We start from the raw sequence: 144,179 nt of genomic DNA, 5'->3' as shown, positions 1-144,179 counted from the left end.
ATATTCCTTTCATAAAGAGCTAGTTAAATACATAACTAGACTAACTAGAGCAATAAGACCGCCATTTGTTTTAATTTATAATTAGACTAGCGGTCCGCCCCGGCTTCGCCCGTGGTACATATGAAATATAGATGTTGGCCGATTCTCAGACTTACCCGATATGCACAGAAAATTTCATGAGAATCGGTCCACCCGTTTCGGAGGAGTATGCAGACTAACATTGTGACACGAGAATTTTATATACCTACTAGCGGTCCGCCCCGGCTTCGCCCGTGGTACATATGAAAAATAGATGTTGGCCGATTCTCAGACTTACCCGATATGCACAGAAAATTTCATAAGAATCGGTCCACCCGTTTCGGAGGAGTATGCAGACTAACATTGTGACACGAGAATTTTATATATATACCTATATAAAGATTAAGTTCCCAGTTAAGTTATTTCAGATCAATAAAGTATGAATAAATACATACCTAAATAACTCTGATATTGGTACACAAGAAATTCCATTCCTGCATAGTCCGATTGCCAATATATACTTCTAACAATCAAATGTGCAGCTCCGTAGTACGAACAGCATTCTGGTTTCTTGCTCTTAACCCAGAAACCAGAGAGAAGCATGTTTGTTTGCGTCGAGGGAGACATCTCACGTCTTGTGCAAGTTCTATCGAATCTGTGATTTAGAACGGCCGTAAAAACATTCGTATAGTATAATCATATATGACTCTAAAAGTTATTTGAATAATAGACACAATGGATGAAAATCGATGCCTTAAAATTCAAATTCAAATTTCATTTATTTACAAGAATGTAGTTACAAAAAAGGTGTTATTACAATGTTAACGCGCTAATACATTCTACCCACTTTCTGGGTGTGCAAATATTTAAATGGAAATAAGTTAAATTACACTACACCAACAACTTAAATGAGGTTAATAATTGTGCAAATAGACTATTGCCGGTGAAAACAAGCGCGGATCCAGGGGGGGGTCACGGGGTCATGACCCCCCCCTGGGCTAGGTCCACGACTTAAGTGGACCACTGATTTAATATTAACTTTTTTAAATTAACAAATTAATACTGTTCAACATGATGTTTTTATTGAATTTTGAGACATAAAAGTAATATAGAACAATGAAATCAATTACAAACGGTAACGGAAGAGAATATAACAAAAATTATAGAAAAAGTTTATTAGGGTCGACCTGTGGTCGTAATTAAAGGACAAAAAACAGGTTTTTCGATTTTTTAAAAAATCTATAACTGCGGAATAAAGTGTAATGGTAAAGTTGTATGTAATTAATTTTTTTTCTACAACTTTTGCTGTTACACTTTTCACACAAAACCTCAAATATCGAAATATCCCAGTTCGTGGATAAGACATAAAATAGCAATTTTTTTTTTAAATCAACAATAGAAAATACAGCCAAATTACAACAAAAAATCGGCCAAATACGCGTCGGACTCGCGCACCGAGGACTCCGAGCAAACATATTTTTCATTATGTTGTATCTTACAATTTTGTTTAAAGGATTTTTTTCTTTACCTGTGCTTGTAAGAGCTTAAGTCGTTGCTTTTAACCAAATTTCAAGACTGTGTTCACGGGAAGTACCTTGTAGGTTTTGATTGATGATTCCCTTGCAAGTATAGTTGCGTATTACAGAATATGCGGCTCTAATTGCTTTTTCTTCAGATTGCGTTGACATAGAATTTGAATTAAATAACAGATTTAAGTTATTATAGACCTGAGTTCTGATGTGAATATCAATTAAATACATGTATATTTTTATTAAATTTAATTAAATAATTAGGGTTTTCGCAGTTATTACTTACTACATCTGTGCTATAACACGATACTTTTTACTCAATTTCAAGATTGTGTTTACGGGACAGGGTGCTCCCTGCAGGTATTGATTCCCTTGATAATGTCGAAATCCTACGGTCTACGGTCCCTTGATGCTGTGAAAAATTCAAACGTTTTAGCCAACGCAATCAAAAGATGCAGCTGTTAATGCTGAAATTTTTCGCAAAATTCGACACTCCCTAAGAAATCAAAACCAACAGGGTAGTTCCCGAGTACACAGAGTCATGAAAATTAGTACAATCAAACGTCTTATAACGCAGACTAGCTTACCACCCGCGGCTTCTCCCGCTTTCTCTAAATCCTTATAAATTATATACTATTCCCCTTGAATCACTCTATCTTTAAAAAAACTGCATCGAAATTCGTTGCGTAGTTTTAAAGATTTAATCATACATAGGGACATAGGCACAGAGACAACGACTTTGTTTACTAATTGCGAAAAGCATGAATTTTTCCTTAGATTATAATATAAAAAAGTATTTTTAAAATTTTTTAACTTAGGTACAACCCTGTTACTCAAGAACGCTGTATTAACTGACATGTATTAACTTGATATTCATACCAAAAACTCAAGTCTATAATACCTTTACGCTATAATAAAATCAAACTTCTATGTCAACGAATCAGAAGATACAGCCGTAAATGCCGAAAAATTTCGCAATTTTCGACATTCGCTAGGGAATCAAAACTCAAAACCTAAGGGTACTTTCCGTAGTCTCAGAATCTTGAAATTCGGTACAAAGCAACATCTTATAGTACAGATACAGGAATAATTGCAAAAAATATACATTTTTCAAGTTTGTCTGCCTGTCAAGACCCTTTTTCTCAGGAACGCGTGGAGGTATCAATCTAAAATTCATACCGAATACTCAAATCTTCGGTTCCTTAAAGCTGTGAAAAAATCAAACTTATAAGCCAACGCAATCAAAAGATACAGACGTTTATGCTGTAAATTATCGCAAATTTCGACATTATCGCAAGGGAATTAAAATCTATAGGTATTGTACTACTTCCCGTGAACACAGAGTTCTGAAATTTGGTTAAAAGCAATGTCAGCACAGATGGAGGAAAAATTGCTAAAACATACATTTCATGCTTATCAACATTCGCAAGTGTTGCCAGGAATCAAAACCTACGGGGTATAGGTAAACCAGAATCTGATGGCAATGAGGGAAATCAAAATTTTGAGTGTGCAACCCTAGGGAAAATGGACTGAACGATTTTGATACTGCGTATTTTTTATTTTGTCCTCAATATCATTAGTCACATTAAACAAGTGGATAATACTGTATTTAATAATGAAATATCCACGTAATATTATGTAAGTAGGTACTTATTACATGTATAATATACATATTACTTTTCTAAAGGTAACATAATATTATGTATTTACACATACCTATATTTGAATATATGTATATCATTATGGCATGTGAAAATATGGATGTAATGATAATGCAGATCAAAACTTATTTACTATATTAATTAACGATTGTTTATAATTTTTTATAAAATAAAACAATAATAAAATAAAATCATGTTTATTTTCGTAAGTATTAACACATTATAAAATTGACTTGTACACCTTGGACTTGACAAATAGCCGAATTGGAAACTCCGATAATAAGTTTTGATAAAATTATATTTTAATCAACAAACAATATTATAGTTACCTATTTATAACATTTTTAATTTAAAGTATCAAAACGGGTAAGTCCAACTAAGCAATAAAATCTTTCACGCGCTTTAAAATTGAAAATTGTGATGTGTTTGACCCTTCTTCATCGAATATTTTTCTATACACATTGTAAACAACACCTCTTGCTTGTGATCGCAGCGGTTTTATCGACATTTCGAAGATTTTGAAGACAAAATCCTAAAAATTAATCATCAACACAAATAATTTGACAACCAATTTGATAGTTTTCAAATAAAGTTGCCACATGAAAATCTTTTATTTTTAAAATATAAATATGCCATCAGATTCTGGTAGACCTATACTTCCCGTGAACACAGAATCTTGATATTTAATCTTTATTTAATAGAAAAATACGTCTTATAGCACAGATAAAGGAATAATTGCAAAGAGCATAAATTTAATATTAAAACATATAAAAATGTTTGTACGGAACTCTTGGTTCGCGAATCCGACTCGCCTTTGACCAATTTTTTAAAAATCTATGTATTAATTAAATTACCAAAATATAGCTTTTGAAAATTGCCCACGTCTATGTGACCCCCCTGGCACTAAGGCTGGATCCGCCCTTGGGTGAAAAAGGGCTTTGATTTGAGTGTTAGTGTCTCTGTTTCCTTTAAATCTGGCATATAAGTAGCAAAAGTCACATACACAATGAAACTTAAACCAATATTCAAAAGAAAAATATTCTATTACTGATAATGGGAGTCAAAAGATTTCTTATAAGAGATAATATTTTAATACCCAATAGAGGAATTTATAATAACGGCATCCAGTAATTAATCTACATCTATAGAAATTTAATTACGAGCATTACTGGAATATTGGACAAAATATCATTTCATCAAATTTTAGTCTAATAGAAATCTAGAAGTAATATAATTTTTATAAAAAGAAATCTATACTTTATAATATTATAAAGCTGAAGAGTTTGTTTGTTTGTTTGAACGCATTAATCTCAGGAAATTCTTGCGGTGTTAGATAGCCCATTTATCAAGGAAGGCTATATATCATCAAGCTAAGACCAACAGGAGCCGAGCTCCACGCGGATGAAACTGCGGGGCGCAGCTATTATATTACAATCGAACAATCTTGAACAAAACCTTCTTTGGTTCTATAAAAAGTTAATGAATAATATTCACTTAAAATAATACCTATCCGTACTTCATTACAGTAACTAGGCATTATATTTATTACGTTCATACAATGAGGTCCTGAAGCTTTTATGATTTTAATCAACTTACATTACCTTCGTCCTATCAAAACAGGTAAGTATATATGAGTTTATATTTTAGCATGAAGCTATGAAAAGAAAATTGTGTTTTTAAAGCACTTCTTATACAAACTTATTAAATAACATTTTTTCTACAAAAACTGGCGTAAATAGACTGGAAGAATAATATTACAGGCTACAGCATTTTGCTTATTTATAAATAGTTGGTACCTACCAAATATGTACAAGAGGATCCACACAAAAACAAAAAGTATATCCGGCTTTCTACTCAGCTAAGGAGAAAAGCTTCCAAATACGCTTCACGTGTTTATTACTTACAATATTACTTTACTTGTTAATAAATTATATTGTCATTTTCATGTATTATTTACCTATTTTTAGACAATTTTTATGCCTATGTTAAAACTGAGATATTTCGTCCGCACTAGTTCTAAGACGAGGAATGTCAGCCACGCTCCACATCTCTTGAGACGCATACCCACCTGTCAATATAATTAAAATGGTATTTCACGATGAAAGGGCTCGTTAACTGACGGACGCAGCTCATTATCTCTATATACTTATCATAACGAGTAGTTTTAAACTTACGAAGGATAGTATAGCACATTATTTTGGTATACCTTTTTTTGGATCCCACATTTTTGTCCGATATAATTTCATGCATGCAAATGCAATTAACTTAAATTGATTATGCGTTGAAAACGTTTATAATTTTACGCTTTACGCGTGTAAAACGAGCTTTTTTATACGTTTGACGCGCTTTTCTTTCCAACTATAATAAAATGAGTCTATAATAAACTTGTATTAATATTGCGATCTATTGACATAAATAATGATATGAATCTGGTTCCATAATCAGTAATACAGTAATATGTATGCAATACACCAATTTATTAATAATGAAAAATGTTAACGCAGCGAAAATAAATTGAATAAACATAAAGTGAGTAATTTTTGCAGTTCTAGTAATACTTTCACTGTGACCCTTTGGTTATAGAGCCATAAATTTGGGTTGTTTCAAGGTTTACGCTGATCATTAGTTAAAGATGTATTGATAACGGTGTCAAGCAGCACTTTTATACGAATCGAAGGTGATATGTTTTGTCACAACTCTGAATTATATTTCTGTGCGTTTAGCACGCTAATTATATTATTTGTTAGATTATGCCTGTTTATGACACGCTTTTTTATTAGCTTCATCTGTATGTTTGTATGTTCCAGCTCCTTTATATTGGATTTTGGACACAAATGATATTATCATCAAGATTTTATCATATTAAAGCGTGTTTTATTAAAGGATATTTATTATTTTTATCTTCTAACGGTGCATTTGCATCAAACGAGCGAATGCTCATTACAACCCGACTATGTCAAATTATTTTAGTGTAAACAGGCGATGAGCATTCTTTTGTTGTTCTTAGTGCGTTTGAAAAGAAAGCAATGTTCTAATACTGAACAACACTGAATACGAGTTTTCGATTACCTACACTAAAAGATTACGAAAGAATGCTCTATGCTCTTGCTCTAGCTCTAGCTCTATGTTCGTTTGATGTAAATGCACCGTAATAATATCATAAATATTGGTAATTTTATACTAACTAATTTTCTATTCCAAAAGCATTCTAGCATAGAAAGCTTTTATAGAAACGCCGTCTATTTCACGCTAAAATAAACCCGAATAATAAATTTCGAGAGCAAAGTCGTGGAAGCGTAGCTAGTTATACAGTAACCACGAATATAATTAATTGCTAAATACAAAACAAACATTACGTTTTACGTGAAATAATTAAGCATTGTGTATTTAAGAAGCTATAATGAGATATAACATATTTTCTGTGTAAACTTAATTTCAAACACACATACTTTAAATTACAATCTTTTCTAACGACCGGTTACACGGCTAGTTGCATACACACGGTCGTTATTTAAACATTTATTATGCATTAATTGTAATTTATTCTTCCTAATAGAGCTATCATACACATTCTATTAAAATTAAACAAACTCCGTGGCATGTTATTTGTATGCAGTTTATTTTGGAAAGCATCATGAACACGCATTCCAAAAGATTTGTTTACATTACGTTCGTCATGAATATTTATAACATAAGTCAAAACATGACAATGTAAAATAATACACACTTTAATTTAATAATTTGGATGGATTATAAATTCACTGTTCTTATTATTTATCGAAATAACTGTGTCATATAAATCGTAGAAATCATAGGAATTTTATAGTTTAAGTCAATAATAAGGTATTAATTTTTAATTTAACAAAAATACCAAGTTAACATGTTTTTAAATCTAATAACTACTAGTAATTCATATCACAGATTAGATATGTATATTACGTTTTTAAACTATGTAGTTGAATGAATAAATTCTTATTAATAAATAGTAGATACCTATCTACCAATAAATTTTATGATCCTTTTAATCCCAGTATTAAGACTATTAACAATGAGTAATAATGAAGGAAAAGATGAACTGTAATTAAATTGCTGGATTATTTCCGAAGTCCCAAAGAAATACGTATTTCAATTGACCTTTGAGATATGAAATTCCGATTGCAGAAATTTCGTCTTGTACGAATGTTCAGTGGATAAAACTTTCTGAAAGAAGTAAGGTTGTCAGAAGTTTATATCTGTCATTTCTGTGCCTCCAGTGAATAAGGGAGTAAGACGAGTTATTCCCTTTGGTTTTTATTGCACCATTGGATTCAGCTCGTCAAAATACACAACATATCAAAAGGTCATATCTCTAGCTGCGTCCTAACCCATTTTTTCGAATGACCCAAACGGTATAAGTAGGGTGTGATTAACGGTATAAGTTACCTTATCCATCATTTTAGGCAATCGCAAAGGAACTATTCGTCTCGAGTCAAAAGTACCCACGAACACAAAGACGTATGTGTAGTTATACTTTTTGAATAAAGACTTAATTCATTTTGTTCCATCAGTCCTAACACTATTTTAGTATAAACGCATTTGTGTCATTTTTCTAACATGAGCATAAAGGAACAACTCTTTTAGTGTCATTGGTTCAAGTGACGACATGAGACAGTTTGGCATTAATGCCGTGTTGCTATTGGTCTATTAATTGAATACTGCACGGAAACAACACACCATACCTATTCCTTATTATTTTTAAATCGTTTTTTTCAATAAATCTCCAACAACAAATCTTTAAGTATATTTTTTAAAAAAGGTATTTATCAGTTAACTTGGGATACTAATATATTTCTATGGAAATTAACTATTTTCTGCAATAGATATTAAAAATACAGTTAACACATTAAGTGCATTTAATGATATTATACTCTTTGTTTATATAAATACAGAACGATAATTGAATCATCTAAAAAAAAGCCAACAAAAATGTTAAACTTAAGTATATTTTCTTCTTAAATAATTGGGTAAGTTTTAAAAAAAAAACTCGTTTTTAATTTTTTTTTTTTTAATTATCTAACTACAATAATCAAGACAATAATATTATAGTCTATAATAGTCGCATAAAAAAAGTATTTATAACCAGGCTTGACAATAATTATGAATATTGTTTTCTCCGCATATAGCGTTTTAGCCACTGTGCTTTGGTAATTTGCCTTTTTTATAGGAAAAAAATCCGCAATATCGATACTTCTTTGGTCCTGCATTTTTGTAAACATTTTATGGATACTCTGGTACCACATATTTTGAAAAAATTGGGCTATTGTCACGTAGAGTCTCTTCAAAGTGCGTGCCACAAGTCGTATTTGCATCCAAGGCACCTTCAAATCTGTGCTTAATTTTGCATAAAATCTTTGCGGCTCATTGTATTTTCTTTATTTATCTACATTATATTGATATTATATGATATAGACATTGTTAAAATTCTATATCATGCCGTAAAAAATCGCCACTGACCACCTATAACTTTTCCTGTATTAACTGAACATGGTTTTCGTTAATACGCAAAACGCAATACGCAGTTGATACGTATTTAATACCAATACTCAATGATTGTCTCCTGCCAACCTGTACAGACTAGGCTCATTGTGGTGACTGGTGAAACATTGTATAGCATTAACAACATAGTACTGTATTATTGAAAGATCGATTAAACGTTTATTTTACAATCTACGACTTTCATTATACATGGGTAACAAAACCCCATAACATATTCGGTTTTACTCCGGACAACATCTTCAGCCACCCAATCCCCTTGCTTGAAGTCCAAATCCAGCGGAGGACAATAATCGTCATTTACTAAAATTGAAGGTTTTTCGTCCTAGTATAAAAGTTGTCTGGATCCCATTTTATACACAATCTATAGTATAATACTATAGATATCATGTGAAACGTGACTTGGAAAAAAATTATTCAAATAAATCACAAAATAAAAATTTGAAACAATCTTAAAAGTTACGAAAAGCCCAATTATACGTCTAAATGACGCACAACATCCTCTTTACAACCAAATGGCGGAATTTACCTGGATGAGCCAACTATGTACTGCTAGGTCTCGACGGCTAATAAGTTGGTTCTGGATTTTGCAGCGATTCGATGGTAAATATAGAAGAGTTCATACGTCAAATTTACGTAGATTGGACTTCTAGGGTTAAATGCATAAATACCTAAATGTTGCTTTGTTTTTATTATCTAATAACGAAAAAAAAAACCGTTGATTTCATTCGTTTTTCAAGCTACGTGCATAGTTTTTCCACTAAAATGCCTCAATTGAGTCATAAAGTACACAAATTTCAAGCATAATAAGTCACATCATTTCTATAAAACCAAAACTGGCAATAATATAAGTCGTGTTGTGCGATTATAAACATAGTGCATAAGGGCATAAGTCGTTATATTGCAAAGAGTAAAAAAAAAAATTATGTGAATACATTGAGTTATTCCATGAAGTACTCGTTCATAAGGCCACAACTACAAAAAAACACGAAAAAAGTATATTTATGGGGTTGTTACAATATGTGTTCCTATGTAAAAATATAGTCTAACATCATATCTTACACATACAAGCTTAAAATTTTGAATTACTAAAGATTTAGTATTGATATACAGTTTTTTGTCTCTCCTGAAAAGTGCTGTTTTTGAGTTATTCCCTTATTCACTGGAGGCACAGATTTACACCCAGGATTTGGGGAAGTTTTAGTCAACAAGCGGCTTAAAGGGTCCCTTATAAGTTATGCGTAGATATTATACGTAGAAGCTTATATAATTTACAAAGGAAAGGGTATGTAACATTTAATGTAACAGCTGCTCATAATGAACACGCTATTTTTAAGAAATGGTTTTTTTAACATAGATTCATATCATCATTCATGGTGGAATGTATGAAGGACGCAGATTTCCAAACTGAAGATTAACTTTAAAATGGTAACTACTTACCAAATGAAAATAAATTTTATTAATTTCAATAGATAGAGCTCTTGTAGTTCACTCAAGCACCGAATTTTATTGTAGGTAGCTGAACAATATCTGGACTATCTAGTCGGCTCGGCTCCGCCTGAAAATACATTTTGACGTGACAACGTCTTATAATTCGATAGCCAGCTGCACGCACGAAAAAACATGTCTCATGCGGCGTTACCTCGCGCTCTGAGGCGTTCCGTAAGGCTTGAAGTGCAAGCGAGAGCGCGGAACGAGCGACAAAGAAGCACAATCGGCCGTTGTCACGTTCAACTATCGTCAGTAAACCGACTTTACAGACAACCAATTTTTTAATAAGTGTTTAAATATTCTAGTAATCCAACAAAACAAATAATAAAAAATTCCGTTTACATGGGTCTTGAGCAATGTACCTATTTCAGGAATTAAAAATATAATTCTGTGACATTCCACGATTAACATGGAATTCACAGATGCTATCAACAAGGACAAAGTTACGCGAGCTAAAGTAATGAAACTATAAAACTTACATGAAACGGTCCTACAGCCACATATAGCCATGAGCCATGACAAATCGTAGTGTCAAAGGGAATACGGAATATCATCAGTTCATCAACATAATATACTTAGAGCTTTAGATTGAGGTTATTATGCGTCGCATGTACGGCTCCACCCTCGTAGAAAATTGGCGCGAAGCAATGGCATTTTAATTCTTTGTTTTAGTTCCGGGTACATTTTTGTAACAACTCTACTAACGATAAGGTTTTGACTAACGCTAAAATATTATAGTTTGATGATTATACACTTATAAGAGTAATATTGTTCTTGTTTGAAAATGAAATGTTAGTAATTGTTTAAAGTATTTGTTTTTGTTTAATTTATTAATTTGACAATATTGCTACAATTTACAATGTTTTGATTTTTAAAGCGATAGAGTTATTTAATTAATTTACGTCTTACGTTTACAACTTAATATGACGTAAATTACGACTTAATTTACGTCATATTTTCAAACAACATGCAAATTTTCCAAATCTTGCGAATCCAGAGCCACCCCAATGCAAATTGATAAAAGCAGTGTTTACGAATCCTCACAATTTCACAGAATTTATGATTTACATACTTATAAGAGCAAGAGTGATTTATCAACGCAGAATAAAATTATAAGCTCTTCAAACGTCAGTAGGTACCTAAACCAAAAAGCTGAGAGTTTAGTAGGACTATCTAGATTATTGTAATACGACTATAAGCATGTAAGTGAGAGCACTATCCGGCTCAATTATCTCAAATATTTTCAAACAATTGGTCGTAAAAAGTAAATAAAATTAATGATAGCAATAAATTCTTCACGCGTTTTAAGTATATCTATAAACGTAAAATTAGACGTAGAGATATGAAATAGATAATATAAAGCGAAGTGAATAATCCCTAAATGATACATTAATTCGTAAACAACAGTAATATTTTAGGGCCGCCCAAATGGACTGGAGTTTAGATCTGAAGATAAAGTGAAGGTATAATTTATTTGACTCATTGGTGCGAGTTCTGACCCTTGACGGCCATCTTCTTTGAGAGATTAACGGGATTCGATTAACGGGCACTTAATTTAAATAAAATTGTTGAATGCTATTAATCATTGCAAACACTTCTTTATATATTAAACAGATCTATACACAAATCTAGGGTTAATAAATCGATTTTTTATCGCACCAGAACGTCAGTCAACGCCAAGCAAATTTATTTTTGATAATTATCAATGGATTAACGTACCTACTAGAGTTAAATGAATTTCTGATTTCTATAACATTCTTAGATTTATTTTAGAACTCTCATTTATTAGAATATCACATAGGTAATCATTATATCATGAATGATAGCCTGATTATTACATTATGAAATGAATAGGAACCAAAAGAACGGGCTATTATTTTAGGTCTTTGTCCGATGACTGATTTTAATAAAGTTTTGGCCTTTGTTAAACGCCGCATTAATTTAACGAATTGTGTCTAAAATTATTACAAAATTAATCTGACGCGTAAGTAGCCTTCGCTAGGCGTCGTGACGCGCTGAAGGGAAAGACAGAAGCCCGAATCTCACAAAAATGGTTATGGAAGTGAAAACTTCTTTAGCGGCGTTGGGTATAAAATCTTAAACTCGCGTCAGGACACGTGACCTGCGGATGGATATCAAACATGCTCAACGTTAATAAAAGTTTTCACTTCTGCCGGCACTCCCGAAGTGCAACCCGTCTTTTTTTTTTAAATGTTTATTCTTTGGAAAAGCTTGATAAATTGTTCCCAAAACCTACTCAATTTTGCACGTATTATGTAAAACGCGTTTAAGGCGCCTACTATGAATCCACAACAAAAATCATCAATAACCGACGAGTAAAAAACACGAAGTACTCTTCGCTCCACTTAATGATTCATGAGCCTCCGATACAATTGATAACAACACACTCAACTTGTCACTGTTTCATTTTTCAATGCGATCGATTTTTGTTGTTTAATCACACGTTGTAAAAATGTTATTATACGATGTTACGTGATTGTGCGGTTCTATGAAAAGAATTAAATATGGCCCATTTTCCCTTGCATTGTACACATACAAATCATTGATTGACGCTAGATAATTTGTAATGTTTACTTAAAGTAGTTCATGGAATTGTGGAACTTATTTTCAATTGGTTTTTGACGTAATGCTCTCAACTAGGTTAGTCTAGGAATATAAAGGATAAAATCATATCTTGTAAAACTTCTGTAACATCAATGAAGCATGGGAAAGGAAAGGTAGGGTCCATGTTATGTTAAACCGTACAATTTAACTTCCGGGCTCCGGTATTAATTAGTTGAACTGTGACCTTTACTGTTACTCTACAAAAAACTTGCCTTTACTATGCTAGTAATCATTTGAAGGTTCAATCCAATAGATCGCAACTAAAATGAACGAAATGTTGAACGTCAACTAAACGCCAGTTTTTCAATGTTTATATTGTGAAAAAATACACAACCGTAAGCTAGTTTCAAGCTTCATTTATCGTAACTTTTCGGAGCAGTAAAGCACAAGTTTTTTATCGAACCGGATTGCTTTCTAAATGTCATTTCCCCATTGTATCGGATGTTGCATCACAAATCGTGACCGCGACATCGCACCGTGATTCAGCTTTTATTATTTTTTGCATGTGGATATTGCTTCCAAAAATTTCGGTCATAATTCACCGCGCTGAATGGTAGATACGCTATTATGCTGGCTCATAATAAATTTCCTATTTGAGGATACGATAATAAACCAATTTATGAATTAATTTTCCCTAAAAATAGACGAGGTTTTCTGAGAAAATTATTTTTCAACAATAGATGATAGACGAAAATAACTCAAGCGTACTAAGTCCCAGAGCTCCGCTAATACCTGAACTATAATTTGATTTACCTTTTTTAGGCATTTCGTTAGATAAAAAACCCTGAAGCTTCACATTCTTATGTTTTATTACTTTCCAATCATTCTAGTACATTCGTATTGATGTGCCACTTTAATAACATTATTTCAAATAAAGTGGACACTCATTTCTTTGACGTCAGATAGTGATAATAAGAATTATTATCTATAATTGTATTGTTACAGCAAATAGATGAGCAAATCGATTACGAGAATATTCGATATTATTAAACCTGTAAGAAAAATGGATTGGTGATGCTGATTGAAAATAATTATAATATTCTGGAGATATTATTATGTTATTTCTATTACTGTATCAAACCATTAATTTTATATGAAATCTCACAATACTCACTCAGTGGTAGATATTCGAATGCAAGGAAGCTTTGTGATAATCCAAACAAGAACTTTCATAAAAGCTCTGTACCTAATTTCTTTCCTCTAAGGTCAACCATTTGTGTTGTGCCTAGTTTCTTTAAAGTTCGATCAAACATTAATTATATGTGTTACAGAAGAACACACATCTATCCACAAATTCTCAAAAGCTTTCGCGGTTTAAATTTACACATTACTATTAATCTTATATATAAAAATGAATCGCAAAATGTGTTGGTAAGCGCATAACTCGAGAACGGCTGAACCGATTTCGATAATTCTTTTTTTATTATATTCCTTGAAGTACGAGGATGGTTCTTATGTAGAGAAAACGTAAATATTATGTACCACGGGCGAAGCCGGGGCGGACCGCTAGTCTTATATATAAAAATGAATCGCAAAATGTGTTGGTAAGCGCATAACTCGAGAACGGCTGAACCGATTTCGATAATTCTTTTTTTATTATATTCCTTGAAGTACGAGGATGGTTCTTATGTAGAGAAAACGTAAATATTATGTACCACGGGCGAAGCCGGGGCGGACCGCTAGTCTTATATATAAAAATGAATCGCAAAATGTGTTGGTAAGCGCATAACTCGAGAACGGCTGAACCGATTTCGATAATTCTGTTTTTATTATATACCTTGAAGTACGAGGATGGTTTTTATGTAGATAAAACGTAAATATGTACCACGGGCGAAGCCGGGGCGGACTGCTAGTATAATATATTTATACCTACTACATATTTACCTATTGTCTGTAAATACATTTAAATCACTAGCTTTAAAGTAACAAACATAATTACAATTAATTTTCAAATAGTTTAATTTCTCGAAGCGTTAAATTCCCCCGGGGATTCTTATATAATTTAATTATACTTTGAACATTAAATCTTTAGAATCACTATAATTGCCTGTCCGACAAGTTTCCACCGTATTAAGTTAACTAGATGCCTATCTCAAGTTTTATTATTTCCGTTCTGTGCTTTGTTGGTGGTAATGAGATAAACACGAACTTAATGAGGGTATTATTTATTATTTAACGTCGCGTACAGCTTCATTCGGCACCGTTTGTTGTTATTTATTTGTAAAAATACGGGTAAGTTATAGGCATTTTTATGAAGATCAAAGTTTAGCCCCGCGTAGTGTTTTGAAATATTTCTTATAATAACGTGTTATAGATATTTTTTTGTAAATTGTTTATTATAGATAAATATTAAACAAATAAGTTTGTAAGCGAATAAGAATTAAGCATATCTCTATCATAAAGCTCAGATGCTACAGGTTAACATTAGATAAATATAAAGGAGCCTACATATTATACAATAATTTCGTAATGGACAATGAAAATGACCACTGAGCCAACCAGGTCAAATATATCAGAATGTGAGAAAACAAACTGACCTTCGCATGGCATGTACTAAAAATCCTTTAAAACAGAGAATTGGTGCTCTACACGACACTAAGTTTATTTTATATATAACTACATAGTCACGGTAATATAGTTATGTCGAGACAGAACTATTGCATAATATATTGCATAATTTAGTTGTTAAATATTTTGTTTCGTAAATTTATACAAGATACTTCAATATAAACAGATATAACGATGAGTTCATTAGGGCATTGCAATGTCAGAAAGAGAGCCTACTTTTATTTAACTTAGTTTCTTTGTGCTCTAAACCTACTTAAAAGTTTAACAGCGCTTTTGTTGGTATAAGAATAAGCTTGAACATTTTTAATTTAAAATGGTAAGAATGCTACAATCTTGCGAGTTGCGAGCTCCGAAAAGCTTAACTGCTTTCTCTAGCTTATTTATGAGAAAATGTATGGAATTATTGAAATTTTCATTTTGACGTAGTTTTGAAAATGTATGACTGGTATTATTGAAATTTTCATTTTAACGTAGTTTTGTAATTTCAAACCAAAACAATAATAGGGTAATAATTCCATTTTAATTAAATTACAAGCATTATATGTTACTTATCTAGGGCATGCTATTAAAAATGGTCTTACTATCTATTAAGAGTAGTGAATAAATACGTTCAAGTCTGATAATGAACATGTTCTACTTACTCATATATATAATAAAACAGGGAAACAGATAATAAATTGAATACCGAAATGTAAGCTATAAATATTAAATATTTCATACATATTAATTTAACTAGGTTCTCATCAAGATCCTTTGCAAGCGGACACATGATTTATGGTTTTTGATCGATATCGTAACTTCAGTTATTCAAGACTAAGTATTATTATTTTATTTTAGGGTTTTTGTTTTTTAAGGTTTTTCCGTTAGCGTAGTTGTAATTTTCTTAATATTATAAAGCGAAGAGTTTGAAAATTGCTGAAGCGCGCTACTCTCAGGTAGGTAGTACTGCCCCCCTAGTCAAGTGGCTTTCTGTTAGCGTAGCGTTCAATAGAATAGACTACGAATGTATGAGATTGACGTAAGCTGTAGATACGTTTATCTACAGCCTACGTCAATCTCATACATTCGTAGTCTATTCTATTGAACGCTACGCTAACAGAAAGCCACTTGACTAGGGGGGCTGATTAGATTTGAAAAATTATTTTCGTACCTACCCATTGGGTAGTTAATTTAGAGATTATAAATAAAGTTTGATATTATAAAGTACCTATCTACATCACGCTACCACCAATAAAAGCGATCAGAAATATCCTTAAAAAACTATTTATTAAAGAGCAAACGTTGCATTTTTTAATATGTACATATTCATATGCCCGTGGTACCTAATAGGGAATATGCATAAAATTTGAAATGGCCTAAAATATTTTTTTCTCGAATACTTATTATCGTAATATTATAATGAAAAGGATTTTTTTATTAACTTATTATTTAAACCCCTAAAATAATATTCAAAAAGTGCAAAATAAGGGAGTGAAATTCAAACTTCCAAAACGCGCCGCCACTGGTCGAACAAAATGTGACGTCATCTGACAAGACATTGTATTCATCACTCCACAGTAAACACTAAGGTGAATACCCACTGGACGTGTCATGTGACGTCACGCAAAGCGCGCGTAAAATGGCAGCGTTTGAACTGCTTAAAATTTTTAAAAGTTTTAAATTTCATTCATAAAAATGTCTAGAGTATTTTGAAGCCCATTATCATTTTTTTCTACGTTATAGAATAGTAAACTATTAATTTAAGACAAAAAAGAAAAACATGAATATTCCCCATTGAAGCCAACCTATAACAAGACTTTTCTTCTCTGTAGGTATACAAATATCATATTACATATAGTAGGGGAGCCCAAGAGGGGATTTTGGGATTTACTCGAGCGTGTCAGATTACTATAAGGGACGGTACCTTAGCTATTCATTAGTACCTCTAGTCAATATGAGCAGTTATGGTTGGTGGGTGCGCTCAGGGGCCCCGCTGGAAAATTTGAATAATCCATAATTCCCTAAGGTTGAGCTCGAATCGTCAGATTAGCGAAATGGGGACTTCTTATATTGTAATTAACCCCCCCATATATTAATCTGACGCGCTCGAATAATATTACTTTAATTTTTTACCCTTTCTTCATAGCGATTAAATCGCCACTTAAATCGTCAGATTAACGTATACTTTTTTTCAGTGACGTCCTGGAGCATGCAAAATATCAATATCTAACGCGCTTGAGTATTTCCAAGCCATTTTTTTTCTTTTTTAAATTAAAAAAAATCAAAAAACCCTTCCCCACCGCTAAAAGTGAAAACATTATAGGACCTTTTTTTCTCGCTATGGTCTAATCTACCAATTCTACTAGGTTCCCGTGACGCTCGAGTAAATCCACATTTAGCATCCTGGGCTCCCCTACTAATATATATGAATCTTTATTTTTTCCCCACACGATACCTACTATATACTATCGGACAACAGCTATCGGATGACACGTAATTTCTACTTCCTTAATAAAATCCAAGGATAACAGAGCAAATCTTTTTTATGAATAGCATATATATAGACATGTTGATTGAAATCTCTGTTTAAAAAAACAACTAAATAACAAGGCATTTTTTTCCTACAAAACTGTTTACGAAAATGGTTTAAGCTAAATCTACTCAATTCATCACTAAGATACTGTTGCGAGTTCTTATATTCTCATAAAAGTGGTCATAAATTTTCTGGAAACGGACTTAAAATAAATAGCCTTTATTATTACAACAAAAATGAACCGTTATTGTTACTTATGTTACATATATGAGTCTGCCTCGAGGGTTTCTTCGCGCCAAATACTGGATATTATAATAAAATAAACATGGTAGGACAGGAAATGTGGAAATATAATTTGGCTCAAGTAAGATTTTAGATACGCCTTCAAGTAATTTGAACAAAATTACTGAACAAAGATTTTGTAATAGGACTTGGTATCTAAGTGGGAAGTAATTTTTTTTTCTTGTTATGTTACATACGAGTACCTATTATACATTTCGTGACATTAAAACTCTTTTGGCTAAACATATGTATACAGAGTGATTTGGAAAATAACATTTATTTATTTTATTTATGACACTTCATTGTACATGTAAGAGAAAAAAATAAATGGATATTCTAATAATTAACAGAACATTCTAATATTATGGTCTGAATTAACTTCTATCATGGGAATAGGCGAAGTTTAATGAAAGTCAACTCTAGTTGAGAACTTACAAGAGAAATAAAATACATATACCTAGGTACCTAAATCAGTTTTTTAGGTGCTTATCTAAGAAGCGTTTCTATGTAAATTTAATTTTATAGAATACATTCTTTACATAAATGATAATTTACATCAATTCACATAGCATGCAATTTATTTAAATTATTTCTAATTTTCAGGAGTGACCTGCTAAAATGCAAGAAGGAAATCTCTTCATTCCGGCTTCACTTGACCATTACCGTAAATTTTTGTTTGGAAATGTGCCAATAGCGTTTAGAAAGAGTGGAAACTGTTACTGTGCCTAGATTTATTTGTGAGAGATAAGCGAATCTTCTTGAAAGTACCTAGTATATATATTTTCCATTCCTAATGGCATCAGGGATGTGTTTGATGTTTTTGTGACGTGAAGAAGTGCAGACTGGTTATATGTTACTTTATTAATTATTGTGTATTTGTAAGTTTAAAAAATCGAAGTGTCTAGTCGTCCGCTAAACGGATGAATAAAATAAATTAGTTGTCCGATTACCGGATGAATAAAATAATTTTATCGTCCGATTATTCGGATTACTAGGGATTACTAGATAACCTGGGTTGGCTTTTTAAAACTATTAAACTTTTATTTTAAATATCCAAATAGGTAGCGAGGAAAGTAGCGACGGGCGTGTTAAGTTAACTCTTGAACTGCCGCACGAGCCGAGCGAGCGAAGCGAGCGTGCCGCGGCAGTGGCCGGCGAGTGCCAGAAGCGACTTTAGGGCGATTCCCACTCAAACTAAAAATACAATATATGGACATAAAACTCTATAACAATTAAGCTCAAAAGTGTTTTATTATTTGATTGATTTATGAAAATTATAGGTAGGTATAGGCAAAGATAACAATATAATACCATATAGGTATATTAAGAAGAGCTGGCACGTCAACACATTTACACATTGCACATGTTAGGCCGGGAGATACTGACACAAAATTTCGGGTCATTTGTAACAGGATGGCGGTCTAGAGGGGTCTTAGTACGCAATGACAAAAAGAAAAATGATGGTCAGAACGCTGGTACCGGCGGACTAGTCGCGTGGGCGTTAGTCACACTCGTCGGATAAATAGCGAAAGTCCAACGATTTGTAACACAAAAATTTTAGAATTTACCGATAGCCCTTAAAAAAGATGTAGGCGGTAGTGTCGTGCCATACTTTTACGATGTGACTTACAGTCCGCCATACCGACGTGAATGCGTTGATTTAAAAAAAACAATTCAACCATTTGTACCGGGCTCACTTTTGGACAGGTAACCATCGTCGTGCAGCCATTTACTAAAATCGCCATGCCATACTTTTCGGACGATTCCAAATGGTCGCCATACCGCGGAAAATCTGCAAATTTTTGAATTTTTTTTTCTCGCCAAACGATTTGTACCACCCTACATTTTTTTTTCAACAACTCCTGAATGATTATAAATAGAAGTGTGATAATGCCATACCTGTGGGAGGTGGCGAATGTGTATAAGATTTTTTTCTTATTGTAAGATTTTATTCGTAGTTTGAACGATTTGTAGCAGTATGGCACTAATTTTTCCCTCTATTAAAAGTATGGCAAATATAATAATGGTCACGTTGCATCATATACTTTCCAAAAATGCCGTACTGGTACAAATCGCCAATTCTTTTCATTTTTTTTTTTACGTTTTGGCTTAAGTCTTACAATCATCCACCCCATGTTTGCAATCTGCGATATTTTTTTCTAGGTAGAATTGTATACAAACAAAAAGAATATAATGATCCCATACTGTAAAAAATTATTTTACGTATTGTACAGTCGTATTTTTGAAACGTGACGAATAAATTATTTTTCAAGTATGGCAGCACTTTTTCCCCCTACTAGAAGTATGGCAAATATAATAATGGTCACATTTTATCAAATACTCTCCAAAAATCCAAATGCAATACTGGTACAAATTGTTTGGCGAAAAAAATTTTTTTTTTTGCAGATTTTCAGCGGTATGGTGGCCATTTGGAATCGTCCGAAAAGTATGGCATGGCGATTTTCGTAAATGTCTGCACGATGATGATTACCTGTGCAAAAGTTAGCCTGGTACAAATGTTTGAATTGTTTTTTTTTTTAATCAACGCATCGCGTCGGTATGGGGGGCTGTAAGTTACACCGGAAAAGTATGGCATGACACTACCGCCTACATCTTTTTTATGGGCTATCGGTGAATTCTAAAATTTTTGTGTTACAAATCGTTTGACTTTCGCTATTTATCCGACGAGTTCGACTAACGCCCACGCGACTAGTCCACCGGTACCAGCGTTCTGAGTTCTGACCATCATTTTTCTTTTAGTCATTGCGTAATAAGACCTCTGTAGAACCGCCATTCTGTTACAAATGACCCGAAATTTTGTGTCAGTATCTCCCGGCCTATGTATGTGTCATATTTTGCAATTGTTTATAAATACAGGGTGATGTAATTGGTGTAGTACGAATATCTAAAAATCTATGAAGAATTTTGTGATACAGTAAATGGAAGAATTATAGACTATTTTACAGTATTTAATAAAATCATTTAATTTTTTGTTCATTTTCATTAGAAATGTCAATTTTTCTCACTAAGGTGGAAATTTGGATGATAAGGATCTTGTTAGAAAAATATAAATTTTGACTAAAATCGGCATTTTTTTTTCAAAAATCAAATTACTAATTAATAATCAGAGTTATCACATTATTAAAAAAACGCCCGTTATTTAAATCATTATCAAAACAACCATCCGTGTGTTGGGAGTAAGCGCACGTGTTATTTGTATTGTTTTTATGACCTGAAAAATTATTATTTGATAATTGAATGATTACTAATACTTTTATCCAATTGATTATTATTAGAATAAATAATTAACTTCATCAATTGATTTACTTTTAAATTATAATTTTACAGGTAAATTATGAGAGCTTTCATAATTATATTTGCATATATTTATCTACAACGCACCATTTTACAATTCAAGTCTAAAATGAAACTAGAGTCGCATTTATTTTTGAACATACTGTAAGTGAAATTGCATAAGTGTGAGTACTGTGAACATGCCAGCTTTCCTTAATTGACCGATACTAGGTATAAGTGAATATTAATTACGAATGAATAATTGAATATCAATGTGAAAAAATTATTAAAATAAAAATAAAAAGGTCGGTAAACCTTATAAATCCTTAGGTTAAATCTGATCAATAAGGTAACAACCAAATGCGTTAAGGCTTTATTCCAATGTTAATTGATAATTCTATTGAAAAAGATATAACAAAAAGCGGAATAATACCTAAACATTCATGACTATGAGGTGGTAACTAAAACACCAGACATAAATGTTCCAAGTTTCTGCGAATGTCTCACTTCCCAGCAAATTGCTAAGGCCTACATTACACACGTCATTAAAGGACATAAGGGGACATTTCCCGAGAGTAGTTTCTATTAACTGAAGAAGACTGTTTATATCGCACGATAAATTGCTCCTTTATCGTGTCGTAATTAAACAATCGTATACGATTTTTGTTAATTTGTACATAACATTTAGCTTCACCATTATTCGTAACTCTTTATAAATGAAGTGGTATGTAATGGATAAGACGTTCTAAAACATGATAGAAAATACATATATATATAAGCGACGCTCTTTCAAGGATCTTTTAAAGGATCTAGGGTTAAAAGTATGGCCCAATATGGAAGCATACCTCTTAAAATTTTACCTCATATTTTTAACGTCGCATTTTTGAAAATGAAGTTGAGGCATTTTTAATAATAATTTCAACTTTGAATGCATACAAAGTATTGAAGCCGTTGAAAGCAGTTTCATTTACTTTTATTTGATGAGCCAATGCTGAAGATCGATGATTAACATTTTGAGCATAAAACAAGCACTGAATGATCTAAATACGTATTTTAATCAGCGAATTAAAACTGGGACACGTTGTAGAGAAGCCTGACAAACTAAAGTGTCATTAACGTATAAAAAAATAAAATAGACTGATCGCTCCGTGACTGAGAGCACTCGAACATGCATGAGCAATATTATAATATATTTCATATGAAAATAAATAAGTCTCACTGCAACCCATATAAAATAATTGCCTATCGTACGATATCAAAAACAAGTGGGCTTGTTACGTTTTTTTTTTTTTTTTTTTTTTATTTATTATCAGAAACAAAATAGGTTTACAGATATATTAGTGTACAGTTGTGAATTAAAAAACCCCTGAGGTTTATAGTAATGTTCGTATACAATAATTTATAACAAAACAATTTCGGTTTAACTGTAGAATACATAAATTGAGTCTAAAGATTGCACAAAAATAACAGTTTTTTTTATAGATACTTATAACTATAACATCAACTACAGTTTGTCTAGATAATATTGCTTAAGTTTACGTTTTATGTTTATTTTGGTAATACAATTTCTTAAATTAATATCCAACCCATTCAAGATATCTGGTAACAAGAACGCGGTACGTCGTTGGCCATACATGTTTTTTGAGAATGGTTTAATTAATTTATTAAGAGTAGTGTTCCGTGTATGGTAAGAGTGTGAATTTAATGTTTGATATTTTGTGTTGAAGAAGTTTTCTTTGAGCAACTGAAATTCAAATTTATAATTAATTGGCAGGACACTGAAATGTTTGAAAAGTTTAGGTATCTAAATTAACGTATAATATATAAACTCTGAAACTTCATTCGATTGTGCCATAAGTTTTCTAACTTCGAATGCCTGAAATTTTGAAGATCTGATTTCAGCTAAGACGTTGGCAGGGCTTATTAAGCTATTAAAACTCAGAATTTAGGCTTGCATTTTATGCCTATTGTATATATAGGTATCGTATCGCTGCCTTTTTGGTTTGGTGGTTATCATGTTTGACTGCCTATACCTTCCGCGTTCCGCTATGTAACTAATTATTAAACAAAAATTTATCAAACTTCAATAATGTAGGTAGGTAGGACAGTAGGTGTATTTTCTATCGTTTTGCATCAAACCTATAATAAATTATCATCCCTCGGAATAAACGATTCGTTAGTACTTAAATTGTGTGTAGGTAAGCTATTTAGTGAAGGTACAAAAGTACCTACACTAAGTATTTGTGAAAACTGCTGAAATTCACCGTGCCATATCCGCATTGTACAAAGATAATCGTAGATACGATGTAAAAAGTTGTTAGGTCGTACCATAATGGCAAATTCCGACGTCCGTACGGTGAAGTTATTTAAATGTTACTTGCATTTCCAGAAAGCGATTACTGTAAGCACTATCGTCATAAATTGAGGAATTAAACAAAGGCGCCGCCTAGCCGGAGTCTTCATTAGGTCGAACCTACGAATGAATTGGTTGCAATAAAATGCACCCGACAAACCATTCTCACACTTTCCAATAATTAATAGAGCTTCTATTTCCATGAATCCCGCTTTGATACCTTTATCCTTTATCGTGCATGGACAATGTAAAACGTATAAGTCTCAATAAAAGCAACCAGTAACTCTTAGTTATACCACAGATTAGAGAATAGTTACTTCGCAATATTCAGAAAATTTAAGAATCTGCGTGTTTACCTATATTATTACGTAGGAATAGAAAAGTTCGTAAGTCAGTCATCGGCCATCCCAGGGGATGGCTTTGGATGGATGTATGCAATGAAGAGTTCACAAGCATGTGCTGTTCCAAGATATTATAGGTAGTCTGACTACATACAAGTGCCAACGTTGCCTTGAAAGAATCAGAAAATAATATTTTCAGCTTTATACAATATATTATTATCTAATTAGCGTCTACAAAGATTTCGTACAATAATATAAAAGTCAAAATTCTTGCCGCTGTTACACTAAACATTAATAAATAATAAGGTAATCTGGAGTTATACCCGGCGCGGCGAATGATGATCCCTATGACAGTTCGTCTTAGTGATTGCTCGTATGATGGGTCGTGTCGATACTTCACTATTTTATAGGCAAAAGCGTGGTTTGCATTCAGCCACGTCGGTAAACATGTTTTTACAAATATTATAAAATGAATTTTTAACTAAAATTTTTAACGTCTTTTATGTTGTTGTTGTATTAATTTAAGTTTTTTAGCATATATTAAGTAGGTAAGTAAAACGGAAGTTTTCCAAAACATAAAAATGCGCCTTATCATTTTCACGTAATTTTTAACCCGTTTAACACAGTGTATATTATTTTATCGTGAAAATGGAAGCCCCCATTTAATTTGTCTAAAAAAACTTATATTATCATAGGTAAGTAAATTAACGCAAACGGTAATTAATTAATTATGCTGCGATCTTCTGTTCCATGCAATAGCGAATGAACTAAAGCTTAAGCATGGAAAAAATGTCAACTCGTTTCCATTATCGAAATTTGTTTATCGATACTTTCCGCACTAGTCGATAAATGCCAACGATGTAAATTTTGTAGGACGTAAACGTAAAGTCAGATTGATATAATTTCTCGTAAATGTTAAGAATTGTTATAATTCCAACAGAATATCATTGTTGTGGCATAAAGCTACGTAAAAATTAATAAATGCCATTTTTAGACGCCTCCAATACGTTTCTAATTTAATGGTGGCGCCATTACAAGTTTTTCTCTTAAGAATAACTGTCAGTGTCATAGGGATCATCATTCGCCGCGCCGGGTATAGGCAAGGGTATAGGAGTAAATTGCGGATGACAGAATAAATTCCGTACCTAAATCATACCTAAATTCAATATCAAATGTAAAATTAACACGTAAATATGACGTAAACGTAGATAACAAATATTATCATATTATTATGAGATAGTAATTTAAAAAATATAGGGTGTCCCACTGATGGTATGCTTAGCTCAAAGGAGGTTATAGTTTTGCATACGCTAAGTTTGTAAAAAATACTTATAAAATTCCAGACGCATTTTTTCAAATAGATGAATTCTTAAAACTCTATGTGTACACCCATAACAAGCAACCCGTCCAACTTTGCCACCAGCACGTGAGCTATCGTTTAAGATTATGTTTTCATAGACAAAATGCTCACATTAGCGAAGCGGTATATGCTGGCTGCGCAAAGCTAGAGAAGAAAACAAGGATTTTCAGGAAAAATTTAGCAAAAAAATTTTGACGTAATTTTGTTGTTTAAGTATTTTTTACGTGATTAGTGCATGCAAAACTACAAGTCCCTTCGCGCTTAGTATACCAATAGTGGGACACCCTGTATATAATTGAATTATAAACTATCTAGGAACTAGTATAGTGTCTTTGCTTTTTAATGGTTCGCATAACTTGTATTTATATAAATGTACCTAATTTCTTCCTTCTTGGTCTTCCATTTTTTCAATCTTGTATATTTTCATATACTTACCTACCTCTCTCTCTCTCTCTCTCTCTCTTATCAGCCGTGGGACGTCCACTGCTGGACAAAGGCCTCCCTCAAGGATTTCCAGTACGACCGGTCACCGGCGGCCTGCATCCAGCGGCTCCCTGCCACTCGGACCAGGTCGTCTGTCCATCTTGTGGGAGGTCGTCCCACGCTTCGTCTTCCCGTACGTGGCCTCCATTCCAGAACCTTTCTGCCCCAACGGCCATCGGTTCTACGGGCTACATGCCCCGCCCATTGCCACTTCAACGTGCTAATCCGGCGAGCTATGTCGGTGACTCCGGTTCTCCTACGGATCTCCTCATTTCTGTAGTCATTTCGATATACCTACCTACGCCAGGCTAATTATACTGAAGTTTATTTCTGAAGTTACTCCGCAGTGGCAATTATTCCAATGTAGGGACATACATCAATTATTTTATTTTTATATTATGAAATATATTCCACTACACTATCACATTGTTAATTATTGTTATTATTATAAAATGAAGGTACTTGCACGTCTAAAAATTTTTACTTGGTATATAATAATATTTAAGTGACATCTATGGGCGTATTTAAAAATCACCTCTTCTTATCATTGGTTGCTTGTTTTGAATCAATGCCATCTAGTGGCATAATATCTAAACATAATAAATATTGAAATATAATTGGTTAGAATAAAAGTTGACATTTATTTTAGCCAATGAGAACAATCTGTCCAACTTTGTTATACCCAGTGCTGCCATACTTAATTATTAAAATAAATGAACAGTCACAAACTAAAACAACAAATATTCTTCAAATATAAATTACTTTTTAAATCGTAAAAAATACATGAATCTTTGTCATTGAATTTTAACTATTAATAATCCTATAAATTTCTAAGTTTGTTAAAAAGTTGAAAGATAATAATTTTGAAGTGTACCTACAATGGCAATATCAATTGCTACTATTCGATCTCGATTCTCGAGTTTCTAATTTCTATCGCTATTTGCTACCACTGTGCAAGTTCACGACAACAAAGTGTAAATTGTTTGTGTAGTGCATCATAAAATGACCTAGATTGTGTTTTGTGAAACTTTTATTTATGTGATACGTAGACAAATTTACAAAAGAAATCGTGAAAAGCGATATGATACTCTCCTTGGCAGTGTTCTAAGATTGTGCATATCGTCAAGTTTCATAATAGTGTCAGAATGATAAAAGCAGAAATGGCTTCAAAACCAGCTGGTCAGAAGAGACGGTAAGGATGTTATTACTTATTTTTTATCAGAAGTTGTACAGAGACGAGGTTAAGTGAGTCTAACCCTATTCGTAATTTCCTCGCAAGCTTTAAATGCCAATGTCCCTGTAAAACTTTCTCTTTAAAAACTAGCATACATAATATGATTATGTTATCAGTGTTTGTTGAATTAAAAGTTCATTATGTACATCTATGCACTATCTATTTTCAATGTGTTTAATTCAGAACTTATCTTCTTGTACCAATAAACTTCCTTATACGGTTTTGTTGCGTTGTCATTATGTATGATAATGTTATATTGTGTGAAATAACTTCTGATACCTACAATTTTTTATTTAATGTTTGAATGGTTGTGTGATATATAAGTAACAAAATGATAACCAAGGTGTATTTCACACCAAAAAGATAACCTTTTAACTATCTGTACTGTCAAATGTGAAATTGTAATATAAATTATTTTTTAAAAGAATGGAATATCTCTATTTAAGCATCCACTTAAAAAAAAAGCTAGTAGAATAATCAGCTATACTAATATTATAAAGCTGAAGAGTTTGTTGTTTTGTTTAAACTTAATAATCCCAGGATCTACTGGTCAGATTAGAAACATTTTTTCAATGTTAGATATCCCATTTATCGAGGAAGGCTTTATATAATTGCGCTAAGACCAAACAGAGCAGAGCACTGCGTGTAAAACCGCTGTGCCCACAGCTAGTTAGAAAATATGTTCAAGATAAACTGTTGGTTTCAACTTAAAAGTTATTTCTTTGATATAATTTATAATTATTTTGCTTACATATGTAAGTGAATCTTATACTTACCTAAAATATAACAATGTAGTGGACATTGTTATATTTTAGGTATAATATTCACTTAGAAATAGTGACATGATATTTTTATCTGTTTTACATTACAATATATAAATCAACTTTGGTGTATATTCTCATAGGAAAGGATATTCTTAAATTTAAATTCATCATAATCTACACTTTTTGAGACCTCACTTAATTTATTTAGATTCAAGTTTAAAGTGAAACTTCGCCAAAAAAGAGTAAAAAAAAGTGAAATATGTATTGTGTTATAATTAGAGCGAATGGTTCCTTATCAATGGTACATTGAAATAGGAAAAATTGTTACCAAATGCAATTTTTATCAGTCTTAATTGGTTTTGTTATTAAAACTGCAAAAAGAAATGACACTTATTTTGTAAAAATTACATCACTCTTCAATTTCAAGTGTTTAAATAGATAAGGTTTTGTTAAATAACTATTTTACGTTACTTTGTTCTTATAATATTGCATGATAAAATAATATCTTACCGTCAGTCTGATCACTTCTTCGGTACAGTATTTTATGAATGAGGGTAACTATAGCCAAAAGGTTCCTTGGTTTCATTCCCCATAAGGGACAGGCAAAAAATAATAATAAACGGCCTCACAAAAGTAAATCTAAATAATCTTTGTCATGGGTGTTTCATCACCTTCATTGTTACCTTCTATAAAACAAAACCCTACTTGTCTATAAATAACAGATAATGTGAAAGTTTCACAGTGAAACAGATGCAATGCCTTTGCTCTGTGTCCCTTTGTAGGGGACATGGGTCTTCACTAATCATCACAGGGGCCGTATTATGAGAGGTCATAAAGTAATAAGAGTTTATTTCCAGACAATTTACACTGTGAATTGAAAAATTTGTTGGCAAATTCAGTTGCTATTGAAATGTAATCTTTTTTTCTGTAATAAAATATTTCATACACTAAAACAAAGACATTTCAAATGAGAGATAAATAGTTAACTTTTACAAGTTCTAAAGTAAACAATAAAATAAATGAGAAAATATCACATCAGTTTTATGTGTTCTTTTAAATAGATATTCCAAGAAATCTTCTCATAGCTGATAAATTTTTCCTTTACTGGATTCTGCATTGCTTCTTATCTTTTCGAGATTAGAGTCAAGGTTTTGATTCTTGCAAATTAATTTCTTATAAATTATAAGAAGCAATGTATAGACATACTATACATATAACAAATCAGGAAGCTCTGCCCTTATCAATTAAGAGATAATTTATGATAGATAATGTAGTTTTATGTCATACATACCTACTCTAATTACTAAAAATATAATGAACATTATCTACCTTACCTAGATTTGGAATCAATAGATTTTTCTGAATTTATTTTTAAAATGCACTTTTTTTGCTGATAAATTGACATCATTTTATCAGAAATATGTGCGTCACTAGGTATATGGTTATCAATGAATCCAATTAAAGATAAAATGCTGATGTGCACTCCAAAAATAGATGCAGAGCATTTTGCTTCAATTTATGTGGAGAATACAGTAGTGCATTGTAGTGATTGTGTATGGACTTTGGATGAGTTTCTTATTTCCGTATTTTCGTAAACATTAAATATGATAATTTTCAATACTGAGTTTTTAAGTTATATCTAGTTATCTTTCTTGTTTTTATCTTTTCGTTACTTTTTAAAATGTTTCGTAGTGGACCCTTCCCACCACAGTAATATTGAACCATTTTAACCAGTCATTCTTATTATGGGAGAAAAATGAACATTGTTGTGAAAGCCAATTGATACTTACTTCGAAATTTTTAAATGGGATATCTATTTAGGATAATTTCGACATTCAAAACTGGATTGTTTTACATTACATTTACATAACCACGTGTCATGATGTTTATTAAAATGTACTAAAGATGTTGGTTTGTTCTACGTTAATGATGCTAACAATGAACCCTATTACAATTGAATTAGGTTCAATTAATTCGTCGTTTGTATCTGCGTCACATAATGTTAAGCACATGATAAGAAATAATGGCTGTTTCGTGAAAGAGATATACCTAGCTAATATAATACATATTATGAGTATGATTTGATACATCAAAAATATTAATACATATTTTAAATTTTTCGTCAAAATTTTAGAAATGGTTGTGGTGCATTGCAACATGTAACAAAAACCATTTAAATAACTTTAAAATTGCGAAATTAAACAGGTTAAAAGATTTTTGCCTATTCCATTTTTTTTTTTTTTTTTTTTTTTTTTTGTGTGGTGTCTCTCAATGTTAGCCAGAAGGGCTTCTACATTTTAACGCGGACGCGGGGGTGAACTGAAGGTTCACCCTGGTAGCGACATGCACAAGGGCGTCCCCCCTTGACGGGGACCACGAACCTCGGCTTGAGCTGTCGCTTGAGTGGAGGAGGCCAGAAGGGCCCTAATCGGACGGGGCCTATTCCATTGTTTTGAACTTTTTGTTTCCTTCAAATACACAATACCTACACTCAAGTGTCCTCACTTCAAATAGTTTTAAAACTAATCATTTGTTTACTTGTACTTTGATAAGGTTTTACCGTCTTTGTTGTCTTATGTGATATTGCATTTAAGTCTGGATGCTTGTTCTACTCGTATTTGGAAGTCGATTGTTAGTTTTATTCGAAATAAATAAAATAATTAAATTTAAATACATTCGTTAAAGTTCAGTGTAACAGTGATGCAAGGAAACCGGTCTGGAAGTCAGAGTTAACGTTTCAATAAACGTGTTTAATTTCAATGATACCTTTTTCGGAAGCAAACTAAGAAATATTTTGAACATTCATGTTACTCAAGTTCTTGAAAATTTATTCAATTCCATTCCCATAGCAAAGAATACAAAAAGTCCATCGTCTTATATTTGCTCCTACGAATTTCAGACATAAGCTATTAAAATTAAAACTTAATTTTTCATCTTTGATGCAACAATAGGAACGTAAGATATATTACATAAAAAGTGCGATATCGTGACGTATCATATCGGAAATGTAAATTAAAACTTTCATCGACCTTTACGTAACAAGCGCGTCTCCTTGCCAACATAATGGGGTCAATCATAGGGACATTAATAACCACTGGATTATCGAGCATTGGAATTTTCCTCGTAACTATAAGAAAACTGGAACGTTTGTTTATAATAGTGTGTGATTATAGACGTGGACCAATTACGTTGTAACTTGTACATTGCACCAAATAGTCGGGGATTAAATTCTTATAGGCTTTATAAATGCTATATCAAATTATGTATTTCAAATAGCAACAGCTGTCTAAGAAAAATAGATAGACTTCTAAGTTCTCCTCATTTCTAAACAGTTTCCGAATGATTTTTAACAGACTTACCTTGACGACACGTTTGGTCAGTTTAATCTTTCGCTTTTAGCCATATCCCTAATCTGGTCCTTATCAGTTTGGTTGGTTTTTTATCACATATGTTCGAGAAGTTTCTACGAGTAGAGTTCAATGGACTGACATCAATAAACGTTCGCTCGTTTTCATTTGGGCCATCATAATAATAGGTATTTAACACAGACATGTATATTTAAGTAGACAACGCAAGTACCGCGATCTGTATGAAAACCAAGCGTGTCATATTTTTTGTACTGACCTTGACGCGTTATGACGTCACGAGCGCTTTTTAGTGATGTTAATTTCATTTTACGCTAAATCGATTAGGCCGCCACTCGCGCGGCGATTCTAGTATCGTCCTATCCCATCGAAGTAAATCGAAAGAAATCAGATCAAACTAGATCTATGTCTAAGAGGTAGTCAAATAAATGAATCGTAATCGATTACTAAATCGATTCAAGACAGAAAAATGATAATTACCATAGACAGAGGGATGATAAAATAAAGTTATAAACCTTTTAATATTCTAACAAGTAAACTAATGTGTTTTAGCTTTTTCTTACATATGCCCATTGAGTTACCATGTACTACGTACTAGAGAGGCCATCGAAAGAAAGTAATGAAACTGTCAATCAATCAATCTTTATGTCCCGTTGCATCGATCCATTTTCCTTTTATGTTCGGGTTACTTGGAAAACTGAAAAAACAAACATAGTCTAAGCAATAAGAGCGGGGGCACACGATGCGTTGCGGCGCCGCACCGCAAAGATTTCACCGTGTCAGTGGGCACACGAGCAGTGCGGCGCCGTAACGTTTTTATGTCGCAGCGGTGTCGTAGCAGCGTTGCACAGCGTGTTCTTCCTTGTGATGCAAAACAACTGAGCGGTGCCGCTCCGACGTCGCACCGCATTCACCCCTCCCCGCCTCGTCTTGGTGGTTACAAGTCCGGTGCGGCGCCGGAGCGCATCGTGTGACATGCCACAGATATTTCTACGTAAGACGACGCAGCGACACCGCTCCGGCGCCGCACCGCCGCCGCAACGCATCGTGTGCCTCCGCCCTAAGGAGTTTTCTTAAAAAACTCCCAAGATGACACTTTAACTAATGGTGTTCATGTCAAAATATTTATTTTTAGTACCTTTGTATTAAAATACTTAAAAGTTCTAGGTCAAGTCGTATTAAATGACAAAAAAAATCTATGCCTTTTTTTCTGAAAAATTGCTCCTTCAAATTATCATTTTTCTGTTCGATTATAAAATCGATTAGAATCCAGAACTGTTGCATCAAATGAACATCACTAACCACAAAATTGGACAGAAAAATGAGAACAGAAAAATGAGAAGACGCTATTCATTGCTTGTTATCATACGACGCGATCTTTACCGTGCCAAGTAAAAGCCGCAATGTATTCCGAATCATTTCGTATGATTTGGTATCCGTGTTTGTCACGATCGTTTTCCACAGATATTCTTTATTTGATTTTAAAATAAATAGTGCATATTCTGATTAGAAAATTACTTAACGGTGGAAGGAAACATCTATGCTAATTCGGCCACTCACAGCTGTGGAGTTTCTACAGTTTATAACGGCGCAATTCGGCATTTTACTTTATTCAGCTTCACGTCTTTCCTTGGCGAACTGCAAGCGCGGACTGATTGTAGGCCAGCGTCAAGTAAGTTTCATAACCTTAGTTTGGACACGGGAAGTACATACACTCGCTTAGTCTATCTTGATACATGTCTGTGGTATTTAAGCAAGTTATTCTTAGGTGTTAAATTTCAGCGCTTTGGGTTTTCTTTAGTAATTTATAATTTTGCTTGCACGTGGCGGTTGTAAATGTAGGCATTTCTATGTAATGAATATTTATTACGTATCAATATCACTTTAAATTTTGTTTTTACCGTAAGTAATAATTACGTATGTTAATTTCAGTTTTTAAACAGGTACCTAAGAAGCTTTATCAAGTAATGTTTCTCAAATGACTGAAATACAAAAACAGTGGCAAGTCGGAATTGGGAATAAATAATAAATAAACTGTTTTTCAGGAGCCTGTGTTCATATTTTGTCTGAATTCGACACTGCAGGATATCTACAGCTGTAGACTTTGTATTTTTATCGTATTAACTTGTCTTGATAGCTAACATTGTAATACAATCTTGATACAATCGATTTCGGAAAAGTACGAAAACGCATGGTAAATCCAAAAGTGCATGCAATTGTCTATTTTATCTGCCGTGATTAGGGCATGCACCCGGGTTTACCCGGTTCCGAAAAACCCGGGTAAACCCGGGTTTTTTGATGATCTTGAGAACCGGGTCTGAATAATATGAAACCCGGTTCTCCCGGTTCCGACCAAAATATTAAAATATAAAGTATTATTTATATTTTGCTGCATTATTTTAACAAATTTATTCTATCTGGCAACGTCAGACTCACGTGCATCGCGAATTTTCGTGCCACGCCTCAAGCGTGGCTCTGATTGGTTGTCTAACCTTAGATGCTATAAGTTTCCTACGGTTGTATTACCAAAAAAAAAAAATTAGGCTTCGAAAATGACAAAAATTAGGCTACAGAAATATTTATATTAAATTTGTCGTGAATTTGAAAAGCTGTTGATTTTACTGTTTCACATAATGATCCAGTCATGTTTTTGTTTTTGGTATCAAGCTGAAATTTATATCGAATACTTACTCAAGTCCACGGTCCCTTGATGCTGTGAAAAAGTCAAACTCACAAGCCAACGCATCAAAAGATACAGCTGTAAATGCTGAAAATTTTCGCAAATTTCGACGTTCGCATGGGACTCAAAACCTCCAGGGTACTTCTCATGAACACAGAGCCTTGAAATTTGGTAACAGTAACGTCAACACAGATAAAGGAAAAATTGCTAGAAACATAAATTTTAAAGTGACAACATTATAAAAAATAGGTTTGTTCGGAGCCCTCAGAGCGCGAGTCCGACTCGCACTTGGCCGGTTTTTTGCTTTACAGTTTGCAGTTAATGAATAAGGTTTTTAAGTTTATATGTGATATTATGATAACAAGGTACTTTTATAAGACTGATAAATAAAGAGAAGTATTGAAATTTTGTTTCTTTATAAATTTAATAAAATAAGGCACAAGCCGCGTAAAATAAAAGGCCCATCAGGTACTTTTACGGTTACTTTAGTTTTATTTCGAATTTTTTTCCGAGGTATTATAAAAGAACCGGGTAACCCGGTTCTACCCGGTTCTGAGCTCGATTTGGAACCGGGTTTCAGAAACTTGGAACCGGACTCGGTTCTGCATGCCCTAGCCGTGATCGTGTCATAAATTCATAATCTTGCATTCTTATATCATGATCAGCCATATTTTTGTGCGTTTTAAAATACACATACTTACTTTATTTTTTATAGGTTTTATAAAAAAGAAATAGACAAATAAATTTCAAAAAGAATAAGGATCGATCCTCAACACTTGTAAAAATCTATAGGTAGGTAATCTATAAATTCATGGGAAAAACTTGTCTTACTACTCAAAAGTAAACTTTTAAGTAATTTAAACTATTTTAACTAAGTAGCGAATTAAAGCCCCTATCAATTTTTAAACATGTCCTCCAAAATGCCGTCATGATGATAGAACATCGCACTAATTGCCAGGTTTTCCTTGGCTAATATAACTTATACAGTGTTTTAACTAATACCATTATCGTTATCATCCGACAGACTAACTGTTAAACATTTTCATATAATATCTTACATTTAAAGAACATAATCCTCCTTAATAAACTTCTCTCTTAGAAGATATCTTTAGCAACTTAAACAACTTCTGAATTTGCGTCATCAGTGTTACAGTGCATTTACATCAAACGAACATAGAGCTAGAGCAAGAGCATTTTTTTTTTCTTTGTTTATTTAGGGATCTTAGTCCAAAAGGACGATGACAATCCCATCGGAGCATTATTTCATGATCTTTTAGTGTGAACGAAAACTCGTATTCAGTGCTGTTCAGCATTAGATCTTTGCATAGAATATTTTCGAACGCACTTAGAACAACGAAAAAATGCTCTAGTTACGCCTGTTTACACTAAAATAATTTGATATAGTGGGTTTAGAATGAGCATTCGCTCGTTTGATGTAAATGCACCGTTATATGAAACATGAAATGATTTCGATTCTACTAAATCTGAATGCATTTGTTCCTAGGTTGCAAAATCCAATTTGGAAGCTAAAATGTAATAACGCTATATTGGTGCATAAATAAATCACTATTGAAATATTCGATACTGGTTTATTACAAACACCATAAATGTACAGCGGGCAAAACATGTTATATAATAAATATAAAAAATGAAACTAGAATGATTAATCTAAAAATTTACAAAAGAAAATTGAGGTTGGGTATTATTTAATAAGAAATTAAGAATGCATGTTTAGCCAATGGCCATCTGCTTTTCATATAGCGTGGGTTTGAGTCGGAAATTTGCTGGCATACGTATACAACAATGGTTCGTGGAAAAATATCTGAACGCAGTTTTATGCGTCCACGCGCTTCCAATGAGGACATTAAAATTATCACTACATAGTATAAAACAAAGTCGCTTTCTCTGTCCCTATGTCCCTATGTATGCTTAAATCTTTAAAACTACGCAACGGATTTTGATGCGGTTTTTTTAAATAGATAGAGTGATTCAAGAGGAAGGTTTTAGTATATAATTTATTATGTTTTAGACAAAGCGGGCGAAGCCGCGGGCGGAAAGCTAGTACTGTATAAATATTAAATAGGCCTTTACTCTTTACTAATAAATATTATTCAGTAACTAAGCTAAAGGGAATACCTTCACTTTACATTGTATAGGTATAATTTTGATTTATTACACCGTATTTTAGATAAGGCCACATTATAACAATATAAATGTGATTGTAACTGATTGATAGTCCAAATAATTGAGAAATGTATTAGAACTAAATAATCATAAGACCACAACGTTCTTACGAGATAAGACAGATAAGCACGTTCTTCTTTAAATAAAGTACGGCTAATTAAATACCGTAAATACAGTAGTTGATGTTACAACTACTTGTTTAAAGGCATAAACGCTATAAAAGGAATCTTGAAATTCAATTAAGATAAATTATTGGAAGTAATAAATGTCCCTAGTAATGCAGAAGTAGCTGTATTGAATCCTTAAGAAATATTGATCTATACGGAAATAAATCAAATAAAATTAATTGTTAAAATCTTCGAGGAATACTTGTTAGTTACCTATAGTTTTTTGATAACGCAATGTTCTGAGAAAAATTTAATTACATAGACATATAAAAATGAATCGTGTGCTAAAGTGATTGATCATAATATAGGTGGCCTATCTATATTTTTATTCTCTTTCATTTTTTTAACTCAAATTTTTCACCAGACGTGGTTTAGTATTCTAGCTAGTTAAAGCTGTCCATATCACATGTCTCGTTATCAAAAATACTTATCAACTTTTTTGCTACTATGCGAGTAATAGCGGGGAAAGATAAATACATCTTTGACGTTATCAGTCGTATGTCGATTATTAAGTCCGATGGACTGTTTTGTCGTTGCCTTTGTGTCTGAGACGAGGTCTTCACCAAAATGTTTGTGAATGGTGATCCTCTGCCCCAGTGTCCCGTCGTCGGCCCGTTTGAGGAAATCGGATGGCAAACGCAATGCCCAGTGTCTAGTCAATGGTCGAATCCACCAGTGAAAAACGTGTGCGGTTACAATGTTTACAGCGCCAACGTTAACGGTGCTTTTTCCACTCAGTGCTATAATAATAATGTATTCGTTTGTGACAACCCTGGATTCGATCAGTTCTATTCAGAACCACCTTTATCCAATGGGCAACATTACTACCCTAGGGTTGCCCCGCATCCGCAACTTATGCAGCCAAATTTGCCATGCCAACAGAGGCAAGAATGGGATTATAATAGCATGTGCTATAATGTAAATGGTACACCGTGCCAGTTTACAAATGTCGTAGATTTGGAAGATTTTATGTGAGTAAAGAGTTATAAATTTTTGTGTTATCTATGTACTAACCATATTCTGACTTAATGCTCTTCAAAAAATAATCGCCAATATTATTATGTCTGAAATAAGTTGTGATTCGACGCGACATCAGATGTGACACGGCGAATGTCATAGGTTACTTTACGATTCACAATAACAAATATGGCGTATGTTATTAGAAAAAAAATCTTATTTTCTTTTTATTAAGTAAATTGTTTTGTTTAAAGCGCTGCCAGAAAAAAATGTAATTTAAAGTATTTTTTTTTATACGGCGTTAATATTTTTATCTCAAGTCACCTTCATCGTCTATCCCTTGTTTTATTCTTCACATATCACATGATTATTTTTATCTGCTAATTCAGCATCGCATACAAGCAACGATTGATTATATGATTCTGTCGATCGTCAAAAAACCCTTATCAGCTTAACGCTTTATCTACAAAGTCATTACTTTGTAGGTCATAACCTGCTATTCATAATATGTACTTCAGTCTACTAATTAATAAAGTATAAAATATTCAAAAACGGTCCATTCGGATTTCTATATTTTTGTTCGCGGTAATTTTCGGCTCGCAATTTGATGAAAATTATACAAGGAAACATACAGAACATTTATAAATGATCCATAACATAATATAGGTAATACTTGGTTGTTTGCCTTACTTAAATATTTTAATTTTAAATATAATTATTATAATGGAGAGCGTTGTGGACAATGGCCTGAACCCTCATAGAAAGCCCGTATCCCTGCAGTGGGAACGTATATATGGGTTGATGATGATAATATAATGAATCGTTCCATCAAAATATACTTAAAGTTAAAACAGCCATAATATATTGTTAGGTATTTACTAGAAAAAGGCATAAACATATTATCTATATCACCATGGCGTGATATGACGAGGCATTACGTTAACTACGTGTAGATTAACGCATCGGATAAGAATCCCATCCAAACATAGCGACTAGGTCTACCTAGTGCCATTCCTTAAATATTTACGATCCTACTAATCGGTTTGGCAACATGCCATACTGTGTTTATCAGGTGATTCGACCACGTGAGGGTAATGAATCCACCTATCTTGTGATTTTACTCTCCAGACATTGAGTCGACTCATACATTCATCTTGTCTCCTTGTATTTATAGCTACAAGTGAGACCAGTACCTTTGTAGGTTGTAAATAGCTTTATAGGTCTCAAAGGCTTGTGTTGTTCATACAATATGGATGTTAAGTTCCAGATAACCCCCAGCCTGAGGTACGTTGCTATAATATGCCTATTGTAACATACGCATTGCATTTCGTTTCAACTGATAAGGATTTAAGTTGTGGTGTAAATTATGCTTATTCATTGTTTTTCTAAATTCAGTAGCTATTTTGGTGTTATCAAGGAAATTTCATCGTTCTGCCGATCTTACTTAATCGTAATAATTTGTAGAAGTTATGTTATCTAAATCTCATACTCTCGAGTCGAGAGTCTCGACTCTCGAGTCGATATTCGACAGTCACAATTTGGTAAGCGTTTATTAATGAATACTTTAAGACGGCATTTTTTATCTGGCCTTCTTACAAATTGTTCAAAGTAGTTAGTATTTGATATATGTATAATCTCGCTTACTAAATATTCTATTAGCTATAAATTGGCCAATATTTTTTCCCGTCATACCTACATCTTTGATATAAAAATAGCATTGTTTATGCCTATTTTTTTGCAATTTTCCCCTCATCATACTATTCAGGAAAAACGAGAAAATATCTGACTATCATCTAGTAGGTACAACCTGTAATTTAACTCCATTCAATCATCATGTTAGATACATAATACATATTATCTACTCGCGGCGCAGCCGCTCTATAATAACAGTGCCTACAATAAAGGAAATAATAAGTGTCTGGACAAAATATGTATTTTATAACTTTGGTACCTACCATATGAACAAACAAGGAAGAACTAATCTACTTAATTCATATGGAATATTTGAAATTAATTTTGAATTTATTTATACCTAGACCTTTTTCAAATTTTTACGTAATTTTTGTGTAGACTGTACCTACCTGAACGACTGTACCTTGATTTAAATGAAAATCATAAGCATTAATCTATGCAAACACTGTTGTGTATTAATATAATGGTGGTATTGCAAAGTATATAATATCATACAAATCGTGAATGCCTTCGTCATGTTTAAGTGAAGCAATTGAAGCAAGTAATATTTTACGTGACGCTATCATAAAAACATTTAAATATTGCCTAAACATTTAATTTTTGCAGAACCTAGGCAAGGTTATGCAAAAATTGTTTAGAATAAAATCATTTGCATCGATGTTAGATCTGACGAACTAAATTGTAGAGTTTCTATTTTCTATTCGACTAATATAATAACAAAAATTTAAGGCCATTTTAATTTTTCCTTAAATATTAGATTTAGAATGTATAATTTGTATGTGTTGCCCGTTTTGTTCAAATAAAGAATGCATAGAAACGAAAGCCTATACAATTACATTCAGTGTGAACTACGTCAGTAGCATCAGTAGTATAAATATAATGTCTTATGTAAAAGATTGTCGATAATTTCCATAAAGTAGTAATTCCCGCAATCTTATAGACTCAAGTCTTCCGTAACTTAGTTCAAATAACACTTGAAAATGTTTTATTTAAATCATATTATCTCAGAAATATAACCATAAATAACCGTCTATGCATTTTGATACAATAACATAAATGCTTTTATATCAGAAACTAGCGACCCGCCCCGGCTTCGCACGGGTGCAATGCTGATACTAAATACACTACAGAAAAACTGTGAACGTTCGCGTTGTATATGTTACGGCTAAAGGTAGGTGAGAACATAAACTTAAGATTAGCCGGCTAAACTTAGGTTTATTTTCGACGAGGTGTTAATGTTAGTTTGTTCTATCTTTAGCCGGCTAAACTTAAGTGTAACCGCAGGCCCGTGGCTAAAAATGTCGGGGTGGGTAGATTTGGTTACTATAATACATGTAAGGAACAGGGCGAGTGTTTTCTGGCACTTCGCCGGCTGCTGCCGCAGCACGCTCGCTGCGCTCGCTCGGCTCGTGCGGGTCTTAAGAGTTCTAACCTAACCTAACCTAGCCACCAGCTTTCTGCCCTGAGTCGGGGTGGGTAGATTTGGTTACTATAATACATGTAAGGAACAGGGCGAGTGTTTTCTGGCACTGTGCGGGCCCCTCAAGCCCTCCACCGGCCCGGCGCTAACCAAATCTACCCACCCCGACATTTTTAGCCACGGGCCTGCGGTTACACTTAAGTTTAGCCGGCTAAAGATAGAACAAACTAACATTAACACCTCGTCGAAAATAAACCTAAGTTTAGCCGGCTAATCTTAAGTTTATGTTCTCACCTACCTTTAGCCGTGACATATATAAAAACATAGCGGCCCGGCCGGCCGGTACTGCCGCAAACGCTACGTCCCGCAATTTTTAAATCTGTAATATCTTCGAAAATATTCACTTAAATCATACGGTGTAAAGTGCCATATAGATCTATATTAAATGAACAATGTATTCAAGGTATTTAATTGGTTAAGGATTAATGCTGTATTGGTGAAAATCGCTTCGAAAATTAGCTTTTATTTGTCGTTAAAAGTAAATGACAAAATTTTTTTATTGTGGGTTATCCATAAGAGATAGACATATACCATCGCGGACTTTTCTGTAGACCTTTTCAATATGTATAATACTTAGTACATTATTTTGATAAAACTCATAGGGTTCAGTCTGTGTTTGCAATATAAGCGGAAACAATGTAATTTTTTACGACATCACATTACAAACCTCAAAAATAACAGTACTTCTCCACTATTTAATGGATGTTATTATACATATAAACCTTCCCCTTGAATCACTCTATCTATTAAAAAAAACCGCATCAAAATCCGTTGCGTAGTTTCAAAGATTTAAGCGTACAAAGGGACATAGGGACATAGGGACAGGGAAAGCGACTTTGTTTTATACTATGTAGTGATGTGGATTACTTTAATCTGGATATCAGTATTACAAAAAAGTTAAAAATGCTCTCAATATTTCCGTTGAAAATTCCGCGAAATTTCTAGTATGAAGTCTGCACTAACATTATAAAGTTGAAGGGTTTGTTTGCTTGATCGCGCTAATATTAGGAATTACTGGCATACTACTGGTCGGATTTGAAAAATTATTTCGGTGTTAGTAGTCCCATTTATTGAGGAAGGCTGTTAATTGCTGGCTATATATCATCACGCTTAGACCAACAGGAGCGGAGCAATGCGGGTAAAACAGCAGTTTAATTCAACCGCAGGGCACAGCTAGTGTACTAATATCAAAGCATGACTTTTAGCCATTTGTTTTGTAAATACAATTGTTAATATTTTGTACAGTTCAATTCGCTACAAATTAAAGATTGTGTTTTCTACTGGCTGGGAATCCATTAAATCTATTGTTCGTAATGCGTGTAATGAATACTCGTATGTACGTACTGTTTGTGGGTAGAGAAACAATGCTAACAGTTGTTGTTTTATTTATTTTTAAGGCACTTTATTAGACGATAGACCTTCATACATTAGAAATAGATAGAAATAGAGATGTTGTTATCAGTTATTTAAGAATTGAATATTGGTGTAAATGGATTTGATTAGGCAAAGCACTTTTACGGAGAATGTGGATCACGCACTTAAAACACATGGAAAAAGATAATAATTATTTTAACGATTGTACTTTACCGTATGTGCTCTTAAAGTTAAAAGCAAAATTCAATTGGTTGTTCCCTAGCGACCAACCACTTCTTAGGCTTTCTGTAATTAGGACATATTCGAATTTCGTTACATTTTTATTAACTGTTAAATACATTACTTCTGTTGCTATGCTAAATTAAATAAAACTTACTTATTAGTATGTAATTGGTTTCTTAAATATTATGTATATTTTCATAAGTGCGTTAATATAGACAAGGCATAGAATTATTTATTTATCCTTTTAAGTTATATGTGCTATTATCTCATTGTTTTACCGAGAATTTCTTCAATCAGAAGCATGAAGCGTGAACTTGAATCAGAGTACATTATTATAATTTTCTTATAATTAATCAATATTTATGGCGTCACCTAGACGGCTGCATCTGTTCCAGTTAAAACTTATTTACTTGTCAAGTTGAACTACAATTGTGCCAAGCATTAATTAACAACTAATGTTTTTATAATGGTTTTCTGAACAAATGTTAATGATTGAGGAAAACTTTACATATTCATGTTCCTATCGATATCAAACATTTTTAAATATAAAATTGCGAAATTTAACATTTTCTTACTCTTCACATAAGATAAATATATCTACCTTTTATACACATGAGATTGTTGATACTTACATACAATTTAAAGTTGCATTTTAACTTATCAATTGTTTGAACGGTATATTTCTAGGTCACATGGGCACACACCATGTATTTGCTGACCTAGTTTTCCGTATGTGAAATGCAAATTTCGTAGATATCAATTTAAAGAAAGCTTTGACTCCGGCTTTTATCATTATCTACGAATTAGATATACTTTTAATTCAATTATCAATTCTACTTACTGATTATTTAAATTGAAGTCAATTATTGGCTTCTGCCAATTCTGATACTATAATATATGATGTTAGGATGTTACATATGTAATTTGTAAAATTAAATTGTAAAACTGTCATGATTAAAAAGAGCAACTATATGGAGTTTCTTGCCGGTTCTTCTCCGTAGATAGGTACTGCTTTCCGAATCGGTGGTAAATGTTAAAAATATGTACCTAATGACGTTTCAAAAGTGCTTCTAGAAGAAGTCTAATTGAATAAATAAATGTTTGAGTTTTTTTTTTTGAGTATTCTGTATGGTAATATAATGAGCATGATAGGCGTATTCCATTTTTGCGACTGCAAATGCAAGCGTAAAGCGTTGCATAATACCACAGTAATGTAAGAAGATCCGCTGAAATACTATACGAAATACTCTATGTATTTTCATATTAGGTATGCATTGTTCGTCACGTCTACAATGATCAAGGCATGCATATTTTTTTAATTATGTAAGCTGAATTCCGGTAAAGATAATAAACAATAAAATTCCAATTTCTAGTCATTGAGACCAAATTGTGTCCTTACTGACCACGTGCAATGCCCGTCTGCAAAAAGCAAACTTTCATTAAGGCAATTATTTTCATCTTAATCTTAATATATATAAATCTCGTGTCACAATGTTTGTCCTCAATGGACTCCTAAACCACTTAACCGATTATAATAAAATTCGCACACCATGTGCAGTTCGATCCAACTTGAGAGATAGGATAGGTTTTATCCCGGAAATCCCACGGGAAAGGGAACTATTATACGGGGTTTTCTCTGAAAACGCGGGCGGAGCCGCGGGTGGAAAGCTAGTTAGGATATAATAAGCAGTAGTCTTATAGCCATTTTCATGATCAACTCTTTGGCATAAAGATGTGCTTACTATATGTATAGGTACGATTGAAAGATGGTTGTAGGTGTTTGTATGAGGAAAAATAGCAATTTTTTGCACCGCGTTCATGATAAACGTGTGATGTAACATCGATCAAGATATCAGCGGATGTTCAACTCAGTGACGTAAAAGCCGATCCTCAATTGGAAGACGGGAACGCGATTATTTTAACAATCATCGCCAATTGCGGGACTCGCGCAGATGGGTATTGTCTATTGCGCACACGGTGAATTGCTTGGATACATCACGTAGCCATGTAGAACCTGCCTGAAAGATATTTGTTTCCCCAGCCACTAGATACATAAGTAGATATGTTCTGTGTGAAGCGTCACGTTGCGTAAGAATAAGGTTTCCTACAGCTGATGGCCCGTGAAACTCAAATAAGGAGAAGAGTAGAATTGTAGCTATGCTCTTTTCTATATTTCTAATCTTCTGCTATCTTTTTACAACAATAATAATTGTGATAGTCACTTTTCAATGATGTTAATATTAAAAGTTGTAGTCTAAATCATTTGCCTAGCTGTTTTATCAATTTGCTGATTATAATTCCTGCCAATTAAAACGTTGCTGTTTTATAGGGTGGGCTCTAAACTTGGTGACAAAAAATGCAGAATAATTCATGTAGCTATAATAATACCCAAGTCTTTGAAAAGTTTTAATTATTTACTACAAAATAATGACCAGTTTTTCTAGATTTTTGTAAACAAAACGGTACATTTCGGCCAATAAACTTAACGCATTACCTTTTGTGCAAAGTGCGTCATTTCTCGGAAAGTGCGGGCATGTTTTGATAATTTAATTCAGGCTTTAAAATGTACTAAAAACTGCGTATTATTGTAACTAAATAGTTTGTTTGGTTTGAAACTTTGAAGAAGTAAAACTTCTTTTCTATATGGATGGACATGGAGCTGTGGACAGTGACGAAAAATGAATACCCTTTCCCAGTGGAAACTGGAAACCGGTTTTAATGTCTTTAAATATTTCATAAGATTATATCGCAAGACAAAAAACTCACTAGATTGTTAACGATATATTTTGATTAGAATGTTTATTCAGGGTGTATTTTTTACTTACCTGGATTATACAAATGACGTTTTATGTCCCCTCCTATGATACTTCGAAATAAATAAATCATTTTGTGTTCGGTTGAATGGACTTTGGACCTTGTCACGGATATCTCGGTCAGAAGCTGTCAAAATTAAGTGTTTGTTAGATTATTTTGGGGAACGCTTAAATATTAACAGCGGATTGATTTTAAATTGATTGCCTATTTAAAGTTATAAGGTACCTATGTCTATTATTTAAAAGAATAACTCACAATATAAATGAAAACATACATTATACTTATACATATTATATTAAAATAGGTATGATGTTCGTGCAATTTAGTTTTAGTCTATTGTTAGTTTAAAGCTCAATAGCAAATATTCTAGAAAAATATAATTAGATCGGACGGTGACAAATATATTATGATGTAGATTCGGATTCTTAACACATTGTACATTTGTTAAAATTGTAGACAATTATTTGGTATAGAACGACATTCAAATTAAATAAAAAAAATATTTATTGTATACTCACTACAGTCTACAGGTCTACAGAAACAAGTGCAAATGAGAATAAACCATCTGCCAACAAAAGAGCACAACAGACGGACATTATTTTGTTTAAGCGTTTTGATACAAAGCTTTTTATTACATTTACATTACAAAGTGATACATTTGAATTATAAATTATACACACTATTATTCATAGCCCACATTGCATAAATTTAAACTTAAGGCTGCAGTCTAGCAAAATTGCGTTTTCAACAAGTTATTTGACAATTTTTTCCCGGCTAATGAAATGATAAACTGAATTTTTTTTTCTTGTTTATCAATAAGTGGTATATACGCAATGCGCGTGAATTTTTTCACATTTATAAAGTTACTTTATGTTACCTTAATCAGGCCTTCAAGATAAGTCTCTTTCCCCCAAAATCATTTCGAGCTAAGTTTGTGCACTCACTACGTTGCAACCGATTACAATTTACATAATCTGATCAGCGCATTATTATCCTTATATAGTCGTTATTAAAAACTGCTGAATACAATTGCCGAAAAACTTATGATTTTCTTAATTAGAGCGTTATAAATTCATTAAATTTCCCATTTTTTGCCTTACAAAATCGATTGATAAATACTGCTAAAAGTTATTTTTTCCATTAATTTATTCGAGTTGGTTGAAGACCAATGAGTATTAATCCTTTAAAAAAATTTTTTTTTGAATTTTGATAATTCTTTAAATATTAAAAAAATATTTAAAATAATAAGGAAAAATCCTAGCGAATTTCTTTAGTCGCGCTCCTTGGGCCGGAGCGTTCTGACGTGTGCTCTACGCTCGATTTTCCTTCATACCGAAGTGAAAGTTGCTCTACTTCATTAAATTTAATATTTTTGTTAATTGATTATTTTTATCTTAGTTTTGTGCAAATATTCGTATTTTTAAACATTTGATTTCGATATGGAAAATAAACGAAAAAAATACGCGTGTAACTACTAGAAAAAAAATTATCTTCGAACATAAAGTTAATGAAACCAAATAGATTGCAAAGGTGATTGGCAACAATTTCTTTATTTTACGGGGTGTCAGTAAAGGGATGTATATATATTTCTTTAAAACTAAAGTAAGCTCATAAATTTTCTTATAATATAATTTTTTTGAAGTTCCAAAAATGTTTATTTTTCGTTTGAGAAATACGAAATATAATATAAACTTGTATTGAGAACTTGAACTTCCCAAGTTCATCCGGGGAAATCCCCATACGGGGAAAATGATTTGTTTACTCCAAAATTGATCCGAGGTGTTTTAATTTTTTCTTCTAGTCATTTTCAACGTAGCGGCATGTTGTTTGATTATTAATTTTGTAACTTAAATACAGGATGTTGGTTTTATATTCTGATCTTACAGACGCGCTGACAAATTTAGTCCACCATTTCTAGTTTAGTCTAACTACAAAACTACCAAAAAACTCTAAGTACCAATATTAAAACGAATGGATTATCTTCACATCATCAAAATTCAGTGGGGTTGAGAACTAAACAAACAGAAGTAACAGAGACGCGAAGAATAAAAAAAGAGGACGAAAACGATAATTCGTTGATGCTTTCCCTTTTCGACGTATTGCTAGGGTACATCACCAATCTGCAAAAATCAAAACTGATGATTCCCAATTGCTGATTAAAAATGAAAAACAAATAATCGACAACAGTGGTGAAAATTTGCTGATCACAATGAAACATCCTTCAGTGGTAGCAGATTTACTCATTTAAAATGTATCGGTGAACAGCGTAAAGCAGAGGAGGACAGGAAAACATTATGAATGTGGATGGTGGATTGTATACAGGGTGTAAATGTAATCGATAAGTATGTGCAGGCGATTATGACGTTATTATCGCAGGTATCAAAAAACTTAAAACTGATATCGAAATTACTTTACCTAATGAGCAAAATGACAATAATAACTTTTTAAAAGTATAACGAGAAATATCTAAAAAATTTACTTTATACACTCCCATATCAAAAAGGGAAAATGGGACTAGTAGAAGTTAAATGTCTAATTCCGGCAAAAGACATGAATGCGGAAGATGCGGTTAAAAAAAATTTAATATTTGAAATACAATGCAAAAAATAACACTTTTGTCATAGATAAGAATCATGACTATTTTTTCCAAATTCAGGGACAACTAAACGTTGCAGAAGCAGAAGTCTGCTTATTTGCTGTTTGGACTGGAGTGAATCATTCGTTAAAAATAGAATATATAAAATAGAATATATAAAAAAGTATGTAACGTAAAAGTATGCAAAATAAAATGATGGACCATTATTGGATTTTACATAAATTGCCTACTGTCAGAATTGATTGATTCGAGACTTCAGCATTCGATGCCCATCAAGGACCCATCCTATATCATTCAAGCGATTGAAAAAAAAGAGATAAATCCAGTGCAACCGATAAAGCATCAGAATGCTAGCAAAAGATTTATTAGGTTTATCAATATAAATCTATATATATGTATTATACATAATACATAATATAATAAATCTGTAGAAGACGCGAAGACTGACATCCGCGCGGACGGAGTCGCGGGCGGAAGCTAGTCAGAAATAAATCTTTTGTTTTCATTTGCGTATTTTTCTATTTTATAATTTTTTAACACAAACATTACATTTTTTTTATTAAATACAAAATTTGTTTATCCGTTTTATTAGTTAAACTGAACAACTTTCACTAAGAAACTTAGGTCGAAAAAAATGTATAGAGTTATGCATTTTGTATGGAAAGCTTATTTTTTTTATATTTCGTCCAAATTTCTTTGTAAAAGTTGATCAGTTATATAAACATTAAGTTGAAGATATCAATAGAAAGTATTCGCAAATTTTGTGTACTGATAAAAAAAATCACCCGGTGTAATTTTCACGAAAATTGTTTCAAATTGTCATTTTTGGTACTTATTACGAATATTAAATTATACGAATGATTTAATTTTTAAAAATTAAGTGGAGCAACTTTCCCTTAGTACATTTGTATTATTTACATATAGGATGACAGGATGCATTTGTTTGCACTACTAGACCAAGCCCTTAAGCAATTTTGGACATACAAGGATAACTATTTTAAACGACGCAAAACTGTAATAGATATCATATTTGTACAAACAAGATTGTTTGTATAGCGATTAAAGTTGTTTTAGTAGCAGGAAACAAATTTAATGTTTGTTTTTTTTGTTTTTGCTAATTAAAATTTTATCTGTTTGTCAAATGATTGATTCAAAAACAGTTTAATTACGCGTGGTGTATCTTCGTTTGAGTAAAGATGATTATTAATTACAATATCTAGTTTTTCAGCACTTTAAATTAAAACTTCTCGGTTTATAATTTGCACGAGTTTTCCATTACATTGCGCGCCGTAATTGGAGTTGAATACAAAGTTTTTATATGCAATAATGTTTCCAATACGTTTTTCCTCAATGCGTTGCGCTCATACACGCGCCGTTATCGCTGGCTCGCTCCTTATCACTCCCAAAACTGGCCCGTATTCGCGTTCGTGTCGAGTATTTTTGTTTTTATGTTTAGTTGTTGCAATAAGTGAGTTCTTTATTTTTTGAAGTGGAACTTTTTTTGGCGCGTTGAGGGTGAAATTTCAAGGTCGCGTTATGGCTATACCATCACGTCATGGAGAGACGATGGTATTCATATATCTTTGAATCTGTAGCACACGTGAAAGTAGTTTCAGTTCTGTCACGTGTGCTGCGCACACCGGTTTTTGTTTCTTTAGTTGTTGCAATTCGCTGTGAGTTCTTTTTTTAATTTTAGTATCAAAATAACGTTATAGCTTTTTTATTAGTAGCAACAATATTGATTGCGTATCGATAGATACATTGAAATTTCCGCATTTAATGATTCGCAAAACACGTGGTCACGTTCGCAGAATCTCGGATTGTTTTAAGTGGAAATATAAAAACAACAGTAATCAAAGTACTTTTGGATGATAAACTAACTCAGTCTCCTTCTGTATATCTTTTAGATATTTCACAAGATTATAAATGTTTCACATTTATAAAATGCCAAATGTCGTCTCATGTCTTTGTTGGTAATGATTAGTTATATTTGTTTTCAAAGTGAACTACGAAAATAGCAAAGAAATGAACCAAGCCATGCACTCGGCTTATTTCGAACATAGTCGATATAATCGAAGGGCGTTGAAGATGTTAGGGAGAAGATAAATAGAAGACTACGATGAGAAATATCTATTTTGAAAAAGGATATTAACTCCTCAAAGTTTCGGAATCACTTCATTATTTAGATAAAAGTTTAACTATAGATTATTTGAATTAAGTAGTAGCTACTCTACTGTATTGATTAAATAACATTCATCTTATATATGTACATGGTTCTATCAGTTTAATTATTACTAGCTTACCACCCGCGGCTTCGCCCGCTTTGTCTAAAACCTAATAAATCCTACTAATATTATAAAGGCGAAAGTTTGTATGGATGTTTGTTACTCTTTCACGTAAAAACTACTGAATGGATTTGAATGAAACTTTACCACAATATAGCTTATACATCAGAATAACACATAGGATAGGTTTTATCCCGGAAATCCCACGGGAACGGGAACTATGCGGGTTTTCCTTTGAAAACGCGGGCGAAGCCGCGGGCGGAAATCTAATTATATACTAAAACCTTCCACTTGAATCACTTTATCTATTAAAAAAAACGCATCAAAATCCGTTGCCTAGTTAAGATTTAAGCATACAAAGGGACATAGGGACAGAGAAAGCGACTTTGTTTTATACTATGTAGTGATTTTCCATTTTAGATATAAATCAATTTTTCTTCTCTTTCTGTAACCTTTCTGCCTTACTTGTTAACTTGTGCTATCCTTTTACGTAACAGGCCAAAGATATATAACAAAAAAAGTATACCTGCATTCATTCATAAATCATAAACATTCATCACTAAAACATATAAATAATCATATCACGTTCTGGTCCACTGCAGTACGTCAATGTATGATAGACTAATTGAATAAACATTGCGGGTAGAAACGAGTTTAGAATACTAAGTATCAAGATTAGGTGATACCTAAAATTGGTGACTGGTCGGCACCTAACGTCAATAGATTTCATCATGTAAAGATTTTTGGGTGAACAAAATATGGTGTTCTCAGGAAATTAACGGCAGTTTTCATATTCTTGATTTCTTGGAATAACCGTTCATGGAAATGTATATTCTGACTGTACACTGTACAGGCTTTTCCTTTAACATTTTTTTTGACCTAATCCTGGATACATTAGCTTTAAGGTAGTGTTTAAGATCTAGGTTGGGTATTGTTTCGAAATAAACATTGTTATCAACAATTTCACGTCTGATTTCTTCCACTTGCTGCATGCGTTTGACACCCCGATAACGAAATGAAATCCAAATTGTATGAATTTAATATCTATAAATAGTTAGATCAATTTAGTGCAATGCATGAAGTATATTCTTCTTGCATTATTATAGATTAGATCTGGAAGCCATCATTAGACCGCAGTCGCTACTATATTTAAACGGTCATTTGTTGACGCATTTAGTAAATATTACAATTTGGAACATTGATAAATTATTATCGCCAACTAATGAGAAATTAATGGATTAACTGCTTGTTGCTGCGAGCACAACGCTAGGTGGTGTCGAGTGGGACCATTGTGTGAAGCATTCAAAACAAGAATATTTAAAGAATTTTATCATAGTATTTTGTGGGTGTTAAAATGTGTATACCGGGCTCGCCCGAACTCTCCGATGGCCGTCATAAATTATGCGCTGTGACTAAGAGGTGAAAGTTTAGTAGAAACTATATTTATTCTTCTTCCATTCCGTAATAAATATGCGAGTTCGAATTATTCACTTGGGTTAATTATAGCAATTATTACAAAAGCGGTTCTGATATTAATGTTGTTAATCTATCGAATGTTCTAGGTAAAGTTAACTATGTTTATTGATGTCACGCATATTGATTGATGATATTATAATGTTGCACTTTAATCTCTATGGTATATCATATTAATATTAATAATGAATGAAATATGATTAGGGATTTTCTTAAGGACTATAGTTGTCACGTAAGACGTAAGGTTACAAAAAATGAATACAATGAGAGAATAAGCAATTCCATTTATCCAAAATACCAAAATAAAACAAATAGGTACCTACTATAACTAGTTTTTAAACGATACAATCTGAGTTATGTACTTTTTGGTGCGTTTCAAATTGTTATTAACCTATTCCCTTTTATCCACAGGAACAACGAAAAGAGGAAGGAGAAATCTCGTGTGGCGGCACGATGTAGACGCACTAAGGAGATGCAGATCTTCGCCGAGCTGACCACGGCGCTGCCGGCCAAGAAGGAGGAGGTGGAGCAGCTGGACAAAGCGTCCGTGATGCGGCTGGCCATCTCGTACCTGCGCGTCCGTGATGTTGTGTCGATGCGTGAGTGTTTACTGCTTATCAAGCAAGATATATATTGGATTTAGCCCCGTACAATTTCATGATGTCTTAAAGCAGTATTGATCCCAGTGTAGTAAAATTAAAGCGCTCTAGCAATGTCCAACGCTGAATTTAATACTGCTTGAAGACATCGTGGTGGTTACCATCCGCCCGTTTATGTGATCTAGCTGCATAGTGAGTGATGCTAGGTAATCTTAAGATTGTTATGTTACCTATGTATTGAGTATTGACCTCGTTGCAATCCTGTAGGTACACGAGATTGCCGGTGACCGGAGTGATTAATTTCATAAATATATATATTCAATGTATATGAGGTGATCTGAATAACTTTAATATTATTTCCTGTATCAAAATATAAGGAAATAAATTTTTGAACTGAATTTATATGAGTATTAAACCAGTTTTATTGCGTTATCGTCATCAATAATTCACCTTTTAAATTATACTTACATTTAGATATTTTGTTGCCTAAAAACGTTTGTTAATTAAAAAATCAGCCTTTTGATAAAATAATATTGTTGTTAATCAAAAACATTCTCATAGGAATTAACAGGTGGCCCAATGACCCCATATGGATCATGTAATATCCTAAACAATATGCAGAATTTCGTAGACTTCTTTTATCTAATGGTGTGGCTATCCACACCAACGATCGTCATTATCATTATTTAATTTTCAAGATGAAAAAGATAGTAAAATATTATATATTTTTTAATATAGGTATCATTTCAAGTTTTTTTCGTTGTGTGTCTTGTATTAACTGCGTTTTAATCTCAGTGACGTATTGTATTTTATACTCTGTCATGATTTGTGATTATAATCGTTATTTACAATGATTAAATTAAATAACATATTAAATAATACAATACGCTATCATGCACATATTAACTTTAGTTATCATATTGATTAGAGTCGGTTGGAAAAGAAGACTGCACTTGATGTTTTTTTGGTGAAAATATAACAAAATCATTCATCATTCAATTAATAATAAATGATTGTACTATTCTTGGAAAACTTCGTCCAAAATGTACAATCCTATCTAGAGATGGTGGACAGAATAAGATAGTAGCTATAGGTACCATATCTATACTAATACTAATAATAATATTATAAAGAGGAAAGGTTTGTAATTATGTAAGTATGTATGTATGTATGGTTTTCACGCATAAACTACTGGACCGATTTCAAAAATTCTTTCACCATTAGAAAGCTGCATCTTTACTGAGCAACATAGGCTATATTGCATTTCCAAAAAAATTAGAGATCCTTACCAAAATTGCAATGTAACCCAAGGTGTAAAAAATTCCTTAATAAAAATTCTGTCATCGCGTGCGCTGCGGAATCTATTGAAGATAGAACAAAAAAATGTTCTACGGTATTATAGAATGGATCAATATCTAAAAAAAAGTCCGCGATACCATATGTCCATCTTCAGTGGTTATGTTACTACAACAACTTTTTTACGTTTTCAAAGTAAATAGAAGTGCCGACAGTAATCAAACCATGTTATCCATACACATATATTAATCCTTATCCCATTAAAGGATGTTTTATTATAGACTGTTTCAATACCAGCAAAATACTTTTTAATATAAAAAAATTATAAATTGGATTTTCCATTCAAATTATATAACGAATTTTTAAAAGTGTCAATCTACAGAAAATAGTAGGTATACTGTTTAATACAATGAGCAGGCGTAGTGCGGGACGGGGTGAAGGTGATTTTCATGTGATTAAAAATTAAACCTATAGTCCGACCTATAGTAGACTTTTCACTGTCACGATATCGCTATCTATGCGGGTGAAACCGCAGGGCATTGCTTACTAGCAATATGTTATACTTAGCAGTATGTTATAACAATTAGGTAAAGACAATTTTCCCAAACTATATAGTCAGTCTCTTATGCAAATATTTGTCATTAACAATCTTTACACGTAAATAACAATTGTGTCCAGCAGACGACAAGTAGGCGTAAAACCACAGTTTCTGATACACAGCTTTGGCACGAGTCATATTGGTTGCTATATTTGCGAATCGGTAACCGCAAGCCGTCATTGTTATAACAGTCTAGATTATATTGTCTCCCTTCACAATTGGTAGCGTTGGCCCAACAAATGATCGTCGATGTTTGCCGCCATTACGGCGATTATCAGTAAACATCTACAATGATCCGATCATAGACACCTAGGCCATCTACTCTATCGTGATTGCCTCTACTCGCCCAGCGCTGCCCTTTGTGAAGAGGGCCCATTAGGTTCTAAACGTTTTATGCATTTTACATATTCCTCAACACTATATGAGTCAAGTCAGATTTTCCATCTCGTCAAGTTTCAGAGAATGCATCGATATTGCCTTGACTTGGCTTGGTTTTATGTATGGTTTTATGCATAGGTTTTATGGTATAAAATATTCAAGCTGGTATACTAATTCATGCAAATTCAATATAATCAATACAAGTTTACTATAATTGTCAGACACTACCCAGAAAGCAATGAAATACTGTACAAACTCCCCTGTGTTTCTACAAACCGCTTTCAGTTGCGGAGTATTGTTAGAATGTATGCTAGATTGATTGTATAAAAACATATTAAGAGGAAAATGTTTATAAAGATTGCAGATGCAAGGGCAAACCGCGAATCTGTAAAAAAAATATTATATATTATACAGGGTGTCCCACTATTGGTATACTAAGCGCGAAGGGACTTGTAGTTTTGCATACCCTGATACCGTGAAAAATACTTAAACAACAAAATGACGTCAAAAATTTTTTGCTAAATTTTCCTGAAAATCCATGTTTTCTTCTCTAGTTTCGCGCAGCCGGCATATACTCTCTCATGTGAGCATTTTGTCTATGAAAATATAATCTTAAACGATAGCTCACGTGCTGGTGGCAAAGTTGGGCGGGTTGCTTGTTATGGGTGTACACATAGAGTTTTAAGAATTTATCTTTTTGAAAAAAAAATGCGTCTGGAATTTTATAAGTATTATTTACGTACTCAGCGTATGCAAAACTATAACCTCCTTTGAGCTTAGTATACCAACAGTGGGACACCCTGTATAGAAAATTTATTATTATATCATTGGTTTTTAAAGGAACTCTTATCTTATTATATATCCGATTACAATTTCTAATGTGATATTCGGTTCTGTCCCTACTCTGATTTGAGATACTATCCTAACGAGAATTTGCTGCACAATGACTTGACTATAATATTATATTCATTGGAATTCCCATGCAATATATACGGAGCTTTACCTGTTGATCGAACTGTGTAATAAAATCTATACAGTATATCTCAATATTCTCGTATTAAATGCCCTTTATTTATTGCTTTTATTGATAGCTTCATTATAGTTACGATGTTCAATTTATCTGACTTGAAATTACGGAAATGGTTATTTTATTGAGAACAATAATGATAAAAGCTGATTTTTAATTAAGATGTTTAATTTTATAATGGATACGTAAAATGATTCTCCAATCAAACAATTTAACAACTTTTTATATTGTAGGATTCTAATTTAGGATTTTGTATTAATTTTTGTTACATTAGAAACTATCCTCATGGTTGAACCCAGAAAGCGTAATACTGCTGACTTATTAGACCTTTAATAAATGTAATCATCACTAAAATTGTGAACCATATGTCAAAATCTGACTATTTCTTACAAGTGACGAGGAAAAGCTCCTAAAACAATTGTTGAAATGTGAAATAATAAGTAACAGTGTCTATCCACAATATAAATAGACTAAATACCATAGTATATTATAGCACTCTGTTCGCAGTAACTAAAATTTACAAATTCCCCTTCCAGTGCCCGCTGATACTGAACCGCCTAAGCTGCAAAGCCCAAAAGGTCTGGAGGAGGTGCAATCTGAGCTGTCGTACATGCAGGCGCTCGACGGCTTCGTGTTCGTGCTGTCCCAGCAAGGGGACATAGTGTACTGTAGCGAGAACATCGCTGAACATCTTGGTGTGTCCCAGGTGAGTTACGGGATGTTCTAGTAAACTCGATTTTTAGTACTAAAATTATACTGTTCATTCATATGTAACATAATACATATAAATGAGTAACATATAAGTAGGTACAAGCCCTACCAGAAGGTATGGTTTGAGATATATCACTAGGTACAAGCTTCAAATGCTGCATTAAAAATATAGCTATGGCTGAGAACTTATATTATAACTTACATTTATTAACAGATACTTAGCTTAAGTTTTCTAACTTGTGTGGGAATTAATTGCAGATAAATAAAACAACTTTTAGTTGTCGGATATTATTGAGCCAGATATTATTACGTTAGGTATTAATTTTATCCTGTTATTGGATTTTTGTTAATTTAAATTTTCTTCAGGCTTTATTCAAATCATGTACTTATACGATTCGCATTTAAATTATGTATGTTGCGTCATTACTGCTGGTATTCCCAAAATATTGTATGCTTGTACAAATATAATATTATGATTAGCACACGTTTTAAATAGACTATTACAGAGTAAAACCACAGTATTACCATTATTTCCTACAGTAGTGCGACGAATGTACTTGTGCAGAGAAACGGAGGGGAACTGGCGGGGGTCGGGCGACGCGAGCCGCGTAAAGCAAACACGCTTAGTTTGCTTTACCTAGCGCGAAAGGATGACGCAGTCGTATTTTTTGTGTAATAATTTTATTATACATAGGTACTTACATATTCTATTATGGCGTGCACAAACTGTTCGGTTTACGGATGTAAATCTACATTGAAATCCCAGAAGGAAACAATATTTCAGAAAGATTGTATTAATTGTATCTGTTGAATTAAAATCAAAGCTATGTATATAATATGTTGTCCTCATTATTTTCTAATCAGATTGTACATCCCAATGCGAATGCATTACTTAGTTAAATGTTATAATATACAATTAAGAACATCCAAAAATAAAGTGTCCACGTAAATAATATTTAGCAGTGCAATATCTGTAATTATATATTTATGAACAAATAATTACATTAGATTTAATGATCGCAATTATTTTGAATGTACATATGAATAAAGATTTCATCATAATATTAATAATCACAATTGTTTTATTTCCCATTTGTTGCAACCCTAGCGTATTTTCGTGTGGCAGCGTCATTACCTACGCTGGCGGCGGCATCGCGCGACATCAAAGGCGATTCCTTACTGTAGGAAATAATGGTAATACTGTGGTAAAACTGAGAATGGTTGTGATAATTGTTCGCAGAAATGCGATAGTGTATATTAATATTCTTAAACACAACTTTGTGTAGGACTAATTTCAATACTTATAAAGTTCATTGCAGACTAATAACAGGCGCTTTATCAAACCGCAAATGTTAGAAATGAATTACCTATTCGTAGTAGTAACTACATAAAATGATCATATTATGCTGATCATCTTCGTTCAATAAGACTGTAATGGTGAACAAGACTTGATAGAATTTTAAATAAGAGATTAGTCGTATATTGCAATTACACTTGATTTAGAGTTACTTGCTTGGTGGGACCTTCAAAAAAGAAATAAGAACATTAGAAGAGCATTTTAAGAGCGAGTAAAACCGTGTCCTGAAAGCTAGTTGTAGTATAAATATAATAAATTGAAGCGCTAAGTGGATTATAAAATCATTTTCCGCTTAGCCGTAAATGCACAATACAGTAATAATAAATTAATAATTAGGAAATAAATACATATAAATTAAATTCATTATCATGTACATATGTATATTTGTTGTATTTGAGTTGAGACGTTATACTACGCATTACAATGCGTATGCGAACTCATTTAGGTCAATTTAATCATACAGTTGGATGCATCTTAATTCAGGTTCTACTAAGCATCAATGCAAATCATAGAATTCAACCAAATTTTATCTCTTTCCTTAGTACGTTGTTAGAAAGAGATGTAGAGACTAGATACGACTTAGTTCCTATTAACAGACTTGGTCGCTTTCGATTAATTTATATTACAATAATTGTAAGGTCATTCACAGATACTAAAGCTCTAAATAGAAGTGAATGTGAAATTTATTAATTCACGGTCAAGTTCTTTACTAAGTTAACCCAAAATAATCTAAAATGTTCAGTCCATACTAGTACCTAAACGATGCCATTCAAACTGACTAGTGACTAGATAAAATTAATTTTACTTACTTCGTATACATTACGGAAAATAATTAATATTCTTTTTCATTTTCTCAAACTTTTATTATAACCAAACTCAATTTATAATTTTTAGAGACCTCGTTTTAGGGAATTTCAATGACAAAACAGAAAAATTAAGTATAGCGTTTAATTGACCTTTAGAACTTATTATACACGTGTTATTTTCTTATATAAAATAGGCGTATTATATAATATATTACTCTTTATTATATTATTACCTTATAAGTAAAAACAATATTGTTCATAATTCGCATAATTGTTTAATTTAATATGTATCGAGAAATGATTACGAAGGTATCTGTAATAAAATCTGAATACAAATGATGCTTGATAACCTTAAATTACAATACCTAGTATTAAAATAGTTTAACCGTTTTATTCCACATCGACATTCTTTCATATTGTATGCTAGCTGCGCTCCGCGGTTTCACCCGCGTGGCTCCGCTACTGTTGGTCTTAGCGTGATGATATATAGCATATAGCCTTCCTCGATGAATGGGCTATCTAACACCGAAAGAATTTTTCAAATTTGACCAGTAATTCCTTAGATTAGCGCGTTCAAACAAACAAACAAACTCATCAGCTTTATAATATTAGTATAGATACTGATAGTGTACAAATAAACAAATATTTTGGGTTTTTTTTTCACAGATGGAAATTATGGGACAGAGCGTCTTCGAATTCAGTCACCCGTGCGACCACGATGAGATCCGTGACGCGCTGCGGTCCAGCAATGTTGGCAGACGCGATCTGCTGCTGCGTCTCAAGTGCACGCTCACCAGCAAGGGGCGGAACGTGCACCTCAAGTCCGCTTCTTATAAGGTAGCTATCTATCTTTCTTTCTTTTCAACCACGATGAGATCCGTAAATGTGCATTTGAAGATGGCTTCTTATAACGTATGTTTGGATGCGTGTGAGGGACCTTTTAGTTTGCTAAAGGAGCATTGAAATCTTATACAAGGAACGTATATTTGTAATGATACTAAAAATAGTATCATTCGCAAGTCTACAACGCATTTATCACTTTAATATGTCTTGCTTTATTATTTACTAGGTTTGCGCCCGCGGCTTCGCCCGCGCAGTCAATGAAAAACCCGCATAGTTCCCGTTCCCGTGGGATTTCCGGGATTGCGTCATTTTCCCGGGATAAAAAGTAGCCTATGTCCTTTCTCGGGTATCAAAATATCTCCATACCAAATTTCATGAAAATTGGTTCAGTAGTTTAGGCGTGATTGAGTAGCAGACAGACAGACAGAGTTACTTTCGCATTTATAATATTAGTATGGATTGTAAAATTAAAACTTGAATATATCTCGTATATTTAAGAACAATTAAAACTGATTGATGCCGGTGTATAGGTATAACTATTAATTCAGAACTGGTTTAGAGGAATTATGTATTCATAAAATGGGATGTGAACGTGATGTATAGCAGAGATTCACGCAAAAATAAAAAGCAACGTTTCAAACATTTACCTACGAATTTGAACAGGCCAATATCCCATATCATGTGTTGGCCTTATGAACCTCATAAAATATTGATACAAATAACATGAAAGATGATGAAATCTTGCTACAGATTCCCATAAATAAACATATTCGAGATAATATACGCCATAACTGCGTGGACTATAAAAATTTTATGATATTACATATGTATGGGTTATATCAAAATTTGCCGATACCCTTGACCCGTCATAACAACGTCTGTTCAAATCACACCATTCGCGAATTATTTATACAAATATTAGCAAAAGAAAAAGTCATGTTTGTCCAATAAATATTGTGCGATAGATTTTGAGAAGGCGTTTGAAAAATATTTTCCAAGTATTATTGTGTGTTGTGTAGTGAATTATTTAGAAATAAGTGTGGATGAACAGCCGGTCAGTTGAAATTGACGTTATCTTATCGATGTTACAAACGGCAAATCCTATTTTATCAACTTAAGAAACACCTTAAAATGTAACGGCAATATTTTATCGAAATATGTTGCAATAGAACGCTGAGGTGTGAATATTTTTCAGTCTATTGGTGCATTGAAAGGCGTTTAAATGATGACCTATAAATTTACACAGATAAATTATATACGAGTTTCATTGTTATTTGTATTCCAATATATGATAATGCAATTTATCGAAGGACAATAAAACAATATGATATACTCAAAATATGATGTTATCTATCTTAAATTTCAATTCATGCCTTATTTCTCTCGCTGTACATTATTACATACAGTTATTAAACAGCTTCATGCTGAACAATTTTATCATTTATTTCTAAATCTTATCGTATTAATTATTCTACCGATTGATTGATTAAATTTAAAAGGTAAACAACGCCTTTCCATTGTAGTACATCCTTATTGACTCTCATGTCCATCTACAGAAAGCGAATGACGTATTTATTTGACGCAATGACGTTTTAACGATATGATAAACATATACTGCTTTGAATAATGCCGCCCCTCCTAAAGCTTCTTATAGTGTCGAAGAATATTATGTAATAACTGATAACTTCATCTACTGATGCATGGAACATACATTACCAATTAAAAAATTGCTATGTGAATAAATATATGATTGGAATCTTGTTCATTCTACTCAATATGGTTAATATTCCCCTTTCGTTCACTATATACAGAACAATATACACATTCAATTTAAAATTATTAAACTGAACAGGATTACAAACACCATTACATTTATAGGGGGTTGGAAAAATTAGGTATCGATGAGAAATTCTATTCAAATTTTGATATAAATGGCCCTTTTAGGTCGAAAAGGGCCATTTATATCAAAACAACCTATTCTGGAACCACTCCGTCCTCAAAAAATTAAAAATAAAATTACTACCAAGTATATTAATTCTAAATGTATATCTTTTAATATGTTCCCCTTATTCCTCAGGTGATACACGTCACCGGCCACATGTTAACCGACGAAAAAGCCAAGATAATTGAAAACAACAACACGGAAGACGAAGACAGTAAGGACGGTACGAAGAAATTCAATAAAAATGGCGCGCTCGTGGCTGTAGCTCGGCCGATACCGCACCCGTCGAATATTGAGATACCATTGGACAGCAAGACGTTCCTGTCCAAACATAGTCTGGATATGAAGTTTACTTACACTGATGATGGGTAAGGATCGCTTTTATAATTCTCTTAAATGCAAAAAATCAATAAGAACTATAAGTAATATTCATTGGGTTTATTTTTCGCAGTATATTTTTTTATTGAATATAGAAGGAAATGGTGTAGCGACAGATATACAAAAATGAGGATGTTTTATTTTTTAGTCTGTCAAATTTAATTATAAAAACTCATTTCGGTATACACATATAATAAGAGAGATACGCCACGACTTGAGAACTTTCATCTTTCTGGTAATCAACTGTTAAAAAAGTGTAAGAACTAATCACCAGAGTGCGCTGTAACTAATATTGTACGTTTTATTTTACTATCTCAATGCAATCTTGAGTATGTCAAGTGCTTATATAGTTCTAAATAAAGTGGGTAACATTAAAAATTCCTCACCATTTATGTGACCATAAAAATTGCGTTTAACAAAAAAAAAATTCTTGAAATATGTATGTTCTTGTACTTACCATGAATAAATCGTTCGTTATATAAGTATCTATTTCACTTTGATAGGATTATTGTTTCATTGATTTCTGCTTATTATATTACCTTGTACCTGCTTTTACGTATGTACTTGACACACTGTCTATAATTCTATCCTTAAAATATTTTATTTTTTTTAAATTATAAACACGAAAGTTTGTCAGGAGGTATGGATATATGTTTCTGTATTCTTTCACATGAAAACCACTGAACTTGGGCTTTGATGATACTTGGGCTGTAGCTTATTTACCAGAATTATACTAAGCTATCTGGCTAAGGCTCATGTGCGGGTAGACCGCTACCGCACATATAGTTTTAAATAAAAAATCTTTATTTTAGGTGTTTTTAGTAGGAGATTTTATAAAAATTCATTCTTCGTGTTGTAGTTTTGAATTGCATCTTATGACTACAAAATGAACTGACAAAGTTCTATGTGATATTAAGGATAATTTTTTTTTTTAATTTCAAGTTTCACAAATTATATTATACCTAATGTTTTATTAATACCCATAAACGATGATGTTAAACCGCGGTAAATGAGATAAAAAATAATTTATTGTGACTATGGTTGTCTAAGCCATATTGGCAATATCTGATATGCTTGTTATTCAAGTAATTTAACTCAGTATCGTAAAACATGTGAATATGGTTAAGACATTTTGCGATTTCCCTTACAAATATAGTGTAAAGCATGCATATTCAACACTTTAAATAGTTTTATACTAGCCATTTGATTCCTATGGTACAAGTTATATGTAGTTTTATATGTATTAAGGTCTAGGTTTTACTATGTGACCTAAATTCATTGCTAAAACGACAATAATTTATTGTTGTCCCACTAAAACAAAGTATGTGCGTAGTTTCGTATTTCAACACAAGATGGCGCTTTTTACAATAGCCGCCGTATTACCTGACCGAATTTAGGTAACGCTTCGTACAGTAATGTTTGACCTTCACAATGTCCCATGCGACTCGGTTGTATAATATCAACAAAAATATCACCTTCAACGTATTTTGTAGGTTAAACATGATTCTGTTTTGTGCTCAGTACATGATAAACGTACCAAGTGATGGAAATGATGCAAATAGTGCTGTGATTTGTGAAGTGTAGATGAATTTATTGTATTATAAATGTGTTCTCGTTGATTCTGTGTAGTTCTTTTGTTTTGTGAATTTAAATGAAATGGCGGGGTTTTTGAATTCGACTACTACTTTAGTAAGTAGTTTTGTTTACTTTTAATGTAGTAAATTCGCGCTTTATTATAAATTACTCTGTATTGAACTAGTAGGAGTGTTTAATATTAAAATATTAAATTTATGAAACAAATATTTAATAGGTTTGGCGATAGGTCATTCAAGGTTAACCAAGTACCGGTAAACATAACCTAAACATGAAACATATAGGTCACATTGGAAGTAACCTTTCGTACCATGGTGAATATAACTTTTTATTTCGGATAAAATTATTGAAAGTTTAGTAGGATAAGCATTATTATCCAGGGAATAAAAACGTCAAATACCTGTTACATTAGGTATAATTATTATAAGTATATTTACTTCATAATATGGGTTTTAGATTTTTTTGATGCCTATTAAATACTTCAGAACTTAAAATGGGTTATTTGTTATTTATTAAATGTGTATTAACAATTTTAAACTCCTACAAATAATTTTCAAATTATCAAGAAGGTACCCAAACCCAACGTCATTACTATAATATAAAGGCCACGGATAATGCAAGTGTTCGCATTTCGCAACACAATAAATTTAATATCGTATTATTAATTTTTTTTCATGTTTGTTGCAGTTTAATGAATACCCTTGGATTCGACTCCAGCGAGTTGATCGGTCGTTCCGCGTACGACTACCATCACGCCGCAGACAGCGCATCTTTGGTACATCAATTCAAGTCGCGTAAGTGTTATTATTTAATTATTTCTATAAAAATTAAAATACAACATACTATGTATTAACTTTTGTACATTGCCACGAAGAAAAAAAATGTAGATATAGGTTTTTATTGTCAAGCGCCATCTATTGTTAGTTCCTTGAACTAAGATAACATGACGTGATAACGTTGCTATTGTGGCAAACTAGATGGCGGTTGCAGTCTGAAAATAATAAAATAATTTGTCCCAAATTCATCATACTAGATCACGTGAATAACTTTAAAATACTTAGCTTTCTATTTTTGTATTATTGAAAATTCTTAACAATACATTCCTTTAAAAACGAAAATAGGTTATTACGTAGTAATTAACGGCAACACGGTTTAGCTTAGCTTAACTACAATTCTATTTACATAGCGTGCTATAATATATTCCTTGCATATTTGTAGTGTGTCTATGACGGTGTGAAGTATTTAAAGAAGTCATTAACGTCAGCGTCCCGTAAGACTCGCATTTTATTCTTACGTGGCTATTTTAACAACCGGATATGTTTTTGGCACTCGTTGAGTCACTGAGATCTGATAAATGGCGCTTTCGTTTGATTTATGTATAATTGTTTAATTATTAGCAATTGTTCAAGTAATTCGGAATGGCTTTCGTTAAAGTATTTTAGCTCCACTTTTGATGTTCCTTACCATTTATAGCAGACCCCATACTGACAACTAAAATCGCCTGAAATAGACGCTGATGTTTTTACGGACTTAATTTTTCTAAGTACCTACCAATTTATTAATATGTGTTTTTATGCGAATCCCACTAGTAACAGGTAACATTTTAAGCTGAGTAGTAGTGATGCAACGAATACGAATACGAATATTCGTATTCGCCGAATAGTAGACATTTACCGAATATTCGTATTCGGCGAATATACGAATATTTAAAAACGAATATTTTTGTACGCAACTCTATTTACTACAGATTTAAAAATCGCGCGTAAAAATATGACGTGTGCAGAGACTGCTGATCCACTGGCCTTTTGGCGAGAAGATGTCCATTTTCCAAGTCAAAAAAAATCGCCCAAAAATATTTTTCACTGAAACCATGTACAGTTGCTTCGGAAAGACTTTTTTCAACGGCTGGAAACATCCAGACTGAAAAAAAAAAACCCTAAAACCAGAAAATCTACGAATTTTATGTTTTTTAAATAAAAATTTGCCTATTGTAAATTTTAATAATTAGAAGAGTAAACATTCATTAAATAAATAAGTCTTTTATACCAAGGCGAGATATTCGTATTCGTGTTCGTATTCGCCGAATAGTAGGTTTGATATTCGTATTCGTATTCGTATTCGTAAAAGTAGTATTCGTTGCATCACTACTGAGTAGGTACCTTCTTTAAGTCTAACTAATAGGTATAAATCAGAAATGAATCATTGATAAGTGATAAGCTTCTATCATTAAAAGTGATTAGACTAGAAACTCGTTTTTGATAAATTGATTATAATTAATCAGCCTTTCTAAATCTCAAATCATTAATCAAATGAATGCTTATATCACAGTAAGCTTCAGTTTTGATTACAATAGTAATTTTTTTATTGCCTATTTCTTTATCATGTTTGTTTAACACCCTCTCTGTGTTTACTTAATTTCATTGTAATCGGTACAGTGGTATTTGCGTGAAAGAGTAATAAACACACACATTCACATCCTCACAAACTTTCGCATTTATAATATTAGTAGGATAGGATATCATAGATGTTTGCTCGAAACAAACAAACAATGCAATATAGTTGCAGTATGTTTACTTGGAAGATTCTCAAGGCTCAAACGATTATTATTTAATGAATGACATAAGTTCTACGTTTGACCGCCATTTTTAGTTGGTTCCAATTTTACAATCCGATTGTGTCGCACCATATTAATTTTTAATTAATTTTTATAATTCAACTTAACTTCATCTATTAATGACTCGAAAATTGCTCCGCTAATTCGGTATTTATGTAATAAAAATATTTATGAAAGGCAATTGTCTCTTTTATCTAGCTATGCTTTAAAAATATAAAATAACCAACTGCCAGCTTAGCATGCGGCATGCGCGCCGCGACTAAATTATTATGGTGGTAATAAAACTTCAAATGACATTGGTCATTGGATCGGATCTTTTTGCAATAAATAGATAATTGTATCTATTTATTGCAAAAAGATCCCGATTAATATTATAGCATTTATCTTTATCATTACGTGCGTCTAATTGAGTATTGATAAAACAATTGCAAAATTGTTATGAAACTGTACTAGAAGATTCCATTTCAAAGCAAACGCAAATATGAAGCATGCGTATGAGCCCCATAAAGAGTTCATACCTTCTATATAATGTTCGCTAACAATTTGCCAATTGACCATAATACGTGTATGATCATTGTCATTGGGAATTGCGCAATAGTTCAATCTTTTAGCTATTACATCTAACTGTTCTTTATTTGTAACTAGCTTTCCGCTCGCGGCTTTGCCCGCGTTTTAAAGAAAAACCCGCATAGTGGGATGTCCGGGATGAAACCTATCCTTAGTGTTAATTCAAGTTTGAAGTTACCCTCTATATGTGTGCTAAATTTCATAGTAAACGGTTTAGTAGTATTTGCGTGAAAGAGTAACAAGAAGTCAAGAACACACACACACACATCCTCGCAAACTTTCGCATTTATAATATTGGCACAGTATTACAATATTATTTCATAGATATTGTAATACTGTGATATTGGTAGGTTTCCAATCACACATACCACGCGCAATGTGATGCCCGCTGTTATTTTTTTCGCTCACCTATCGTTTATTAGTTTCAATGCCAATAAATACTTCGGGGAAATTTATGATATCTTAGGTTAATTATTCAACAGTTTTTCCATTGTGTTGAAGCGTATTGAGGTCGAAATTAACATAGCAAATAATTGTATATTAGAAAGTTAAATAAGGAAATATTGAGGTTTGTAACAATTTATAAGAAATTAAATTATTTGATGTCATCTTTTTATCCACCTCAATTTATGCTGCTCTTTCTTCATGGTACTTGACGAGATAAAAAATAATTTTAATATTATTTCTAAAATTTAATAAGAAATTACGAAATAATATAGCACAGAAATGTTTCAAGGCCTTTCATGTAATTTATCGTAATTAAAATCAAGAAAAAAATGCCTAAAACCTAAAACGTCAATTCTATAAAAAAAATAACTTAAACAATATTTGTCCTTGTCAAATTAACTTTGTGATTTTTAAGTTAATTGTAAATGGAGTTTTTTAGTACTGAACTAGCAGAAACTATTACGCCGTACGTTTTCAGACTGAGTTAATTAAAGACATCCCTAACTTGCCTAGGGGTGTTATCTTTTGTTTTTATTACGCCTCGGGTTTCTTGTTTGCGTATAAAGCCTTTGTTATTGACTGAGATTTGTGTTTTTACATAGTACATTGTTTCTTACGTATAAAAGAGTAGCGTTAGTCCGTGATTTCACTCGCGTTTTCTTTAAAAATTACACCTAATAATACTTCGTCAGGTAATTTCACCTAATCCCATCAGTCGATTTTTCGTGAAAGACTAAAAAAAATCTATTGGTTTGTGTGCTTAACAATACTGGCGGAATTTATTTTCAATATTTTTATTTCTTACATTAATGAACGCTATGAAAAATATATTATCTATTGTTTAACGTTATTACAGTTCTTATTGTTTAAAAAATATAATTTTTATAAAGTATTTACGGTGATATTTTTACGATTGTTAATAATTATATTCAAGAGAAGTACGAATTACGAATTATATTAATACAAAAATGGCGATAGTAGGTACCTACCTAGTCATGATATTTGGGTACACGTTTAACTACATTATATTCAGAAATTATTACATTTTTACATATTCTGGCGTGTGTCACGCTTGCTTACCTTTCGAGCTAGGCAAATCTGAATCCAATTAATTTAATTATACATATTTTGTCTCTTTGTATACTTTTCGTCGTGATAATAACATGCAGGTTATGAATTGAAATATATGGATTTAATTTCAATATACATTATGACATTAATTAGACTGCTCTGCAGTAAAATATGTACAAAATATATATGTATGTACAACTAAGGAATATGGATAGGTTGTATCCACGATATGTTCTCATTAAATATCTGTCACAACAATATGCCATGCATGAGCCAATTTAATAATGTTGTTTCAATAATCCATTATGTGAATATATCGCTTTCAGATACATCCGATATAACTTATCAAACTATCGCCAATAGCAGCAAATTGAATTTGTAAACACAAGGGGAATGCTTAATATTCAGCCGGGAATAGAGAATTTCTTACGAATGTCGCTTTTCTCGACCTTGTTACCCACAGACATAGATAGACTACGCAAGTACCGCGATCTGTATGAAAACCAAGCGTGTCATATTTTTTGTACTGACCTTGACGCGTTATGACGTCACGAGCGCTTTTTAGTGATGGTAATTTCATTTTACGCTAAATCGATTAGGACGCTACTCGCGCGGCGATTCTAGTATCGTCCTATCCACAGACATAGATAGACTACGCAAGTACCGCGATCTGTATGAAAACCAAGCGTGTCATATTTTTTGTACTGACCTTGAAGCGTTATGACGTCACGAGCGCTTTTTAGTGATGGTAATTTCATTTTACGCTAAATCGATTAGGACGCCACTCGCGCGGCGATTCTAGTATCGTCCTATCCCATCGAAGTAAATCGAAAGAAATCAGATCAAACTAGATCTATTTCTAAGAGGTAGTCAAATAAATGAATCGTAATCGATTACTAAATCGATTCAAGACAGAAAAATGATAATTACCGTAGACAGAGGAATGATAAAATAAAGTTATAAACCTTTTAATATTCTAACAAGTAAACTAATGTGTTTTAGCTTTTTCTTACATATGCCCATTGAGTTACCATGTACTACGTACTAGAGAGGCCATCGAAAGAAAGTAATGAAACTGTCAATCAATCAATCTTTATGTCCCGTTGCATCGATCCATTTTCCTTTTATGTTCGGGTTACTTGGAAAACTGAAAAAACAAACATAGTCTAAGCAATAAGGAGTTTTCTTAAAAAACTCCCAAGATGACACTTTAACTAATGGCGTCCATGTCATAATATTTATTTTTAGTACCTTTGTATTAAAATACTTAAAAGTTCTAGGTCAAGTCGTATTAAATGACAAAAAAAATTTATGCCTTTTTTTCTGAAAAATTGCTCCTTCAAATTATCATTTTTCTGTTCGATTATAAAATCGATTAGAATCGAGAACTGTTGCATCAAATGAACATCACTAACCACAAAATTGGACAGAAAAATGAGAACAGAAAAATGAGAAGACGCTATTCATTGCTTGTTATCATACAACGCGATCTTTACCGTGCCAAGTAAAAGCCGCAATGTATTCCGAATCATTTCGTATGATTTGGTATCCGTGTTTGTCACGATCGTTTTCCACAGATATTCTTTATTTGATTTTAAAATAAATAGTGCATATTCTGATTAGAAAATTACTTACCGGTGGAAGGAAACATCTCTGCTAACTCGGCCACTCACAGCTGTGGAGTTTCTACAGTTTTTAACGGCGCAATTCGGCATTTTACTTTATTCAGCTTCACGTCTTTCCTTGGCGAACTGCGAGCGCGGACTGAGTGTAGGCCAGCGTCAACTAAGTTTCACAAACTTAGTTTGGACACGGGAAGTACATACACTCGCTTAGTCTATCTTGATACATGTCTGTGGTCCTATCCCATCGAAGTAAATCAAAAGAAATCAGATCAAACTAGATCTATGTCTAAGAGGTAATTAAATAAATGAATCGTAATCGATTACTAAATCGATTCAAGACAGAAAAATGATAATTACCATAGACAGAGGAATGATAAAATAAATTTATAAACCTTTTAATATTCTAACAAGTAAACTAATGTGTTTTAGCTTTTTCTTACATATGCCCATTGAGTTACCGTGTACTACGTACTAGAGAGGCCATCGAAAGAAAGTAATGAAACTGTCAATCAATCAATCTTTATGTCCCGTTGCATCAATCCATTTTTCTTTTATGTTCGGGTTACTTGGAAAACTGAAAAAACAAACATAGTCTAAGCAATAAGGAGTTTTCTTAAAAAACTCCCAAGATGACACTTTAACTAATGGCGTCCATGTCATAATATTTATTTTTAGTACCTTTGTATTAAAATACTTAAAAGTTCTAGGTCAAGTCGTATTAAATGACAAAAAAAATCTATGCCTTTTTTTCTGAAAAATTGCTCCTTCAAATTATCATTTTTCTGTTCGATTATAAAATCGATTAGAATCGAGAACTGTTGCATCAAATGAACATCACTAACCACAAAATTGGACAGAAAAATGAGAACAGAAAAATGAGAAGACGCTATTCATTGCTTGTTATCATACGACTCGATCTTTACCGTGCCAAGTAAAAGCCGCAATGTATTCCGAATCATTTCGTATGATTTGGTATCCGTGTTTGTCACGATCGTTTTCCACAGATATTCTTTATTTGATTTTAAAATAAATAGTGCATATTCTGATTAGAAAATTACTTACCGGTGGAAGGAAACATCTCTGCTAACTCGGCCACTCACAGCTGTGGAGTTTCTACAGTTTATAACGGCGTAATTCGGCATTTTACTTTATTCAGCTTCACGTCTTTCCTTGGCGAACTGCAAGCGCGGACTGAGTGTAGGCCAGCGTCAAGTAAGTTTCATAATCTTAGTTTGGACACGGGAAGTACATACACTCGCTTAGTCTATCTTGATACATGTCTGTGTTGTTACCTAACAGTGGATAAAATATTACCCCGGTAAACAGATCTAACAGTAGCGTAACTCCCAAGAAAACGTTAGATACAGTGCATTCACACAAGCAGACGCATCGACGAGACTCATTTAAGCGGGCATCAGTTTAGAAGTACCCTTTGAAGTCTCGTCGATACGTATGTTTGTGTGAGTGAGCCGTTTTGAACGTTTTGTAGGGAGTAGCGCTACTGTTCGTATCTGTTTACTGTGATGTTACCCCTCGGTCGCGTGGGTGGTTTCGTGTGGGTATATTGTTACGCGCCAAGGGTATTAATTTGGTGTATTATAGGTTATAAATTGATGTTGATAAGCGGTAATAGACGCCTTACTAAAATTTGTGGTAGTAAATGTAAATATGAGAAGTAAGGTTAGGAGAAGTAGCCCTGTGTGATGGGAAGTTGAATACATAGTATTATAATGATTGGTGGATTTAATGAGAAATCGTATATCTTGAAGTATTATTTAATACATCTTAATTATACAGCGTATACTAATAGCTTCAAAATGTAATGTCTAGATAAATTTAAGTTTATATACGTACTGGCTGCTCCGGCATTTTCATTCAATTCCCTTGAGAAAATAGTTCCATTGCAGCCGGTATTACTTCGCAAAAAAAGTTTTTAATTACAAATTCAAAAGCGTATCTCGCGACTCAATCTCCTAGTGTTTATAAATACAATATTACTGTAGTTTCAAGTCAGAGTTATAACTTGTTCTGATTGTGTCCGAAGTCTTTTTCTATCGTCTATTTTATTACTTACAGCCTTTGCTATAAAACCTCCATGTTATGGTTTTATGGAGGACAGGGTGAACTTTGTGCCACTTTTAATGTTTTCTTGTATCGTTTAGATCGCTGTTTGTGCTCGATTAATTGTTTCTTTTTAGGGTTCCGTAGCCAAAATGGCAAAAACGGAACCCTTATAGTTTCGTCATGTCCGTCTGTCCGTCTGTCCGTCTGTCCGTCTGTCACAGCCGATTTACTCGGAAACTATAAGTACTACAGTGATGAAATTTGATGGGAATATGTGTTGTATGAACCGCTACAAAAATATGACACTAAATAGTAAAAAAAAGAATTGGGGGTGGGGCCCCCCATACATGTAACTGAGGGATGAAATTTTTTTTTTCGATGTACATACCCGTGTGGGGTATCAATGGAAAGGTCTTTTAAAATGATATAAAGTTTTCTAAAAAACATTTTTCTTAAAGTGAACGGTTTTTGAGATATCAGCTCTCAAAGTCGTAAAAAGTATGTCCCCCCCCCTCTATTTTTATAACTACGGGGTATAAAATTCTAAAAAAAATAGAGGTGATGCATGCTAATTAACTCTTTCAACGATTTTTGGTTTGATCAAAGTATCTCTTATAGTTTTTGAGATAGGTTGATTTAACTGTAATTTATTATATTTGCTGCTACGGAACCCTTTGTGCGCGAGCCCGACTCGCACTTGGCCGGTTTTATTTTTAATATTTCTGTTATTTGAAGCAATTCTGTATTACGTGTATGAATGTTGGGTTCAGGATATCGTAATGACGAATCTCTTACGATAATACCTACTTTTATTGGATTTCAGAATATTAATTCTTCGTGAGTCCGATTACATAGTGATTAGTAGCTGTAGGTATAATGGAGTGTTTTCGTTGTCATTTGATATTTATTGGTAACCAAATTGATACGCAAGCGTGAAATACTTAGTGAAAATTTGAAGGTTATGATATTATTGTTCTTTAATGACCGTATTTTAAAAAATTGCACTGAAATTCGTCGATATAAAACGGCATCGACAACATCATTTTATATAATACTTAGTGTTACAAAAAAAAGATAGCAAATTTAAATGTATTTTTGGTGTCGAAATTATCTTAGCTTAATTACTTAATTATGTATGTATGTATGAGCATTTTTTATTCGAGCATTTAAATTTTAAACATTCATACATTTGCGACGGTCTAGCAAGGCGTGCCCGTACTCTTTGTTGTTTTATATAACAGCCCTGCTGGGAAGGCGAAATTAAATTGAACAACTTTAGTATTTACAAAGGAACAGTTTACTTAACAGTTTACATTTTACATGTGAACGCTCGAGGTGAAATTCATTAAGCAAACTCGAGACTGTTTTATGATAGGCGAAGACAATGTTAGTCTTCAAAATTCACATAAATTTAATCATCGTTAATTCTTCTAAAATACATTTTATTGTACGGGCCAGTTTCACCAGTTATAAATATCACCGCATGTAACACTTTGACGTATATTTCAATAAACATTTGTCATTTTAACTAACAGATAAGCTAACCATAATATATATCGGGAAGTTTTGAATATGGCTATAAAACTAATAACGGTAAGTAGATTGATAAACAGTTTTATTAACGACTATTATTATCATACGTAGTTCTCACACGTGTAGGAGTCCTTATGTGTTGTTACCTACCTGGCTATTGTCGATTTAATTTGATTAAAAGGTAATATAGTTATGCCCGTATTCTTCAATTAATTTAATATTGTTTTTCATAAGTAATTAGTGAAAATCCGTCGATTTCCACGTGTAAGTACGTCTTTGTTAATCAATTTTACCAACAAAAAAACATGTCAAATTGTTAACAATTTACCCAATTAACTACTAAAGATCAAATCGAAAACTGTATGAGTATTCAAATAAACAAGATGTATGCTAGTTTAACGGTTAAGGATAAAGGATCCGCTACAAAATCTCCGACAGTAAAAATGGCTCACGTAAACGCTTAAAACTGGATTACGATCACAAGGTAATACAATTCAGGTTCAATTTTATTAACTCTCCTGTCGTCACGCATTTCAATACACAAGATTCAGGTGCCTTTTCGATTTATTTTTGTCTCGTAAAATAATTTGGGCGACGCCTACGCATTCTTCATTATGGACTCGTAAATTATATCCGTTTTATGACTTCGGTAAAACGGTACTTGGAAATTAGTGAAAGTGTTTACGTTTTCAGCTCTGAAATTATATTTGAATATTTATTTATATTTTATGACGCTATTTTTTTTTCTTATGAGATAAGATAGCGTAATAACGCCTTTAGTTACACTATTACGCGCCTAACAAGGTGTTATAAAAGCTAGAACTACAGCAACGCGTTGAATATTAAATGAAGAGTTACACAAATCTGTACCTTACTGTCAAGTAAATAAAATAAAAAACCCTTCGCATTCCGCGTTCAATCTGGATTTGGTGAAAAATAAAACTAGACTCAGGGTCACGGTCGAGGTCACACGGCACGGTCTCACGCATCGAACAGCTGGCCAGATGAATGGGCATGCGTGCTGTTTGTAAATATAACCGTGATTTACAGATAATAATATGTAATGCGACTTTTTAATAAACAGCTACTGATTTATTATAGGCGCCATATTAAGATAAATTTTGTGTTTAGTTTTGGACAAGAGTTTTGTTTTTAGTTCTAGCTATAGTTTTAGGGAATGGTAGTGATTGCTACTAGTGACAAATAATTTTACAAGTGTTTTAAAGACATCCGATTGAATTTTTTGCATTTATCGTTTTCATTACAAGTTTTTAAGATAATTAATCACAGAATATCCCCTTCAGTTTATGAGCTTATCTGCATTGAATCGATTTCCACTGAAATATAGTTGCAATTACAATTGACAATAAAAATTAAAAAGGATCATTATATTACGATTATTCTGGTCCAGATAGTCTTATCGAAGATAACAAACCTAACGCTTGGAGTATGTGAGTTACGTTCCTACAAATAGGATCGGTTATGATGATACTGAATATAAATATTCGAATCACACATTGAGTGCGTGATATTAATCAACACGAGGGAAAACTAACAACCGGTCGCCGCGGATCCACAAATGTTGGCAAAACCCCTAAATTCTTTAATGAATTGTTTCGCAGATTAGAATTTTCTCGTACTCCGTGGAATGTCGAAAAGAATGTTATGGGAATTTGTCTTGAATTTGTTTACTATGAATCTTGCAGCGACTCACCGTGTAATGAATGCTTTATTGGATCTTAAACTGTAAAGACTTGCACAAGAGCGACGTAAATCTCGAGCGCTCAAGATTAAAAAGCTTTGCACTATATTTCTTTCTGTTTTTCGTAGCGCTGATACTGTCCAATTAGATTGATATATATAACGTTTTATTTTTAAATAACACGACGATTTCGTCGCCTTGGACTTGAACGAATAATCAACAATATTATGTAGATTACATAAATAAATGACCGATACAGAAGTCACACTGGGTTCGCGTGTTTGCGTTTCAATTGGCGCCGACGCGAATTTATAAAAACAATTGGTGTACGTAATTAAAGTGGTATTGTTTTACGTGCTATTGCTATGCTAGAAAGTGGGGGTCTTGATATTGTGGATATGATTTTGTTATTTTGGCTATAGGTAATGTAGGTATTATGATGTATGTTAAAGTTGATTCACTTTGTGCTTGTTAACAATTATGCTATTTAAGTATTGTCCAATTTAAATTGTTAAAAGTATTAACGGGGTAAACTAACGATCTTAATTTTATTTTTAACTAGCGGTCCGCCCCGGCTTCGCCCGTGGTACATATTTACGTTTTCTCTACATAAGAACCATCCTCGTACTTCAAGAAATATAATAAAAAAAGAATTATCGAAATCGGTTCAGCCGTTCTCAAGTTATGCGCTTACCAACACATTTTGGGATTCATTTTTATATTATAGAAGAAGATAGATATTCGTACAACTGTTATACCTGTCATATACCACAACATGTACATATATTGTATCATATTGTTTGAAGTTGATACTATTAGGTAACTTGGTAACGTCGAAGCCCGAAGGTAAGATTACGGTCTACCTTACCTATTTTATGATGTATCGTAAATTTAACTTTCAGTGCATATTTAAAACAAACAAATTTATCGTCTGTCTGGTAATTATAAGATAGGTATTTATGTTTCATTCTGATAAAGAGTAGGAATTTTATAGTAGATATGTATATAATTTACCTTACGTAATTAATTTGTATAGGTAATATACTATATCAAATTCACCAGTATTATATATACCCCAGTTGAGCCTCCTATTTTTAAATTACAAGCTGAAGCTTCCAATGAATTTTATTTTCAGCCGACTTCAAAAAAAGGAAGAGGTTCTCAATTCTTTCAGAGCGGGTGAACCGATTTTGATGTTCCTTATTTTATTTGAAAGCTGGTGCCTTCTGGTATCATTTAAATTTTGTCTGATTCTGACAATCTGAAGGCCGTTTTGTTTTTGTTTAAAAATAATGTTAATTCATTTTTAATATTTCACAAAAACTTGTTTTTAAAAGGTTCACAAGCATAGATTTACATAATTTTATAGTACGACATAGAATCTTCAACTGATCGAGTCTCGTTATTCATAAAAAATGGTTAATTATAGTTACACGTACTACGTCAAATGGCGTTTATATAATATGGCTTGAAGACACGTGAACGTGTATAATACAAGTAGGGTTGTCACCTTTTTCTATAAAGATGAAATATTATATTTTTTAAAATATGGCAAAAAACATACTGTTGGAAAAATTCAATAAAAAATTATGTACATAAACGTACCTATATTTTGGGAATTATTATAAATTTTCCATTTGAATAGGTAATATCGTTATAAATATTAGACTTAAACAAGATAAGCAACTGAACACCTATGAAAATATAGTATTGTTTGTTCTATACGATTCTTCTATAACATATACTATATCTAGCAATTATCAGGTGCAAGTAAATTAAATTTAGCACTGTAGGTACTTTATGATACGGGTATATACGGTTTATAGTACAGGCACACCCCGGACACTCCATACAAAATGATCGTTTTGACAGTCACACTGTAGAGACTGCAAATGTGTGTGTTAACGCTTTATGGTTGGCACATTTGTGACTAGCGTAAAAAAAATTCGCGTTTTTCTGATGAAATACATCCGTAAACAGCACAATATCTAACCATTTTTTACGAAAAACGGTAATCACAAATCCAAAATAATAAAAATACTTTAAGTCAATTTGATTAATGTTGTCAATCTTCGTTGCGTATCGTCCTTGTAGAAAAATGTGGACCATTTTTAGACTGATCGTGCGGGGTGAGGTGAGTGTTTAATTTTGGCGGGAGGCGGAGAGTGTCCGTTCTGTAGCGTTTAGCTACTATTATGTATTCTGTGGTACAGGTACCAACCCCAGATGCGAGTGATATTGACGGACATCAGGGCTATAGAATATTTTACGATTATGTAAATACGCAGTTGAAACTGAAATATAAGTCATATCGGTTTTGCTATTTTGGAAACGCTCGACCGCTCGGCTCGTATTACAGATAAATTTAACATGAATACACATTGTGCGGGTTCAACGAACCTGAACACAAGTTTATCCAAGAGATTTTATTTACTTACCCTCTTCACGTTAAGCCAGAAAGCTAAAGCTGTCTCTATGTAAATGAATTTTGTTAGGTTTAGATGTTATATTTTTGCCATTTTGCTCCAGTTGGTCTTAGCGTGATATATATACCTATAGCCTATTATAGCCTTCCTCGATGATGATGGGCTATCTAACACCGAAAGAATTTTTCAAATCGGACCAGTAGTTCCTGAGATTAGCGCAGTCAAACAAATAAGTAAACTCTTCAGCTTTATAATCCATACTAATATTATAAATGCGAAAGTAACTCTGTCTGTCTGTCTGTTACTCAATCACGCCTAAACTACTGAACCAATTTGCATGAAATTTGGTATGGAGATATTTTGATACCCGAGAAAGGATATAGGCTACCTTTTATTGCGAAATATGTACCACGGGCGAAGCCGGGGCGGACCGCTAGTGTTAGTATAAATTACGCGGAGAAAATAAACAGAGCGAACAATCGATGTCACACCGTCCGTCCTAGTGCGTCGGTCAATATTTTTTCTTTGTGATATTTGAACGAATTTCATTTGAATAGAATACGTGTCCGGTGTTATGGAGCTGGCATTATCCACATTCCACATTCAATAGGTTTATTCAAATCGACTCGGGGTCCTTTTTAATAGGAAATTGGATGTTTACGTGGGCTTTTGGGGTGACTAGCAAACTTTCGTGTTTAGTGACGCAGCTAACACATTATACCAAAATTAACTACATGTAATATTTAGGTACGTATATCATGAAATATAAATTTCGTGGTTATATTTGAATAAAAAGTTATTATACATTATTTTTTAGTTAAGTGTATTTTAACGTATATTTTGGTGCAATCTACTGCTCAATTTCATTGTTATTATAATACCTATATAATTGTATTTTACAATTGTTAATTTCAGCCACTCATTTAAATTAAATACATAATTCGATGTCATTAAGGGCCGATTTTTCAATGCTTGGATAAAACTTATTCGTCGAATAATGTACAAAACTACCATTTTAAAAACGTATTCTAATTGCCCGTATTTGACAGTTTACGTGACATTTTAATATTATCGTGTAATACTTTATTGGACGGATAAGTTTTATCCAAGCATTGAAAAATCGGCTCTAAAAGTTATATTGAAAAAACATTCTGAATTTTTTAAACGTCTAATAAAATGTTTGAGTTGAAATGCTATATAAAATTTCAAAATATGCACGAAATATGCTGAGCACAGGTCTGCATGACTACACAAACTATATCTAGATACGTGGGTACTATAAATCACTGTTTTAATATTAAAAGCCGTGTAAAATGTCGTGTGGCTAAAACTATGCGATCGTAAATTTATTAGTTTATAGCGTGTTTTATGTTTATGAACAATTAATTGTAAAATTGTATATATAGAATAATGAACTAAAACTGCCTTAGCTTCACAAAGCGGAGTTGTTTTATCTCAAGCTATCTGGCTTTATGACAAACCCCCGGAAGGCTTTCATTCAAACGGTTCGTCCCTTGAATTGTAATTTCGACACTCGACGACGTAAAACGTTCGCAGAAGCATCGTATTGCTTTAGTTAAAATAAAATAATGTCTTAGTACTGACTTCAATTCGTCTCGGAATGAGTACGTCGTTTTTCAACCGATTTTAAAAATAAAGCAGCGCTTTTAATCCAATTGAAAGTAATTTAAATATTCACATTGATATGCGTTAAATTTTCCAAACAAAAGGTCACAACAAAATTAGTAATCCAGTTTAAAATATAGATCAAAAAGATGCACGATGTCAGTTTATAATTAAATATTATGCTGTATGTCGGTTAATTTCTTTTCTTTATATTCATTTATGTTGACTGCTGACTTTGATATATCTATCCACACTATCGTAGGAGTGTCTGTGTCATGGTCTACTAGGTTTCACATTATAATGATAACTCACTACAGACTTCATTCTGTGCAAAACATTCATGTACCGTGTGTAATTTATACACTGAATATATGATACTAAATTATGTTTCGAATTGCCAGTTTCCATACTAAAACGTTCAACAACTGCCAAACTAATCACAACAACACACGTTATGAAATATTTAGGACCATAACTATTACAAAGTTTTTGTCACAAATATTAATGAGGAATATGCGGCCCCCATTCTAAAGATATGAAGCCTCATTTCAGAGGAGAATAACAAGCGGTAAATTTTACGAGCACTCGAAATTATTGTGTCGTCGCGGGCGGCTAATAAAACTCGGATTTTTAATGTCTCCGGAAGGCGAATGAGCAGACGCCCCTTGGAATGGTAAACGAGTTAACCATTAGAATTAGCGAGTGCTGTTGGGGTAAAAGACAGGAAGAGAAAGATTGAGAAATATCTTCTCTAGGTTCTAGATCGACGCAGGAAACCCGATTACTAACTTTATCTTACTGTTGCTGTTCCTATTGATGTCATTTTATTTGAGTCGTAAATGCTAAACTTAGCTACATCATGATCTAATAAAAATTACGAACGATACTGAAACTTCGGTTCATTTGTAAGCTAACGAAATAAATAAAGTAATTAATTTGTAAAGCAATTCGGTGGATGTTTTAATGTTATGTCGTCCGTCGTCAGCTTGATTCATTGCGTCTTCTCCAATCCTAAAATTCGGACTATTAGCGGGACATCAATTAAACAAAAGGGTAGCTTTATTTCGCATCAGTAAGTTGTAGAAACGAAATGTTATATAGTATTTTAACAGTTTAATTGATTAGTATATTATAAGGAATTAAAGATTGTTTCGTTATGAAGTTGTTCGAGTATTTCATCATTTTAGAAAAATATTATAGAAATTCTCCATAATAAAATGAAATGGCATTATATAAGTCATAATTACTTGTGCCTTGTAAAGGTTGTGATGATATATTTAAAGCAGTTTAAATTTATATCAAGGCAGTTATTTCCGCCAACGCATCTCGTGGACCGTTTAGCTGAAACCCTACATTATCCATGATACTGGATGCAAGCCAATACATTCATAGGCGTTAAAACTTAAAGATATGATAATATTGAATAAATTTTTCAAATCACACGCTTATTTGCATTTTAGCTAGATGATTCATTGAATTGTTCAGTAATTTTAAATATTCATAAGTTATGAACTTGTTATGAAACTCCCTTACACTTACCCCGGAAAGAAATATGGAAACGTGTTATTTTTGCAAGAATAATTACACCTCAAATGTGATTGCCATTTCGCCTGTCGTTGTAATGCAGGTTTATTTGCAATTCCGTTTAAAAATACTGCAGCGGTTATTTCCAAGAGTTTTAACCCAATTTTTGTTTTTATGCCTCCCAAGTTCCTGTTGTATCGTAAACATTCGGCATCGCGAACATTCCACATATTATTAAAACATTTTCCTTTAATGATTGACCTCACTGCTGGTAATAAAATGAGCCAAACGATTGCTAGATATATGTTTTTCTTTTTTTTGTTAGATACATGTTTTCCTTTTCAAGTTGTAACCACTTTCACAAAATATCTTATTTGGAATGAAGAAGAGAGTCGGTTTTACGCGAGGCCTGGTTTCAAAGTTTTGAACGAAACTCAAGGATAATATTATTGGAATGTTTAAGACTACCTAAATATTTTATGAAAAAGAAAGTCGTGTTATTAGCACCACTTATCACTCTAGATAGGATCTCTGCTTGGAAAGATAATAACTATCAAAGTCTTGCAAAACTACCAAAAAGAAATCATCCCGGGCGGAGTCAGGGCGAGCAGCTAGTAAAACATAAAGTCTGCTTGTCCATAACAATTCAAGACTCAAATTATCAATGTCGAATTGACTGGCGGCAGTTCAATGAACCACTCGAGCATTCTATGTTATCTGTAGTGACATAATCATATCGTGAATTATGATAAGAATGTCGCTTGAGCATTATTTTTATCTTCCGAATTATATTTTGATGAGTTCCTTTACAAGTGTTGATATTATGTAGTTTCAATTATGCAATGGAAACGTTTCTGTTTTCGTTTAAGTACTGAATTATCGTATGAAATGTTGTCGATATTTTTATTTTCGTCAAAATGTTTATCTGGACCTCATGTTTGTTACTTGGCTGTTATTTTATTTTGGTCTTCAATTGAAATGTCATGATAACCCCTCGGAGTCAAAACAACAGCTTTTGTAATTAAATCGGAATTTGTTTATATTAATTTCTTGTTCAATCAGATTAAATACAGAGCCATGTTGTGATAAATAATTCTACTTTGAAATACCTATTTTAGGTCTTATATGCATAATCCATGAAAATTACAATAGAATAGGTACATTATTTTTGAAATGCCGAAACTTAGCAGCATTAGCAGAAATATTTAGTCAGAGGAAATGCTCTAATAATATGACTTCTTCTTCTTGATTGACTTAAGTATATTAATTCTTCATATATACGAAATTCAATAACCCTTAAGAATAGCTCAAAAATATTAGCAAAAGCACTCTCCTCTAGTCACAGTAAGTTGACAGAGACATTAGCCTAGCAATAAGGCGCTATTGCTCCCCGATTAGAAGGAAAGCAATGTTCACTTAAGTTAATTCGATTGCTTCTAGCAAGCCCAGTTCTGCGGTAATAACATGAGACACGCAACCGAACTAAAGTCTGAACATTGAATGTGTATCGAGAACAGTAAAATTGTTACTTTGTGTTATCGGGAATGCTCCAATAAAAAGCGGTTTTAGATATTCTCGTTTTGGAGTGTTAATTTGAATTTGTTATCAAAGACTATGATTATTAAATTCTAAATCGCCATTAATGTATATACAAGATATATCTGTATTTAGTTTTATACGTTGTTTCACATGCTTTACAAGTTTTACAATCAACTAGTAAACCCTCACTCCCAGTCATTTTTATAGCGTTTTTGTCCTATTTCGATACGGCATCCTGCTGTTAATGCTTACACCATTAATATTTCGGAATCCTGTTATTAATAGTGGTATCAGAACCCATTTATAATCCGATTTTACGGCTTACATTGGAAGTAATAAACTTAACTATAGCCTCTGCTATTACGAGCCTGTCCCTTTCTAATTGTCCGAACGAGGACCATTTTTCTTATATCGAGGTCCCCTTGATTAATTTCAGATAAAGTGTGACAGATCATTTACTACGGATCTAATTTGTCTAAACGTGGTTATCATTTGATTTTAATCTCTTCAATCATTTGCGTTTTTCTTAAGGTAGAAGTGACTATTTGAATAACTGATTTTTTGTTTGTTTGTTGCAGTGTTCTCGAAGGGACAATGCGAAACCCGGCAGTACCGCTTCCTCGCCAAAACTGGCGGCTACGCTTGGGTTCAGACCCAGGCTACGGTCATCACCGACAAACAACAGAAGCCTGTCAGCGTGGTCTGCGTCAACTACGTCATAAGGTAGGTGTAGTTTTAGACGGAAAATAACAAGAAACCATGGTAAAGTGACGTACATTTTGACCACATTTAAACGTCAACGCAGTTTTTGTCCGGTAAATTTTATAAATCCCGGCAAAACAATAATTTCCGTTTCAGATATCAAGGTAAGTGCCATTTTAATTATTTTTTTAATGTCACATACATGGTCTATCGGTTACCTCATGGCTTTTAATTATGTTACCTATAAACAATATTTAATGAACGTATTCCTTATCGTGATCGTACAGTCCCCGTTGCTTTATTAGGAGCTCTTTCATTAAGTTTATTACATGACTGCCAATCAGCGAGCGTCGGAATGTGAAATATTACTTGGAAAAGAGATGGAGGGATCGTAAAATTTTGTAGGCGCTTCAGCGACTTGTTATAATCAAAACGAGTGGTTCTGCGAACATGATCATCATAAATCTAACTTAAAATTGATTAATCGCCTCATGTTGATGTTGATAATATAATAATTAATATTTAATTATACGCTATACGGTTATGAAATCTAAAATTTCTGTCATTTCTAAGGGTAAGGTTAACAGTAACGTTATATTAAAAAAGAATCATGTAACATAAAACCACAGTAAATTGGACTCACCAAAAAACATTTCCCTTGACAATTGATATCCCTTGGACTGGTGATCTCGTAAAAACGCAAACTCTTAGGCTCTCAAATAAGGTCGGCCGATAAAGGGAGCCAGTTCGTAATCCTTTGATCGCGGGCTGCGGCGGCTTATGTAACAATTTGCCCAACAGCCTGCTGTGATTTGAAGCGCCGTTTGTTTTACTTTACTCCTATAATTTTCCTCTTATTCTTAGTTATCGTTCAAACACAACGTTATTGCATTACAATTTATTACTCGCAGATTTTGGTTGTGAAGATCTATGTGAACGTATTATGGTATCTAGCACTGTTTTCGTTTTATTTTCATAAATCTGACTACATCTATTATTAAGAATTTTATGCGTTAGTAGCGCTTGGGATAGATTATCTGAAGCTCACATTTTTGGCACACTTTAACGCTCTGAGTTAAAGAAAACAATTTATTTGCACAAGATTGCACTTGTTGTTAAATGTATTTTATTAATGTTGCAAGCAACAGTGTCAACATATTTATAAACACATTGGAAATCGATATAACACTCCATCCAAAATAGGTTTGTTATGTCTTCAATGTCGAGTAAATAAATACGTTGTTTTCATTATAATTTCCTGATGGTTATAATTATTATAATTTATGTCTATCCACGATCTGATAAAATTTTAAATACTTGAAGACGCATTCTATAAACGTAAAGTAATTTTACCAAATGAGATTTGATATTTAAGTCGAAGAAAATTGCGAGTTTTATGTTCTGTTAAAAAAGGCGTTGGCATTTTATCATATTTTACGATGCTATTACACGGTTACAATTTTCCCTGTAGTCCTGTTAAGACGACAAATAAGAATATATTATCGTGGTTACACGCATATTGTCTTATATTTTTTTTCATACTTTAATTGTGTTAACGTTAAGGTAAAAGTTTGTTTCATCTGTAAAATGGATACAAGGTTTCTACGGGATATACTTTTATAATAACAAGGTATGCTTTCTGTACAAAAAAATCTTTATTTCACAAGTGTATAAGGACAGTTTTATTAAATGTGCGATCAATCAAAAGTTTTATTTTTTCATAATTCTTACCAAAACACGGTGAAACATTACAATCTCATTTCACGCGAGTCGTAAAGAAATAAAGAACGTAGCAACTATGGTAGGTCTCTGCAATATTCGCTCCCGAAATTCTTTATCAGTGCCGGTGTAAGTGCTTTCTGAGTCGTATCGCGTTTATGGCCCATAGTCAGCCCTTGGCTTTTTGTTCATCGCGACTGAAACGTTCCCAGCTAACATAGAGGTCACGAATAAAATTATACTGCACACAAAATCTGTAATGGAAAATGTACTGCCTTTTTGCTAGTCAAATGTTGTTTGGGTAACGCTCATAAAGATACATTTTTATAATTTTCAAGAAAGTACAGCTTATGGAAATTAACGTCAAAGTAAAGTCATTAGCACTAATAAGAAAATCTACCAAAATACTGCTATATTTTTTGTTCTGGTAGTAAGTTGAGGAGCTAATAAAACTGACATAACATTGACTTTCATAACAAGCGTAAATCTCTCACTTTGTTGTTTCCTATTCCGCCCATACAGTTTGGCCGGAGTAGAAACAAGGTTCAAGGCCGAGTCACCCACGTTATTTATAGTTTGTACAGGTTGAACCAGATTTATCTAGTTCACAATTTCATCTCTTTTTTTGTTTAAGAATTACGTAAAGCTAATAATAATAGCAGTTCCAAAGAGAATTGCGCGAGTAGGTAACTTTTTGTACATAATTAAAATTAGATTGCTCATCGTACTATAATTTATAACGCACACAAGAAAGGAATATTTCAGGGCAATGTAGAATGTAGCATCAATTATAATTACTATACATATTACGTAATTGTCGTCGTACGTAGATAATAGTAAAAAGTAGTTATACCAATTAAATTAATAATACATTCATTAGCCTACTTCTAAATACAAGTGTCATTGCATCGTAAATGCAATGCGACGTTTTAGTTGTTGGCAGGTTGTTTGCTCACGCGAACAATATTTCCCTGAACTCGAATTTATGAAAAGTGTCAGGAACTGCTTCAAAATATAAAATTTAAATACGAACTCGCCTCGTGTCGAATAATTGACGTCGTGAGTTTTGTAACATCTTACCTGATGCTAACAATGCCTTGAGATTTGCCACGAACTTTTGGCGCGTTAGGGCCATTTCTTATGCCAAAGGTTCCGCGTTCTCTCGAGTCGTATTTGTTTTTCTTTACTCTCAAACGATTACGTTCAATACTAACTATACACAGAAGTTATAAGTATTATTGAAGTATCCTTATATTTTGTATTTTCCTGTTAAACCAATTTAATATTGTATATGGTTCGTTTACCCTCTATTAACCACATTCTAAAATTCCTGTGACTAAATCCAGCGTAGAGTGCTAAAGTTACATTGTTTATGTAACGTAACCAATCTGTTTGTGATTGGGTAAACGGAAAATTTATCTTATCTGTGTTGACTTTAGATAATATTGTAAATGAGCAAATGAATGCACATATTATTATCGTCAGATGCAGGGAGGGTTATCAAGGGTGAAACGGTTGCTAGGTCTGTCCTTCCTGTCGTGGTTAATTGAAATTATAATAATCAACATCACTTAAGTAGGCAGTAAGACATTTATTATTTGGCGTGATGTTTCAAATTTCGTAATACGTACGAACCTATATAACAAGCAAAAACGCATTGTGATTTATTGTTTTTGAAGCTAATCGTTTGTTTATTGTTTTCTAATATAATAAAATTCGTTACGCAAACAACAAACTTTATTATTTGGTTGTTGAAATGCTGGTGAGACTCCAGATTATCGCTTTAATTATACAACTTCATTATATCGCGATGGGCCTGTCAGTTGATGAAGTATATAATTGGAGGCGGCTGAAAGTTCTCAAATTTAATTCTGCTTTCGCTAGATGGATTAATCGTTATGAATTAGCATACTGCCTATAACAGCTTTTGATTCTGGACTTTTATTATAAAATCTTATTAATTACATAATAATAGTCTTATTCTTTTCCATTTCTTTATCTACCCATCGTCTACCTAGAATTATTTACTATTACATGAAATTAGCTTTATTATACTACTCCTTTATCTTATTCTACACCGTTAACAATATTGATATAATTGACCCGGCTTGATGAAATACGATCACAGAATCAGTTGCACCTGGACGAATCGTGTGGTCAACATGTTAATTTTCATATATGTGGGTCAATGTGAATGTGTCCACGTGACTCTGCGAATGCATGCGAAGGGCCGGCGACTGTCGCTTGTACTATAATTAGACTTCTAGTCTTTGCCGATCCGTATCTATCGAACTAGAAACTCGGTACAGTTTGAATCTATTTACTTTCTATCCCACCGTAGACGTAATGTCTGAATTTTGTCGTAAGATTTCTTCGCACACAGATTTCTTCTCACATAGACAATGATAGACGTGAAGGACAAAATTTATAACAATTTAGATGTAAATGGAACAATACGGGCCACAGCTCGGAACGGTAATCAGTATTCATTGTTCGAACGAATAAATTTCAATCCGCTCTTCTTACAACGATCTCGTTATGCTATATTTCAAGATATAATGATTTCCTAATATATGCAGTTATAGTTTCATACTGTTCAGGCCGTCGAACCTTGCTTATAGCATTTATTTTATGAAACGAATGTGATAATAGTATAGGATCGGATGGTCCCATTAAGGACAGCACACAAACAACGTTATTGTTTTCATTCTTCGGATATTAGCTATCTACTTGTAATTCTTGGGATCGTAAAACATTTTATTAGCGCTACCGACTGGAATATTAGGTGTTTTATTAAATCAGGTGGATATCCTATAACTTCTTTGTTAATCTGATTGGTTTCTCACAAGTGTAGCATGGTGATTTTCGAGGAATAAATGTAAAGAATAATAAATTTTGAAGAACATGTTAAATATAAACAGGATGATAAAAAAAACAAACAACCATTATAATGAAACAACAGAAACAAAAATGTTATACAAAGGTTAGGCAAAAAATGAAAACAAAATTCCGCTGCCAAGAGATTCTCGTATAATATTTAAAATAATTAGTTTCTGCTCCGTTGATATTAAAAAGCTTACATAATGTATGTACAAAAGGATACCTAGAAGCTTAGCGGTCGTTGGTTTTCGCAAACGGGTGAAGTGCAGCCTCCCCCAGGGGTCGTTAACCTCCTGTACACTGAACACTACCGACTACCTACATAGTGGAGCATTGCAGTTTCAACTTGAATGAGGGGCGTGGGTGTATTCCGGTTATTGTCCTGGGCGAGCACCGAGGCTACAGCGGTGAATCTAAAACTATTTACAAACTATTATGAAATCCACAAGATACCTTTGCTTATGTTTATAAATGAAGACCCCGAATACATTTTGTTGGAAATTTAAATATTTCATTGCATTGTCTCTATCGCAAATGTGCTCATGCGAAACGAAACCAGTTAGTTGTTCCCACCTATCTTACCTATCTTACATACCTACCTATATTAGGTTTAGAATACGTTGTAAGCTACCATTACTGAGAAACTTAGTGCCTACGTGTGTATAGAACGATGCTATATTTGAAATACTTAAAACTTCTATTTGTTTGGTGTTTATCACCTTTTAGAATTTTTCTTTCATTTGACCTAGAAAACCGAGTATTCAAGCTCGACATTTTGTTTTCAAGCCGAGCCGAACATAACATGGCTATTATGTAACCCACGCATTAATCCAAACTGAAACTGAAAATATTTTACTAAATAAGACCAGTCGTATGCACTATGCCATTCAGCAAACAGCCTTTCTTCAACGCCATGTTTTATATAAGCAGTATGAATCCAATAGATTTTTCCTTTCTCATTTTTTACCACTGTCTCCACGATGCACCGTGATGATTTATCATACACAGTACCGTTGTATTGTCTTGGTTGACATTCGAGTCTTGTCTGAGCTGGTTCCGGCGGAGCGATCAATATTTTTTTTACATCAGTCACTAGCATACTTAAAGCACCCGTTCTCCTTTCTTGGTAGTCGATAACACTTTCGTGTGGCCGGTCACGTAAACTAAACGAGTGCGTCGTCTGCGCTGTTTAGTGATTTTCCTTAAAACACGTGTTATCCGAATTTGAAGTCGAAGACGATCGAAGTAACAGTGACACATTGCGGAAGAGTTTTTGTCAATACTTTGCATAGTGACCAAATGTTGCTATCATGTTATTTTTCGACAAAATTCTGTCTTGTCACTGCTGATATCATTCTGAACAAAAGTGAAGTCATAATTATCATAATTATTGTAACTTATGTGTATCATAGTGGAGTTCACTTTGAATTTGACCAATATTGTAACAAATTAGCATATTTTGTAACACAGCAGCTTACACTTTCAATTTTCTTGAAGTCTTTTTTTATACAAACAAATAATTATAATAACTATTATCAATTATGTTTAAGTAACAAAAAAGTAATTCTCTATCATTATCTAGCTGAATCACACAACGATCGGAAAATGGCCAGTCTTTTAGAAGCATAACCGGATCTAGTAACACTGTCAGTGCTGTGATTAAATCAAATATTGAACTTCGAATTGCTAGTAATGACGTATAAAGCGCAGTAGGTACCCGATGTGAAACGTTGTAAGAGTCACGTAGCTTGCGGGCTCGGCAGGAGGATCAAAAACGGGGTGGAACTACGGGTCAACGACTGGACCAAGAATGCCGTCGCTGATTGTATAATGATTTGCAATCACGAACACTGCGGCGTTTTATGCAATACTTACAGGTTCTGGCCCTATAAGACGTATATTATGGTATTATTCATCCTCTCATTATGTCACTTCACTTGGATAATTTATGCTCTCGACCTTGAGCAATAACTAATTAGACTCGTTCCGGTGATTAAATAACTTAACGCATGCTGTCTCAGAATAAAACTGAAGGCTTAACTATTAAAATTTATAATATGTAGTCCCAAAAAAGTTGAATAATTTTCACACAATATTGACGTAATAATTTCAGTATCCCAGTTCTCTGCGACTGCCTTTGTTGCGTGATTATTTCGTCATAAATTTCGACCTGTGATATCATCAAACGCGCATGCTTCTTACTCTTTAAAGGATTGCTATTCATCACAGTGACCACAGTAAGAACGGGCTAATGCTCCAGTCTAGTTTTAAAATCTCACATATATCTTGGCAATTTCAGTTAGTTTAGATAATCCGCGATTCTATTTGTGAATTCAACAAGTTGGAAGTCTTCATTGTTTTTTTATCTGCGCGTTATAAATCATAACGTATTAGTTCTAGGTTTCTCGGCAGTCGCTAAGTACTCAGGGTCCATTAGAGCACGGTGTTGAGTTACGCGGCTAAATTGTGGAACAACGCGGCTTCAGTCGATCATATCGTGTGTCGTTTGTGATGGATTGAACGGTTTACACCAAGGTACGATATAAATCATGGGTCGAACGTTCTAGTTCTATGCGGCTTGCTCCTAACGTTATAACCCCGATAATCAGGGCAACGAAACATTTAAAATTATCGTGCACTATTACCAATTCTCATGAACTCGTAAATATCATTATATTCTGATACGTTTTCTTTTGAGCAAACGTTAACCTACTTTGAGTTAATTTGAGTAATTATTTGTTACAGTGCATGCATATCATCGAGTTCAAATATACGATCTTACGTTGAATATTTATATTATATGCGCATAAAAAGTCACTACAGTTGCTAGGCACATCGTTTCCAAATTGGGTATTAACAGGTTTTTGTTTTTTGTTACTTTTGGTATTAATATAAGGAAAACGTATGACGTTTATCCAGTGACACTTTAATTAACATTCGATCATTGACCTATTTGAAAATTATTTGCATTTAATTTTAATTATTGAAATCCTTGAAATTAATATGTTTCTTGAAATATTTAATACCTACCTATGAGCAAGTTGCTCGTAAAGTTTACGCGTGTGACAAGAACCAATACTAGAGGAAAATATTAGCATTTTTAGTCTGGTTTCTTCATGTCTTGTTTCCAATATTTACATTGCATATTAATTCAATCATTTGGCATCGATAAATTATACAATACTGTCTGCTGTGTTGCCACGCAAAAACATTTATTTGATTATGTATTTCCATTAATATATTATCAGCCGGCCGTAATGAGTACTCATAATTTTTATCTTTATCTGGTGGCCCATAAATACGAGTGACAATCACTACGCACGTTACTGATACCAATTCAGGCTGATCGTGATCAAGTTAACCACCGGTGAATTGGAACTTTCTTATCTCGCCGTGTGGCCGTCGAATGAACGAAGCGGTAACCCTCGGTTATTTATCATCGCGCTTCGCTTCACCGTGCAGTGTGTGTTTGTTGGTCACGTCACGAGTGCGCCGCCGTCGCCGCCAATCGCAGCCCGCGTATCATTCGCGCCACGGACTTCATACCAAGCGTACACCCCGTGCGTACACCCCGCCGGCCGCCCGCTTAACGCAACTCGAATACTCGATCAGCTGTTCGCTTTCATAAGAGAAGCCGGCTGCCCTCAAAACAAAACCCCGTTCAGTCAACGTAAAATTCAGTCCTTGAAAACCACCAAAATGGTAAGAAAAAGTGACGTTTTTATTGTGACAGTGATTTAGTGAACAAAATAGTGGAATATTATTATGATTGACGGTGTTAATGTTGTGTTGCCCGTATGGCTCGTAGTTACCTAATACGATACGTTCGGAAAGTTTTATTTAGTTTGAAGACAAGTTGTAAATGTTCCAAGAATCGTGTAGTGTTCAATATTATGCATACATACAAATATTCCAGTATCAAGTTTCTACCTTGCATCGATTTATCAATGAAACAATAGGTGCTACATTTGCATGCTCGCGGCGTTATTATTTCCAGTCCCAATCAGAACTATTTCAATGGAAGTTTTCAACTTTAAATATTTAAAGAATCGCGATCTCTAGCTAATCGCTTTTAATGCAGTGCGTTATTTTTCTTTAGATTTAACGGCCATAAATTTCCAAGTAGCATCAGTGTCTAGATGCCGGGCATTGCGTTCGATGCCTCAGTTGCGTTTTGTTTTCGAGAACTGCTAAAATTAGCAGTAGCGTCCCCCGCTGTCCTCAGCGATTACATAACCGCGCCACCAGCCCGGCCTTGACTCCCGCGCCGATCTAGCCGCCATTGCCAGTCAGACGTGTAACGCGCTCACATCTCCACTCCATCCTTGTTAAAGTTTCTACTTAAAACATCATCGACGCTAACAACAACTATCTGTATTGCTATATTTATCAATCAATAGGTACGACTTGCATCGCAATTTGCAATGTGAAAACTTTTCCACTCATTCCATTACTCTTATCGAAGAATATTTTGCAATCAGCTAGTGTTTACTGCCAACATAGATTAACAATGTCGTATTCTTACCGGGTTCCTTTGGTATATATCTTCGTCGTGTGATTGTTATAGGTCTTATTATCTTATCAGCATCGGCCTTGAAATTTTAGCGTCAATATTTATTGCGATAAAGCATCGTCTAGTCTGCTACAAATGGCCCAAAAAACACGTTTTGTTTATTTTGACGTTTTAAATGTATAAAAGTGGTAATTTATTTTTATCAAGAAAAAGTTACAGAAGTCAACTCTAGGCAATTTTTTAAGTTAGTGTGCGAAACCAAACAAATTCATAAAAATATTTATAGCAGTCATCATTTAGATATTAGGTATTTCTGTGATGCTCTAATAACGATCAGTAAAATTAGACATGAATAAAGACAGTGTTTCCGACCGTGAAGATATAATAATTGTTGAATTGCTTTACCCTCTCAACGATATTATCACGGCCAAGGTCAAGAAGAAACAGCTGCTTTTATGTTTATTCAACATTGAAAGGAAGAGTTTTTCAATGGTATCGTAATTTCCTTACATGTTTATATTCTTTTCTTATTCACCGAAAAACAAATCTTTCGGGATTGCTGAAAGCTATACAGACAAGTTAATGGAGCATTCTTATCTATCTTCTGAGTAATTGTGGAGGTAGATTTTACGATATCGTCTTTCAAAATGGGTTTCTTGTGAAATTCTGCGTAGTTTTCTTATACAGATTGTCGTACTAAAACCTCTAGCTGGCAATCGATACCACTCTGCCTCGTGTTGTCTCTGCGCGCGCATTCAGTTTCACTGCCTTTCTAGTGAATGGCCCGCTCAAAGGAAACTTGGGATGTTCGGTCGGGGTGAGCGGGCAAGGTCGTTAACAAGGCCGCAGTTACTACCATCATTACATCTCTCTCAAACGTTCCGATTCCGCATCCGGCATTCTCCCTCTAACAAATTCACTTTCGAAAATATTGCGTAAATGCAACCACGTGAAACACACCCCCTTACGACTCCGTCTCGACTAGGATGAATTGGCGATTTTTCACGTATTGTGCTACCGACATTACGTCACTCTTATAATGAAGACCAATTCTTAGAAGCCATTGAATGAAATGTACAATTAACGATTAATTTACCATTTAGATGATCTTTTTTTATCCGATATATAATAATCGCTAGTATTTATGTTTGCGTCAGAAGTTATAGTTTGATATTGCTTATCATTGGATGTCAACAGCTAAGGAAATGTAGATTTCCGCTACATAGTACTATTTTAATCAGTAAGGTTAATGAAAACTTTAACCTAAGTGTACTGTCAACAAGTTATCGTTGTGCGCGTATCGAAGTTAATTTCGTCTTCGGAATCATTGACGCAAATGTTATGTATTAGTTGTGATGCTTGAGCTTCCATCCTCTGGGATTTATTATTAGGTTATCTTTACTCTTGACACTCATTTAATTAATCCTGCTATATAACGCTCATATAATATTAAACTTAACGTTAGTTATTACTAGTAAGCCATTAGCAAACCATTGCTCTAATGGTAACAGTGTTTAGATAATGTTTAGCGATTAAAGTTTAATACTCCTCAATCTACATAGTTCATTTGAATACAATATAATTTTTATATCCCTATTATAAAACATCAATCGAGCTTCTGATGCTATTTTATGGAATATTTATGAGGTATGAAAAAAGTTTTTAATTTAGAATAATTTCTGAAATTTGAGAAATAATTTGTGGATTAAAGGGCATTGCAGTATAAAAACTATTATCATACGATGTTCTTATTTTTACTACGATAGAATTTATTATCAGCTAGTATAAACATCGACCTTGAGTATTGTTTACTGATTACCCACTTGTGTACGTTTATTGTGCTACATTGACATGTAATCAATTTTTATTATAAGTAGGTATTGATACTTCATCGCTGTGTGTAAAATTTATTAACACGTAGTGTACTGGCTAACGCCTCTGTTGTTTTGCATACGTATTATCGTCCATTAGGGAATTAGTAATCATTTCGCACATTCTTTTGTAAATATAGCCACACGTAATCGATAGACCATGTTGTATATGTTTTTCGTTATCTGTATATGTTCTGCTTGTTCCTCAGCGGTATCGAGTGCAAAGATGAGGTATTTGCTGCACACCAAGTGCAGCATGCGGACCTGAAACCAGTTGTGAGCGCGATAGCTTCAGCGCCGCTCGCTGCCGCATCGGCCCCTGTCCAGGAACCGGCTAACGGCGCCATTGTGGCCGCTATCCTCCCGGAGGAAGAGCGCCCCATACCCGTCACTGAACTTATATTTGCACCGAGAAAGAAAGAAATGAACAAAGGCTTTCTCATGTTCTCTCAAGAAGAGGGACTTACAAGTGAGTGGACCTTGAACCGCAACAGCTTAGGTACCTTTGCTTGCTTTATTGGGATACATAGCCTTAAGGATTTATGCCTGTTATTAAAATATATTTATTTCAGTGCTTAAGGACGAGCCCGAGGATCTCACACATTTGGCCCCGACGGCTGGAGACGCCTGCATACCTTTGGAAAATAGCCCCTTTGACATGTTCGATGAATTTATTCTGGACGACAATTATTGTAGCCTACTCGGAGACGACCTGGCAAATGGATCTCCCGTAGATTCTTTGATTGCAGATTCACTGCTTTCGTCTCCTGAGCGACAGGTATAACATATATATTTTCGGAAAATAAAATGTGAATATGAATTCTCTCAGAAGGACCCAACTAAACTTGAAATTTTATTTCAGGAGAACGAATCATCCGGCGAGCAATCGTCATTGTTAACAGAGCTGTCATTGGATGCTTTTGAAAGCGCAAGGTCCGATAATGATATCGATGATGGAAACTCTCCTTTTATTCCCGCCACTGACGAGTTGCCCGTATTGGAGCCAGCCGTCATGTGGGGAGCGTTACCGGACAACGTCAGCCAAGCCAGGCCCCAACCATCTGAAGCGCAAACGACGGCGCCGGCATTACAACGCCTACTAGCCGCGCCGCCCACAGGGCCTCCACCGCAGGATCTCATTACAAATATTTATTCAGACCAAGGTATTATATTGCGCATCAGAAAATGAATAACATCCATATCTTATGATACTAATTATAGACTTGTTTCTTTCAGGACTTATTCCCAGTAGGAGTATATCTTCATGGGACACGGGAGTGAAGAGGGTGTTGAAACAAGACGAGGAGCCATGTGCAAAGCGTGCGAAGCGCAGTCCCTCCCCGGCGCCGACCGTACCGAGCACTCCCTCATCGAGCGTCCTCATGAACCTCCTGGTGAGCGGCTGTGACGTCGACGCTGGATACATCTGTATGGTTCAGTGTCGACCGCGCCAAAAGGCGAAAGCATGAGACGATCTCTCGTGCAAAAGAAACAAAAAACTGTGATAACGCGCGTCCAGTGAAAAGTCAAGGGGTGCCTCTTGCGATTTTATCGTTTCAGAACAATCGAGAACAAATGTTTAATACGAATTAGTTTTTAATACAGTGCCGTCGAGTGTTGTGATACTAAAATTGGTTAGGCGAGTTCTGTATCTAAGTTACTTCCTGAAACGAATGGTTCCGCGACAATAAAAGAGGCTGTAGACGAGCACTTATATGGCAATCGAAGCGTCCGCGTCAGTATAGTCGATGGAATGAGTTCCTATTGTGGCTCGTGAGCTAAATTAATTATTTGCAGGCTTGTAATCTCTCACATTCGCCCGCTCGTATTCAATGCGATGTTGACGATACAAAACTTCGAAGCGATCGTTTTGTAGTATTCTAGTGTTAAGTTTGAACGTGCGCATATCTTTGTGGTTATGAGGAAAATTGAACTGTTTATATAGATTATAATATTACGGTGCGCTTGAACGCAAGTCTTCCGCACGCCCAGTCTTATGTTTCTAGTGTCGATTAATTAGTTGTAGGTTATCGTTTATCTCGTTGATAGCTATTTATTTATCAGTTTAAGTACGCTTAGAGAACGTTTGATACGTCTACTTGTTTTTATATCGAATCTGCTATATGCAGTGTAGGCACTGGATTCGGCCGTCGTTGTCTATTCAGAGTTTAATAGTAGTGTAATGTTAGGCAGTTCGTGGACAAGATTTGCTAGTTTTAATACACTGTTGTCACTGCCAAATGATACAAAGTACAATTTAGAGACGAACAATGTTGTGTTTAGAACTTGATATTTTATCAATAGTATGTAAATTCGCATCAAATTATACCTAGTTTGTTTAAAGCACATAAATTTGTTTACTCTTTATTACCATTTTGCTACGATGTTCTCGAAATAAAAAACAGTTTTATGTGCTTTGAAATACCACCGCTCTATGAATAAGTTTAAATAGTTTAAAAGACGAAATTTATTATACTAAATATTACGTAGATATGTTTTATCATTGTTGTTACATTACCTTTATAGTCTAAGTGGACGATGTTATTAGAAATGTTATTTTTTCTTGAACGACATGTGGAACATAATAAAATTAACGAGAGCGTCTGATATTCATCAGATTTTAGGTAAAATGGTGCATATTTTATTTACCCGTCTTCTTCCCATCCCTTTTCCTAAACATGAGTATTAGCTTTAAGGAATACTGAAAGAAAATTATTGAATAAACAAGCCACTTTGTTTGAGATACAAATATGATACAGATTCTATTACGTAAGCCTATTTATCGTGACATACCTAATCATCTTAGTATAAAGGTTTAATACACAGACCTATCGCATTATAACTTATATGCAGATGTAACTAATTACGATGAGAGTATTAATCTCGATTCTTTATACGTATACGTATGTTATATAACATACAAATAATAGCAACTGCAACATAACAAGCAATTGAATAATTAATTACCTATTATATTATAATACATAATATTATTTTCTAGTCAATAGCCCAATAGGTACTTTCGAAAACATCTCAATGATAAATGAATAGGTATCTAGCAGTATACTCAATTTAAATTAAAGTAATACAATTAACAAAGTTTGCAAATACATATCATAATTATGGTTTTATTGGTATAAAATATGTGACCATAAAAAGAAATGAAATATTCATGAGTCTAACTTTTACGCTTATATCAATTATAACAACGCAACGGGGAGGATATGACAAAAATATTAAACAATGACTATTTCGGTCCTCGACCAAATAGATATTATTTCAGGCTCGCTGAACTGTAAAAAGCAACAAGTTTGTTTGAAATGTGGAATTTGTTGGCATGATGAAAATCACAAAACAATGTAACCTTTACGCTTCGAATAACAAGCTCTTAAAATATAAGGATGCTGTTGTTTTTGAGGATAAACGGAATAAGGATGAAGAACATGCTCCTATTCCAATTATAAATAATTACCTGCGTTAATGCGTAAGGGTGCACTCACACACATCAGTCACCGTCAAGTCACCGATGACTGATCGGTGACGGTTTGTGTACGTATCCACAAACACCAGTCACCGTCATGTTGTCCGTCAGTCACGTCGCCGGTTTGACTGAATCATTGAACACATACATCAGGTTAGTGAGTGATTAGACGTGTGTCACGCTAGAGAACATGTAGCAATTGACGGTAGCACGACGCTGACTGAACTGAGACGTGACGGCACCGGGTGAGTGGGGATAAAAGTATGATACATGTATGGAAAGATTATTTGACGTGCCTGACCGGGGACGTCACTGATAGATTTCGTGCCGGCGACTGTCGTGTGGGAACAGAGTCATACTAGAACTATTGATACATATTTTTTTTTAATCCTGTCCGGTGACGTGCCGTGACGGTGACTGATGTGTGTGAGTGCACCCTTAGGCATTATTTGAAAACTTGTTATTATAAAACGTGAAATAAAACGTAGAATCCAATGGTACCTACCTATATCACGAAATTGTGGACAATAATTAAATTTTACCTTTTTGCTATAACGATTTTCAAGTGACGAAGTAATCGAAGCTACTTATGCTATAGCATTACAACAATTGCAATTAATTAATTATTCTTTCACTTGATAAATTCTCTTTATTTGTATTTATTTCCCCAATTTAGTAATAATGTTCATTTATGCTACGCAAATATTGGTCGCAAAATGCTGCTATACAAGTACATTATGCAAAAATAAATCAAATCGACCAATTGAAATATAAGCATTTTCAACTAAATTCTTCAGCTTTATAATACTAGTGTCTTAGAATTCTTAGATAAAGATTTAATAGCTTATGATTACATATCAGTTACATACAATTAAATGTTATTTTATTGTTCTTGTTCATATTTAAACAAGATCTATTCTTGGATTTCTGAAAATAATAATAATCTGTAAAGTCCCCTATTTGATTCCAAAAAATACAGTATATTATACAATCCTCACGTTCTAGATTATTGGAACTAAAGCAAGAGAATATCACGTGATAAAGAAATAAATGAAAGTAAGAACGTCGCTTACTAAAAAGGATGTGGATTCTAGATTTATGAAGGGGAGGGTCTCATAATGATACGGAATAGATAGGATGTTGGCTGATATTCGGATGGAATGAACAAATCTATTCGTACTTTTTGTTGTATTTCAAGCTCTATTTTTCGTCATACAATATGTAGATTGTGTTTCAATTAAATTGCAATTAAGTTAAACTCCAATAGGCGATATATTTATTGCGATATTATTGTACTGTTTGACATTTCTCTTTATAATAGATTGCGGTCCTGACCATTCTATGTGTGATAAGATAGATCCAATATGTAGTTACAAGTTCAAAGTAAAATGTAATCAATTAATTGCTTCCGCACTTTTACATAGGTATAGGAATTTACTCGAACTATTTCTTTAGTGAGAATGCACATAAATGATGAAAAGGTGATGTCACCACGCATTAACGTACAAGGCCTCAGTTAATGAAGCTAATACTCTTTCCTTATGAATAAACCATTATAAATATTGTCATATTGTGCACCATTTTACCTACAAAATTTGATAGAAATTTCATAATTATAAAGTATAGCTGACTAAATTATATTCCTCACTTTTTCAGGATATGCAGCAACTGCCTACACAACAAGTCACCGGGAAGATGGCTCCAAACTACCAACTCGTGCTGAACTCGCAAAGACTTCTACCGCAGAGTCAACTGGACAGAAATATCCCTATACCTGTCATAAACATAATACAAGCCGTTCCAAATAAACAAATGATGTGTGCCAATACACCGCTAGCCAATGTCCCAATTATGCGCTCGAATCCACCAAGTAATCCTATGTCGCCGTTGAGTTTAAACATAAGTAGCCCGATGTATTCTCTACCGTCAAGCCCGAATACGAACTACAGTCCAGCAATTAGTCCAGTTCAGAAAGATCGCGTGCTCAGCCCCTATTCGACCCCTCAGTCCTTGTCACCCGCGAGCAATTACAGCCAAATGTATAGCCCTGGAAGTAGGCTCATATCACCGACTGGCGTGATGCAAGGCTACGATCCTTACCTAACCAACAAAATGCAAACCAGCCCAGGGTTCCCACTCCAAAGCAACGAAATGTTGTTGGACTCCAACATGGCGCTAACTTCCAATGATTTCTGGCCAGAGTCGGACGTCCTCCAGGGCACGAACGAGCTGTTGACCGCTTTTGATGATGTCAAACTAGGTTAAGCGTTGATTTGTTTGAATGATGAGTGATTTCTTATTATAATGGAAGTGTTGTGGGAGTGCTGAATATACACAGAGTCCGATAAATCTGCTACATGCATTTGTTTCTATTCAAATCTTCACACAAACATTCCGAAAGATATGGTGCTAGGGATAGGTGACAGTAAAATGATTATTTGCAAGAGAAATCACTCGAATGAATGCAGGGTCTTTATATGTATATTATAAATTATGCTTCCATTTTATTCGTACTTTTGGATTTCTCCCGATTGTAGTTACCGGATATTTTATAAATATAATATATTGCACAATAATGCCTGAAGTATACATACATAGACTTATATACGCAACACAGTTTTTATACTTTTAAAAACTTAGGATTTTAACTTCAACGGTACCTTGAGCACAATAATGAAGTTAAAATTCTAAATGATATCTAAGTATTAACCAAATGTAGTCCAATTGTTCAATATGATTGTTACTTTTTGGTAGCATTTTGATGATCAAATGTGTCTTAGCGTGAGAATGCTGTAAAGCATATTATACATTATAAGATTTTAGTTTTATTTTAAGAGTGGGTGAAAGTAAGTGTAAGTGAATTATTATTGATATATTTTTCAAACTATTTGACATCAATGTTGATCCTTTTTATAATTTACAGTCTTTTAAATCTAATTATAGCATAGGTTTTGATCAAAGTTATAATATACTCAATAGATATTAAGATAGCTGTTTATGCAAGACCTCAGTCAGAATCAATAATAAAAATCACTAAAATCATGACAGGGTCTGTAAAACGGCTTGACATTTGTCGTATTTTATGTTAAAGTGTAGTTTTATTTTAGGGGATCATGTGTACCGAAGTACCTATATCTACACGCTCGAATATTTTATACCGTTTTATTTCCCCTGCATACTTTACATAATAAACATTAAATTAATTAATTTACATTTTGTTATTTGACAAATTCACAATGTCTTTTGTTACCTAGTTTACAATAAGTACAATATCTATGTCGTTATGAGCAGAATATTCTTACCCTAATGCAATTTTTTTTGTCTAAAATCTCTGTAGATTAATTTTTATTAATTAGTTTTAGGATGGGTAATTGACAAACATTCGACGATAAAATTATTGCTTGCGTAATCATTCTTACAATGTATTCCGTTTCAAAGTGTTGCCAACGTTTCATATATTCATAAATTAATATTGTAACCTAAGAACTGTCATTTTTTCGTTAAACTATGGTCAACTTATTCAATAAATTACGGTGCCATAGTATGTTTTGAGTTCTATTTATATTCATCTATAGGTAATAGCGATATAATATTATGTATTACATGAATATGTTACTTCAGAATCAAATAAATTGTATAATGTAAATAGAAATCAGATTATTTTATATATTTTGAGATTAAATTTCTGTCATTCAAGAATTGTGTTTTATTTTATAATGAGATCTGAAAGAATCCTTACTCCTCGTTCATTAATGATTCATTGTTTGACCGCTACCACAATGTGTTTAAAATTCGTAGCTTAAGTTAGGTATAACATGAAATATCTATGCTAATATTATAAAGCTGAAGGTTTTGTTTGTTTAATCGCGCTAATCTCAGGAACTACTGGTCCGATTTTAAATTCAAAAAATTCTTTCGGTGTTAGATAGCCCATTTATCGAGAAAGGCTATATTAAATATCATCATGCTAAGACCAATATGAGCGGAGAAATGCGGTTAAAACCGCGGGGCATAGCTAGTATTTAATAAAACTGACTGTCTTTTACATAATCACAAAGTATTTCTAACTCCTTCACGAAACATGTATAATAGGTGCAATATTATGTTTTGATTAAAATTTAACATTCTAAACACGTAGTTACGTTACGTCTCAAGTCACTGTTATCTTCAACTTCTCGACAAATGTATCTGTTAAATAATATAAATAAGCTACCTAGCTGAATAAAACTTGTGTTCAGTATTTCTTTTCTAAAATAAAAGTAGCCGCAGTTACTCTTAATTTTATTTTATAAAAAAAATATTTATGGATAACGACATCAACAGAGCGTCAGTTAAAACTAAAACCCTATTGAAATCGCCAAAGCAGCTTCGTGTTCTCAAGTTAGACAATGTTTTGAGTTTCTTTATTAGTATCGACAATCGAGTAGATTTATTAATTACCTACCGATGAAATGTTACTAACCGACTTCTTTTAAATATCAAACAATGTAGATATTATAGGTATTAGCTATTAAATGTTTATATGAATGATGTCGTACGGCGTACCTATATATTTTAATATTGTGAACCTAATTGTTTTCCTCGAAATAAAATCGCTACTACCGCAACACTACCGTTGATAATAAATTAAACATGCCCTTGCAGACAATAACTTCAGTAATTGTATGACTATTTTTCTTGTAATTTCACGGTATTATTTTCAAAATATTTAAATGTAGTTTTATTACTTTACAAAAATACGGTATGACGAAAGTCGAAAATTTTGAAATACATTATAAAACCACCAAAGTGCTGAAGAATCTTCATATTACTCAACGCCATCTAGTTTAAAAATACTACATATTATTTAAATCAAAATAATATTCGAACAATGCTTCTCATGAAGGGTATTACTTTTTTTATAATCGACTAGCGGTCCGCCCCGGCTTCGCCCGTGGTACATATTTACATTTTCTCTACATAAGAACCATCCTCGTACTTCAAGGAATATAATAAAAAAAGAATTATCGAAATCGGTTCAGCCGTTCTCGAGTTATGCGCTTACCAACACATTTTGCGATTCATTTTTATATATAAGAGAAGATGTATGTACATTAAAGGCTAAGGTGTATTTGATAATTATTCTAATTCTTATTTAGGTGCACTCTATGTAGATTTGAGTATGTCCTGTGGTGGGTATATCGCTACACTGGACATTGGCGAAGGTCCCTCAATAAACAAAGAAGGAAGGATATATCATATGACACATTATATTACTAACTTACTAATTACAAACGAAGCGAGTCCTTTCAACGAAACATTGTATTTCAAGAGCTTTTGTTACAATTTTTATTATATTGTGTATCCACGCCTTAATAAACATCAATATAATATGACACTTGACTAGTGTCATCTCTACCATTATGTCAACCTGATGGACGTTAATCCAAATGTCAATGTATTGTCAGTTTTGTCTCGGACTATCTGGTTAAATGACGCGAACGTAATAATAGAAACGAAATACTAATTAATTCAAAATACGCTCCACTGTTGTCTTCGTAAATATGAAACAAACGTGAACGCCGTGATACAATAAGCTTTATTGTATGTTTTAGTGTACGTCAGTCGTTAAAGTTTCTTCGTAACGATGGCTTCTACCCCAAAACAAGTGAACGGCAATGCATCACCGAGCAACGGTCCTTTGGGAAAGCGGAAAAAATCGAAGGGAAGTAAGAGTTCTTATCTATCGAAGTGGCTAGATAAAACAATGAGCCACGTACAAGAACCAACCCTTCCAAGTATGGATGTCTACGATAACGTTCCGCACCGGAATTTAAATTGGCCTATGTGTTCCGCTCAGTTTACCCCGGGTTACGATCCATACAGGTACAATATGTACGGTTCCAACGAACCGGCGTCTTTGCCTTCACTGCCAACTTATTACAATCCAATGTTACACCATTACCCTGAATATAGAGCGATGCAGTGCGAGAACAAAAGCATTCAGGTGCAAAGACCTCGGCTGCGTCGTCGCAGCAAGCATAAAGCTGAGGAAGTGTTGAGTACTCCAGGTGATACAAACCAAACTAATTATATGCAACCAAAGAATTTTACCGATAGTCAAGACTTTGCGAGTCTGCCGCCGATCGTAACGTCGACCGGCGATACAAATTCCAACAGTGATCTGCATTTAAATGATAAAGATGATGGGAGTAATGCGAGGAGATACAGTGATCCTTGTGTCAGAGGATTGCCAGATGTAGCTGACCACAGACCTACTAATGGTGACGTAGAGTCAGATTCTGAATCTAGTTCAGGATTATCTGGTAGCCAAGTGGGCAGTCGCTTGCTATCTTACTTGCTTGATCAAATATCATCATTAAAACTGGTCAATGAAAGGCTAAATAAGGAATTACGGGAAACCAGAGGTGAGTTTTTCAAGAACCTAATTATAATAAGGAAAACATTAATTATAAACATCATTACAAGAATAATTTTCTTTATATAAACATCTGCAGTTGGAGCTTGTTGAGATGCATTCAATAATGTAAGTACTTGTCATTGCATCTGTTATTTAGTCTATTGCAGATGTTTACAATGTAATTATAATCAATATAGTTCAATATAATGTGACAGTGTAGTAACAATGTAGTAACAAATATATGAAACTGTACTTATTGATACACTTACAATACTTCAATATTTATTACTTACTCAATTAATTTTTTCCGAAGCTTAAATTAAAGCATAAGGTTCAATAATTTCGTTCCTTAAAGAATATAGGTACCAAAAGTATATATAAATTGATTAGCCTTATAAATATGGTAGGTTTAAAGACATAATAATAATATAATCATTGTAACAAAGTCCACAATATAGAGTAAAAATTCTTGTTTTCTACAATATCATTTTATTATTTAGATTTGTTATTGTTTTTAAAGCATTTAATTATCAATCTTCGTGATTTAAATGAAAGTGTTATTTGAAACAAACTGGTATTCTCAATTAATATTGCTAATTTAAGCGTGATACTAAGCATCATGCAATAATGACATAATAAGTGTGTCTCTTTCAAACACTAAGTTGCTATTGTAACTCAAGTAGGTACGGCAAGTGAAGGAATTTTACAGAAAGTTGATAAATCACTCAGTAATTGGCTTATACTTACTTAGCCTAGTTTTATACTGTTTGTAATAAGATTAATTTACAACAAGTTTTGTTAATATTAATATTTTAAATAAATATAATTTTGTAGGGATGTAACGATACATGATTTTGCCGATACAATACCGATACCGATATTTGTAATCAAATATCGGCGATACCGATACCGATACCGATATCGATGGCTTGGTAGAAAAATAAATAGTGAATTATGCATAAAAGTTACCAACATTTAACAGAGACTAAACTGTAAATCGTTCCTTTAAATAACAATGCCAAATCAAAAAACAAGAAAACAATTTTTTTTATTATCATTATTTTGCAAAGTCAGTTAAACTTTAAGTTATACACTTTCAATCTGTTCCTATTAAAAGTTTACTATTGGTAGAGTTTTTTCAAAAAACAAAGTGCGCACGCGCGGGCGGCCTCCCGCATCGTTCATTGGGCGCGGTTTTTTGAATTGTTTGATATCGGTATCGGTATCGGTATCGTTACATCCCTATAATTTTGTTATAAATGTTAGACTTTAAAAAGTGTTTAATAAATGAAGTAAAAAATTTCAAAAAATTGTTGTACTTATTGGAAAATAAACATGAGTTGTAAAATAATTTAAAATTTTGCATTCAATTAATTTACAATACAAAAACCACAAATGTGTTACTGTGTCATGTCTCACCTATCTTGTTTAAAATCTGCTTGCCAGTCAGTGACAGATTAGAAATATAAGTACATAGATAAAAAAACCCTTTAAATTATCTATACCAAAATTAAAAGCTGTTCTACAGAATATTAGACGTAAATGAAAGATTTATTCAAACATACTTGATTTATTTTATTATATGTATTTGTAACTATTATCATCAATCAAACCTTAAAAATTTAATTAAAGAATAAAATTATCTGGTATGCTGTTCATTGTATTTTTAACAAAATGACCTAATTTCAATTTTCATATTATTTGTGTAAATCATAAAATATTTTACTGCTGAATCAATTGAGGACAATATACATAATAAATCAAATACCTACATGGATAAGGTAGTCCGCTCCTAAAATATGGATGCATTATTATTCTAAGGTCCGTTTGTAATTCAGTCAAATTGACCTTCACACCTACACTCCGATTTAACCATAATTGTATTGTAATAGGATATGCATAATAGCAGTCACCTACACAATTTGGTTAAAAAACAAATTTTTCAAGTCACTTGTGTTTTGAAAGAATAGAACAAAATTAGATTGAGATGAGACAAAAAAAAATTGTTGCAATTTTTTTTACATATTTCCTTTTGTACTTTTGTACATTATTTTTAAAGATTTATTTTCAATCAGGTACCTAATCAAAATATTGGGAAAATATAGCAAAAAAATCAATTTTGTTCTGTTTAATTCAAGTACACTATAATAACACAGAACTCAAGTATGTTAATGTTAAGTATTACTCATATTCAAGGATATTTTTGTTAAAACAATACATGGGCTTTTTGGTATGTGCCTCTTATGGAAAAAAAAAGGGCAGGTGTCTTACTCCATCTGTCCTATACAATTTGAATTATTTGTTCGAAATAAAAAAGTATGTTTCAGTAATAATAGCTTTTTAACGCTAAAAATTATTTTAATGTAGTAATTAATGAAGATTAGGTAAGGAGAAATAAATCATAATATTTATTTGTTTTTCTAAATTTCAGCCGAATTGGAAAGTATACAACACCACAGTTTTTACCCAAAGGGTGCTACAAGTATGGGTGCTGCAGGTAATTATTCTAATTTACTTGATTATGTAAGGGGGCGTCCATAAATTACGCGAGTTGTTTTAGGGGGGGAGGGGGTCGAGTAAAATCTCATCTAACCTTACGTTGGGGAGAGGGGGGTGTCGGCAAATATCACGCAATTTTTTTTTTAATTGAAACAAAACAAATTATACTCTTTTGGTCCATTAATTAATCCAAATAACATGCTTAAGATTTTAATGTTACGGGTAAGATTTAAATATTCTATTGTTACTGTTATGAATGACTGGATAAGATTTAAATATTCTTGTTATAACACTAAGGGCCGATTTTTCAATACTTGGATAAAACTTATTCGTCGAATAATGTATAAAACTACCATTTTAAAAACGTATTCTAATTGCCCGTATTTGACAGTTTACGTGACATTTTAATATTATCGTGTAATACATACTTTATTGGACGCATAAGTTTTATCCAAGCATTGAAAAATCGGCCCTTATTATAACTTTCAGCAATATTAATTACTATTTTTAACTAGTCGTAAACAAAAGCACGAAGCAATTTTTTTTTCTTTTTACAATGACAAATAAACATAAGAAACATAAGAAACCCACATTTTGAAAAATCTCACGTGAGATGGGGGGATGGGGGAGGGGGTTCAATAAAATCTCATGATATCTCACCAGAGGGGGAGGGAGGGTCAAAAAATGGACAAAAACACCTCACGTAATTAATGGACGCTCCCTAATTTAATAGCTAGGTACAATTGGATATTCATCATTGTACATATAATTTTTTTTTTTTTTTAATAAGAACTATAATTCCTTTTCAACATTCCTTAGGTACCTATTTAGTAAGTTTCAGTCTTTATCATTTGGCAATTGCTCAGGAACGTGGGAATATAGTGCCCCTAATTACTTTCTGCCGCTTACTTTATGTCTAGAAAAAATCTGCTTCTTTTGCAAGATGGAAAGCTATGATAATGGGAAAATTTTGCGCAAATAAGTATTTTATTAGCAGTTTTGAGTTTTTGCGAGTCTAACTATGCCTGTATTCTTCAATTATGACTGATGATGGTCTATTCAGAATATGTTTTTTTCACATACATTATTTAAATTTTGAAGCATCAGTTAAATGTTCTCAGGTTTCACCTCTGTCAATACTGGGTCATTTATAAATCTTATATTTATTAGCATACAAACATAAGAAAGTCAGATTTTTAAAATGTATGACTTCAGACACATTTTTATAAAAATTAAGAAGGAATCAATTAATTTTTATTAGAATAGACCACAATTCGTGTTTTAGTCTTCAATTTTTAACAAAGGTTCCAAATGAGTCCGGTTAATTAAAGGTTTCAATTCATCATGTTTTTATTAGAAGTTCTCTTATATGGAATAACTTTGTAACATTTACGCTCAGCAGTTATGCATATAATATACTCACTTATCAAATGGTTATTGTTCATTAGATAATTTCTTACTTTTCCTCTTTACCACCGCACCCTTGACAAAACGCCCTTGGTAAATAGTAAATACGCCTTCGTCAATATCTCTGTGTCAAGCTTTTCCTTATCTCCAGACGCATTTCAATATTTGCCGTTTTGTAGAATTACTAGTAGGTACCTACAGTATATTGATCGCTGCTTTAGCAATACGGCCACTTGACCTAATATAATCTCTCATCTTTCATTGCACTATCAATGCTTTCAATAAATTATTATTATGTTGTGTGCAAATAACTGTATTACAATACAGTAAATCGCTTTTAAAATCCGTTAATAAGTCTTTAATTTCTAAATGTTTAATAGGTAGGTACTCGGTAAAATCGAACACAAGAATATACTATGTAAATTGTACATTACACAGTATTTCTTCGAGTACAAATTACGCAACATTAAAAAGTCTATAAATATTTTTGTACCAACCAGTGCCTGATATCGGATTAAAAAGTTTTAAATCTCGGTCTATGTATCCACGTCGATAATATCATTAATGGTAACCGCTGAATCTAGGCACGGCTGACATTAGCGTGTTTTGTGTGACTTAACCTGATAACCCTAAATATATGGATAACGAACTGAATACATAAAGAAAATCACATTATTGTTTTCTAGAACTGTATTTAGTAGGTTCAATTGTTATAGAGTAGCCCGGGCTGCCCGGGATAAAAATATAAATAAAAAATAATGGGTATGTGTAATGTGACTGAAAAATTAAGCTTTCTGCTGGTGAAAGAATTTTAGAAATCGATTCAGTAGTTTTTTGTGAAAACATTACAAACTTACATACAAAAACACAAATGTTTCTTCTTTAATTAATTATTAGATACCTACCACTACTTGTATTAAAAGGTGCAATTTTCGATTGATTGCTTCATTAGATTACTTTTGATAAAATTGTATCCGTTCTTTTTCCTGTAAGCGAAATATAATTACATTACCCGCCAAATTACATTCCGTTTGATTATAGCCGATAGCTTTAATATCTATTTACCGTTAAAAAATTGTCATCAAACTGAAAACGGTACCAACTCACGGCCAGTTATGGCTTTCATAATCTCGGTGCTAATATTTATGTAAAGTTGGTATTACCGTTAATACTTCTTAGTTCATACCACGATCATGGCGGTCTCAATTGATCGCATAATTAGACTTTCATTTGCATCTTAACATCTCACAGTTGTTGCGTGTGAATGAATATTTACGTATAATGTTGGTAATTAGGTTTTTTACTGAATACATATGTATTAGCTGTGATTCAGGTTGCATATGCATTGATTGTTTTTTATCATTGTTTAGTTAAGTATGTTGTCAGTGGTGAAATTAAAGCAGGTTCTCTAATGAGGTCAATTGCTCAATATCCATACAACATGTGACCTCATTATTATCTAAGTTAATTATAATCGCGAAAGTTTGTGCGGATGAATTGATTCTACTTCTGGATTAAATTTCAAACAGATATAGACCATACGATGGTATGTTTTGGTATAAATTAAAGTTTAACTATGTACATAATATAGTGTTGTCTGTTTTAAATAAATACCTACTTACCAAGTTTCTTACTCAAACTCGAACTTACAGAATATATTTTACTAGACACCATATTATTAGCGTTATCCTCGGATATGGTACCTAGTTTAAACAGTATGTATTATTTTACATTTTACTATTCTATTATTCTAGTCTATTATGCTCTATTCTAAAAGGGCAACGTCACTCACTGATTATAAAAGTGAGTCGATAGGGAACGAGAGTGCCGACCCCCTAAAGCTTTTTTCATTATGTTCGACTTCCTGCAGTTATTTTCTTCCATATTACCTACACAAAATTGATTGCTGTAAAAGCGGAGCAAAATTAAGAAAGTTGTCAAATAACTGATGAGTAAATTATTATTTGTTAATGAATATAGATTTAATATATAAGTATTTGATTTAGGCAAGTACTATTCGTTCAATAAAATACTAACGATTTCACGTAGTTATCATAAATAGGCTGAATTTGTTCAATATCATATTAAGTAGATAGGTAGTTGACTTGCAAATAGCTTGTCACAATGATATGCAGTTTAGCGACCTTATTACTTGATTATTGCGTTAGCCATTTTTTATAATTTATTTATTTATTTATTTATTTATTTATTTATTCAAAAAACACACACTAACATTACAGTTTCCCAATACGATAGTGGTTTTACATTTAATTGGTTACATTGAAATTATAAATATTTAACATACAAATAAAGACATTATCACTTTTTATAGCATATTACAAATAAAGCTACTCGCGTGAATTCATCCCAAGTGCAACAAAATATATCCGTTTTAATTGCTATTTCATTGAGTGAACGAAGTGCACGCGTCATAGGTGCCTGACCTAGCAAGTTGGTGCGAGCGGACGGCACCAGCAGCAGCGGAGGCCGGCGCCGGCGTCCCACATATCCATCTGGTACATACAAATACATTTTACCCAGAATATCCGCGTTATGTATCTTACCTCTAAAAATCCTGAACAGGTACGAGATTAACGCCAGGTCCCTTCTAACCCTCAGCTCGTTATATCCCACCATGCCCAAAACGAATAAAGTCGGATACATAAGCGGATAGAAAGGATAAACCCCGTATAATCTCATGTAAAGGAAACGAGTGAATTTATTTTGTATGCGCTCTAGCATAAGATTATATTTAATTTCATGCGGGCCCCAAATAAAGGAATTATATTCCAACTGGCTTCTTACTAGAGTATTGTATAAATTAATAATAGCTCTAATATTCGAAAAATTTCGAGACATCCGCAATATAAACCCTAAGTTCTTAAAAGCTTTCTTACAAATATTAGTTATATGCTTACTATAACTCAAGTCAGCACTGAGATTAACGCCAAGATCTTTAACTTCAGTTACCCTCGAAATCCGTGCCCCGTCAACGTGGTAATTATATTTTGTTTGGTTTTGAGTACTTTTAGAGAAAGTAATTATCATGCATTTTGCGGTGTTGAACTGTAATAAATTATTTTTACTCCAGTCTACAACTCTATCAATATCGCTCTGTAGTTTCTCACAATCACTTATATCTTTTATTACCATTGATAGTTTAAGATCATCAGCGAAAAGCAAGCACTTTGCATAATGAACTACCTTTGGAAGATCATTTATCATCAAAATAAACTCCAAGGGGCCCAAATTGCTGCCCTGAACTACACCAGATCTGGTAAAATACGGTTTTGATGTATGTCCAGCATAATTTACGTATTGCTGCCTATCCGTCATATAATTAGCCATAAAGTTTAACAGATGCGGAGTGAATCCAAATTCTGCTAACTTTTTTATCAGCACATCATTGTCGACCAGGTCGAATGCTTTTTTGAAGTCAAAGTAGGCCGCATCAACTTGTCCGCCACCGTCGACTACGGGTATAATATCCGCCATATAGCTTAATAGATTGCTAGCAGTGTTACGTTGGGGTCTAAAGCCATGTTGAGCGTCTGACAAGTGAGATCGCACCTGTGTAAATATGCTTTTTTGCACCACAGACTCGAAAACCTTCGCTGGCGAGGGCAATATTGCAACAGGCCTATACTCATCCACACTGTTACCACGTCCCCCTTTGGGCACTGGAACGACGCGACTTATCTTCCAACAGTTTGGTAAAACAGCTGTTTTAAGGCATAAGTTGTATATATGGAGAAGGGGTTTTGCCAACACCAGGCGGCAGTCCTTCAATATATATGGCGGTATCTGGTCTGGACCTGAAGATGTCTTTGGCTTAAGTTGACTTAGCGCCTGCAGCACTTCACAAAGCTGTAATTCCCCAATGTGCACTCTTACTGCTCCGTTTAAACAATTTGCTTGTGTTATCGCTAAGTTTACATCTAACTTTGGTTTTTGCTGAATATAAACCGACCTAAAATATTCAGAAAATGCATTCACGCTCTGCTGTGCTGTCATTACCTTGCCATCGGCGTCAACCATAGGTTTAGATTTTTTAATTACCCGACTATTGTTAATAAACTTCCAAAAGGATTTAGGATCTTCTATTAAATTCGCTTCAACTCGCCGACGATAACTGTTTAACGCCATTTCAATCGAACATTTTACCTTAGATCTATACCTACTGAATATTTCATAATCTTTTTGCGATTTACTAGCCTTAAAACGTTTATGATGCGCTGCTTTAATTTTAATGTCTCGAATTATTTCTTTTGTGTACCACTCAGGATAAATGTATTTCGAACATACTTTATTTTTCTTCTTTAAGGCGAAATACAATCATGCTTGTGCACCTTTTGGGCTACGCCCCCTGGGTGGAGCATAAGAGCGCGCGGGACGCTTCACAAAAATCCCCTCGCCACGCCACACAACTGAATAGATGACGGAAACATACGGAACTAACGGAGGTTCAATGAACTTTACTTATATTCTTATATTCGCGCGGTTAAAGCTGAGTAAAGCGATCCGGCAACGTCTTTTCGTTGCCGGGCCCATCGAACTAGAAAAATCGACCTTTGTTCCTTTGCACGAAGGTCGATCTTTAATTGGTACAAATCTGGTTACAAAAAGTGAGCTTGTGACTAAATTATTTTATGATGTAATTATTTTTTATTGTTAGAATTGTCGCTACCTACGTTATAACTATATACTACGTTATACTAGCTTATTTGCAAATCTTTGTAAACAAATTTTATAGTTTTTCGACATGGGGACTTTACGTACAATATGATAATAAAAATACATAATAGAATAATGCTATTTACGTTTGTTTTTTTACATTATTATCGGTTTTAAAAGATTTAAAAAAACGGGTTTTTGTTTTTATATCATATTTATTGAAAAAAAAAACAATAATAGACAAAAACATATTATTTAAGTACAATTTTGATTATTTTTGAATAAATATATCCGACATTATTTATATCCGATATTTTCGAATGCTGGTTTTGTTACCATTTTATTGTTTCAATGTTTATCTTCTTGATACGACTTCTTCTCCTTGTTCCGTAAATAAATATGTCTCTTGCCCGTTACTTTGAGCTATCCTTGTACATTGAGGTGCTGAAACAACCATAATAAGTTATAATAGGAGAAAAATTAATTGATAATACCTCTTATTAAAAAGATACTGTCATCAAAACTAGAAAAAATTGCACAGCTGTGTACGTTCCTTTGTCGCTTTATTATCCTAGCCCGCAATAAACTCGATTGTCGGCGTCATACATACCTAGCAAACTTTCTGAGAAAATCGTTCTTTTGTTTGCAAAATTTTACGGTTGACCGCAATTATTATAACAAGTGCTTTCATAAAAATTAGTAAAAAATTTCGCAGCTGTGTCTGTTCGTTTATCGCTCTATTGTCCTAGCTCCGTAGCTCGTAAAAAAGTCGATTGTCGGCATCATAGTTACATAACTACAAATTTTTCAAATATTTTTTATATAAAATTTATAAGTAATTATGCTTATGCATAATATGCAAATAGTATTCATAAAAACAAATTAAAAAACTACTCATACATACATTCATTCGAATTGATATATGTATAAATAAATATCCTTTATCTAGTCCTGTCTAGATCTAATCCTTGTCTTGGGATTGCTCACATGTGTATAGAATTGTTAGTAGATCAGCAATAAGCCTAAAATAGCATGATATCTAATAAGTAAAAAAATTACAATTACCGGTGCAGTGAAAGACCTCAGACAATAGTTATATGTAATACAATAAAAAAAAAAAAAAAAGTTATACGCAATAGGGTTGAAATAAAAATTGTTTCTGATCTCACTGGTAATTACCTACCCGTCAGTGATAACTTACACTAGTCTGAAATATTCCACTATCTTCAATCTTATGACTTATAAATAAATGACATAAGAATAAACTTACACAAAAAAAGTACTATGTGAAACTGTTTGAAGATCCACATCAGTTTCTGGTAATCATGGTTGGTCTAAAAGACCAACGTGTCTTTATTGCGTCCCGGCTTGCAAGCTGCACATCGGATTTTTCGTGGTCGCGCTTCGCTATTAGAAATAAACATACATACACAAATCAGTAGTATATTTATTGGAAAATGAAATCTCAAAAAAACAACTCAAACATTACCTATTTATACCAATAATAAAATTATAAATAAAAATAAAGACAAAGTGCATAAAATTATAAAATCTTGATTTGTGCGTTGCTAAATTCAAACTTTGTAAACATATATGTACTAGTACAAAAATCATAAATAGGTACCTAGTAATCAAATTATAGGAAGATGAAATCTCAAAATATGACTAAAATAATATTACTTATTACAAATAAGATAACTATCAAATTTTCATTTATGCATTTCTCAATTTAGACTTGTAAACATATACCTAGTAATCAAAATATTGGAAGTTGAAATCTTTGGACTTGTAGCGACCGAAAGACATAATAAATATAAATAAGCATGATAAACATTAAACTTACCTATTTAGGTTCAATAACTGTAGTTTCTTCATCTGCCTTCGCAACATTTTCTTCCTAATGTTCTCACCATCAATGTTTTGGCCACCAAAATTCACCATGTTTATGAAAAACTTTAGTAACACTAACACTAAATCACGTATGCGAGTAGACAACGGCACCGCGCGAAAAAGTTGTACAGGACTGCTCTCTAAGACGCGTTGGCGTCGACTAACAGGAGGCGGAACGGCGGAAGCGACCGGCCTGCGCGCAATTTTTTGCTCATAGTTTATAAATATATTTTTTTTAAATTACTGATGTATTAATTGAAAAATCAATTCCCGCACGTCCCTCAAGAATTGAATGGAAGTGGATGTGGATAAAGTTTCATTGATATTACTTTACTATTGTCCAAATGAAATTGATTCTCCGTTTAATTTTTGGGCAACTTCACAACGTTTTTCTATCGAGGCAAATTTTGTCAATCGTGTTTCGGTTCCCAAACGCCACTAAACAAACTCTTCAATTAAATAAATCGATAAATAAAAAAAATCAAATTCAAAGTTTTTGAAGAAAAAAATTAATTCTCCGTGCGCTCGAAACGTCTGTTTTGGGTCTCATTTCGCCTTAACGGCACACAGGAATCGAAAATTGAATTTAAAACATTATAGAAATACTTCAAACTCATATCTAATCCTAAGTTATAAAAATCCGTCCAATCTACTTGTGCTATTTTAGAATAAAGTAAAACAAAATCGGCTTTGTTAAAATTCCACTCTAAGGAAGTAGTCGTACTCACATCTGCGTCTGAGTAAGGAGCGGCAGCGGGCGGGCCGCGCGGCCACACCGACACCAGCAGCGGCGGGTGGTACGCGTCCACCGGCACCAGCGGCTCGGACGCTTCACACACACTTACCAAACTTCCTTCACTCAATGCACTCAACACTAAATCCTGTCGGTTGTTGATATTACTTACTTTGTTGCACTGGGTGAATCCACAATAACTAAAAAAGTACTCGTAATAATTTAATATATTTAATGAACATGAATATAAATTGAAATCTCCTGTCACTAATAAATCACTGTATTTATTATAATACCCTTCTATAGTTTTAAATAACAACATATATTCGCACTCATTACTATTTGGCGGAATGTAAACTACGCAAACCGTGAATAAATATCTTTTTTTCAAGTACACTGTAGCACAAACAAGTTCGAATGCGCGAGCGGCGATGTTTATGTCACACGGCACGGGTACACTCCGCAGCTCGAAGCGCGGTGCGGCCACAAGACACGCTCCGCCCTGCTTGCGGCCGTCCATGCGATCGCAACGTATTATACTGTAACCGGGAGGAACTAATTCCGCGTCTGATATTGACTCGTTGCAGCCAGTTTCTGTTATAGCGAACAAATCCACTAAAATCGAAGATACGCTAATGTAGAAATCTTGTAACTTCGTTCGGAGGCCTCTTACATTTTGGTATAGTATTTCGAAAGGTTTACTTCCGCATTGTTTCTTAATTTGGTGTTCTCCGAAGCTATACCCACTTACAAAATTCGATTGTAGCGTACAAATACTTTTTAATTTAGGGGTTTTGTGTCGTTTTTCGGTTGCGAAATCCACTACGCCAAGGCTTAATGTGTACATCCTCCGCCCAATGAATAGGCGACATATAAGTATCCAAATTTTTTGTGGGAACAGTTAACTTAAAAGATGCATAGTCACCACGCGAATTCAATTGTTCTACCAAACATTTATCATTTGGGCAAATACATAACAAATGTTCAATAATTTGTTCGACTGTAGTTCCTTTTTTTAAATAATATACATGTAAGTAACTTTTACGTTCGGACGCCTCCAATAACGTCGAACCGGGCGCGGCCGTACCACGAGCTACATTTCTCGCCTCACGTCTAACTCGACGCCGCCTCACGTCGACCCATTCCATGTTAGCCCCGTAACCGTTCCGGTCGTTCGAACCATCCGCGTCCTCGAAGTTGTCTTGCGAGTTCTGCGTGACTTGCGTAGAACACGTAGTAGGGACGATCTCGCCGTCAATGCCGCTCGGTGGGGACGGAGATGCGAGCGGTAACATCTTCTTTCCTGCTCGCACCTTGGGCTTCGCGACGTTGATAGTCGTAAGCGCACGAAGACGAGCATTGCGAAGCGGCCGCTGCTTAGAGTTACCCTCTTCATCATCACACTTTTTGCTTGGCGAACTCAAATCTACCGCCGGATCGGTCATTTCTTTATTTTCAACAAATTTTTTTATGATCAAATTCTGTTCTAGAATGAGCGTTTCTAGAGAAGTTACTTTGTCTTGCAGATGTAACACAGTCTTATTTAACTCACGAATAACATTTTCCAAAGTTTTGTACGACATATTCACAGATTTTATTTTATAACGTAACAGCTGTGCGAATGCGTTTAACCCTTGCAAGCGCGCGGGGACGACCATAAGTACATATATATGGTGTTTTAGAAAATTCTCAGGTATTAACTGTGAATTGCTTCTTTTTTTTGGCATAAAATTATAACGCTGAAAAGCCATGAGTGGAAAATTATATAGTTTTGTCTCATCTAGCAAAAAAATATTTCGTTATTTTTTTTCGTGTCTTTTAAATAAGTACTTTATTATATTTATACTATGATTATACCTATTGTCGTTTCAGTAAAAGTAATTATTTGGTGAATGCAATAAATTAAATAAATAGAAGGAAGTGTAGTTTCACAAGTTATTAGTGTAAATTGGTCAAACATAATAAAATCACCGAGTTCCTTAAGCAATTTAGTTATTGAAACTTTATAGCTTAATTTTATCATTATTCCATTGACTGTGGTTAAAGTAACGGCTTATCCAGAAAGCAAATATGCATGAGTCATAAATAGATACATCAAGATAGTTAGGAGACGATATTATACCGTATCGGTATGACTGAAAACATACATACGTAATAAGCGCCTCAATATTTATCACACATTATCGTCATGCTGAAATTATTGTAGATACTTAGTACATTAGAAAATACACTCTAAAAAATAAAGCACAGCTCTGTAGAGACCAATCAATTTTTTCTGATATTCCTACTAAATCATCTATTCCCAAATTATGCTTGGTTGTGCTATGTAATTCCAAGTTTCATATTTAAAGCGTATCCTTATTCTTACGTACTTTTCGTATGTATATAATTATGTAGGTACATCCAGTCATAGCATCTAATGAGTTGCTTCTTAAAAATTTGTTAGAAATGTTTCCTTTGGCTCGCATATTTTTTTGAAACTACGTTATATGAATAAATATAATAGTATCGTGATAATATGATGCAGAAATAAGATCTTCATTGTCTTTCGTTTACATACGAAAGAATACTCTTTATACTTCCCGCTTCTACTTTATCGGTTCTTATCAGTATCTTATTGTTATTTACGAACAAATTCTAATTAGCGTTATCCATAGAAGTTACTTTCTTTCCTTATAAGTATTTCCTTATCATCAGTTTTTGCTTTTGCATAGCTGTTCTTCACATATGCAGGAAGCTTTACGCAAGCCACTTTCTCAATGCCTCATAATTTCCCTAAGCAATAGTAGGCAAGGTAGACACATCATGTAAGGATGCTTCTGATTGCTTTTGACATATTACTGCTGATCTATGATGGAATTTTAGATAGGTATTATAATAGACTGACGTTGTACGATATCAAAAAGTAGGTTAAAGGTATTGGTACCTACCGATCGAAAAATAGATCACCACCCATTTTATTATCATACTTACAATCTTTTCAGTACTAAACCATCTATCATATAATCTTACTCATGTAAGAATAGACCATACTCCGTTAATCTTCACAAGCATTGAACGATTATAGGTCAATATAACAAAAATATTTTGTAGGAATTATAGAACGGATCTTTAGTATGACCAAATTTGGGAGGAATCGAGCTCATTTTCTATCTACATCTTCTACGACCCAGATTCTACGCCTTTTCTTTTTTTCTCATAAAATAGAACTTTCTGGATTTAAATGTTTTTCCACAGGTGTACACGGAGGGCAGTATTCTCCGGGGTACCTCACAGAGCTGGTGCGGGAGATCAGAGACGCGACCAGGATACGGGAGGAAGCAATGTTCGCGCGTCTCCGCTCGCTTGTGCTTGAGAGGAGCGATGTAAGTCAAATTTCAATAAACTTAGAGGAATTTAATGGGCTCTCTTCACAATGGGCAGCGCTGGGTCAGCAGAGGCAATCAGGATAGTTTAGAGGGCCTTAATGTCTGTGATCGGCCGTCATTGCAGATGTTTATTCGTAATGGGCGCAGACGATCATTTGTTGGGCCAACACTGCCATTGTGCTCATTAGAATGATTGGATTTTATTTCATATGCATCCGCTGCGGAAGTATTATTAATGTAGATATTATAAATAGTGTTAATTGAAGTGAAATGCTCTTATTGAAATTCTTGAAAGATTAAATAACCAAATACCTACATAATGTGGCCTTCCGCCTTGGCAAGCAAGTTATGATTGTGTCGTTGCTATGTAATTAATTCTAATTAGAAGTAAAGTATGAAGGTACATATTATGTAAAATTTGAAAGTGTCGCCCAGTTTTAAAATGCGTCCACCATTTATTTTACCTACTCTTTGAAATTCAAACATTTGAAACATTATCATGGTCAAAATTGCATTTAACGATTAAAATAATATTTAACAAAATATCTACTTTCCTTGAAAACGATTTATGTAATTTTACAGTTGTCATAATTTCATCGTACCTTAGCCTTGGCATTTATCATATAACTAGCTTTCCGCCCACGGTGTTCACGTCTGCATTTCAGGTTTTCGCTCAATAGTATTGAAGCATTTCACCTCCTTCGATATTTGTTTTATTAACTCAATCCTTCTCGAAGGTTCCAGCTATCCATGTATTAAAATTCACCTAAATCGATTTGCGGTTCAGATATTATTAAGACAAACACGCACATAGTCACTTTCGCACTTACAATATTGGTATCGATTTCATTCTGATATCATTAACAATACACAATTGTAATTTCATACCAGTGTGTTTATATTTGGTGTTTTTGTGAACGCCAATCGAAAGCCCGAAGGCTAATGCAGTAATCCGATATTCCCGGATTTGAAAGGAAGTAATACGATGATGATGCAAATATTCGTTAATGAAATATGAATAACTAGATTTCCTCCCGCGGCTTCGTTCCCGTTCCTGTGGGATTTCCGTGACAAAGTAGCCTATGTCTTATTCTTTAGCTACCTACATACCAAATTTCATTATAATCGGTTCAATAGTTTTTACGTGAAAGAATAACAAACATCCATCCATCCATCCTCACAAGCTTTCGAATTTATATTTGTAGGATGAATCGAACAAACAGATTGACTTAAGTGGACGAGTAGGTATGCATAGCTATTTGCTAATTTGTTTCTTCATTAGAAAGATCGACCTTCTGTGTACCTTGTTAGGGTATGTATGACATCTTTACAAGTCTTAATAGTAATTATAGAATAGCTTTGTATTGATAAGTTCGTACGTATTGGGTTGTAGTCTTGTAAGTATTTAAGTGTTCCCAAAGCAGCGATATGTTTCTTTTGGCAGATGGCAATATTGATTCAACCAATTTTTGTTTTATTGCAAAAAGAGATGATCTAATTTGGACCAAGAGTGCATCTAGTAAAAATCAATCTCACTCATTATTATAATATTACCTACTACCTACTTAAAATGAGAAATGAAGTGAAAGAAGATTCAGTGAATGCCATCGATTCATCTTTTTTTGGCGAATTATATTTGCCTCAAGAAATCTCTTTCAGTTTTCCCAATTTGTTCCGAGCAAATCGTGTATTATGCTTTTTGTTGAGCTAAACATACAATAGTTTAAATCACTTCGATTTAGCTCAAACATCTACCATAAAAATCTACCAATTTACCATACTCTGAATGCATTGTTTTGTCAATGACGCATTTGTAAAAGTTATTCTTTCGTTCGTGGACTTTGGCGGTGGTCCAAGATATGCCATACTTTGTTTTAGTCTCAAACGAGCAATGAGGAAGAGTGTAGGTATCTAGAACGGAGCTAATCACCTTACTCGCTAAAAGCATTACGTCTGCACAGGTGACAATCTTATAATGATACCTGTACCTACTTACGGCTGCACGGGAATTGGCGCGAAGTGCCGCGCTAGATTAGCTGATCTTTAATAGATTTTTTTTATATTTAAACATGTAGTTATGAGAGGATAGTTATAAAAGTATTAGAATGCGTGAATGTGCACTGATAAGAATGAAATTATCGAATTAGAATGCGAAACAGTTGCGGTCTGATAAGAATTTATTAGTCGATTGTCGAATTATTCAATAACATATAACGGTTGTCTGTTATCTGTTGTTTTAATGAGTTTATTGTATTGATTATGACGAGGAAACCGTTACGTATCCAACGGTAAATAAAAGCTTAAAAACAAGAAAACATATCTCATATATCACTCAAAACACACATTTTAACAAACGAGAATATTATCAATCATTAGACATACTTACAAAGAACATGAATTAATTTGTTAATACAACACTGTTGCAATAATTAGGTATGTACATGTATGATACACGCATTGTATCATTGTCATACTTGCTGCTCGATATAATTACAATGTTCTTTTCATTCGCGAAAAGCATATTATTCAATGAGGATTGAGGAGTGACAAATGAACCATGGTCCATGAGAAAACGTTGCAACCGTGCACAATAGGCCTTACGTTTGACCCAGTATTCAGTAATTAAAGACGAGAAAGCAAAGACTGTGACGGTTTATTTTATTTGCCATAATAATGGCCGTTTTTTATATCACCCATTTTGTCATTTCACTTTTAACTCGCCGTGCAATTTTCAATCGATTTTTAGAACGGTGAAACTGGACTGTGTTAGTTCTAAGTCTAATCATTAATTCATCGTATTTCAAGTTTGTTCCATCGATGACTGTGTGAAATTCGACATACCTAATATCTTCTTTTAATAATGTAGCCATCCCATTATACATTTTTTTGTATATTGTGCATCACCTTTTGTATTTTCTCTATCCTTATAATATGTGATCTAGGAAATGGTAGTTAAAAGTCGACCTTTTTAAACTCAAACTCTAACTCAAACACTTAGACAACTACCCCCTGCGCTCTGCTGCATGTATTGCAATGAAAAATAGATTCAGTAAACCTGCATAATGCTACTGAAATAAACAAACAGCTCATTTTTATCATAATAAGACCACGCAAAAAAAAAATTTGGAATCTAAGACGACCCAAGTAGCCAAATACAAGGCCAAACAATATTAATTACAACAAAAATAATAAAAACGTTTTAAAACGAATAAAAAATATAATCTGTGTGGTTTTGAGAATATTAATACAGCTAAAGTAAAGTGAGTGATAACCTGAACAGAAGCAGAGGTCAGTTATTTCTGAATCGAGAAACTTATTGCCTTTCTTCTCTGGAATTTTTATTCCATAGCGATTTACGCTTACGATTTTTGGCACATAATAACGCTCTTAATTTCATTACGTTATATTTATAGGATAAACGTTTGTACTTGCGATAAAAAACTTCAAATATTTAGCACACGGACTGTGGCCGAGATAATGTTTTATCAAAAGATGAGAATCTTTTCAACCTTGCACGGCTATGTGGGAAGGAAATTTAAACTTGTTTCGCCTACGTTATAGGTATTGACTATATTTGATTTATTTTTATAACCAAGTACCTATTGCATGTGACCCTGTTCAAGTGAATTGGATTGTTGTTTTAAATATTTTTTTTTCACAAAATCACCATTTTACTTATTGAATACAAATATGGTTTACTGCGTGAGTTTCATGAAGATAAGATCTTGTTTGTCTTCATATTATAAAAAAAACCGTACCTTCCTAATGATAGTAAAGCATTATTATGATTTTTTTAACTGAGAATATTTTCGTGATATTAGTCAGTTAAAATTATAAAATAAGTTTTATTTTCTGCTAATGCATATTTCACAAAAAAATTGATGCCGCAGAGATAAATTTTCGTATCACCGAGCTAAGTAATAATCGTGATAAAAAATTACGTGTATCATGATAATGCATGCAATGCATATTATCTTGATTTTGTCATGTATTGTGTTAATGTATTTGTATTGTTTCAGAGCGGAGCGGCGTCTGCGTCAACGGAAACGAAAGTTGCTGAACGAACGCTTGAGGAAATCAAGGTGGGTAAAACAGTTTGATAATAGCGCCATCTGTTGATTTCATTGCGTACTAACACTACTCTATGTTAATGGTTCCAAAGCTAACTGTGCTCTTGTATTGGAACGGTAGTTCTGTACTTGAAAGCTAGATGGCGCTGTATCTAAAGATGTTGTTATATTTTAATTCGAGATCTTTTTCATAGATGGCGCTAATATTTTGTTATTGTTTGATGTTACCTATTTTATTTTATTTTATTTTCAAATTACTGGTATCATTTTTAATACTCCTCAATACCCGTTTATCTAATTGAACAAAATATAGTTTTAATTAGATCGCTGGAAAAATCTACTGTTAGTACTTACCTATAAGTACCTAATAGAATATGTTCAGCTCCACATTTCAGTTTTAGTTTATCAGTGAAACTTTATAGCGTCACTGCAGAACCTACGTACATATCATACACACACGTACATACCCGTCACACTATTCTTCCAACTAAAAAAAACTTAATTTCTCAATTCCCAAAAAACAAAAACCGCCAATACCCACGCACATAGCGCGCTTATAATTTCTCCCATACAACACGTAAAAGTTATTTGCGTAGCGCTGGGTGGTCCGCGGAGTGCTCTCGGAGCGGCTTCACGTCACCTCGCTCTTACACCTTGCGTGTTTGTTTGCGAGCGAAATGCTCGCCGTGAGCGTGACGCGGCAACTTTTTAATTTCATTTTTTATGGATGGCAAGATCGCTAGAAGATGGCTGTGTGCGATTTTGAATTTTGGTGGTGATTTGCCGCTAGACGACATTCCTCATTTCCAAGCTTTTCACGCGAAAACGGCTGGATCTCCGCTAAAATATATATCGGATCCCTATAAAATCTAGTACAAAGATAGGATATAGGACAACACGAGTAAAACCACGGAATGAATCTCATATCTCTTTGTTGAAGTTTAGTTGGCGGTTTTATGAAGAAAAACCAAATCTAAAGTTTGGGATAGGCAACGATTGACACAAATATATCGTGATAAAAATATAAACTGCACTAATACTATAGTTAATCCACTAAAATTATAGTTATCAGTGTGAATTTAAATTCAAAACTTTGTTTACTCTGTAGAGTAATAAACGTTTTGTCTGTATGTGATGTTGTGTATTGTAATTTAATGATGACCCCTTTTTATTGATTCACATGTCGGCTTTGATTATACAAAGCGATGAGTAGTTTAGTTTTTGCATTGTAATTATTATACATATTTGATATTTGATAAGTGAACTATGTACATAATATATCCTAGATTTAATTATGCCGAAAAAATGATACGAACTAATTCGAAATAATGCGAACTTACGGTTCCTATTTCCTATACGAAAATAATCTTTCCCATTTTAAAATCTTTTTAGTATGGTAAACGATAAAAGTATTGTTTTGTGTCGAAATATTAGATTCGGTCTAGGGTTTTGGAACGAGTGAAGTTGTAATTCTATAAATAGCTAAAAACTTAAATCATATGGCTCCCTAAATTGTAATACATAATTTTGTTCGAACCTTTCTTTTATAATAGAACAAACATGTAAATTTTAATATCAAATTATTAATTCCATGCGCATCTTTTAAATATTTTACGAGCGTAGCTAAAACATTTATTTGAATACACCAAAGCGTAACAATGCTATACTTACATGTTATTATGCTCATTTTTTGTCTATTTAATGCGAGCGTACCAAGTACCAACGTTCGCTTAAGTAAATAAACACGGCCGAGGGTTCAGTACCAGCTCGGGATTATAAAATCACCGTGAGTTGCTAAACAGCGAAACGCATCGATTCATCTGAAAGCGGGGGTTTTCGTACGTTCCGTTACTTTTCGGCGGCCGTGTGTTACACCGAATCGAATATATTTGTGGAAGATTTTATAAATTTATTGACGTGTGGACGTGTTTGAAAATTCGTTTGGGTGTCTGATTTTAAATTAATGTAGACGATTATTATATCTAGCTATTATTTTAATTGTTATAACATATGTACAACATTATAGTTGTAGTCTTCCAACTCATGCACAAAGTAAACAGTTTCAAAAGCTTTTAAAAAGCGTAGATGAAGAGTTAGCTAAAAATGTAATAGAATTAAAAAGGTATTTATGCACCATACCATAACCATAATATGATACCATACCAACGATACCAACCAAATAAAATATATCTCAGCAGTCTAGGGAATGCAATCCGGATTACCCGAAATCCGATAAATCCGGATTTTGCTCGAAATTAAATAGTATTTTAAATCCGGATTTAAAGAATGGAATCCGGATTTTTCGAACATATTAGCACAGTATTACTTGTATACGTAGTATATTATTATTAGTCTGTGGTATTACAATATTTATAGGTTCTCATGTTTCTTGTGTTAGACGATAGATGGCACTGTAAGTGCATCCCGTTCCCGCGCAAGCAGTCGAATTTGGCGCGAATCGCGACACGTCGCGAAGCGGGCCTAGAAATAATACGTTTGAATTTAGATCTTATCACATTGCATTACTGTTGACTTTTGTTTACAACAATTTATCACCATTCGAAGCGTCGACTGGAACGTATTTCAGCTTACGCAGCTTCGAGTATTCGAGTGAAGACAGGCTAAGTAATGGAGTAGATTCCATTTATAATGTTTTATTTTAGCAATGGATAATAAGTATTTTTTTGTTAACTTTGTAGAATCTTGTTTATTGAATCTTGTTCTTTGTGTGTAGTTGTGTTCATGAAAATTTTAATTTTGTTATTACTGATTTTGATAAAAATAAGAACTCTGATGGAAAGACTGTCATCATTACTAATAAAGAATGAAAAAGCAAAATAGGATTTTGCTTACTGATTTAGAAAATTGAAGCTGTTTCGTTTTAATATGTTTGTATATGATGAAAACTCTGTTTGCAATTTATGTTGTTTCTATTATCTATGAAAATATTAAATGTTTTGTTATAATGTTTATGTCTGATGGATGTGACAAGGAGTCTGCTTTATGTTTTTTCTTTGCCAAAGTGTAAAAGTTTTTATTTTATTAGAATTTTAGAGTTTGTCTAGTTAATTTCTAGGTATTGAAAAATATAAATGCATTTGATTTAACTAAGATTCATGTTTTTTATTGATTTTACATAATAATAAACGTTTCAAACGGAAAAGTCAAATTTTTCATTCAAAATCCGCTAAATCCGGATTCTCCGGATTATTGTATAAATCCGTTTTTCAAAATCCGGATTTTGTAAAGTAAACGGATTTGCATTCCCTACAGCAGTCTCTTCTTCACTATAACAACACGAACGTTAACAATACTAAATTCCCTATATAGGGATTTATTACGCATCGGTGTAAGCAGACCTTTCAGCTGGTATTTCGTAGTTGTCTCCCCACATAGCGCGGGGCATTTGAAATATGAACGGGTGCGTAGGCAAGGGCGGGGAGGGGCGGTCGGTAAATATTGGCAGATGTGAGTGGATGCGCTATGCACGAGGCGCCACCCCGCGTGACGTCACGCCGGTTGTTGCGGATTTCGGCGGTGATGCTGGTATGTGAATGTGAGGCGGGTGTATGAGGAATAGTAATAGGGATATGAAATAGCTGTAGTGGAAGGGAAATAGAATCTAAAACGTTATTCTAGGTATAACCATTTGAAACATTTAAAAAGGTTAGCGTGACGTAAGTTCCTTGCTTAACGCAAAATTCAGGATCTTAATAATAATGAAATACTAAATTATAGTTTAACTTTGGCTTTTCTACATTGACCATAAGTCTGGTTATACTCGTATCAATCCAAAAATACATCCTTTTGGTTTTCTTAATGTAGCGTTATAAAAAAAATTATTTTGACTTAGACTTATCATCAGAAATCTTGCATACATATAGAACTGCGAATATGTTAGTATAGTACATTAGTAAATAAATAAATGTATCGAGTACCTCACTCCCATACAGTTATAGAGTACATCCATTCGTTTTTGCGTATCATTAGCACCGTACAACCAGTAATGAGTTGATTGACGTGCAAAAACGCGTAGGTAACTCGCTTAGCACCGCGGCCGTAATGCGCGCTAAGTGACGGTGGGGATAACGCGCTGCTAAGTTTATTTTGTAAGGCGTAAGCTTTTGAGGTGTCTGACAATGCTGGGTTAAGGAAAGAAGATTGTATGTGTGTATGTATGTGCGAAGGAGAAGAGATGTTGTTATATGGTGGGTTTGTACTCGGAAATATCGAGTATTCTGTATGCAACTGATTAATATTGCAAAAATGCTCTATCTTACCTGATTATCCATTAATTCATACTATTTTCGCTAACTATAATGTTAAATGTTGTGACAATATGTAGAAAAATCATATTTTTTGGTGTCCTTGCATGTACCATAATACAATGTAAATGATCTCTAATTGATATCCAAATATGATGCTGCCTCCTACACAACAAAACACATGTAATAAACTATTGACGTCATCAAGTTACTTCCCAAGTCAAACAATTTCCAAAAATACCTCGCACAAATAATGTCTCCTAAATTTCAGGCTTTCCTAAATTTGGGTAACATATGCCCTAAATGTGATGCAGAAAATGCCAACTGCAGTGAAATGTGATATTATTCAATAGTCACGTGGTCAGCGGCGTCGTGTCCGCGAATATATTAGCTTGGATAACGGCGTTGCACTTTCCAAATGTGCTACGGTGGTGTATTTACTGTCTTGGCTTATTTGATGCCACAGGTTTGCACGGTTCTTTGGAAAGGCCTGGGTAAATTGTAAATGTCTTTGTTGGGTGATTGGTGCGTGCGAATGAAATAACAGCATAGTAGGTCTATGGACGGGTACTTTTCAAATATTTGTTTATGAACATTACCATTTTTGAAAGCAGAAAAACGTTATCAAAAATTGTTGTGGGAAATTTTTTTGTCTGAAATGTACGCAGATATTATAGTTTAGAATAACAAACAGGCTATTCTTTACGTATTTTACGCGATTGAAGCCAAGGGACGAAGTTAGATCTATAACATTTCCCTAAAGAATTACTGCAGAAAGTACATATTTATTTATTTTATTTATTTAGCATCAAGAATTCGGATATCACAGATCCATTTGTTAGTAAAAAAATAAACCTAAGTACTAATGTTAGTAATTACATCTAAAAACTAAAACTAAGTCCACCATAGAAAGACCGAAAAAAAAATGTAAACGCAGGCACGTAAAAGCCGGCTAACAAGCACTTAACTAATTGTTTGCCCTGCCACAAACACTAGATACTATGAAGTTACGTATCTCTTTGGTTGTAGGGTGCGCTGAGATCGTCGGACGCGGACAAGCGGCGCATGATGGACCGCATCAGCAAGCTAGAGGACGAGCTGCGAGTGCTCAGGGTGGCCAATGGGTAAGGGTTACACGAATATAGCGTGACTGCAGAATCTACGTCATACACAATATAGACACAATTCCTGGTGCGTTGAGGTGAAATAATGTCTTTCCTGTGGTGTTAAATATGGTCTTTATCTCATAGGTTTAAATGTTAATGTATTTATAATAAAGTATGTATTTGTTTTCATTCCATTGAAATGATGACATTTTTAGTGCTGTTGCTTATAGATGGGTTTTAAACGTAAAGATGCAGCAATGGTCTTGGTCAGTGATGTTTTCGATATCATGACTGATAATTTTGGTATTCAAATTCTATAATAAAAGTTAAAAAGAAACTATGTTCTGAATCTCGATACTAAGTATTCGTTGTACCTACAGTTATATCGCCTTCAAACACGCAATAATCTTAACACATAACTTAAATCCCATAGTATGGAATCCACGGACAACAATCGAATGACGAACGGCAACACAGAAGACAGTGAGAGTGAGCAAGCGCGCCTGCGCAGAGAGGTCGCTGACTTGCGCAAGTCGAAACAGAGCGCGGAGGAACATGCGCTCAAGTGAGTTTATTTTTATTAATATAAATATAACGAATATTTATTTCAGGCAATAATTTAGTTATTACTAAGCTTATAGACTATAGAGATGGCTATAGCTATACATGATCATTCGATTTCTATTGGATTTAAAGCTATTATAGTTTGAAATTTGCTGGACCAAATAAGAAAAATAAGAAATAGAGATCATTCAATTATGAATCTACGATATGCATAAGACACATTATAGTGTGTTACCTATAGTGGATATCCAGCATTGCCAAGTTTTGAAATATATGTGTATATGTGTAAATATTAAAAATCTTCATAGAATAAAAATAAATATGATGTCTTTGAATTTGAATTATGGATGCTAGTATTAGAATCATATCTATATATCATGATTATTTGTATTTATTTAGATAAAAAACGCTTTTGCAATATGGTGTTACAAAGTATATTGTATATGTAGATGCTTCTCAACTATGATTTCTGGAAATATGTCATCCGTTTATCGAAATAATGTTACCTATATGTGTTTGAAAACAAATATTATTTTAAAAATTGCATACATCGGTCTGTACATACATATATACAGCTGCCGCCAATAAGTGATCTTTTTGCTTGTTTACCTTTTACCGTGGTTGCCTGGAAGAGATCACTATTAAGTGATAAGGCCGCCAAAATAGTTGTACTCAGTTCTATGTGTATTGTGTAAGTAGTTCTAAGGTTTCTGTACAATTATTAAAGTGTTAAATAAATAAATAAATAAATAAATATATATCAGAAAATTTATAATATAAAACATATTTCCATAAATAAAGTTTGGAAGCATCCTTAGTTAATAAGACAACTAAATAATCCTGCTCACGTTGCTTTTTATAATATTTTAATGTAATTATGCTCTTGTAGTTAGAAAATTAAGAATATCATGACGCTTATTAGTTATAGATTTAGAATTTAGACTAACAAACTTCAAGTGGTAGCATCATCTATTTTCTAAGCTTTTCTTATAAATAATTTTCACAAATACTAAAATTTTCCAATCTTAAAACATTAAAGATAAACGTTTCTTACTAAAAAGTACCATTAATTAGGTAATTTATTATTTCCTGATATTCTTCCGGTAACAAAGGGTACTTTTTATAAAGTTTTACTTGGTTCACTTGGTCTATTATGGTCTAATAGCAATATGTTACAGCCAATACTACTTTACATGTGTTATTATAATACCGATAAATGGAATTCATTTGTAAGGGGATCTATCTCCTATATTTATAAACAGCGTTGATAGTTACTTATATATGAAAAGTTCTTGAATCTATTGGCCCTTATCCTGGAAGGTCTATATTTCTTTCACATTTTCATCAAACTCAACTCCTATACACACTAGACATTGGCAAGAATCATTCCTCAGTATCCGAGTAAATTAGAACTACTTATCCGCATTAAAAAGAACGTGTGCGCCGAACACACGTGTCAGAAGTGAAACTTCTTTGGCAAGATTAAAAAATCGTCGCCTTACTTCACGACGTGACGGTATTGCCATGACGCGACCTGAAATTTTACTATCGACACGCCTAAAGAAGTTTCCCTTCAAAAATTAACAAACGCATGCCCGCTTTACACTCGCACCGCACTCTATAACCGAGTCTGACTGTATTCAAGGCGACAATCACTTGCAGACTCGAACGTCTGGTGACGCAGATGCGGTCCAAGTTCAATGGTCTGCAAGTGAATGGACCGGACTCGTTGTCCAGCGACGACCAGGTCCGGACCAGGAGGACCAGCACTAACTCGACCGCGACGTTCATGTGCGGCCCGGTTACGGACTTGTAGCGAATGGAGCCGGGCCATATTGTCGGCTATCTAGCCACGGATTTAGTTTTGTCGTGCGCTGAGAGACTTTTCAAGAAGTGATCTCGATTTGTAAGATAGTGAGTTTGTAAGATGTAAGAAATGTTCGTATAAGGGCTGATTTTTCAATCCTTGGTTAAAACTTATTCGTCGAATAATGTATAAAACTACTATTTTAAAAACGTATTCTAATTGTCCGTATTTGACAGTTTACGTGACATTTTAATATTATCGTGTAATACTTTATTGGACGGATAAGTTTTATCCAAGCATTGAAAAATCGGCCCTAAATGTAATTGGTGATGTTTAATGTTAGGTTATTATCGCTTGGGAGATTAATTTGTATTTTTGTAGGACAAAAGAGAGTTAAAGGTCAGCAGATTCCACACATACTCGTACATAATTATTTTACGATAACGCGACACTATGTTCCATAAAAAATATTTTAAATAATAAGTGCAGATTTCACTTGCTCATAATGTCCCTGGTAGCCAATTTAACACTTTTCATTTATGGATAAGTAAATTAGAACCTATCTAAAGGTTGTAAAACTGTCCTTTAAATTACTTTAGTTTCACATAATTATCATGATATTGTAGCCTACTGAACGTTGCCCGTGACGTCATCCGCCTTAAGGTTTTTAATTTACCTTTTTTATTTATAAAACTTAATATTTAAGCTCATTGGATCCTATATTATTATAATTTCTTATACACGTTGTTATTTTTAATATTTATCCGATTAATGAATATTAATTATTATATTCAAAATGTTATTCAAAATTATCTTCAATTGTTATTCAAAGTTATCAAAAATGTTATTCATAATGTTATTTAAAAGGCATGTTAATTATGAAGGTTACTTTACGAAGTAGTAAAATCTGTATCACGGTTTATTTAAAAGTACTTTTTAATAGGTACCTATGATAAATAATCAAATTTTATGTGCTCTAAAAATTCCTCAATTGTTTCCAAATCTTATTACGTTACATGGCTCATCACTGAAAATATGTTATTTTTTCACAAATAATGTTCAAATTTATCGCTTACAAGCTAATGTATATGTGTAATTAATTTGCGTTTAATTTATTCCCAATATTTAATTTATTTGATTGCACTGTATGCATATGTGATTTACAAAAAGCTATTATTACTTACAATATAGCACCTTGTTCGCATAATTTGTTAGGCAATATCAGTATTTGTTAAGACATAATGTGTGTAGTCTAAGAGCTATGATCCAAATTATCATTGCTAACAAGTAACAACAAATATTTGAAGAAAAATTTAATTACAAGGAGATTATTTTTATACTTTTTTGGCAGTCGGTATTTATATAAATTACCGTCCCAATTCTACCTTTAAGTTTTTGTTTTTGCGATAAAAATAGCCCTTATCATTTTAAGTATTCAGCTCTAGAAATAAACTTTATGTTCCCATCGTTTATCACATGGTATGTGTTTTGATTTACCCATACATTTTATACAGTTGAGTTTTTATTAGTTAAAAATGCGTCACACACAGTGAAACTTTTAATAGGTACGTCAATCCGTACGTACCAATAATTCGCAGTATAGTTTTTTTTTATACCCACATCTAACAAAGCTTTTAAAAATCAAAACGAAGTATTATGTAAAGTATCAAATTAATAGATATTTATCGATATCCAGCTCCTAGACTAAAGTTACTATACATTCGACACAAACAGTGTTGATATTTGCAATTTTCATGCGATCCGCTTTTCACACCTCGGCTAGTGTTTGCGCGTGTACGCGACCTTTGTCAATGTTTCGTTAAGGTCACCAGATTCCCTTGATAAAAGTGTGAGAAATATTTTATAATCGGATTGTTAATGTGTTTTAAGGTCTCGATAAAAACATGGTTAAAACTATGTGTTATGTATGGTATATCAAATTTTAATTTTGTGGATGGAAGAGACAATGAAGAACAGAGACAAGAATGTGAAGTTTGGTAAAATAAAGTAGCTCTGTACATGATTTTAATTTTAAAACTTTACTGTATAGGTATATGTATATCGCCTTGTTCGCATAATAATATTGTGAATATCAATATTTTAAATACAAGTAGCCTTCTACGAGTGGATAGCGATATTAATTACATATGTCTAAAGATGGCTATTACACTGTCTTATTTTGCCAGTCATTATAAATTAGCTAAATTTTATTTCTGTCGTGTCATGTATGATAGGCCTTACCGATTTTGAAGTAGAACTACGCGTACAAAGTTATTGTTTATATTTTATATTAATGTATAATTTTGCTCTATCACGATAAAGATGATGAATTTTAATTACATACATTTTCAGCGAAATGTAAAAACAAAATACGGCAATATTTAGCCTATACACGTAAAATGTCGCGTGGTCACTGCCCAGAGATGGATTTGAGTTAAAAATATTGTTTAAAAAAAATGTTTAAAATTAATTGTATTAAATATTAAATTATACTTTACACTTATTGACAGACAGTACACACATACACAAACATACAAACACACTCAAACTGAAAATGATTATCCTTATGTTCTATAGAAAGATTCACGCTTGTTAGACATACAACTTAGGTAGGCTTTTGCGAATAGCAAAAACTATGGCAAATGTAAAATTTAAGTGTTTCCAAGCTTCTGCGCTTACGCTCCCAAGCGATAATTGATCGATTACGTCATCACTTTTTGATACAACACTATTTGTCATGTGAGAGTTATGTCACTATATTACATGGTTTATACATACGAAAAAACTAAACGGTAGTTTAAAAGATACTCTATGTAGATCTATTAATAAAGCCTAGTTCTAAAAATAATGTTTTTTTTTTTGTAATTACATATATATATTTGAAATTACAATTGTATAAAACTACTTAAGATTAAGTATTGTTTAACTTGTATATGAAAATATAAACGTGCTAAAATACTTATGTCCTATATTAAATAGTTATTCGATAATAACCTATATTGTGTAGTTGAAAGTTATATATATTGTATGTGTTCTGAAATAATGTTTTAATTAAGTATTATCTAAGTATTAAACTAAGGAACAGGTCTGCTAAAAGTAACAATGACTTAACGAGGATATTCGAATGTTTTATAATGGTTTTGATGGTCATTTTATATCAAAATATAACTGTAAAATTTATCACTGTAATCCTAGGTCGATGTAGAAAATTATGTGTAAGTATATTTATGACAGCATTATTACTGATCTGACGATCTGTTAAAAATAAATCGTTTTGTCCATGTATTGAAACTGGTAATTTAAATACACAGGCGTCTTTGAAACGCCCTGTTGGTAAATATTCACGAAACCTCAAAAAAGTTTATCAGATACTAAAACAATTTCAATTTTTATATTTCATCAAAAGAGGGTAGTTTCGAATATCCTGGCCTAAATGTAAATTAAAACTACAATAAAATAAAAGTTAAACCGAGGCTTAAATATCAATTTTGTTTATCGGTATTATCTAGATAGTTGTTAATAAAAGTAGTAATAGTATGTTATAGAAATTATATGCTCTCTAAAAACTTGGAATTGTGGTTTGTAAAATATTGTAAATGAAATACATAGCAATATTCTAGTTCCTAGTTTAAAATAATAAGCGTGCTCATGATTTTTTTTTATGTTAAATTTGAAAGTTAAGAAGAATTTAGGAATTTCGTTCTTCTATGTTTGTAAACAAGTTTTGTCACATTCGTTCATTAATGTTTGATTTTGTATGCAACGTGATAAGGAATTGTTTTATAACTAAAATTAATGTAACCAAAATTATTGTAACATTTTAGCTCTAAGATTTTTCGTTTTATTTCATTTATTATATTATGTGATTTTTATTTTTTAGGGAACGCAACAGGAAAAAAGGTAGAAGAATACCATACAACAAGACATTTTAGCATAATGTTGCCGTCCTGTGTTTATATCTTCTTTCGTTTTCATATTTTTTTTATTGACGCTTGCCATAAAGTGCATAAGAAATATTATTTGACAGATTTTTCACAATTTTTTAACAACTCTACTAACCACCGACTTCATAGAGTAGACTGATTTTATTTATTATTTATTTATGTTTAAGTGACATACCAAAATTCGAGATTAGAATTGTACTAATTGTAATTTATTATCATTTTTAGAAAATAATATTTATTAATTTATCATTAAATTTAATTGTTAATAAACACGAATTATCAAACGTTACGCTCAAATTAGGTACTTAATGTTTTAATACGAATTATGGTGCACAAAAATGAAACGTATCGACATAATATCTCATGTTGTCTCGTTCTAATTTATGCAAATGCAAACAAGTTAGAAAAGAAAATAATGCCATTTCGTGGTTCTTACTCAATACTCATATTAATAGACAATGCAGGTGTCTATGGTCTTTTTTGACAATTCGTGTTTATAGAATACAGACTATAGTTAAGCTTTTTCATATACATATAATATAGATAATATAAAATTGGTGCCTTAATAATGTCCGCCCAATTATAATACCTATCTGTTGTAAGTTAGTGCCATTTTATCGTGTGCTTTATTTAAGTTATTTACTTGGATCAGTGTGTTGGCTGTTTTTCTATTATTCGTTAAGCACTATTATACTGGTTTTGTTCATTTAAAATACTCACTACATGTTTAATATTGATTTCTATTTGTTTGCAAGTTGCTTGATGTAATAAATTATAATCATAACCACTATATTTGTATTTTATTTATCACTACCTCTGCCCTACGATTTTAACATCATTGCTCCGCTCCTATTGATCAGAGCGTGATGATATTTTATAGCCTTAATAGAAATTATTTTTCAAATAGCACCCGTGGTTCCTGAGATTAGCGCGTTCAAACAAACTCTTCAGCTTTATAATATTAGTATAGATTTCCCCAGAATGGAAACATAGGCACAATCTACATAAAAGTTACCTTAAAAAAATTGCATCAAAATCAGTGAGACTTGTAGATCGAACATAAACTGTAGTAGTTTATGTTCGAACACGTCGGGAGCTTCATACAATAATAATGAGCAGTTCAATTGCGTTTAACCCCAGCCTTCCGGGTCTAATTTATTCGAGAGTTCAACAGGGGTATTGTTGCTATTATTTTTGAGCGTTTTCAATAAAAACAGTAAAGCGCAGAGGGCGTGGCGGCGCGTGTGCGCCCGAGGTGGCCACGTGGCGACATCTTGTGATGGGAAACGGAATGCGTCATCGGGTGGGAACTGTAAGGTAATCAGTGATTCAGGGACAATTGGCTGTGGATGAGTATAGGATATGAGTAAATTATATTTGACATTATAATAACAGGTATAAAGGTGTGCAACATAGTAGTAATGTATGACATGAGAGCTAAACATACTGATTTGCCTTGGAACTACTGAAAGATTAGGTACAATGGAATGAAGGCTGAAGCGATAAGCTTCTACACGTTTCAGTTACATACATTTAGCAAAATCACTAAGCTTATTTTTAGTCATGGGAAATTTAGAGCCTGTAGGGTATAAATATGGTATGAATATAAATTGGTCATAGAATAAAATTATTATGGACTGTAAGGTTCAATTTTCATATTTTTACGGTGTTGAACCTTACAGTCCATAACTAAAGAACGATATAGATATATTAAAAACTCTATACTCCCTCAATAGAATGTAGATTCGTTGTTAAACACATCAACGAATCTAGACATAGGTAACCCTTCATAAATGATAATATTATAGTAAGATTATAGTAGCCAAATATTTCAAACAACACTAAATATCGCCATAATCAGAAAGCATTACAATAATGGACCATCATAATATATTGATCGGATTACTCCAGCTGTATGAAATATTAACGCGACCGCAACGCGACAAATTGGTCACAAATATATCGATAGAGACGAGTCGCGAGCGTTAAAAAGCTGCCTCATTATTGAACATGAATTAATCACACTTTTCGTTTGTCTAGTGATGGGATATTGTCGATAAAGTATCTATTTTAATTTTTGTAAGTTAGTTAAGGTGTATTTTAATAGACCGCTGAAATATATAACATTGAGGTAATAGTTTGTGAAATACCTTTTTATTGTAGTGATATTAGAGTTCTAGACCCAATGCAAACAAATTATATTAATAAAACAAGAGAATACTTAGGTACTCATCTTCCATTCTGCGATTACTCTTACCAAACCTTCCTCAAGTCTCGTCTGTAAGTAAATGTAGCTAAGTGTAATCAGATCACATAAAAAAACCTACACTCAAAACGCAAGCTATGACGTAGGGTTATTACATGTAATTTACGATACCTATTTTATTTATTTTCAGTAAAATAAGACATAGGTGTCCTGTGTGAGTATTTCAAGAGAATCTTACTACATAACTTCGTCGTATGAACGTATTTTTTTGTAAAACATCGATAAAACGTATCCATCCCTATCCTAATGAATATTGTATGTTGCAATTTGTGTAATTTGATTAAGCTCTACCTGCGTAAAGCGGTTGGACTGAGGGCTGGTCACTATACCTACGATAGTTACGTTATGCACTAGACATACAAATTATATAATTGTTCTAGAAATGAAGACAATTTGACTAAATCAATGTTATCAATGGAAATAATTTTGTGAGATCGGATAATTGTAGCAAGGTTGGTAACTTGCTATGTGACTATAATTATAATTATTTAAAAAGGTTTATATGTAAATAAAAAGTATAAAAGTATGTAGTTAAAACAGTACAAAATAAGTTATCAAAGTAACAAAAAATCTTTTTTTGCATGAACATATGAAACAAGCCAAAACATATGATTCAGACTCTACAAAACTTAACTCTGGTTACCTAATTAGTATCTAGATATTAATACAAATATAAGATAAAATTTCCATAATTGTATTAAAACGAATTACTCTTATTATAATATCTACATCCCCATAACCCATACCTACTCCCAAGTTTAATCAACCACGCAACATTATGATGTCATTATCATTTAAACGAACTTAAACACCACCTATCAAACCATGCACGCTTATTTAATCAATCAAACAGCCCTAAAGCGCTTATCACAGAACGCATCCCGACAAATTATATATTAATACTTGCAACACTAAAAAGCGCACGTCAAAATGACAGCCCTACCCTCCTAATAAAAAATGCTGATCACCAGCGGAAGTCGAGACGCGCGTATATGATTATAATTATATTTTTACAAGTATTATTTTAATGTGTGAGGGTTGCGTGGGAGCAGGGAGGGTCCAGGTAGGGAAAGGGATGAGTTTAATGCGTCTAATGTGGTGTTGCCAGGTGGCGAACTGTACGAATTTGTAACGGACAATTGGATAATGCAACGTTTTAACAAATCCTATTTTTGATTACATTAAGTCAACATTAAGTAATGTCAAAAGTAGGTAATGTATGTATGTATGTAAGTAATGTATCAGTAAGTAGATACTGATGAATGTCATGTTCAAATGCATCAATTCGTATAAATCAAACAAATATTAAATGTGTCTGTAACTAAGACGGTATCTTATTTTGAAATAATAAAATCTCGTTAATATTTATCGTATTGGTATTATCTATTATCTCACATTGTTCTATTGTCATTAATTAATCTTCATATGTAGTTATGGATACAGGATAAGTGAGCAAAGGCTGTGTTTAATTATTATGATGTATCTCTTGCTCTACCATGATCGGAACTCAAGCTTTTCTGCCCTAAACTTTAATTTTGTCGCTACAAGCGCTAAGTTACATGTAATAATCTTAACAAATATCTTTAAATAAAATACATCAATAAACCCTCTCCCATTTTAATTATGAATATTAAATTATTTTCTATTTATCCTTTCTCTAAACAGCAATACAAGACAAGTATAAATAAATAAATAAATAAATAACTTTATTGGCATTAAAAAATAGGTACAGCTTATATTATATGAATCCATAGGCTCCTGAATTAGTTAAAAACTGTGTCTCAGGAGCCAGAACTGTGTCTCAGGAGCCAAACTGTGTCTCAGGAGTATGTACACAAATTAAAAAGTAGGTACTTAACATACGCAAAAACGAATTCCATTCCTGAATCCATGGGAAACTTATTAAAACAGATTCTTCAGTTTAATCACTAGTTCATTATCTAAGTCCCCAATATAAATAAATCGCAGTTCAATTATACAGCGTGTGACCCTTTGGTTATACATTCGCGACGGTATTGTTCCTTGATATTGAAACTATTCCCCGAAACTTATTTTGAACCTTATGGCCTTGTAATAAGAGGTACTTATGGATATTTTGAAAAGGCGCGTGATCATATTGAAACTATTCCCCGAAAATAATTTTGAACCTTATAGCCTTGTAATAAGGAGTAGTCGGGGTTATTTTGAAAAGGCGCGTGATCATTTGGGCCCGGTCAGCCGTGACCAGAGTGGGTGCACGGTATCGACACGCGTTTTTGTATTTTTTATTTGGATTCAATTTAATTAATTATGATTATGATGAATTAATTTGTAGAAACGCATGTTAGATCGCCTTTGTGCTGTTTATGAGATGTTTTTATTAATTCTGATTTTCTTTTAAAGGCTTTTTGTTTAGTTGTTTGGTTCAAATGTAAGTTTAAATCTAAAAAAAATACAGTTACTATGTATAAGGTAAATCGTTCTTCATGTAAAGAACAATATTAGTAGGTACAAATTAGACGTTGTATTGCAAAAAGAGTTGACCATTCAAACTGGATCTACGAGTCAATTGATAAAAATACATTTATAAATACACACATGTCATACTTATATGGTTTCCAGATAGCAGAAAATACAAAATCGATCACACTTATTTTCCCATTAGTGGGAATTGAACTACATTTCTTAGTGCAAAAACCACGAACTCGCATATTTTCAAAACATCACCTATGAGCATAAAAAATAAAACCTTAAAATTTAAACCCTCTTCTAATATAATTATTCAAGAGGGTGCTCCACTTCACCAAATATTAACCTATAAAAAGTTAAAATAACAAATCTATACGAAATTCACAAAGCTACGTGATCCCACCTCAGTCCACTGCCAGACCACACACGAAGTGTTTGACTTGCCCCTGTTTAATTGTCTAAATAAATATTTTTTAAACATTTCTTAGACGGGGTTGCCATAGAAAGAGCTAATTATGACCAGTAGGTAAGTAGGTACTTAATAGTACTGTTTTACCCTTTGCGGAACCCTAAAATTTGCAATGTAGTGATTTAGAATGTTTTTCGCATTTTGCGATTCTGCTAGAGTACCTTCATAAAAATCTAATAGAATTATTAATAAATTCATGTTTCAATATTGGAGTTGAATTGAAATTTGAATTAAAATATGTTTGAATTTTACATAAAAACAAACAATTTCATTTCAGTTTTTTGTCTATAGAAACTTATGAACTGCTTGTGGTTAAAAGATGGAGAAGAAATATTTCAATATAAATAATTGTTATACTTACCTAGCCTTTTTCCAAGTAATCAGTCCTTTATTTCTTAACATTTTATGCGTAAAATTCTCGTATTCGTCTCTGTATTCTATGTAGAGACATTTCTCTACTTCATTAAGTAGGAAATGTCGAGATAACGAAACATCATGAAAATTTCATGATTATTATTAAAATAAATAACGAAACCAGGAATAAAAAAAAAATGGAATTAGACTTCACTAAAAAACTAAATCAAATTTATGATTTCAAAAATAGGTATAGGTAGGAAGGTAAATATAGTAGGATACCTAAAGTTACTGCAATCGTTTTACACATTTTAATCTTACTTGTTGCTGTTGGTACAATTACTTTATATCAAGTTAACTAATTAAATACCGTTAGTAAAGGTACCGGTACATAGGTACCTAGGTACATTAATTAAAGAGTTTTTTGTCATTTTTCTTAAAACTAGTCAATAGTTGAAGAATCCTACTTGAGCTCGGGTGGTCCTGTACAGTCGCGATCAAAAGTTTTAAAGTTATAAAAATGTAAAAAATTCCTAATAACGGACGTAAAATGTGTTCATTAAAATAGCATGTACCTGGTTATGGTACTTATAATAGATAATAATATGTGGTTTAGTATATTACCTATATGTTATGTTTTGTGTAAGTTAATAGTTAATACCTATACGCAAAATTAAATTTACCTACCATACATTTTTAACGACGCTTTGAGAATTCTATCCTCACTGAATGTATATAATCGCTTTTTCATCTCTCCTATAAGAAAGTTTAAACAATGTTTCATTTTCAGACCCCAACACAACACCCTTCAAAAAGCGATCACTCATAATATCTTTTTCAGCTTTTCCACACGACTGTACACATCATAGTAAGATGCGAGTTTATGATGGTTTTACTGCAAGAGCCACTTAACGCCCGCCATGGCTACCGTGTACTTGTGCACCCCCCCTCCTCCCGGTGCAACCCCGCGGACACCCCGTCGTTAATTAGATGCATCCACCCCCGCATTACAGCGTTTCAGCTACTTAACTTTTATTTTGCGAAGCATTAAAATGCTCTATGGTAAATAAAGAGTTAGGTTTGATGTGGAGAGATTGGTTACTTTTTAACCGTCGCAAAAAGCTTAATCAGATGTGTAATTAAGAGCCTAGCCATGTCATTAAATTAAGCTAATGTGTGGTGTGTGAAAATAACAAGACAAGGAATAAGTGAGAAAATAACGAGACATAAAATACGAATGATTTTTGGTTTTATTTTCTAAATCATCATATAATTCACTAAATTTGTAACATCCACTGAGAAGCACGTTCCAGATAGATTGTCGTAAGTATTCGAATGTTTTGCTTATAGTTCATGAAATTGACAGACACAATCTAATAAGGACATTATGATTCCTTACGTGTGTAATAAAAATAAAAAACAAAATGGTTTATTAGCGAAGCTTTATACCTTTCGTCTCCTTCGTTATGAAAAAGCATAATTCATATTTAAGTAAAAAAAAAAAACGAATGTAGAGCAAATCACGCAATCCAATTTTCCACATTATTTATACTTCACTATAGAATCCTCACCTCACTAACCCAGTACCCAGCATTTCCCATAACATTATGCTAAAACAAGTACCATAAAATCCTAATCCGTTCTGATAAACCACAGACCAGCGGATTACATCCCCGCGCGCCGTAAATTAATTCCGCATTACGACTGCTAAATATTCCAATCTGTGCTCTTACGATACAAACTTAAGCCACCAATACGAGGGCATTAGGCATAATAAAGTTCCCAGGAATCCCTCGAGGCGGCCACTTGTTAGGGATTATTTGGAACATACACCATTTTTGCGTGTCGTGGAATATGGTTGGTTTATATGACGCTCAATTGGTAATTGGCGTTTAGTTTGTAAAAAGGGTAAAAGTTTAAATGTTAAGAATGCCAAAAATTTAATCTTGCTTTGGTCAAATCAGGAGGTTTTGAAGAATTTTGTTGTTTTATACAGATTACATGTGATAGCCTAGGTACTAATTTTATCAGCAACGTTTGATATCTATTGAATTTTGTTATGCATAGGTATCATTCTCATAATATTATGTCCAAAGAAATTATTTATAAATATATTATAAAATCATTTGTAAACCTTTTCCTGTATAAAGAAGCGAAGATCAAAATCTAAGTAATTTATTGTAAACAAACAAAAAATGTGTTCGTAAGATTTTTAGAACAGTGAATTTTGAAACAATACAAATTATATCAAGATCCCATCCAGTATTATGTGTTATAAGCTCATTTCGAGACTTTTATAGTTACAATTAATATGAACGAAACGAAACCAAATTATTAAAATTCAACACAAAAGGTCCACCATGTAACCCCAGTCTCGGTTTTAGTTCTGTGGCATAACTTTAATTGTTTTTTAAGTGTGCACACGCGGTTTGTTCCATTATCAATATAGAGGGTTGCGTGGGACAATGCCTTGGAAGACTAAGTTTAAATTGTACTTTTATGATTCGATGATTAGGTTTTTTAGCAATCAATTGCAATAGTGTATTATTTATTGAACTATCTACAAATCGATTATGGCTTACGAGTCGATTGTGGCTTACTTACTCAGCGCATTTGAAACTAAAGAAATTTATATAATGAATCTTCGATGATATTTAAAAAAACATCAGTTAAATATAAAGCAGGTTGTGTTAATTATTGCAGATATTTATTTACAAAGTACGTCCAATTATTAAACTAATATTTTTCGGGATCTATTTGACCCAAAATATTATTATTGCACGTCAAGCTCATCAATACAACCCAAAGCCAAAACGTTTGCGTTACTTATAAAAATAAATAAAATATTTTTTCACACATACCCACGGTCACGTATTACATTAGAAATGGTATTTCATTATCGTCTGAAAAAGTAAAGGAAACAGCTCGAGTGAGGGGAGCTTTCATACGTACCTGTGCGCCGGCGCAGCCTATACCTGATTTAGGAAAACATTGACACGTTGGATTAGTATGGATGTGATTATTTTAAAATGTGCGATAGAGTATTAGTAATTTAAATTTATTATTTTACCTATCGAAATAAGGTATGTGTCCACACATATCTATATTTTTTTTTGTTTAAAATAATTTTCATATAGGTGCCTGGTAAATTCATGAATATATTTTGTATTATAAGCACTTACGTGGTTTGTATCAGTTATAATTATAACGATTCCGAGGTTTAGTCATTTTCTTCTTGTTATTGTTTCATGATGTTTTCTCTTACTAAAGCATCATTAGCATTATTTCATCTACGATTGTGATAAGAAGTCACACAGTTTTTTTTAAGTAACTTTAAACGAGTTATGTATGTACAATTTCAGTGTTTAGTATTTAGTAACAAGAGAATTTAAACAAAATAGTTATCTAAGTAAATTGTAATATTATTAGTATTTTTACAAGAAAATATGTAGTTCATAAGGTACATCACGGCAGAGGTATGTCCACGTAAGGTACAGGCGTATAGTGTGATATTTTCATATTTTTTGTAATGTTTTTTGTATGACATGCTAAGTGGCATGATGGAGACCACCCACAGCGATAGGAAAACCCGTCAGCTTTTTAGCGAGGAATTAAACCACGTTACAGGTTAAAATTGTGAGGTTCTCGCGACTTTTACTACAAATTGTATTTGAAATGGTTTATTTTTTTGTATGATATTCAGTTTGTAACAAATAGTCAAGATACATTTAAAATGTTAAAAAGGTTTATTTCCTGATCACCACCAATTAGAATTTTACTTATATTTTTTAAATATCTTTATGATTTCATAATAACTATGTAGAAATTACATAAGGTACCTATACATGTCAGTCAGTCAATCTCCGTGAAATACATTTTTAGGCAATTTGGTTTTAAGAAATAGAACTGAAATACTGCATTTGAGCTGTAGTAAAAGGTTCATGATTTTGAGAAAAAATAATAACATAGGTAGTTTAAAGTCTATACCTACTCCTTATCCCTGATATAAATATCCTATATAAAAAAAATAAAAATCGTAAATATGATAAAATGCATTTTTCTCTTTTGCAGTTTTACCTGTTTTGCTATGCAGATAGATTTTGGCCATCCTATAAGGAGACAAGACAGATGGCACGTACCTATAGGATATGGAGAAATAATATACCTACCTACTTTCTACTTCAGTTCTATACCTACTAAAAAACGCAGTAGCTATAGATCCTTTTGGATTAACGATTTTACTTACATGCTCTACATATCAAACTTGTCAACTTGTTCAATTTCATATAGCTTGTTTATAAAATGTATTACATTACGTATACGTAGCTAAGCATAAATAAATGGTAAATTGGACAAAAAGCTGCAGTTGTTTTATTTTACATAGTTTAGTATAGCTGAAGACGCCTACATTATATATTTTAATGTTAGTTACCTTTAGTAAAGATGTAAAATATTTGAAAATATTTATTTTAATTAAATTATCGTGAAATATAATTCTGCACGTCCTTCCTAAAGCCTTTCTAAGCAAAGCATGCGTATCTTCATTTATTACCTTAGTATCTTTATTTAGTATATTCACCTCTATCCAATCAGTCATGATTCCATCCAAAGTTTCTCACGTCATTTTTAGCTCAATCTTGGTATAACAAAGAAAGTCAATCGGCCCATGAATGAATGCGTATTATTGTGATTTTACGTGAGGCTATCGGCATATTTCGGCTTACCTGAACCTCCTTATCTTTTCTTAATGCAATTTGTTGTGTTTTGTTGTGTCGGAGACGTTTTGTTATCTTAAACCATCCTCTTTTGTTCAGGTGTTAACGTGTTGATAGTGTTTAAGGCTTAAACCCACAATTAACTTATGTACCTGCCCTTTGATGTGGTTCCAAAGCATTGTTTTTGCATTGCTGTGTGAAAGTTCTTTGTATAATCCTAATATGTTACGTATGTGGTTTTAAATCGAAAGTATGCAGGCTAATTTTTCAAAGGTATGAAGAGAGACGGATTTAAAATTCTTAATGGAAACTATGTTTATCCCAAATTATATCCAGATCGGTAAGTTGTGCCTACTGAGACCTCTAGTTGATAGGGCTAAATTATTTAAAAGATAATTCCTTACGATCCTTTCAACAAGATTATTATTTATT

The 144,179-nt window shown here is 33.2% G+C and overlaps 3 protein-coding genes and 1 long non-coding RNA gene across 8 annotated transcripts; 2 read left to right on the top strand and 2 right to left on the bottom strand.

The window, feature by feature from the left end:
• The first annotated feature begins 26,957 nt into the window (after positions 1 to 26,957).
• On the top strand, positions 26,958 to 99,795 carry LOC149900531 (hypoxia-inducible factor 1-alpha-like). 3 transcript variants are annotated; one of them, XM_090112454.1, is made up of 12 exons: positions 26,958 to 27,241; positions 51,748 to 51,935; positions 55,771 to 55,940; positions 58,775 to 58,945; positions 61,029 to 61,261; positions 63,552 to 63,658; positions 82,181 to 82,325; positions 93,497 to 93,786; positions 93,860 to 94,065; positions 94,150 to 94,450; positions 94,524 to 94,681; positions 98,425 to 99,795. In XM_090112454.1, the coding sequence occupies exons 1-12, from the start codon at positions 27,195 to 27,197 to the stop codon at positions 99,031 to 99,033; spliced, it is 2,625 nt and encodes an 874-aa protein (XP_089968580.1). In that variant the 5' UTR covers positions 26,958 to 27,194; the 3' UTR covers positions 99,034 to 99,795. The 3 variants fall into 3 exon arrangements, with proteins under 3 accessions (XP_089968580.1, XP_089968582.1, XP_089968581.1); XM_090112455.1 differs by having other exon boundaries at positions 26,959 to 27,241; positions 93,497 to 93,756; XM_090112456.1 differs by lacking the exon at positions 98,425 to 99,795 and having other exon boundaries at positions 93,497 to 93,756; positions 94,524 to 95,917.
• A 2,409-nt stretch (positions 99,796 to 102,204) lies between these two features.
• LOC149900528 (uncharacterized) lies at positions 102,205 to 134,285 on the top strand. 3 transcript variants are annotated; one of them, XM_090112221.1, is made up of 7 exons: positions 102,205 to 103,175; positions 105,600 to 105,665; positions 117,609 to 117,736; positions 121,759 to 121,821; positions 127,104 to 127,198; positions 127,614 to 127,745; positions 133,432 to 134,285. In XM_090112221.1, the coding sequence occupies exons 1-7, from the start codon at positions 102,395 to 102,397 to the stop codon at positions 133,481 to 133,483; spliced, it is 1,317 nt and encodes a 438-aa protein (XP_089968347.1). In that variant the 5' UTR covers positions 102,205 to 102,394; the 3' UTR covers positions 133,484 to 134,285. The 3 variants fall into 3 exon arrangements, with proteins under 3 accessions (XP_089968347.1, XP_089968346.1, XP_089968348.1); XM_090112220.1 differs by lacking the exon at positions 133,432 to 134,285 and adding an exon at positions 129,407 to 130,350; XM_090112222.1 differs by lacking the exon at positions 133,432 to 134,285 and adding an exon at positions 129,390 to 129,559.
• On the bottom strand, positions 109,275 to 115,504 carry LOC149900529 (uncharacterized). Its single transcript, XM_090112109.1, has 2 exons — positions 114,367 to 115,504; positions 109,275 to 109,587 (listed from the first exon to the last, which is right to left on the bottom strand). Exons 1-2 carry the CDS (start codon positions 115,216 to 115,218, stop codon positions 109,519 to 109,521), a joined length of 921 nt encoding a protein of 306 aa, XP_089968235.1. The 5' UTR covers positions 115,219 to 115,504; the 3' UTR covers positions 109,275 to 109,518.
• Positions 112,055 to 113,804, bottom strand: LOC149900530 (uncharacterized). The gene is made up of 3 exons (XR_016457744.1): positions 113,592 to 113,804; positions 113,019 to 113,155; positions 112,055 to 112,192 (listed from the first exon to the last, which is right to left on the bottom strand). It is a non-coding gene; the product is annotated as an uncharacterized LOC149900530 (long non-coding RNA).
• Positions 134,286 to 144,179: the final 9,894 nt, after the last annotated feature.

The sequence above is a fragment of the Colias eurytheme genome, chromosome 18 (genome assembly GCF_061535395.1).
Source record: "Colias eurytheme isolate Ceu_HAF_F1 chromosome 18, ilColEury1 Martin Lab GWU primary, whole genome shotgun sequence".
Classification (NCBI taxonomy): domain Eukaryota; kingdom Metazoa; phylum Arthropoda; class Insecta; order Lepidoptera; family Pieridae; genus Colias; species Colias eurytheme.
This window is presented reverse-complemented; position numbering and strand designations above follow the sequence as displayed.

What these genes read in the sequence shown, in the direction of transcription:
- LOC149900531 (XM_090112454.1), top strand. Translation starts at nt 27,195, where the DNA reads ATGATAAAAGCAGAAATGGCTTCAAAACCAGCTGGTCAGAAGAGACG. An exon ending in CCAGCTGGTCAGAAGAGACG is followed by an intron (nt 27,242 to 51,747) that starts GTAAGGATGTTA and finishes TTTTATCCACAG; the next exon opens with GAACAACGAAAAGAGGAAGG. An exon ending in GCGTCCTCATGAACCTCCTG is followed by an intron (nt 94,682 to 98,424) that starts GTGAGCGGCTGT and finishes TCACTTTTTCAG; the next exon opens with GATATGCAGCAACTGCCTAC.
- LOC149900528 (XM_090112220.1), top strand. Translation starts at nt 102,395, where the DNA reads ATGGCTTCTACCCCAAAACAAGTGAACGGCAATGCATCACCGAGCAAC. An exon ending in GGAATTACGGGAAACCAGAG is followed by an intron (nt 103,176 to 105,599) that starts GTGAGTTTTTCA and finishes TCTAAATTTCAG; the next exon opens with CCGAATTGGAAAGTATACAA. An exon ending in GTGCTCAGGGTGGCCAATGG is followed by an intron (nt 127,199 to 127,613) that starts GTAAGGGTTACA and finishes TAAATCCCATAG; the next exon opens with TATGGAATCCACGGACAACA.
- LOC149900529 (XM_090112109.1), bottom strand. Translation starts at nt 115,218, where the DNA reads ATGTACACATTAAGCCTTGGCGTAGTGGATTTCGCAACCGAAAAACGA. An exon ending in CTCCTTACTCAGACGCAGAT is followed by an intron (nt 109,588 to 114,366) that starts GTGAGTACGACT and finishes TGTATGTACCAG; the next exon opens with ATGGATATGTGGGACGCCGG.